Consider the following 144,179-nt stretch of genomic DNA (forward strand, 5'->3'; position numbering starts at 1 on the left):
TTTTAAGAGCTCATGAGAAACTACGCTTTGAAAAGCTCAATCTTGAGCAAGAGCATGAGTTCTTAAAGGCAATCAATGATGATCTCAGAAAAGTTCTTCTTACATTTCCAAGCGTTTACTCTTATCCACTTACATGCCTCAAGTCAAGTCTAACAAGAAAGATTCTTCCTCTAGTTGTAACAATGATCATGCTAAATTCAATATTGTTGCTTCTAGTAGTTCTCTTGATTCCACTAATGATTCTCTTAGCCAAGTTACACTTGAGCAAGAAAATAGCTTATTGAAGGGAATTATAGAGAAAGGAGTGTACAAAAGCCTTGCCGGGAGTAAGCAATTCGAGGAAATTGTGCGCAAGCAAGGAATGCACCGGAAGAATCAAGGTGTTGGTTTTGAACGAAAGTTCAATGCCAATGGAGTTGAATGGGAAGACGATCAATACCCCAAGACAAAGTTTGTCTCTCAACAAGAGAAGTATACTTCTTTCAAGGGGACACAAGCTCAAGATGATCTTCCACCACAAGACTACGAGCAAAAAGGCAAGGACAAGCTTCAAGAGGAAATTGATGCATTTGAAGAAGCTCCTAAGACCTTAGTCAAGTGGATTCCCAAGACTTCTTCAAGTTCCACTTCATCAAGTACGACTACAACTCCAAGGATTTCCATCAAGATGATGTGGATCCAAAAGAAGAAGAACTAGAGAGTTCTTGAGGGTGACTCCGCCAACATACTTCACTCTTATCATTTTGGCAAGAACAAGTGCAATCAACTTCCACATCTTGCACTAGTTCAAGGAGTCACAAACCCTCTTGTTGGTAAGACAAGGGACAAGGTAACCTAAAAGCTTTCATGGACATCATCTTTTGTGTGGATCACTCTATGTCTATGGATATCCTTGCTTGTTCCTTGTGGGACTAACCATGTAAGTATTGAAAGTGCAATTCACTCAAATGGATAGCTCCAAGAGATCTACATCAATGTTGAGCATCCACATCTTTAATATCTACATGAAGTCATCATCGACAAAACCCAAGGTTAGTTCATCCCTCTTAGGGGGGATATCACATCTAGGGGGAGCTTTACTCTAAGACTTGAGCTAAAGCAACTCTAAAGATGTGAACAAAACAATGCTTTATGAAAAAGTGGTAACCCCACTTGAGCTTAAACGATGAGTATGACCTACGATCAAGTGTTCACTTGACTCCTAAGTCAATATACTCTTATATAGATGACCTAGTCATCGCAAATTACTTGATAGATGCTAGAATTGGTTGTGCATGCCTTGCCAAATATTTCATTTGCCATCTTATTGTGTGAGCATGCTGATTGCATATTTTACTCATTCGAGGACATCCACTTGTTGCGTTGATTGTTCGGTTTTATTCTTTTTGCCAAGTGGATGGACAAGAATGCCTAAGAACCTCCTCTAGCTATCTATGCTTTTCTCGTCTCAAACTCTATTCATGCTGCATCACAAAATTTGATCAAGTCAGATTCGAACCACTCTGTGTGAGGAGCGCTCGGAGTCCCCGATTCGTCATAGACTTAAACTTCCAAAACCTCTTTATGATTCTCGGTCTGACCAATACTCCACTTCGGTCCTACCGAGATCATTAAGTTGATCTAGGTTTTCGATCTCGGTGCAACCGATTTGAACCTTTCGGTCTCACCGAGTTTCAGTAACTGCACGCAGTTATGAATCTCGGTGCCACCGAGTTGTTCAACTCGGTCACACCGACAGGGTCGGGCTATATATAGTCACGGGCAAAATTTGGAAATTTCTCCGAACCCCTTCGCCCGCGCGATAGCCTGCTCTGCCCCTGAGGTCTCCGGATCGTCTTCTCGCTGCCAGCAGCCTCCAGTCGCTGGTCTCCGTCGCTGTCAACGGGATTTCTGCCCCGCCATTGCCGCCGTAGCAAGTCCCCGCCGAACTAGGGTATGGACTTGATCTTTGTGCTATTCCTCAATCTGATTCCTAGCACATTGTGATCATATTGATTCTTGCCACGATTGAAACACTTCTATCCAGTCAAAACGCTCATAGATTAGGTTTGATTTGAAAATTCTAGGTTTAGGTCTCCGCCGAAACCATCTCGGACCCACCAAGTTGAAAAACTCGGTCCCACCGATTTGGCTTATGCCATTGCACAAGTGAGACTCGGTCTGACCGAGAATTACTTATCGGTGTGACCGATTTTTGAACTCAGTGAAACCCTAGCAGTCTCGGTGCCACCGAACTGTGACTCGGTCCTACCGAGTTCACTAGTTTAGGTTCCAAAACTGCTTCGGTATCACCGAGTTTGAAAGTCGGTAGATCCGAGATGATTTCAGTGGGAAACTAAAACTAAGTTTTTGAATCATTCCTTTTTGCAAAAATCTCTGCATTTTGTGATGCTCATCCACTCTATCTCCTCTATAATCTATTCACAGGGTCAGCAGTCAGGTTGCATCATGTCAGACCAGAGTGACAGGCAAAACTTGTCAGAGCAGCAAGTGCAGCTGAGTGAGGGCACTAGCCCCTCAAGTTCCTCAGATGATGGCAGCAGGAGCACACCCAGCAACCTGCCTAAAGCTGCCACGAGACAAAGGAAGAAGAAAACCTCAGATTCTGAAGATGAGGACTATGTGGCAGAGGAAGAGGCCACTTCCAAGAGAGTTGAGCCAGCTCAAGGCTCAAAGCCAGGCCTGAAAATCAAAAGGCCAGCAGGCAGGCAGCCCATGTCAAAGGCTAGAGCCTCAACTGAGAAGCCTGCTCCCATTGAGCCCGTTGCAGCTGAGGGAAAGAAGAGGAAAGAGAGAGTGAAGAAGACTATGGCTAGAGTGCTTGGGAAGGCCTCCATCATGGTAGAAGAGGAGGAGGAAGAAGAGGCAGCTGCACCAGCGCCCAAGGCAGCCAAACTTATGGGAGATGCCATAAGGTCAGGGGGAGCTGCATCCAAGCCCAAGGAAGCACCTAAGGCTGCATCTAAGCCTAAAAGTGCACCAAAGAGAAACACAAGAAGCATCCCAGCCACTGAGAAGAACAAGGCCCCAGTGCCTGAGACTGTTGCAGAGGAAGAGGAAGAGAGTGTCCTTCGGAAGCTCAAGCCCAAGATCCCAGACCACAACGATGCTCATCCTGTGGCTGAGGATATGAAGCTAAGGAGAGACTCAGGGCTCAGGAAATGGAGAGAAGCAGATCCATATGCTTCTAGGAGAAGGACTGCAGTGGACTACATGTTTCATACCAAGGAGCAACAGGATTTCTATGAGACAGTGCTACTTGACAAGAAGCCAATTGTATGTGACATGAGATGGGTCGACTGGACCTATATCAAGGATAATGAAGAGTACTACCCAGGAGTTCAGGACAGCTTTAAGGCGTGTGGAGTAGAGGACTTTGTTGGGAAGAAGCTCACAAAGTGGAACGAGGAACTCATCATGCAGTTCTACTCCACAGCTCACTTTTATCCAGATGGGAGGATTACATGGATGTCTGAGGGTACGAGGTACCACTCTACTGTTGAGGAATGGGCAAAGCTGATCAATGCCCCAGAGGAGCAAGCAGATGACTTGGACATTTATGCCAAGAAAAAGATGGACCACAACTCCATGTCCAACATGTACAAGGAGATTCCGAATGAAGCACTTGACACGTTCAAGTTTGGCTCAGTGCACTATCTGCTCTCAGGATTGCCTACGATCAACTAGATCCTTAGGCACACCCTTCTGCCCAAGTCTGGAGATCACAAGATGACCAGAGGTCACGCGATCAATTTGCTTCATGTTTTTGACGTGCCTCAAAAATTCAAAGTCATGAGCCTTATAGTGGAAACAATCAAAAGGACTGCGGCAGATCAGAAGAGGAGCTGTGGATATGCCCCTCGGATTCAGGAGCTCATCAACTCCAAGATGGGCACGGGCGTATATTTGTTGGATAAGGAACACCTGCCCATCCGTCCAGATTTTGAGAACAATGAAGTTGTGATGACAGAGAATGAACCATCATCTGCCCATGCACAAGCTCAGAAGGAGAAGGCGAAGAAGGAGAAAGCTGCCAGGATGGCTACTCAAGCGGAGGCATCTGACTATTTCTTGAAGACCAAACAAGAGCAGCTCAGTTACTTGATTGCATCCACCCTGCGGATTGAGCAGAGTATAGCCACCCTGAGTCAGAACCAGGCGAGTTTAGAGAGGATCATGGAACAGAGGTTCTATGACTTGGACATCAAGGTAACAGAAGTTCAGTCTGCAGTGGAGCAGCTCCAGGAGGACATGAATGAGAGGAGAGGCAGGACCACGACTCATGCGTTTGCGAGGGTGCCACGAGGTCCGAGGTCGTCTGCACTGCCAGTTGCTGACACCAGAGCTACAACATCTGCACCAGCCACAGCCTCAGTTCCACCAGCTCCAGCATCCACTTCAGCTTCCACTCCGACCACGTCTACCGAAGGCTTCGTCCTTGGAGTGATCCGGACTCCACCACCACCTGAAGATCAAGCCTGAGCGTCGACTTAGCACTATGCATTTTCTAGGAACTTTTTGGTAACTTGTTGCCAAAGGGGGAGAAAATGTATAGATCATAGGCTTCGAGAGAGAGTGTTGCTTTATTCTCTCTTGTTTTATTTGGTGGTTTCTTTGAACTTTGTTTGCTTGTGTGTGAGATACTACGTCCTTATGCCTGTGAGACATCGATGATCATGTGTTTGATCATAAGCTACACTTAATGTTTGCTTGATGCTTGCTTAAATATTATCATTCTATCTATCATTTGTGATCATTCACTATTCTTGGTGATGAGTGCATGTATTTCAATCTTATCATTTTTGAGCGCTCCACCAAGATGTATGTGACATGGAAGAGTAACCCATGATTCTAATTCTTTGTGCATTTGCAGTCCAAAGCAAATTTTAAATATGCACAAATTTAGGGGGAGCTCTTACTTATCACATACCTCTCAAAGCGATGATATATTTCATGCTTATTATCATTTGTCGAAGCTTTGATCTATATGTTGTCATCAATTACCAAAAAGGGGGAGATTGAAAGTGCAACTATCCCTAGGTGGTTTTGGTAATTCATAACAACATATAGCTCATTAAGCTAATGCTATTCCAAGATGATTATTTCAAGAAAGCTCAATGATTGGCATGGCATGGATGTGAAAGTGGAACCCTCAAAATGCTAAGGACAATGGATTGGCTCAAGCTCAAAATCTCAAGACTCTTCATTTTATATTTTAGTGATCCAAGATCACATTGAGTCCATAGGAAAAGCCAATACTATTAAGGAGGGATGAGGTGTTGCTTAATGAGCCTCTTGCTTCATGTGCTTAGTGATATGCTCCAAAACCCTCAACTACTTTCCCACATCCACATATGACCTAAACTCTAAGCCAAACTCGGTCCTACCGATTTTTCCTATCCGGCGCCACCGAGTTTCACTTGTCATTAGCCACTGCCAAACCCTAGCAATTCGGTTCTACCGATAAGGATCTCGGTCCCACCGAGATGGGGTTGCAAACTCTCTGTTTCCCTTTCGTAACTTTTCGGTCCCACCGAAAGAGCGAATCGGTCCCACCGAGATTGCAATGTAAACTCAGTGTTTCCCCTTTGTAACTTTTCGGTCTCACCGAGTTCCACTCGGTCTCACCGAAAGAGCAAATCGGTCCCACCGAGTTTGCCTGACCAACTCTCTGGTTAGCTAATTACCAAATTCGGTCTCACCGAGTTTGTGTAATCGGTCTCACCGAGATTACGTTATGCCCAAACCCTAACCGAATCGGTCCTACCGAGTTGCATGTCAGTCCCACCGAAATTCCTAACGGTCACTAGGTTCACTATTTCGGTCAGACCGAGTTTTCTGATTCGGTCCCACCGAGATTGGTAAATTGTGTGTAACGGTTGGATTTTGTGTGGAGGCTATATATACCCCTCCACCTCTTTCTCATTCAGTGAGAGAGCCATCAGAACACACACATCATTCCAACTCATTTGTTCTGAGAGAGAACCACCTACTCATGTGTTGAGACCAAGAAATTCCATTCCTACCATATGAATCTTGATCTCTAGCCTTCCCAAGTTGCTTTCCACTCAAATCTTCTTTCCACCAAATCCAAATCCTATGAGAGAGAGTTGAGTGTTGGGGAGACTATCATTTGAAGCACAAGAGCAAGGAGTTCATTACCTACACACCATTTGTTACTTCTTGGAGAGTGGTGTCTCCTAGATTGGCTAGGTGTCACTTGGGAGCCTCCGACAAGATTGTGGAGTTGAACCAAGGAGTTTGTAAGGGCAAGGAGATCGCCTACTTCGTGAAGATCTACCGCTAGTGAGGAAAGTCCTTCGTGGGCGATGGCCATGGTGGGATAGACAAGGTTGCTTCTTCGTGGACCCTTTGTGGGTGGTTGCTTCTTCGTGGACCCTTCGTGGGTGGAGCCCTTCGTGGACTCGCGCAACCATTGCCCTTGGGTGGAGCCCCGTGTGGACTCGCGCAACCGTTACCCTTCGTGGGTTGAAGTCTCCATCAACGTGGATGTAGGATAGCACCACCTATCCGAACCACGGGAAAAACATCCGTGTCTCCAATAGCGTTTGAACTCTCCAAACCCTTCCCTTTACATTCTCGCAAGTTGCATGCTTTACTTTCCGCTGCCCATAAACTCTTTGCATGCTTGCTTGAATTGTGTGATGATTGCTTGACTTGTCCTAGAATAGCTAAAATCTGCCAAGAACTAAAATTGGGAAAAGGTTAAGTTTTTATTTGGTCAAGTAGTCTAATCACCCCCCTCTAGACATACTTTCGATCCTACAGTTTTCTTTGTAGCATTATTGTTTGTTGCCATGTCATCATCATATAGTGCATATTCATCTCCTTGCATCGCCTTGCTATTCTTGTCATATTCCTTTTGCCATCATATGTTTGCGTCATGTGCATATCAATGTTGTGTTGTGCTTATGTCAACTTGCATTTCCATGATGTTCATGCATGTTATATTGTTGCATGCTCCATGGGTGATCCATGCACCATCACTTCTCCTTCCTACCCCTTTCTTCCATTCTTTTGCAAGTCCCATATTGCACTACTCCATTAATGTTCATATTTTCCCTCTAAATCTTGCATCATCACCTCCCACTTCTTTCAACCTCAGGGAGAGAGAGGGAAGAAATAGAAAAGTGCCAGAGGGAGAGAGAGAGAGAGCAGCAGCCCAGTGTAGCAGCCCATCAACCAGTGGCCCAGCTACGCACCAGCAGTCCATCCAGCCCACATGTACAGAGGCTTCATTAACCTCCTGTACGGCACGCATCCAGCATATCCACGTCGACACCCCGGTCAATTTGACGACCGTCCGACGCCCCTAGTCCCTATAAAGCATGTCAAAACCCTACACCGGTCTCTCCTCTGTCCATCCAGGCCTCTCCTTCCCTCTCCGCCGCCAGGTAAAGCTAGCCCACGCCTCGCCGTCGCCCTACCCACCATGCTCCAGCCGAGCTTGAGCTCGAGCTCGGAGTACCTCGTCGCCGCGCCTCCGACCCCCTCAGCCACCGTGGATAGGAGCGCCAAGTCCCTCTTCGTCCCCTACCACCACGCCCGCACCTCTACGGCCCCTGGATCGACTACCACGATGACATCTTCCTCCTCTGCTTCACGGACAGCGGCCCCACCAAATTCATAGCTCCCTCTCGTCGCCTCCGGCTCGTCTTCGTCGACCCCGCCGTGTCCTAGGGCGAGCTGGGTAACGCACCTCCCCCTCTCATCCATTCCATGGAGTGTAGGAACCCCGTAGGACTCGGCCGATCCATGTATTTGACGCGCCCTCCGTGCTGCGGCGAAGCCTGAATTTTATGTTGTGCGTATGTCTGCCATAGCATTCCCGTGTGTCCCTGCTCTGGATCTCCTTTGTCATGATCCCGCAGCTATCTCTCGCCGCACTCCTACGTCTCTTGCGCACCTCTCAAGCCTCTCGCAGCTCCGACGAGCTCCGCTGCCGCTCGCTGCGCCGGACACCTTTGTTCTTCTCGTTTCCGAGCACACGCGCACGCACGACACCACGCGCAGTGGCCACTCGCTCCCGCGCTCTCATAGCAATCCCGCATGCCCGCCGAACCTCAGCTTCTGCTGACCTCGCCGTACTTGCTCGCTGCGTCGCCGACGAGTTCCCCGTACAGCCATGAGCAAAAGCTCGGCCTTCTTCAGTTGGGTCAAAAGAAGCCAGGCGCATACCTTTTCACAAGTCGGCCTCCTAGCCCACTGGTCTCTTACGCAAACACACATGCAGGAGAACTCGGGTTCGATTCCCCACGGGCGTAGATTAAAACCCTCACTATTTTGGCTATTTGAGCCACTGACAGGAAGACCCCACATGTCATCCTCACCCCCTCCTCTTATTTATTTTATTATTCTTTATTCCAGCGCTTTCTATTTCAGGAATGATACCTCATTCCAAGTTCAGGCAAGTCCATAACTGGACATTTCCTGTTGAGGAGACTTGCCTTTTCTGTACATTTCCATTTAGGGCAGTATATCACTTAAAGCTTTTGTGGTGATTTTTCTACAGCAACCCCCACATATTTTATATGTTTTTGGGGTAGATTCCCCGCGGGCGTAGATTAAAACCCTCACTTTTTTGGCTATTTGAGCCACTGACAGGAAGACCCCACATGTCATCCTCACCCCCTCCTCTTATTTATTTTATTATTCTTTATTCCAGCGCTTTCTATTTCAGGAATGATACCTCATTCTAGTTCAGGCAAGTCCATAACTGGACATTTCCTGTTGAGGAGACTTGCCTTTTCTGTACATTTCCATTTAGGGCAGTATATCACTTAAAGCTTTTGTGGTGATTTTTCTACAGCAACCCCCACATATTTTATATGTTTTTGGGGTAGATTCCCCGCGGGCGTAGATTAAAACCCTCACTTTTTTGGCTATTTGAGCCACTGACAGGAAGACCCCACATGTCATCCTCACCCCGTCCTCTTATTTATTTTATTATTCTTTATTCCAGCGCTTTCTATTTCAGGAATGATACCTCATTCCAGTTCAGGCAAGTCCATAACTGGACATTTCCTGTTGAGGAGACTTGCCTTTTCTGTACATTTCCATTTAGGGCAGTATATCACTTAAAGCTTTTGTGGTGATTTTTCTACAGCAACCCCCACATATTTTATATGTTTTTGGGGTAGAAAAATCCAATCAATCCAGTGGTGGCATTAGGTTTTGCATTTGAGCAAGTTCATGAACATGGCATTTTACATCATGATGTTGTTTTGTCATTTTTGTGTGATTTATTTCAAACATGCTATGAAGGTGTTTGGCACATGGTTAGCTTCATTTTCATGTGTACTCCATGCTAGTATTCATTCCATGTATTTTAGTGCCCTGTGATGAGTGACACAAGCATGCCAAGTTGCTATCATGATCTGTTTTTGCCATGTCCTATTTTTCACTAAGTATGAATCTGTTTATAAAACTTGCTATGTTTACATGGGTGCCATCATATCTTCGCCTTTTTGGCTTATGTTCAGTAAGGGACTTTTGTTCTATGCATTTAATAGAATCATGCCATGCCTTTGTTTGCTATGATATGTTCCTGTAGCATGTTGTTTGCTTGCTCTAAACATTGCTTCCTGATGTTATTTTTGACATGTTAGTATTTTCACCAAGTCTGTGAAGCTGATATCTTTTGCTCTTTTGCCATGCTTGTTTGAACCTGTTCTAGTGTGTTTTAGCCGTAGATCAGTGTCCATTTTTGTCAAGCATCTCTTGTACGTCACTACCATATGCTTTGTTGCTATTTTGGAGTGCAGTATCTTAGTTTCTTGTTGCATTCTAAGTGCCATCGTGTTGTTAATCGTATAATAGCATCAACCTTGTTTTGCTTGCCATTTGCAAACCGTGCATCCGTTTCCGGTGATCTTTATATTCATTTCAACCGAAATCATCTCATCTTTCCAGTGGCATACTTGGTTTGCCAAGTTGATGCCTTGATCATTCTTTCCCTTCTGGAGCACACATACGCATTGCATATCATATCTTGCATATCATGCCATGTATTGCATCATGTTGCTTGTGCATTGCACCGTGATTGGTTGTTGTTCCATTGCTTATGTTAATGCTTTGGGTAGAGCCAGGAGACGAGTACGTGAATGAGGAACCTACCGAGTACGCTAACGCGGATCTAGCTTTCGACAACTCTGAGAACTTTGCAGACAAGATGACCATACTATCGAAATCACTTCTATCTTTGCTTGCTAGTTGTTTGCTCCATCACTATGTCACGCTACCTACCACTTGTTTATAATGCCTCCCATATTGCCATGTCAAGCCTCTAACCCACCTTCCTAGCAAACCGTTGTTTGGCTATGTTACCGCTTTTGCTCAGCCCCTCTTATAGCGTTGCTAGTTGCAGGTGAAGCTGAAGTTTGTTCCATGTTGGAACATGGATATGTTGGGATATCATAATATCTCTTATTTTATTTAATGCATCTATATACTTGGTAAAGGGTGGAAGGCTCGATCTTTTGCCTGGTGTTTTGTTCCACTCTTGTCGCCCTAGTTTCCGTCATACTGGTGTTATGTTCCATGATTTTGCATTTCTTACGTGGTTGGGTGTTATGGGAACCCCTTGATAGTTCGCTTTGAATAAAACTCCTCCAGCAAGGCCCAACCTTGGTTTTAACATTTTCCACCTAAGGCTTTTCCCTTGGGTTTTCGTGAGCCTGAGGGTCATCTTATTTTACCCCCCCCCCCCCCCCCCGGGGGCTAGTGCTCCTCTGAATGTTGGTCCAAACTAGGGCACCGTGTGTTACCGTCCCTTGGCAACTTGGGTTATGTTGGTACTTGTACGCTTAGCTTATCCGATGTGCCCTGAGAACGAGATATGTGCAGCTCCTATCGGGATTTGTCGGCACAGTCGGGTGGTCTTGCTGGTCTTGTTTTACCATTGTTGAAATGTCTTGTAACCGGGATTCCAAGACTAATCGGGTCTTTCTGGGAGAAGGAATATCCTTTGTTGACCGTGATAGCTTGTGATGGGCTAAGTTGGGATACCCCTGTAGGGTATAAACTTTCGTGAGCCTTGCCCGCGGTTATGTGGCAGATGGGAATTTGTTAATATCTGGTTGTAGAGAACTTGACACTTAACTTAATTAAAATGCATCAATCGTGTGTGTTGCCATGATGGTCTCTTTTCGGCAGAGTCCGGGAAGTGAACACGGCCTTGTGTTATGCTTGAACGTAAGATCTTCAGGATCACTTCTTGATCACTTCTAGCTTCTCGTCCGTTCCGTTGCTTCTCTTCTCGCTCTTATTTGCGTATGTTAGCCTCCATATATGCTTAGTGCTTGCTGCAGCTCCACCTCACTACCTTCTCCTACCCATAAGCTTAAATAGTCTTGATCTCGCGGGTGTGAGATTGCTGAGTCGTCGTGACTCACTGATACTTCCAAACAGTTGTAGGTGCCGATGATACCAGTGTAGGTGATGCTACCAAACTCAGGTGGAGTTCGACGAGGATCTGGGTCGATACTATGTTTCGTTTCCTGCTGATTAGTAGTGGAGCCCAGTTGTGATGATCAGGGATCTAGCATTTGGGGTTTATCTTCCTTTCTATTCGGATTTGGCCATAGTCGGTCTTTGAGTGTATTTGGATGATGTATGAATTATTTATGTATTGTGTGAAGTGGCGATTGTAAGACAACTCTTTATCCCTTTCTTATTCGGTACATGGGATTGTGTGAAGATTACCCCTCTTGCGACAAAACTACCATGTGGCTATGCCTCTAAGTCGTGCCCCGACATGTGGGAGATATAGACGCATTGTGGGTGTTACACCTCGGTCCTCCTTTTATAGACAAAATGGGTCACCATAGTGGATGAGTCTATCTTCTGGCACCGTCGGACAAACGCTTTTAATGCGCTGCCGACGTGCCCCTCTTGCTTTATCGGGGACGGCAAGGAAGCTCGACCCAGCTGTCGCCGCCTCGCCTGGCTCCGGCGCGCGTCCGAGCTGACCAGGCGTTGTAGTGCCACGTTGGCTGGCTGCTTGGTTGGCGTGATGGTGGAGCCTTCATGAAGATCTACATGCCACCACGCAGGTGCTTGCTGAGTCGTTGTGGAGGCCGCACGCTGCCACGCAGACGCCTGCCCAACTGGTTGAGCTAGCAGCTGCATGGCAGCGGCGATGGAGTCTTGGCAGACGTGGGCCTGGCTGCGGCCCCGCAGATGTCCTCGGCAAGGGTCTTGCTAGGGGCCCGGCAAGGGTCTTGCCGTGGCACCACAGTCGTCCCCGGCAAGGATCTTGCCGGGGGTCTCATGGATTTCCTTGGCAAGGATGTCGCCAAGGATCGTCTTCTTCTGGTTCTCATCTGATCTTGTGTATTTATGATCTCCACAAAGATCTACATGCCACCATGGAGGTGCCTCCCGAGCCTTGGTTTTGATGTGGCTTATGGCATCGGAAACCCTTGGGCTCAAGGGTGGCGCGCTCTACTGGCGTCAGGCAAGTTGCCCCGGCAAGGATCTTGCCGGGGCTACGGAAGCCACCCCAGTAAGAGTCTTGTCAAGGGAGTCCACCTCGCCCTCTTGCTCTCTTTGCGCCCCTGGTCTTGGCATTGCTCTGGTTGTCTTGCGCTCCGGCATCCCTCCTCTGCCCTGCTCAGTGCGGCCGTGGGCGCGGCTCTGACTGCCCGTGCACAAGTAAAGGGGTGCAAAAGGAGAGCCCCTACTTTTGTACACCGACACATGGCATTCTCGTCCATAAGTTTCTCGACGATGACGCCGGTCCTCTTCAACAAGGCAGTGGTCTGCTCCTACTGCTCCGCACTTCCAACGATCTTTTCCCTCAGCAGGTCGCGCTCGGCCCGGAGCTTCGCATTGCTCTCATTTAGTTACTGGATGACATCGGTAGATTGTTCAAACGAGGCTTGCAGGTCATCCTGCAACCTCGCCCACCTGGAGATCTGATCCATCTGCCTGAGGACGAGGGCACGCATGCGCCTGTACGAGTTCTCGCCTGCCCGCGAGGCAATTTCCTAGGCCGTCGCAGCGTGTGAGGACATCTCTGCTGCATTTGCGGCGTGGCGGGACATCTCCTCTGCTTCCGCAGCACGGCCGGACCAGTCCGCTGCATCTACGGTGCGGCGGGTCCTCCATGCTGCTTCGGCGGCGCGGCGGGACCTCTCTGCTGCTACGGCCGTGCGGTGGGACATGTTGGCTGCTATCGCGGCGAAGCGGGACATCTCTCGTGCCCCCGCTTCCAGGCTTGCCTCTCCCTGGTCGCAATCTCTCGACATAGAACTCACGCTGGCCATGACGGACGCAAGGGAATGATGATGAATGACTTGTTTGTTTTTGACTTTTTGTGGATGAGGAGTCATCTTGGAGTAGTAGTATTTATAACCGCGCGTTTAGGTTTTGATCAGTGGGAACAGGTTTGCAATTTGGAATGTGACGGGACGCATGCTCAAAATTTACTAATGGTTATAAGTGCGGCACTATTCCCGGAAGGCGTAACGTGGGCACGTACGCCTTCTCGGCCACGTACGTCGCATTTACACCATAGGATGCACCGCAATAGGCAATGTCAGCACACGTCTTTTAATTAGAATGGGTGTGCCCGTCTAGCGCACACACGTTGATTGCTACGTCTTGAGCTTGCGTTGGTTTTCCCCGAAGAGGAAGGGATGATGCAGCAGAGTAGCGTACGTATTTCCCTCAGTTTTTGAGAACCAAGGTATCAATCCAGTAGGAGCCCACGCTCAAGTCCCTCGTACCTGCACAAAGCGATAGCTACTCGCAACCAACGCGATTAGGGGTTGTCAAGCCCTTCACGGTCACTTACGAGAGTGAGATCCGATAGATATAATATTTTTGGTATTTTTGGTATAAAGATGCAAAGTAAAAAAGTAAAAGCAAAGCAAGATTAAAGTAATGGAGATTGATATGATGAGAATAGACCCGGGGGCCATAGGTTTCACTAGTGGCTTCTCTCAAGAGCATAAGTATTCTACGGTGGGTGAACAAATTACTGTTGAGCAATTGACAGAATTGAGCATAGTTATGAGAATATCTAGGCATGATCATGTATATAGGCATCACGTCCGTGACAAGTAGATCAAAACGATTCTGCATCTACTACTATTACTCCACTCATCGACCGCTATCCAGCATGCATCTAGAGTATTAAGTTAAAAACAGAGTAACACCTTAAGCAAGATGACATGATGTAGAGAGATAAATTCATGCAATATGAAATAGACCCCATCTTGTTATCCTCGATGGCAACGATACAATACGTGCCTTGCTGCCCCTTCTGTCACTCGGTAAGGACACCGCAAGATCGAACCCAAAGCTAAGCACTTCTCCCATGGCAAGAACTACCAATCTAGTTGGCCAAACCAAACGGATAATTCGAAGAGACTTGCAAAGATAACCAATCATACATAAAAGAATTAAGAGAAGATTCAAATATTATTCATAGATAGACTTGATCATAAACCCACAATTCATCGATCTCAACAAACACACCGCAAAAAGAAGATTACATCGAATAGATCTCCACAAGAGAGGGGGAGAACTTTGTATTGAGATTCAAAGAGAGAGAAGAAGCCATTTAGCTACTAACTATGGACCCGAAGGTCTGAGGTAAACTACTCACACTTCATCGGAGAGGCTATGATGATGTAGAAGCCCTCCGTGATGACGGCCCTCTTCCGGCGGAGCTCCGGAACAGGCCCCAAGATGGGATCTCGTGGATACAGAAACTTGCGGTGGTGGAATTAGGTTTTTGGCTCCTGTTCTGATCGTTTGGGGGTACGTGGGTATATATAGGAGGAAGAAGTACACCGGAGGAGCAATGAGGGGCCCACGAGGCAGGGGGCGCGCCCTAGGGGGGTGCCCCCCACCCTTGTGACCGGCTCTTTTGTTCCTTGGAGCAGGGTCCAAGTCTCCTGGATCACGTTCGGTGAGAAATCACGTTCCCAAAGATTTTATTCCATTTGGACTCCGTTTGATATTCCGTTTATGTGAAACACTGAAATAGGCAAAAAACAGCAATTGTGGGCTGGGCCTCCGGTTAATAGGTTAGTCCCAAAAATAATATAAAAGTGGAAAATAAAGCCCAATATAGTCCAAAATAGTAGATAATATAGCATGGAGCAATCAAAAATTATAGATACGTTGGAGACGTATCAGGCATCCCCAAGCTTAATTTATGCTCGTCCTCGAGTAGGTAAATGATAAAAAGAGAATTTTTGATGCGGAGTGCTACTTGGCATAATTTCAATGTAAATCTTCTTAATTGTGGTATGAATATTCAGATTAGAAAGATTCAAGACAAAAGTTTATATTGACATAAAAATAATAATACTTCAAGCATACTAATAAAGCAATTATGTATTCTCAAAATAACATGGCCAAAGAAAGTTATCCCTACAAAATCATATAGTCTGGCTATGCTCCATCTTCACCACACAAAGTATTTAAATCATGCACAACCCCGATGACAAGCCAAGCAATTTTTTCATACTCTAACTTTTTCAAAACTTTTTCAATCTTCACGCAATACATGAGCGTGAGCCATGGATATAGCACTATAGGTGGAATAGAATGTTGGTTGTGGAGAAGACAAAAAGGAGAAGATAGTCTCACATCAACTAGGCGTATCAACGGGCTATGGAGATGCCCATCAATAGATATCAATGTGAGTGAGTAGGGATTGCCATGCAACGGATGCACTAGAGCTATAAGTACATGAAAGCTCAAAAAGAAACTAAGTGGGTGTGCATCCAACTTGCCTTCTCATGAAGACCTAGGGCAATTTTTGAGGAAGCCCATCATTGGAATATACAAGCCAAGTTCTATAATTTAAAATTCCCACTAGTATATGAAAGTGATAACATGAGAGACTCTCTACTATGAAGATCATGGTGCTACTTTGAAGCACAAGTGTGGTAAAAGGATAGTAACATTGTCCCTTCTCTCTTTTTCTCTCATTTTTTGTGTTTGGGCCATTTCTCTTTTTTTATGGCCTCTTTTTATTTGGGCTTCTTTGGCCTCTCTTTTTTTCGTCCGGAGTCTCATCCCGACTTATGGGGGAATCATAGTCTCCATCATTTTTTCCTCACTGGGACAATGCTCTAATAATGATGATCATCACACTTTTATTTTTCTTATAACTCAACAATTACAACTCAATACTTAGAACAAAATATGACTCTATGTGAATGCATCCGGCGGTGTACCGGGATATGCAATATGACAATGATGAATGTGTCATGAACGGAACGATGGAAAGTTGCATGGCAATATATCTCGGAATGGCTATGGAAATGCCATAATACGTAGGTATAGTGGCTGTTTTGAGGAAGTTATATGGTAGGTGTATGATACCGGTGAAAGGTGCGCGGTATTAGAGAGGCTAGCAAAGGTGGAAGGGTGAGAGTGCGTATAGTCCATGGACTCAACATTAGTCATAAAGAACTCATATACTTATTGCAAAAATCTAGAAGTTATCAAAGCAAAGTATTACGCGCATGCTCCTAGGGGGATAGATTGGTAGGAAAAGACCATCGCTCATCCCCGACCGCCACTCATAAGGAAGACAATCAATAAATAAATCATGCTCCGACTTCATCACATAACGGTTCACCATACGTGCATGCTACGGGAATCACAAACCTTAACACAAGTATTCTTTAAATTCACAACTACTCAACTAGCATGACTTTAATATTATCACCTCCGTATCTCTAAACAATTATCATACTTCAATCTTTTCTTAGTATTCAACACACTCAAAAGAAAGTTTCACAAATCTTGAATACCAAGCATATTATTATCAAGCAAATTACCATGCTATTAAGAGACTCTCAAAATAATTTAAGTGAAGCATGAGAGATAAATAGTTTCTTTAAAACAAATCCACCACCGTGCTCTAAAAGATCTAAGTGAAGCACATAGAGCAAAATTATAACGCTCAAAAGATATAAGTGAAGCACATAGAGTATTCTATCAAATTTTAATTCATGTATGGCTCTCTCAAAAGGTGTGTACAGCAAGGATGATTGTGTCATACTAAGACACAAAGACACAAATAATACAAGACGCTCCAAGAAAAACACATATCATGTTGGTGAATAAAAATATAGCTCCAAGTAAATTACCGATGGAAGTGGACGAAAGAGGGGATGCTTTCCGGGGCATCCCCAAGCTTTGACTTCTTGGTGTCCTTGTATTATCTTGGGGGTGCCATGGGCATACCCAAGCTTAGGCTCTTTCCACTCCTTGTTCCATGATCCATCAAAAGAATTCACCCAAAACTTGAAAACTTCACAACACAAAACTCAAAATAGAAAACTCGTGAGCTCCATTAGCGAAAGAAAACAAAAGACCACTTCAAGGTACTGTAATGAACTCATTTTTTATTTATATTCGTGTTAAACCTATTGTATTCCAACTTATCTATGGATTATAAACTATTTTACTAGCCATAGATTCATCAAAATAAGCAAACAAGACACGAAAAACAGAATCTGTCAAAAACAGAACAGTCTGTAGTAATCTGTAGCTAGCGCAAGATCTGGAACCCCAAAAATTCTAAAATAAATTGCTGGACGTGAGGAATTTATCTATTAATAATCTGCAAAAATAATTAACTAAATATCACTCTTCAAATAAAAATGACAGCAGTTCTCGTGAGCGCTAAACTTTCTGTTTTTTACAGCAAGTTAACAAGACTTTCCCCAAGTCTTCCCAACGGTTCTACTTGGCACAAACACTAATTAAACACAAAAAACACAACAAAACAGAGGCTAAATAATTTATTTATTACTAAACAGGAGCAAAAGGAAAGGAATAAAAATTAAATTGGGTTGCCTCCCAACAAGCGCTATCGTTTAACGCCCCTAGCTAGGCATAAAAGCGAGGATAGATCTAGGTATTGCCATCTTTGGTAGGCAATTCTTCAATTAGGCATCTACCATATTTAGGAATTTCTTTCTTTTTATTAATTATCAAACTTTTAGGCACAAGATCGAAAAATTCATTTGTGAGAAATGGTTCCTTAATGATAGCAAAAAGATTGGGATGAACACTTATAGATTTAAGATCCGCAGTTTCCTTACTAGATGATTCACCCTTATTTTTAGGAACATACATAAGCTTGGCAATTTTAGTAGGAGGACTTGGAGAATTCTTTACAGAAGAAAAATCAGTTCCCAAATTTGTAATGATACCCTCAAGTTTATCAATTCTCGTAGAATCTAAGTTCATTCTCTCATTAACTATGGGTTCTTTTTCCTTAATATTTTTCAAAGTCATTCCTACCTTAGATCCATATTGAGTAATTTGGTTGTGGATCTTTTTATCTAGATTTTCAATTGATTCAACAGTAGCAATTTTATTTTCGATAATTTCAATTCTTTGCATAACATGCTCCAAAGTTAACGTGGTTCCATTAACCAAAAGAGGTGGTGAGCCAAATAAATTTAGCATTGCATTATAATAATCAAAAGTATGGCTACCCAAGAAATTCCCTCCGGTAATGGCATCGAGGATATATCTATACCAAGGATTAACACCTACATAAAAATTGTGGAGAAGAACTAAGGTAGATTGCTTCCTGGTAGATCTATTTTGAGCATTGCAAATTCTATACCAAGCATCTTTTAGATTTTCTCCCTCCCTTTGTTTAAAATTTAGAACTTCACTCTCGGGAGACAACGGAGAAGATATGAGACTAGTCATGACGACAAGCAAACAAGAGCGAACGGGCAAAAGAGGCAAATAGAGAGGGAGGATAGGGAGAGAGAGGGCGAATAAAACGGCAAGGGTGAATTGGGGGGGAGAGGAAAACGAGAGGCAAATAGCAAATAATGTAATGCAAGAGATAGGGATTGTGATGGGTACTTGGTATGTTGACTTTTTGTGTAGACTCCCAGGCAACGGCGCCAGAAATCCTTCTTGCTACGTCTTGAGCTTGCGTTGGTTTTCCCAGAAGAGGAAGGGATGATGCAGCAGAGTAGCGTAAGTATTTCCCTTAGTTTTTGAGAACCAAGGTATCAATCCAGTAGGAGCCCACGCTCAAGTCCCTCGTAGCTGCACAAAGCGATAGCTACTCGCAACCAACGCGATTAGGGGTTGTCAAGCCCTTCACGGTCACTTGCGAGAGTGAGATCTGATAGATATAATATTTTTGGTATAAAGATGCAAAGTAAAAAGTAAAAGCAAAGTAAAAAATCAAAGCAAGATTAAAGTAATGGAGATTGATATGATGAGAATAGACCCGGGGGCCATAGGTTTCACTAGTGGCTTCTCTCAAGAGCATAAGTATTCTACGGTGGGTGAACAAATTACTGTTGAGCAATTGACAGAATTGAGCATAGTTATGAGAATATCTAGGCATGATCATGTATATAGGCATCACGTCCGTGACAAGTGGATCAAAACGATTCTGCATCTACTACTATTACTCCACTCATCGACCGCTATCCAGCATGCATCTAGTGTATTAAGTTAAAAACAGAGTAACGCCTTAAGCAAGATGACATGATGTAGAGAGATAAATTCATGCAATATCAAATAAACCCCATCTTGTTATCCTCGATGGCAACGATACAATACGTGCCTTGCTGCCCCTTCTGTCACTGGGTAAGGACACCGCAAGATCGAACCCAAAGCTAAGCACTTCTCCCATGGCAAGAACTACCAATCTAGTTGGCCAAACCAAACGGATAATTCGAAGAGACTTGCAAAGATAACCAATCATACATAAAAGAATTCAGAGAAGATTCAAATATTATTCATAGATAGACTTGATCATAAACCCACAATTCATCGATCTCAACAAACACACCGCAAAAAGAAGATTACATCGAATAGATCTCCACAAGAGAGGGGGAGAACTTTGTATTGAGATTCAAAGAGAGAGAAGAAGTCATCTAGCTACTAACTATGGACCCATAGGTCTGAGGTAAACTACTCACACTTCATCGGAGAGGCTATGATGATGTAGATGCCCTCCGTGATGACGGCCCTCTTCCGGCGGAGCTCCGGAATAGGCCCCAAGATGGGATCTCGTGGATACAAAAAGTTGCGGCGGTGGAATTAGGTTTTTGGCTCCTGTTCTGATCGTTTGGGGGTACGTGGGTATATATAGGAGGAAGAAGTACGCCGGAGGAGCAACGAGGGGCCCACGAGGCAGGGGGCGCCCCCCACCCTCGTGACCGCCTCTTTTGTTCCTTGGAGCAGGGTCCAAGTCTCCTGGATCACGTTTGGTGAGAAAATCACGTTCCCGAAGATTTATTCCGTTTGGACTCCGTTTGATATTCCGTTTATCTGAAACACTGAAATAGGCAAAAAAACAGCAATTTTGGGATGGGCCTCCGGTTAATAGGTTAGTCCCAAAAATAATATAAAAGTGGAAAATAAAGCCCAATATAGTCCAAAACAGTAGATAATATAGCATGGAGCAATCAAAAATTATAGATACGTTGGAGACGTATCATTGATCTATCTAACTATTTCAGTTTGTTGTGGCTAACACAAATAGTTCATCCATGTGAAGTGTATGCCATCAATCGCAGACACTTTGATCTGGCTTACCTGTTTCTGTTCTATTGCCTAATCGCAAATAGTTAATCCTTCTGAAGCATATGCCCTCAATCACACACACCCTGATCTGGCTGACCGTTTCTTTGGTGTTGCCTAATCACAAACAGTTCATCCGAGTGAACTGTATGCTGTATATCGCACACCTTCATCTGGCTGCCCGTTTTATTGTGTTGGTTAAACACAAATAGTTCATCTGAGTGAACCGTATGCTCTATATCGCACACGCCTTCATCAGGATGCCCGTTTCTTTTGTTCCGCCTCATCGCAAACAGTTCATTTGACTGAACCGTATGCCCTAGATCGCACACGCAACTAAAATATGTACTGTATTTGATGCATCCTCCTTCCCAAACATTTTCACCTTTTTTGACGGTTTTCATACAACACCATTTGCGATTATGGCATCGCACATAGTTTCTCGAAGGGTCTCTAATTGTAGTGTCGTGTTAGCAGCATCCTGCAGTAGTGTCTATAGCTATTATTTTTAGAAGAGCTACATCTCTACAGTCATTTTTCACTTTAAGACAATGACCATTACCTACTACAATCAATTTCACTTCTGCTCTTATAAGTACATGCCCACAAGTGCTCCATTCCTATCTTTCTTAAGTCAACAGATCCCATTATCGGCGACATTGAATCATTTAATCTCTCTAAAAATCGAATAAGTTAACATGTGTTGGTACAGCTTACTCCCTCTAATATTCTTTTAAAGGCTACCTCTAATAGTTTGTGTACGACTATTTTGTTTTTTTGCCAGCTTTACTTAAATTGGAGACATAAAGTTTGGTCGGCTAATAATCAGTAAGAATGACAGATAAGCTTCGGCCCACGAATGACAATACCCATTTACTACTCCCCCCCATGGGAGATTCAACCTCACGTCCTTCCTCTACTGAACCCGATCCCCGTTCATCCAGGTTCCTTGATGTCTCTCATTCTCTGTCTCTCTCCCTCTCTCTTTGTCTTAAAAGTCATATTACCCTTAACATATCCTATGATTTTAAAAAGCACATGTTTTTAGTTTGGGACATAAACATATAGCCTCTAATTATTCCCCTGAACAGATCCTATAGTTTAAAAAGCCAGTGGTAGATTGGTTTCCATTTATAAATTTCAAGACCAGATTCTTAAAGTGCATTTGTTTTGACAGCTAAAGAGTGGTGAGGATTCATCACCCTACTTCACTCGAGTTGCTTCAGCATCTGTCATCATCTATAGTTGTTTGTACTTTTGTAGAAATCTATAGATTTCTCAATAGAAAACTGATGGATTCAGAACATGGATCAAAGATTTCAACTTCCCACTCTTCTGTGTTATATAGTTCTGTGTTTAACAACTTGACTACCTATCATCTATCTCCCGCGACAACTTAATGTGAACTTTATTACCTTTGGACATGCAAAAGTGATACATATATGTGATGATTTCTATATGTGATGATTTCAGAGATATTAATTTTTTCCATATATGTGACGATTTCAGAGATATTAATTTTTTTTCTATATATTTTTAAATTTTTTAGCTGCATGAAAGTGATAAATATATGTGATGATTTCTGACCTAACTTTGTGATAGGATGACTCCTGCAGTAGTTGGTATTCTGTACAACGTGTTCTGGGACATGGGGTTGAGTGGCTACGAGGGGGAGGAGCTATGTGACAACCTCGACACTGCGTCAGAGGAAGGTACTAACTAAACTAAATACATATTCCTAGCTTCGGAAAGAAAGGATGACTAGATTGGTCAACCTAGGCTGCCCTGAACCACCATACATCATGCTGTGATGTTTGGACATGTGAATTCAATTGGTAGCACTGATAGCTAAGCTAAGCCAGCCGTGAGTGTTGTGACCAGAGAGTTTGTGACTTTTTAGGTCCCTGCTAGCTTCTACTCTATTCTCTCGTTTGGTCATATACTTTTAGGTTACAACTTACTAACAAAAAATCACAAAATAATCAACGGGTACATATCAATCACATAAATTATTTTATTCATCGCCTGCAAGCCAACCATCTCTATTATAAACTGAACCTTTTATTAGTTGCTTGGTACCAATTTATCACTATTCATTTTAGTTTCTTATATGGTTTCTGCTCATGCCTTGTGGTGAGCGGGATGGAATATGTGACCACATATGAGGACAAGGACGACGACTTGATACTCGTTGGAGACGTCCTCTGGAGGTCAGGCGCAACTCGTGTTGTTCTTCAGCTATGTCCTATTGTTTAAGTTCATATATACATTTCTTACTATTCTTTGGTCAGATAGTCAAAGATATGTGGCAAAACTTTTGCCTTCAATTTTTTTGTTATTCTGTATGATGCTTATGGATCTCATTTAATCAGGCACACACACACACACACATTTATAGTGTTTATCAACTGGTAGCGGTCGATCATAGTATACTTTAAGATTTGGATACCTTTGGTCTCTCCTCTCCCCGCGCTACGTGCCCCTCCGGCCGCGGCGGCCATTGCCTTTGCCGGTTGCCACTCCGGCGCCGACTACCACTAAATCCACCGTACGTCACTTCGACTTTGGTGGCCACCATTCTCGTCGGCCGTCACTCCGGCACCGGCGACCATTGAACGTTCTCACGGGCCTTTTCCTTCTTCCCTTCGGCTTCTGTGTTCTCATTTTGTTATGGCTCTCTCTGACCTCAGATTCGAGCCGGGGCTGGCTTTCGAGGCTTTTATCTGGAAGCAATTTGGTTCTCCGGTCAATCACTTTGAAGGTAGCATACTCAAGGAATTCATCATGGTAGCGGAATTCTCTCGTTCAAAGCTTCGCATCAACACTGATACGGTCAGTCTTATCTTGCAATCTTGCTTTGCTGGTCATGCCTCCCATTTCAAGGTGTCTTGTCTACAGAATTGGTCTTTCAAGTTTAGTGTCGCCTCTAGAGATGTGGGTTTCGCCATCATCAAGGGTGGGAATTGTTCAAATGATCTGTTCAATATGGTTTTTTTCTGTGTGGCAAGGGTGGCCCGGATTTCCGTAAAGAAATCAGAATTTATCAGCAAGGGATTGAGCAGGAATGGACTTTGGTTGATCGCTCCAAAGATCGAAGATCATACGCTGATGCAGTTCAAACACCGCGAATTTTCCAGTCAAGAAATTTGAATGTTCAATCTTCAGGTATGCATGCATTGACTGTTTCTCACCGCTTGACTCAATCAAGGCTGCCTTCAATTCCTGGATTAACTGAACCCAATAATATCGCTATTGATGGAGCGGGATCAAGGGATTTTCGAAATGTTGTGCCAGGTTTCCGCCCAACTGCTACTGCGGCCCAGTCTGTGTCTGTTGTCTTCAGTCAGGCCATCCTAGGCCCAACTGCCGTAATAGAATTCGCCGCCACGGGTGCAACAGGTTGGGCCATGTTAAGGCTAATTGCAGATTCTGTGGCGCAATAAACGATCCATCTTCCAACACGTCTCCAGTCACCCAGCAACGAAAACCGAGGGCCTCTGATTCCCATGTGAACCGACCATCCTCTGATGGTACTCACCCTGTCAGTGACTCGCGCTCGAGCCCAGTTCGGTCAAATTCGCCTGGCCCAAATCCTCTGGGGCCACGCAACAGAGACATAGCGGTTCGGCTTGACGCCTCCAATTCCAACCGCGCTGCTGGCGCTCTGCAACATCCGCATTCATCGCCTCCGGTTTCCACGGTTGCTCCTTCGACCTTGCCGACACCCCCAACAATGGCTATGTTTCCTTTCGACCCCACCCCCTTCCTCCCCACCTGCTGCAAAGCCATTGAAGTTGACGGCAGGCCTGCCCGTCACCGTGTCATTCATGGCACTCTTGCTCCGTCGAACGAAGACCTCGCCATCGCTACCATTATCCCCATGCCAGAAGGTGAGGCCGCTTTTGCCTATGTTCAGGAAGTTATACATGACTTTCTCCCATCCAAGCGAATGGGGGTCTCTTCTATTTCTCGTTGCCCGTTTGGACAAGCTTATGTGTGGTTGGTTAGTGCGGCAGATCGGGATTTTCTGGTTAACAGAGGACCTCATGCTTTTGGAGATATCCATGTTGTTTTTCAGCGACACAATGAGGGTTTAAACTAGAGAAATTTTGAGCTTTCCAGAGATGTTTGGTTGTTGATTGTGGGTTTTCCTGCTGATCTGCGTTCGTTTCATGAGATCTCTAACGCCACTGCTGGATTTGGACAATTAATGGTTTGGGATAGATTCAAGTCAACTAATGCGGCAGTAGTGGTTCGTATTAAAATTGATGCTCTTCATGATGTTCCAGCCAGTATCCTGGTTTCAGGAGCTAAAAACTTTAGTGGACAATCTTCGACTTGCCCGGTGGTTATCTTTCAGGATATGCCCATCGGTCATCCTCCACCTGATGAAGATCCGGTGCCTGACAATGGCAACCCTCATCCCAGACCACAGCAACCATTCCATCATCTGAATCAAGATTTACATATTGGCCCAGTTGGCTTTCACCTTATTCAGCATGAGGGCAATGCCCTAGAACAAGAAAATGTGGAAGATGAAGGCTGGGGGCATTGGGAAATGCCTCAGGATCAACACCCTATTCACCAGGAACTTCACGCTGGTGAATTTTTGGAGCTGAATGATCTGCTTGCACCTCTTGAGGAAGATGTGCACATTGAGGATGACAGTGAGCTGACACTTTTGCTTGGCCTGAATGTTGGTGTGCCTGCTGGAGAAGTTCAGTCCGACAACTCTATTATTGGTGCTGCTCCCTCTCCAATTCTAGAAGATCTGTTAGCCCCTTTGGCCATCCCAGCTAATCATCCTGAAATGCAGGCAAACTTTGATCTTAATTTCCCAATTTTGGAGCTTGTTGTAGTTGATGCAGCTCTTGTCCTGGAACAAGTTGATTTACAGCCACATAATGATCAGTTGTTGCATGAGATACAGCTAGATGCTCCAGTTCAGATGTTGCTTGAGGTACAGCCAAATGTTGCAAATGTTGATATGCTGCAGGCTGACCAGGAAGTTGACTCTTCTCCCCTAGATAACATGGTTACTATGCAGAACATCGCTCATAGTGGTAATCTGCCAGCTCAGGACATGATTGCCTCACCTGAAGGCCCATTAGAGAATTTTCAGAGCATTCCTTTGGACCAAGATATTACAGCTGTTGCCCCAACTGACACTCAGGCAGCTCCTGACAACTCTGAAGGTACCAGTTTTTGGCCTCCTCCTGGCTTCCCTTTGCCTATCTTCATGTCCTCGGTTCATGCTACTTCTCTGACATTCCCGAAGCAGTTGGGTCCTTCTCTCTGAGACATAACAACAGATAGTTCTTTACCAGATGCAGGGGATTATTTTCTGTCCAAGGAAGGACTGGATCTATGGGACAAGCACTTCAAGCCTGCTACAGGAGCTGACAAAGTGATTCAGGTACCATGTGAATGGTTCAAGTTTGTCATTGTTGCTCTATTAACTCCTGATAGCTTTAATTGGGCTAAATCTCTTTTGTCATCTCAACTCTGGAACTACACCATTGAGGGATCTATTAATAAAAAGTACATTCCTTTTGCACTGCCTGACTCCTGTATCTCTGGTCACACTCCTACTTGTCAGCAGCTCTGTTTGGAGCAGGAAGTCTCCTCAGCTCAGCGTGCTACTCCAATACACACTAATGTTGAGGAGGATCATGGAGCTCGTTCAGCTACCACTTCTGCTGTAAATGCTCGAAAGAAAAGGAAAGACAAGGCTCCCATCTGTGAAACTGAGGTACGCAGAAGTTACAGATTGCTAGAGGCCAATAAAGGTTTTAAGGGTAAAGTTTGCAAAGATAAAAATTGCCTGCCCTGCAGCATTGATCCACCTCCTTTGCCTTCGAGAGTTATAAAAAATCTTTATGTCTCACTTTGCAAGGCCAATGCTAAGGACTGCACTGAGGAGATGCTCCAGCAGCCTAAGAAGAAGAAAGAGGCCAAGGGAGTGCGGAAGAAGCCTGCTATCTTTCGGCCTTAAATCTTTGGTTGTGCTCTCAGGGATCTTTCAGCTTTTGTAATGATGTTGGACCAGACTCTTATCACTTTCGACTCTGAGATGTGTAATTTACTTTGGAACCTTGTTGTGTGGTCTACCTTTTGTGAGAGTATTGTAAGAACTTCATCAGATCTGCTGGTTGCAATCCTATGTTATCTCAGTTATTCCTCCTTTCTGAAAAGGACAGCTCGTTGGGTTTTGGTCCCTGTTCTTCTAGATGCATTGATGTTTGATTGCTACTGGATAGTTGGTCTCTCATTGCAGACTGTGCTGATGTGTTCTCTGTATATTTGTACCTGTGGCATATCTAAATGCTGGGCTGGTTTGCTGGTCATCCAGCAGACAGTGCTCGTTGACAAAATTTTGAAGTCATCTCTCATTATGTCTCACACAAACAGGAACTGGAGTATTTTAAACTGGAATATTAGGGGCATTAATGATCCTGCCAAATGGTTGGCCTTGAGAAAAAAAATAGATGAAGCAAATGTTGACATCATCTGCATACAAGAAACTAAGAGGGAGCTCTTTGATGCCAAATACATCAAACAATTTTGTACTAGGAGAATCAATCAGTTTGACTATCTCCCATCAGTAGGTGCCTTAGGGGGGCTGCTTATAGCCTGGAATGGCTCTTTATTGGCTGGAGATCACCTTTTTCATAATGACTTCTCGCTATCTTTGTGTTTTACTTCTACTCTGTCGGGAGATTCTTTCATCCTCTCCAATATTTATGGGCCTTGTCAGGGACCAAAAAGAGATCTGTTTCTGAACTGGTTCAAGAATATGCAAATGCCTGTTGATGCCAATTGGATTATAATGGGAGATTTCAATTATGTCAGATTTCCAAGTGACAGAAACAGAGAAGGAGGTAATTTCATAGATATGCTGCATTTCAATGAGGCTATTAATGCCCTAGCTTTGGTTCAAATCCCCCTGAAAGGAAGGCAATACACCTGGAGTAATATGCAAGATGCCCCTCTTTTGGAAAAGCTCGACTGGGTTTTTACTTCTGAAAGCTGGACCACAGAATTTCCTAATACTTTGGTCCTGCCTCTTGCCAAGCCAAGTTCTGATCACACCCCATGCATGATCCAAATTGGTACTCACATTCCAAAATCTAAGATATTCAGGTTTGAGAATTTCTGGATGCAAGTGCCAGGCTTTAAAGAGGTTGTCAAACAGAGTTGGGAGCAGAGTATTCACATCACAGATTCTGCAAAGAGAATTTCATCTAAATTCAAGAGATTAAGAAAGTGCCTTAAGATCTGGGCTAAAACTATCTCTAATTTGACCATCTCAATCAGGCACACTAATGAGGTGATTCTCCTTCTTGATACTATTGAGGAGTTCAGGCATTTATCTTCCCCGGAATGGAATGGCAGAAATTTTCTTAAACAACATTTGCTACAACTTCTGGAGTGGCAGCGAATTTATTGGCAGCAAAGGGCACCATTAGATGGGTCAAATTTGGAGAGGCTAACTCTAAATTCTTCCAAGCTAAGGCCACTTTGAAATATAGAGTGAATCACATTGTTAGGCTGCAAGATGAAGCCGGTAATATTGTCAAGGAACACAATCTGAAGGCTGGTATTCTTCTCAATGCCTTCAAGAAGAGACTCAGCACCTCCACACCCACTTTCAATCTCCTTCAGCTGGATTCTTTGCTTCATCAGGATATTGATCTTTCTTTTTTGGAGCAGCCTTTATCCAAACATGAGATTGATAAGGTAGTTCATGACATGCCACATGATAAAGCCCCTAGACCAGATGGATTCAATACTGATTTTGTTAAATTCTGTTTGGACATCATCTCCCCAGATTTCTATGCTTTAATTGAGGATTTCTTCAGAGGAGCAATCAGTTTGCAGAGTATCAGTAGCTCTTATATTACACTCATTCCAAAGAAAGATTCACCTGCAACTCCAAATGATTTTAGACCCATTTCTTTGCTTAACTGTTCCATCAAGATCATTACCAAGTTGCTTGCTAATAGATTGCAGATAGTTATCCTCAAGCTGGTCCATACCAATCAATATGGTTTCTTGAAATCAAGGTCTATTCAGGATTGCCTGGCCTGGTCATATGAGTATCTTTACCAATGCAAGTCTTCCAATAAAGAGCTGATTCTTCTTAAGTTAGATTTTGAAAAGGCCTTTGATATGATTGAGCACCAGACCATCAAAGATATCTTGGTTGCTAGGGGATTTGGACCCATATGGCTCATGTGGATAGATATGATCTTTGCTTCTAGCTACTCCTCAGTGCTTCTGAATGGTGTGCCTGGTAAACAATTTCTCTGCAAAAGAGGCGTCAGACAAGGAGACCCTTTCTTACCCCTGTTGTTTGTGCTTACTGCTGATTTGCTTCAGTCTATACTAAATAAAGCCATGGTGGAAGGCCTCATTTCAAAACCTCTTGAACATCATCCCTGTCCTGATTTTCCTATCATCCAATATGCAGATGACACAGTCCTAATTATGCCTGCTTCTAAAGTTCAGTTAGAACAGCTCAAAAATCTTCTGCTGCACTTCACTGCCTACACTGGCCTCAGGATACACTTTGACAAATCTGCCATGATTGCAATTAACACTCCTGACCACAAGATGAAAATTCCGGCCAACACTTTGGGGTGTACTATTGGCAGTCTACCTCTCAGATACCTGGGTCTTCCTCTCAGTCTGCATAAGCCAAAGCTTCAAGATTTTGCCCCCATCATCAAGAGAATCGATAGATGACTTGCTGGATGTTCCACTTTGCTTTCCTATGGGGATAAGCTCATGCTCATCAAATCTGTCTTCACGAGCCTTGCAATCTTTTTCATGAGCACTCTGTCTCTGCCTGTTGGCATTGTTGATCAAATCAATAAATTTCTCAGACTGTGCTTCTGGAGAAAATATGGTACAGAGGGACAAGGGCCTCCTCTAATTGCCTGGGAGAAAGTGTGTCTTCCCAAAAATCAGGGAGGTCTTGGTGTTTTGGACATCTCCACTCATAATAAATGTCTCCTAATGAAACATATCCACAAAATCTTAAACCATGCAGACTTGCGTTGGGTGAATCTTATCTGGGACTTGTACTATCCCAATGGTACTCTCACCCTTAGACCAGTCAGCTCCTTTTGGTGGAAAGGGATTCTCAAGCTGCTACCTCTCTTCAAGCTTTGGACTAAAGGATCAGTTGGTAGAGGCAACACTATTTGCTTCTGGCATGATAATTGGGGCCATAATATTCTTCAGCATAAATACCCAGAGCTCCACTCCTTTTGTCACAAGGCAGACTCAACGGTGTGTGAATTCCTCCAGCTGGATAATCCAATGGAGCACTTTCACACTCCTCTCTCCCTTCGAGCTCTCCAACAGTTCCAAGAGCTTCAGTATATTCTTCAAAATACTCAACTTTCTAACAGTCATGATAGCTGGAGCTACTCCTGGGGATCTGCCTTTTCCTCCATCAAATTGTACAAATGCTTGATTGAGGCTGACCACAACCCTCCTGTTATCTTCAGAAAGATCTGGAAAAATGCAGCTATCCTGCGTTATAAGATTTTCCTCTGGCTCATCTTGCATGACAGGGTTAACTCTAGGGGTCTCTTAAAGAGGAAATCCTTTCATCTGCCTTCTTATGATTGTGAGACTTATCATCTCAGAATTGAAGAATCAACCCTGCATCTGTTTTGGAACTGTGATTTTGCCCATGGCTGTTGGATCTCTGTACTCAGGCAGAGAAAAAGAGGCATCTCAATTTTTGATGAAATAGTCCTACTCTCTGAAGCCTTTCCTTCAAGCATTGCCATGGAGATATTGATCATGGGCTATTGGCACATTTGGATGCAGCGCAATGGGAAAATTTTCACTGCTCAGGCCCCTTTCGTTCAGGCTTGGAGAAGGGCTCTTAAAGCTGACCTCTTGCTTCTGCAACATCATATCAAGGACAAGTTTAAACCGCTCCTTGTCAATTGGACTGATCAATTTCTCAATTAGTTGATATGTTGCCTTTCGGGTTCCATAAAACTGGGGTTGGCTGAATGCCGTGCATATTTGTACCTTTTTTCCTTTATCAATATAATTATACTGTAGAACGATTGTTCTATGGTTTTGGTTCAAAAAAAACTGGTAGCGGTCGCTGTATCTCCTCTCTCTGTTTGACTGCCCCTCCTCCCATTGACTTGGCATGTTGGTCACCAATGTGTCTCCGTTGGCTCCCCCCTCGCCATCGCCTGGAGGGTTGTGTGAGCCATTCTACATTGGAATCCATATAAATTTGACAAGGCCAGCTTTGGTCCTTATTTGATTCCTCATTTTATTCTCTCAGAATGCCATTTGATATCTACTAACGAGAAATCATATGCTTGCAGGTCGCCAACATGTCATCTCTCTCTAACTGCGCCTCCCATCGTCTTGGTTTGTTGGTTGCCATTGTGTCTCCTGTCGGTTTGCCCATCACCATCACTAGAAGGGTTGTGTAGGCCGCCGCTCATGCCACTTCCGCTGCCACTGGCGTTGTCGCCCTCCCTGTCGTCCCACACCACACTGCCAAAAAGGTTTGTATGTTTTTCCCTCGCCTACTACTTGGCATTGATGATCCCTTATTCCTTGCACTTAGGATGCATTGATGTCGTGCTCTGCCTCCCTTTTTTCAGTGCTTCTCCAATGCTTCTTGCAGTGAAATGATATACAAGTTAAGAGAGTTCATTGAGACTGAAAATAACCAAGAGTCAGTGCCTCTCTTTCCACCTTTGGGGGACATCTAGGACTTAAATGCAGGTATAAAATCTATTCTTGCACCTTGCTTGCTAAGTGTGCCTTTACGTTGTAGAATATGATACAAAGTCTTTGCCATCGTTTCATGTCCCTTTAGAACTCTAGCAAAAAAATGAGTGCCTGGTAGTAACTTTATGATTTAAGAGAAGTGTGAGTGTTGTGCTATAATTTTCAAGTGCATGGTAGTAACTTTATGAATCATATTCTAATTGCAATAAAAGAACCTTATGGTATAGCTCCTAAAGTCCAAGGTCTTGATGAGGCAAGTAGGAGTAACGATATCTTTGTTATGTCTACGACTTAAGATGGATGCTACATTTTGTTAATGTAGCCTTTTTTACTTGCCCATGTAGGTGAATGGTTATCTTTTGAGATATAGGATTCCTCCAACAAGCACTATGGGTCCGAGTGTCTAAAAGTTTATAGGTAAGTTGAAACTGAATACGGGATAGCCTTATTTCTTACTTCACTTTTATCTCTTGAGATTGGTATTCATGTTATGCTTAAAGCTCAAGCGCTCTAAGAAGTACTATGGGTCAGAGTGTCCGAAAGATGTGTAGTTTATAGGTAAGTTGCAACTGAATCTCGGAGATGCTTATTATGTTTATAGGTAAGTTACATGATTAATTAAAACTCACTTCTTGGTGTTTCCTTTCAGTGGCTGAAAATATAGTATATAGTTTTATCCATAATGTATTCCATCGTTTGCACCGATTAATTATCTTTTTAGCCTTCATTTGCATTCGATCTCAAATATATTGGATATGATTTGATCCGACTCACAAGTCATCATTGACTTCATAGGACTAGGCCAGGTGACAAAGTGTCCAATACCACCCCTTTCTTTTCAAGTTGGTTACATGTGTTCGTTACATTAATTTTATCTGTACTCTCATTCTCTTTGGTTGTACAGTACATTTTGATTATGATTTCTTATTGCAGTGGTAAATTTTAGTCGCTATGGGTCGTGCTTGGGTTCTCAGTGCCATGAAAAGCATAATCATTTTCCCACATCCTAGTGAGGTGCATATTAGATAGTAGAGTTTTGTCAATTGGTAGATGTTTTCTTGATATATAGTTGTACTTTACTTTGGCTGAAATATAATCTATGTACTCCTTCAATTATTCCCCAAGTAAGCACATACATCTAATGTTCTTTTTTGTTACACCACGAAAACTTGATTTTCCAACTTTCCTTTGAACCAGAAATTATATACGAACTGAACGTTTAAACTGTTACATTAAAAGGGCATAGGTATCGCAGCTTTGTTATTATATTTCTAAGCACAGGGTAATGTACATAGTGATTGTGATTAGTATCTTTAGACATTTTTCATTGGCTATATTTATTTGTCAGTACTGTTTTTCTACTCGCTTATGTAGCTACTAATGTGGTTTTTTGTTGCTTCTTTATAGGCATTTGATTAAGTCGAAAGGCAACAGTAAGGCACGATAGTGAACGTCCTTATGTACATCGAGTACTATCTTTTGTCTACCATAACGTATGAGAATAGATCGGGATGAGCCAACGAAGTCATGTACTATGTATTTATTGGTGGTGTCTATATGGAGAACATTCCGGTCTATATCTGGATCTATGAACTATTATATTGATGATGTCAAGTTATGTCTACATAGCCTGTCTTCATATGCCTATATAAGCTCAGTGTATCCTTTGTACTGTTGTTCTTTGTATGCTTATATAAGCTCATGTGACTACCAATGTTATGAACCAAAATTCACTTTATGAGGATGCTTATGTCTAAACTGTTCATGTTCATTGATACGTCTCCGTCGTATCTATAATTTTTGATTGTTCCATGCCAATATTATACAAGTTTTATATACTTTTGGCAACTTTTTATACTATTTTTGGGGACTAACATATTGATCCAGTGCCAGTTCCTATTTGTTGCATACTTTTTCTTTCATAGAAAATCCATATCAAACGGAGTCCAAACGGGATAAAAACTGACGGAGATTTCTTTTGGAATATATGTGATTTTTGGGAAGAAGAATCAACACGAGACGATGCCCGAGGGGGCCACAAGGCAGGGGGGGCGTGCCCTGGGCCCTCGTGGCCACCCCGTAAGGCAGTTGGTGCCCTTCTTTCGCCGCAAGAAAGTCAATATCCGGATTGAAAATCGTGTTAAAATTTCAGCCCAATCGGAGTTACGGATCTCTAGGAATATAAGAAACGGTGAAAGGCCAGAATCTGGAATGCAGAAATAGAGAGAGACAGAGAAACCGATCCAATCTCATAGGGGTTCTCACCCCTCCGACGCCATGGAGGCCATGGATCAGAGTGGAAACCCTTCTCCCATCTAGGGAGAAGGTCAAGGAAGAAGAAGAAGAAGAAGAAGAAGGGGGGCCCACTTGAGGGATTCCTGGACTAAGGGGTCCTTGGGCGTCCGGCTTGTTATCCATGGGCCGGACTGATGGGCTGTGAAGACATGAAGACCGAAGATTGCACCGTGTCCGGATTGGACTCTACTTGGCGTGGAAGGCAAGCTTGGCAACCGAAGATTCCTTCTTATGTAACCGACTCCATGTAAACCCTAGATCCCCTCGGTGTCTCTATAAACTGAAGGGGATAGTCCGGAAAGGACACCACATATACTCATTACCATAGGCTAGACTTCTAGGGTTTAGTCATTACGATCTCGTGGTAGATCAACTCTTGTAATACTCATATTCATCAAGATCAATCAAGCAGGAAGTAGGGTATTACCTCCATAGAGAGGGCCCGAACATGGGTAAACATCGTGTCCCCTGTCTCCTGTTATCTTTAATCCTAGACGCACAGTTTGGGACCCCCTACCCGAGATGCGCCGGTTTTGACACCGTCGTTGGTGCTTTCATTGAGAGTTCCACTGTGCCGTCGATGAAAGGCTCGATGGCTCGCCTTGTCATTAAAGACAATGTTACCACGGGGGTAGTTTTGGCCCTGGGCCAAACCCTCCAGCTGGGCAATTTTAGTATGATCGCCCGTTCGGCTGCGGAGCCGACCATGACCTCTCGGGTCATCGAAAATGCCCTTCGCATCAACTCCGAGCACTCCAAGCAGATAGATCCGGTCGAGTTTTCGTCCTTAAACGAGCTCCTAGATCGCATCGCCGCTTTGGGAGTCTCCACAGATTATGACCAGATCGGGCCTAAAACCGATCAGGGAGAAACCGAAGCTCCACTTGTCACCCACCAGATCGCGGCAGTCCTGGAGCAGGACGGCGAGTCTTCTTCTATATCGAAGACGGACTATGTTCGGGTCACCTTTCATAAAGAGCCGGATACTCACCCGCGAAAGGACGCAACCAGCCCTCCGAACATAGCATCGGACGGCGGCTCCAAACAATCAGAAGATATGCCGGAACCCGGACTGTCTAATCCGGAAGGTCATTGGACTCCGGACAACCGGTTAGGTCGGGGTTTGGATTTAATTCCACCCACCCACCCGGACATAGAGGCTCTGATGAGCATAAAGCAGCAATCTAAGGACAAGGTACACCACTTTTGGGCCAGATTCCTCCTTGTCAAGAACAAGGTAAAAGATTGCCGTGAGGAGGATGCAATATCAGCTTCTGCAAAAACTGTGCGGACGAAGGAATCCTCAACGCCATCAATTGACACAACATACTCAAATTTTCTTACTTAGCAACAATCATACAAAAATACTGCGTGATGGAAAGCGCATGGGAAACTCGGGCAGCTCGCTGGGAACCACCAGCCCCAACCCAACCTCCCTTACAGGCGAAAAGGGCGTACCATTGGGGCACGCCCAGTCCAACAGCCAAAAAACACAAAGCCACTATACGGCATGGCACCGTTCTGGAAGGGTGGCTCGACAGCCCGTGCAAAATACATACAACAATAGATACCATAGCAACCCACAGCCTTAGAGCATGTTGGAAACTACGACAGGTAGCCAAGAGTGGCGAGGACATCCTTATCAAGGACGCCCCTGTACAACACCCCCAGAAGACGACGACCCAAGAGTACTGACAGCCTTCAAGACATTCGCTTCAAATAACAAGCGCAAAAGGGCACTTCGCGAGCTCAACGAAGTCTGCCAAATTGCTGTAATAAACCCATGGAACGACACAGCAATAACATTCAACGCCGATGACGAACCAAAGTACAGAGCAGCACGAGCACCAGCCCGTTAGTCCTTAGCCCCATCGTGGATGGGTTTCGACTCACCAAGGTCCTCATGGACGGCGGCAGCGGACTAAATCTCATTTACGAGGACACACTCCATAAAATGGAAATAGACAGGAGCCGCATCAAACAAAGTAACACAACCTTCCGGGGAATTATTCCTAGTCGGGAGGCGCGGTGCGCGGGCAAAATCACACTTGACGTGGTATTCGGATCGCCGGAGAACTATCGGTCCGAAGAAATAACCTTCCAAGTGGCCCCCTCTCTTTCGATGGTGCCGGAACGCCGCCGGGGCCATCATCGTAACCGCAATCTACACCAACACCTCCGTCATCTTCACCAACATCTTCATCACCTTCCCTCATCTATCTACAGCAGTCCACTCTCCCGCAACCCGTTGTACTCTCTACTTGAACATGGTGCTTTATACTTCATATTATTATCCAATGATGTGTTTCCATCCTATGATGTCTGAGTAGATTTTCGTTGTCCTATCGGTAATTGGTGAATTGCTATGATTGGTTTAATTTGCTTGTGGTTATGTTGCTATCCTTTGGTGCCCATCATATGAGTGCGCGTGTCGATCACACCATAGGGTTAGTTGTATGTTGATAGGACTATGTATTGGAGGGCAAGAGTGACAGAAGTTCCAACCTATCATAGAAATTGATGCATACGGGATTGAAGGGGGACCAATATATCTTAATGCTATGGTTGGGTTTTACCTTAATGAACATTAGTAGTTGCGGATGCTTTCTAATAGTTCCAATCATAAGTGCATAGAATTCCAAGTCAGGGATGACATGCTAGCAATGTCTTTCCCACATGAAAATTGCTATCGGTCTAGTAAAGTAGTCAATTGCTTAGGGACAATTTCGCAACTCCTACCACCACTTTTCCACACTTGCTATACTAACTTTATTGCTTCTTTATCTAAAACAGCCCCTAGTTTTTTTATTTAAGTGCTCTTTATATTCTTGCAAACCTATCCCATTACACCTACAAAGTAGTTCTAGTTTCATACTTGTTCTAGGTAAAGCGAACGTTAAGCGTGCGTAGAGTTGTATCGGTGGTCGATAGAACTTGAGGGAATATTTGTTCTACCTTTAGCTCCTCGTTGGGTTCGACACTCTTACTTATCGAAAGAGGCTACAATTGATCCCCTATACTTGTGGGTTATCAAGACCTTTTCCTGGCGCCGTTGCCGGGGAGCAATAGCATGGGGTGAATATTCTCGTGTGTGCTTGTTTGCTTTATCACTAAGTAGTTTTTATTTTGTGCTCTTGTTTTCTATTTTTAGTTATGGGTAGGAAACGCAAAATACCAAAAAAATTAGTTGTACCTACTACACCAATGGTTGAAGAACCACTCAAAATCTATCACACTCCTGAAGCATTTTACTTGGATCATCTTCGATCCCTATGTGCTCGTGCTGAAACCCCAACTAGCTTAGTTGAGGGCAAATATTTAGATGAGCATGCTTGTTATGTGTGACACCGCTTATCTCAAAAAGGGAAGCTTTTACTGGATCAAATTCATCGTTTGCAATCCTATGCTTGGAATTTATGTGAAATATATGATCTTACTTGTTGTTCTGAAGACCCTAAGAAACACCTTCCCTACCAATGTGAGTTTAGTGATAATGGAACCGTATCTTCGTATGCTAAGGGTGTTTATAATTACTATGATGTTCAACAAATTGAATAATTTTTTGCTTTTAAGGGTTCTTATGAAATTGCTTCATTGATTGGAAAGTATGATGCTACTCTTTATAAATCTGAATTTTTTGCCATACTTAAATATTGCTATGATAATTATGCTTCTAATACTTATATTACACCATATATTGAGGACTCATCTGCTGTCCAAGAAGAGACTAACATTTTGCAGGAGTCTATGGAAGAAAGAATTAATGAAACTGGGGGCTCATTGGATAAAAAAGATGATGAGGAGAGCGAAGAACAAAAGAAGGAAGAGCGGATTAGCTACCCATGCCCACCTTGTAATGAGTGTAACTCTTCAACTCATACATTGTTTAATGTCCCTTCGAATTTACCGAAGGATGAATGCTATGATGATTATTATGATCCCGTTGATTCTTTTGAAATACCCCTTTTTGATGATGCTTGCTATGCTTGTGGCCAAGATGCCAATATGAATTATGCTTATGGAGATGAACTTGCTATAGTTCCTTATGTTAGACATGAAATTGTTGCCATTGCACCCACACATGATAGTCCTATTATCTTTTTGAATTCTCTCGACTACACTATATCGGAGAAGTTTGCCCTTATTGAGGATTATATTGATGGGTTGCGTTTTACTACTACACATGATGATTTTGATAGATATAATATGCATGTGATTGCTGCTCCTACTTGCAATTATTATGAGAGAGGAACTACATCTCCACCTCTCCACGTTTCCAATATGATAAAATTCCAAGAAACCGTTTATACTATGCATTGGCCTTTACTATGTGTGCATGAATTGTTATTTTAACATGCCAATGCATAGGAAGAGAGTTAGACTTTGTTTTTGCATGATATATGTTACTTTGTGCTCACTACTAAATAAAAAATCATTGTTAATTAAAATTGGCTTTGATATACCTTGGGATCCGGGTGGATCCATTACTTGAGCACTATATGCCTAGCTTAATGGCTTTAAAGAAAGCGCGGCCAGGGAGACAACCCGGAAGTTTTAGAGAGTCATTTATTTCTATTGTGTGATTTTATAAAGTACAAAGCCATTGTATTATAAAAATAATGTCCCAAGATTTGCCTTTAGGATGTTTACATTGCTTGTTGGTTCGTGCGGTGCAAAACAGAAACTTTGGCTGTAGTGCGCGATTTTACATTTTTTACTGGAATGTCAAACGGTTCTGAAACTATTTGCACTGTATTTATATACAAATTGTTTATTTTTCCTAATTTTTTTAGAATCTGTGGAGTAAGAAAAGTATGGTGAATGTTCAGATTACTACAGACTGCCCTGTTTAAGACAGATTCTGTTTTTTGATGCATAGTATGCTTGTTTTGATGAAACTATCGATTTCTATTAGTGGATTAAGCCATGTAAAATTTATATTACAGTAGATACAATGCAAAAAAATATGAATTGGTTTGCAACAGTACTTAGAGTAGTGATTTGCTTTATTATACTAACGGATCTTACCAAGCTTTCTGTTGAGTTTTGTGTGGATGAAGTGTTCGGAGATCGAGGATGTCTCAATGTGAGGAGAAGGAGGAGAGACAAGAGCTCAAGCTTGGGGATTCCCAAGGCACCCCAAGTAAATATTCAAGGAGACTCAAGCGTCTAATCTTGGGGATGCCCCGGAAGGTATCCCATCTTTCTTCAACAAGTATCGGTATGTTTTCGGATTTGTTTCCTTCATGTGATATGTGCAAATCTTGGAGCGTCTTTGCATTTAGTTTTCACTTTTCTTTGATGCACCATGATGGTATGAGATATTCCATGGTTGATTTATAGAATGCTCATTGCACTTCACTTATATCTTTTGAGTATGGCTTTATAGAACACTTCATGTGCTTCACTTATATCATTTGAAGTTTGGATTGCCTGTTTCTCTTCACATAGAAAACCACCATTTCTAGAATGCTCTTTTTCTTCACTTATATTTGTTAGAGCGTGGGCATATATTTTATAGAAAGAATTAAACTCTCTTGCTTCACTTATATCTATTTAGAGAGATGACAGGAATTGGTCATTCACATGGTTAGTCATAAAATCCTACATAAAACGTGTAGATCACTGAATATGATATGTTTGATTCCTTGCAATAGTTTTGATATATAAAGATGGTGATATTAGAGTCATGCTAGTGGGCAGTTGTGGATTGTAGAAATACTTGTGTTGAAGTTTTTGATTCCCGTAGCATGCACGTATGGTGAACCGTTATGTAACGAAGTTGGAGCATGAGGTAATTATCGATTGTCTTCCTTATGAGTGGCGGTCGGGGATGAGCGATGGTATTTTCCTACCAATCTAACCCCCTAGGAGCATGCGCGTAGTACTTTGTTTCGATGACTAATAGATTTTTGCAATAAGTATGTGAGTTCTTGATGACTAATGTTGAGTCCATGGATTATACGCACTCTCACCCTTCCATCATTGCTAGCCTCTTCGGTACTGTGCATTGCCCTTTCTCACCTTGAGAGTCGGTGCAAACTTCGCCGGTGCATCCAAACCCCGTGATATGATACGCTCCATCACACATAAGCCTCCTTATATCTTCCTCAAAACATCTGCCATACCTACCTATCTTGGCATTTCCATAGCCATTCTGAGATATATTGCCATGCAACTTCCATCATCTTTATATACATGACTTGAGCATCATTATCATATTGCTTTGCATGATCTTAAGATAGCTAGCATGATGTTTTCATGGCTTGTCTGTTTTTTATGTCATTGCTACGCTAGATCATTGCACATCTCGGTACACCGTCGGGGGCATTCATATAGAGTCATATTTTGTTCTAGTATCGAGTTGTAATATTGCGTTGTAAGTAAATAAAAGTGTGATGATCATCATTATTAGAACATTGTACCATGTGAGCTTATCGAAATAAAAGTGGCCAAAGAAGCCCCCCCCAAAAAAAAGAGAGAGGCCAAAGGAGCCTAAAAAGAGAGAGAAAAAAGAGAAAAGAATATAAAAATGAGAGAAAAGAGAGAAGGGACAATGTTACTATCCTTTTACCACACTTGTGCTTCAGAGTAGCACCATGTTCTTCATATAGAAAGTCTCTTGAGTTATCACTTCCATATACTAGTGGGAATTTTCATTATAGAACTTGGCTTGTATATTCCAACGATGGGCTTCCTCAAATGCCCTAGGTCTTCATGAGCAAGCAAGTTGGATGCACACCCACTTAGTTTCAGTTTGAGCTTTCATACACTTATAGCTCTTAGTGCATCCATTGCATGGCAATCTCTACTCCTCACATTGACATCAATTGATGGGCATCTCCATGGCCTATTGATTAGCTGTGTCGATGTGAGACTTTCTCCTTTTTGTCTTCTCCACACAACCTCCACCATCATATTCTATTCCACCTATAGTGCTATGTCCATGGCTCACGCTCATGTATTGCGTGAAAGTTGAAAAGGTTTGAGAACATCAAAAGTATGAAACAATTGCTTGGCTTGTCATCGGGGTTGTGCATGATTTGAATGCTTTGTGTGGTGAAGATGAAGCATAGCCAGACCATATGATTTTGTAGGGATAACTTTCTTTGGCCATGTTATTTTGAAAAGACATGATTGCTTTATTAGTATGATTGAAGTATTATTGTCTTAATGTCAAATGATAGACTATTGCTTTGAATCACTCGTGTCTTAATATTCATGCCATGATTAGATTACATGATCAAGATTATGCTAGGTAGCATTCCACATTAAAAATTAGATTTTTTATCATTTACCTACTCGAGGACGAGTAGGAATTAAGCTTGGGGATGCTGATACGTCTTCGTCGTATCTATAATTTTTTATTGTTCCATACCAATATTATACAACTTTTATATACTTTTGGCAACTTTTTATACTATTTTTGGGGACTAACATATTGATCCAGTGCCCAATGTCAGTTCCTGTTTGGTGCATGTTTTTTGTTTTGCAGAAAATCCATATCAAACGGAGTCCAACGGGATAAAAACTGACAAACATTTTTTGGAATATATGTCATTTTGGGAAGAAGAATCAAGGCGAGACGATGCCCAAGGGGGCCACGAGGCAGGGGGCACGCCCAGGGGGTGAGGCGTGCCCTGGGCCCTTGTGGCCACCCCGTAAGGCGGTTGGTGCCCTTCTTTCGCCGCAAGAAAGTCAATATCTGGATAGAAATCATTTAAAATTTCAGCCCAATCGGAGTTACGGATCTCCGGGAATATAAGAAACGGTGAAAGGCCGGAATCTGGAACACAGAAACAGAGAGAGACAGAGAGACCGATCCAATCTTGGAGGGGCTATCGCCCCTCCGCCGCCATGGAGGCCATGGACCAGAGGAGAAACCCTTCTACCATCTAGGTAGAAGGTCAAGGAAGAAGAAGAATAAGAAGAAGGGGGGTCCTCTCCCCCTCTCTTCCGGTGGCGCCGGAACACCGCCAGGGCCATCATTGTCAGCGCAATCTACACGAACACCTTCATCATCTTCACCAACATCTTCATCACCTTCACCCATCTATCTATAGCGGTCCACTCTCCCGCAACCCGCTGTACCCTCTACTTGAACATGGTGCTTTATACTTCATATTATATCCAATGATGTGTTGCCATCCTATGATGTCTGAGTAGATTTTCGTTGTCCTATCGGTAATTGGTGAATTGCTATGATTGGTTTAATTTGCTTATGGTTATGTTGTTGTCCTTTGGTGCCCATCATATGAGCGCACGCGTGGATCACACCATAGGGTTAGGTGTATGTTGATAGGACTATGTATTGGAGGGCAAGAGTGAGAGAAGCTTCAACCTAGCGTAGAAATTCATGCATACGGGATTGAAGGGGGACCAATATATCTTAATGCTATGGTTGGGTTTTACCTTAACAAAGGTTAGTAGTTGCGGATGGTTGCTAATAGTTCCAATCATAAGTGCATAAAATTCCAAGTCAGGGATGACATGCTAGCAGTGGCCTCTCCCACATAAAACTTGCTATCGGTCTGGTAAAGTAGTCAATTGCTTAGGGACAATTTCGCAACTCCTACCACCACTTTTCCACACTCTCTATACTAATGTTATTGCTTTTTTGTCTAAAACAGCCCCTAGTTTTTATTTACGTGTTCTTTATATTCTTGCAAACCTATCCCGTTACACCTACAAAGTAGTTCTAGTTTCATACTTGTTCTAGGTAAAGCGAACGTTAAGCATGCGTAGATTTGTATCAGTAGTCGATAGAACTTGAGGGAATATCTGTTCTGCCTTTAGCTCCCCGTTTGGTTCGACACTCTTACTTATCGAAAGGGGCTACAAATGATGCCCTATACTTGTGGGTTATCATTCATCATCTTTCTCAATATATTCTATTAAATATGTTATCACGTCTAAACCCATCTTAAATTTCATATCTTATTCATAGATAATGATTTGGTGTATGGCACTGTACTGAACCAATATCATTGCTATTTTCTATGACTACTACCAGACTGGATATGACTATACCCGGCAGCACACGGCAAGCCGCACTGTCTACCTAGTATACCTTATTGTGATATCGCCTAGCCAACATGGCGCCGAAATTTCCCTAGCAGAAACATAGGGTTTAACATGTCCTCCTGTGATGTGTCGACGAGAGTTTCCTTGCTGCTTGACTAATCCAGCCATGTCTGTTGGGAATCATTGCGTGGAAAAACAAAAAAAGTTCTACGCACTACACTGATCTATCCATGGAGATGCATAGCAACGAGGGAGGGAGTGTGTCTACGTACCCTCGTAGACCCTAAGCGGAAGCGTTTCACAACGCGGTTGATGTAGTCGAGCTTCTTCGTGCTTCAACCGATCAAGTACCTGTAACATCCCAATTTTCAATTTGGATGTTATATATAGGTCATCATATGCATATCATATTTTATTTGCATCTTGTTGGTGATCCTAGAAATCTTAAGAAACTCAAGGACCCAAGGGGAGAGTTGGAGATTTAGTTTATTTTCATATTTGAATGTTCTCAAATTTCAAAAGAGGATCAATTTGGTTTTAATATTTTTCTCTCCGAATATTTCCAATATTAAAAATAAAAGAGAGAAGATAATATGACTTCTTCAGAAAGAGAGGAATATTGGAGGATTTTTTTAAAATCAAATATATATTTTATTTCGATTTTATTTGAGATTTTATTTGAATTAGAAAAATATGCATTTTTGAAAATTGCATTTTAGTCCAGAAAAATGTTCACTTTGTTCTAAATATTTTATTTAGACGGAGAAAATTATTTTCAGCATTTTTTGTATTTTTTTGTATTTAATTAGGATTTTTCTTATTCGGGCGAAATTTTATTTAAAAAAATCTTTTCCCGCCCGACTAGGCCGAAGCCCAGCCGAGCAGGCCAGCCCGCTTCCGCGCCGCCACCTTCCTCCTGTCGTGCGAGGAACGGATGCCAAGGGGAGTCCGAGCCGGACCCCGCCTCGCGTCGCCCCTTCCCCAAGGTGCCCCCACGCCCTCCCCTCCTTAAATACCGCAGCCCCACCACCGCCTCCACCCCGTCCCACCACCGCTGCAGTCGCCGCGACCGCAGTTGTCGTTGCTTCTTGCCGCCGCCTGCTGCTGCTGCGCTGCCACCCCATAGCGCCGCCCCACCTCGTTGTTGCCCGCTGCCGCCGGAGATCTTGCCGGACATGCGGGATCTCGCCGCCGCCATTTTCTTTGTTGAATCGATAAAACCGCCACCCTTTTTTAGGTTTTCATTAGATCAGTTTAGATCGGGTTTTTTTCGAGTTCACTAATTAGCGAACGTTCACTCGTACGTCACTGTTAGCGAACGTACTCGCCCGTTTGTCCCTGATAGCGAATGTTCGTTCAATAAATTTTTCTTTTATTCTTATTTTTGGCCAGGGACCCATCCGCAATTATTTTTCTCGCAGATTAGCCCCTAATCTTCAAACGGTCACAACTTTTTGCTCGCTCGTCAAAATCCAGTGAAACCAACGCCAAAAACTTCATCTCAGCCCCTCTTTCCAAATAACCAACATTAACATGGTTTTGACAATTTAAAATTTGGTTGCAAGCAGATTTGAACTTGAACTTCTTTTGACCACAGTTTGAGTTTCGTAGCTCTGATTTGATTGATTCTTTTTGCAAATCGAAGCTCTTCTCTTGTACTTTCGATTTGGATCTTTTCTATTGAGTTTTACCCTTGCATCTATTGCTTGAGTGCATATGTATGTTATTGTTTGCTTGTGTAGAGTTTCCAGAGTGCGAAGCGTGCTACTATGAGTCACTAGGGTTTTCAGATCGTCGGCAAGGCAAGTAACATTTTGATCATACCCCTTTATTACCCAGTTTTTGTGCATTAGTTTCAAACGTCGAACATTGCATGAGTAGGATTTGTTTAACATGTGGGTATTGGGAAGTAGTTGTTGAGGTAGTACCTACTGCCCTTTTTATTCAAACCCTGGGAGTTAGTTCTACGTTATGCTTATACTTCTATGTGATAATCCCCAAGTGCAGGGAATCATCGTAGCAATTCCCAATGGTGGAAGTGATAAGTATGGAGTGTCGAACCCACAAGGAGCTAAAGGTAAGATCAATATTCTCTCAAGTCCTATCTGCCACTGATACGACTCTACGTACACCGAACGTTTGCTTCCAACTAGAAACGAGAAATAAAACTACGTTGTGGGTATGTAGAGGATAACTTTGCATGATATCGGAGAGCTAAAATATGAAAGTAGGTGATGTTATCATAAAGTTAGAATATATTACCAAATATTATAAATAGCGAGTGTGGAATAATGATGGATCGGTGTGCGGAATTGTCCTAGGCAATTATTAACCAGACTGATAGTCGTCATTGCAATTTCATATGAGGGAGAGGCATAAGCTAATATACTTTCTCTTCTTGGATCATATGCACTTATGATTGGAACTCTAGAAAGCATCCGCAACTACTAAAGATCATTAAGGTAAAACCCAACCATAGCATTAAAGCATCAAGTCCCCTTTATCCCATACGCAACAATCCCCTTACTCGGGTTTATGCTTCAGTCACTCAAGCAACCCACTATAAGTGAATCATGAATGTATTGCAACACCCTACAGCAGGAATCCCTCACGCTTGTGTGACACGGAGGGCACAATAGGACAACACCAAAATAAAACATACAACTCGTACCAATCTAGATCATCAATTAACCCAAAGACGAAGTATATCTACTCAAAACATCATAGGATGGCAACACATCATTGGATCATAATATGTGGCATAAAGCACCATGTTCAAGTACGGATTAGAGCGGGGTGCAGGAGAGTGGACCGCGTAAAAGAGATGAGGATGGTGATGACGATGGTGATGTTGATGAAGACGATCACCGCGGCGATGATTCCCCTCCTGATGGCACTCCGGCGCCACCGAGAGAGAGAGAGGAGGAGAGGTTCTATGCTTCCTCCTCCATGGCCTCCCCCCTGGATGGGGAGAGGTTCTCTCTCTGGTCCATGGCCTTCATGACGATGATGGCCCCTCCGGGATCCTCCTCCATGCCCTCCGATGATGATGGCCCCCTGCGGCAGGGTGCCAGAGAGGTCCTAGATTGATTTCTCGTGGCTACAGAGGCTTGCGGCGGCGGAACTTCCGATCTAGGTTATTTTCTGCATGTTTGGGCATTTATAGGAGAAGTTGGCGTCAAGAACAAGTCAGGGGGCCCACGGGAAGTCCACGAGGCATAGGGGCGCGCCCAACGGGGTGGGCATGCCCCCCACCCTCGTGGGCCTCCTGAGACTCCCCTCTGGTAGATTTTTGTTCCAGTATTTTCTATATTTTCCAGAAAAATTCTCCGATGATTTTCATCGCATTCTGAGAATTTTTATTTCTGCACAAAAACAACACCAGGTAGTTCTGCTAAAAACAGCGTCAGTCCGGGTTAGTTCTAATCAAATCATACCAAAATCATATAAAACTATTGTAAACATGGCATGAATACTTCATAAATTATAGATACGTTGGAGACGTATCAGCATCCCCAAGCTTAATTCCTGCTCGTCCTCGAGTAGGTAAATGATAAAAGAAATAATTTATGAAGTGTGAATGCTAGCAAGTGCGTAAATTTGATCAATGATAGTTCCAATCACCTTTTCTAGCATCATTATATATCATAACAGTAGCTCATCTCATAAAACTTCTCATGATCAAGTAACAAGCCATTCACATGTTAAAGTATAGATCATAAACTTTCTTGAAAACTAACAAACCATGCTCTTAGTCAACGAACAATTACAATTCATCTTATTTTCGGGAAGGGTCTATGTAAGAGCTTTGATTCAGCAAGCTCCACATACTCAACTATCATTTAATCTTTCACAATTGCTAACACTGACGTGATATTTATGGGTCCAAAGTTTTAATCGGACACAGAGAAAGATAGGGGCTTATAGTTTCGGCTCCCAACCTTTTACCTCAATGGTAATGTCAACAATAATATTTTATGAAAACCTACATCCAAGTGATATATATCCGGATCGCTTCAACACAAAGTTCTTGCCAAAAGAAAATGTGTAAAAAGGGAAAGGTGATGATCACCATGACTCTTGTATAAGGGTAGAAGATAAAAGTAAAAGATAGGCCCTTCGCAGAGGGAAGCAGAGGTTGGCATGCACTTTTATGGTTGGATGCACAAAATCTTAATGCAAAAGAACGTCACTTTATATTGCCACTTATGATATGGACCTTTATTATGCAGTCCGTTGCTTTTATTTCTTCCACATCACAAGATCGTATAAAGCTTATTTTCTCCACACTAATAAATCATACATATTTAGAGAGCAATTTTTATTGCTTGCAACAATGACAACTTACTTGAAGGATCTTACTCAATACATAGGTAGATATGGTGGAATCTCATAGCAAAACTGGGTTTAAGGATATATGGAAGCACAAGTAGTATCTCTACTTGGTGCAAAGAATTTGGCTAGCATGAGAGGGAAAGGCAAGCTCAACATGTTGGATGATCCAAGACAATATAACGTTTCGGATATAGGAAAACATAACCCATTAAGTTGTCCTCCTTGTCCAACAGCAACCTTTTAGCATGCCATATTTTAATGAGTGCTCACAATTGCAAAAGATTTCCAAGATAGTATATTTATATGTGAAATATCTTTTCCTTCAATATTCCTTCATGAATTGTTCAAGTGACCAATTCTGTGTTTGCTAACTTTCAATAAGTTTACAACCTATACTTATTATGTGTGAAGTCATTACTATCCATGTTATAAGCATATGAAATGTATATAAATTCAGATTTATGATATTCAATTCATTCAACCATTTACTCATAGGACATGCATGAAGCGCGTGAGTAAATGACAAACTACTCCAAAAAGATATAAGTGAAGAACGCTGAGTAGTCAAATAATTAGCTAGCCATGGGAGGATTCTTTTTCACTCAAGATTTCAGATCCAATGGTTTTATTCCAACAGCAAGTAAAATTTAAAATATTCTCCAAGAAAAACACATATCATGTGACGAATAAAAATAAGCTCCGAGTAAGGTATACCGATAGTTTTGAAGACGAAAGAGGGGATGCCTTCCGAGGCATCCCCAAGCTTAGGCGCTTGAGTCTTCCTTGAATATTACCTTGGGGTGCCTTGGGCATCCCCAAGCTTAGGGTCTTTCCACTCCTTATTCTCCTCATATCGATATCTCACCCAAAGCTTGAAAACTTCAATCACACAAAACTTAACGGAACTTCGTGAGATAGGTTAGTATGATAAAGAGTAAACCATTCACTTTGGTACTGTGAAAGACAAGGTTCACAATTCCTACTGTACCATATCATTTCTACAATTTATATTGAGAAATATAAGCCATAGAAAATAGGAAACAAGCAAATTACGCAATGAAAACAGAATCTGTCAGAAACAGAACAGTCTGTAATGATTTGAACACCAACCATACTTCTGCTACTCCAAAAATCATGAAATAAATTGGTGGACGTGAGGAATTTGTCTACTAATGTTCTGATAAAATAATAAACTCAATCGCACTCCTCTGTAAAAAATGACAGCTAATCTCGTGAGCGCAAAGTTTCTGTTTTTTACAGCAAGATCACATTAACTTTCACCCAAGTCTTCCCAAAGGTCTTACTTGGCACTTTATTGAAACAAAAGATATAATACATGATTAGTACAGTAGCTTACTCATGAGAACACACAAAAATAGTAAGGGTAAATATTGGGTTGTCTCCCAACAAGCGCTTTTCTTTAATGCCTTTTAGCTAGGCATGATGATTTCAATGATGCTCACATAAAAGATAAGAATTGAAACATAAAGACAGCATCATGAAGAATATGACTAGCACATCTAAACCTAATCCAATTCCTATGCCTAGGGATTTTGTGAGCACACAATTTATGGGAACAAGAATCAACTAGCATAGGAAGGCAAAACAAGTATAACTTCAAAACTTTAAACACATAGAGAGGAAACTTGATATTATTGCAACTCCTACAAGCATGTATTCCTCCCTCATAATAATTTTCATTAGCATCATGAATGAGTTCAACAATATAACCATCACATAAAGCATTCTTTTCATGATCTACGAGCATAGAAATTCTACTTGTCTCCACATAAGCAAAATTCTCCTCATTCGGAATAGTGGGAGCAAACTTCTTCTAAATCCACTTTAGATGATAGTATTATTCATACTCCAAAAGATATAAGTGAAGTTCATGGATCATTCTACAATTAATATAGACTAACCAATATCCAAGCTCAAAATATATAAGTGAAGCACACGAAGTATTCTACAAATCAATAAAGGGTTATCTCATACTAGCATGGTTCTTAAAGGAAAAATGAAAACACAAAGGACACAAATTATGTGAACAAAACAAAAACCGAGGTATACCGATAATTGTTGAAGAAGAAAGATGGGATGCCAACTGGGGCATCCCCAAGCTTAGATGCTTGAGTATCCTTAGAATATTTACTTGGGATTCCTTGGTCATCCCCAAGCTTGAGCTCTTGCTTCTCTTTATTCTTCTCCACATCGGTAACTCCTCGTTCTTCAAACACTTCATCCACACAAAACTTTAACATGTGAGATCTGTTAGTATAATAAAGCAAACCACTACCTTTACGTACTGTTGCAAACTCATTCCAATTTCATATTACAACTATATCTACTGTTCGTCCAATTTCATATTACTAAACTTCACCATGGTTCATACCCCCTGATACTACCCATTGATTCATTATAATAAGCGAACAACTCATAGAAAACAGAATCTGTCAAAAACAGGACAGTTTGTACTAATCTGGAAGTTTAGTAAACTTCTATAACTCAAACAAATTCTAACAAAATATGAAAATTTAAACAATTTGTACATAAGTAATGTGCAAATAGTTCAGACCTATTTGACTTTCCAGTAAAAAATGTAAACTCACGTGCTATATCCAAAGTTTCTATTTTTGTACTGTACATAGTAAACAAGCAGTCTAATCATCCTAAAACCGAAGCTTGGCACATTATTTTTATAATACAATGGATATATACAAGAGGATAATTATTTTCGGAAAAGCTTCCATGAAAATTTTTACATTGTTTCCATGAGCATGAACACAAGTGCTCAAGGTCGACCCTCATTTCTTCAATGCTTAATCTTCCAACCACTTCTCTTACTGAAAAACTTTTTAGGCATGAGAGGCAAGTAATTTTTTTGTATTTTCATTCTTTAATTTTTTTTGTATGTTTCACCCACAACTAAAAAGAAAAAAAGGAAAAACAAAATCTACTTAGTGAAGAAAGCAAACAAGAACACACGAGAATATCAACCCCATGCCATTGCTCCCCGGCAACGGCGCCAGAAAAGAGCTTGATAATCCCCAAATGCAGGGAATCATCATAGCAATTCCCAATGGTGGAAGTGATAAGTATGGAGTGTCGAACCCACAAGCAGCTAAAGGTAAGATCAATATTCTCTCAAGTCCTATCTGCTACTTAATTATACGACTCTACGTACAACGAACGTTTGCTTCCAACTAGAAACGAGAAATAAAACTATGTTGTGGGTATGAAGAGGATAACTTTGCATGATATCGGGGAGCTAAAATATGAAAGTTGGTCTGTTATCATAAAGTTAGAATATATTACTAAATACTATAAATAGCGAGTGTGGAATAATGATGGATCGGTGTGCGGAATTGTCCTAGGCAATTATTAACCAGACCGATAGTCGTCATTGCAATTTCATATGAGGGAGAGGCATAAGCTAACATACTTTCTCTTCTTGGATCATATGCACTTATGATTGCAACTCTAGCAAGCATCCGCAACTACTAAAGATCATTAAGGTAAAACCCAACCATAGCATTAAAGCATCAAGTCCCCTTTATCCCATACGCAACAACCCCCTTACTCGGGTTTATGCTTCTGTCACTCAAGCAACCCACTATAAGCGAATCATGAACATATTCCAACACCCTACAGCAGGAATCCCTCATGCTTGCGCGACATGGAGGGCACAATAGGACAACACCAAAATAAAATATACAACTCGTACCAATCTAGATCATCAATCAACCCAAAGACAAAGGATATCTACAAAAAACAACATAGGATAGCAACACATCATTGGATCATAATATGTGGCATAAAGCACCATGTTCAAGTATGGATTATAGTGGGTGCGGGAGAGTGGACCATGTAAAAGAGATGAGGATGGTGATGATGATGGTGATGCTGATGAAGATGATCACTGCGGCGATGATTCCCCTCCCGATGGCACTCTGGTGTCACAGAGAGAGGAGGAGGAGAGGTGCTACGTCTTGAGCTTGCGTTGGTTTTCCCCAAAGAGGAAGGGATGATGCAGCAGAGTAGCGTAAGTATTTCCCTCAGTTTTTGAGAACCAAGGTATCAATCCAGTAGGAGCCCACGCTCAAGTCCCTCGTACCTGCACAAAGCGATAGCTACTCACAACCAACGCGATTAGGGGTTGTCAAGGCCTTCACGGTCACTTACGAGAGTGAGATCTGATAGATAGAATATTTTTGGTATTGTTGATATAAAGATGAAAAGTAAAAAGTAAAAGCAAAGTAAATAGCAAAACAATATAAAAGTGATGGAGATTGATATGATGAGAATAGACCCGGGGGCCATAGGTTTCACTAGTGGCTTCTCTCAAGAGCATAAGTATTCTACGGTGGGTGAACAAATTACTGTTGAGAAATTGATAGAATTGAGCATAATTATGAGAATATCTAGGCATGATCATGTATATAGGAATCACGTCCGTGACAAGTAGATCGAAATGATTCTACATCTACTACTATTACTCCACTCATCGACCGCTATCCAGCATGCATCTAGAGTATTAAGTTAAAAACAGAGTAACGCCTTAAGCAAGATGACATGATGTAGAGAGATAAATTCATGCAATATGAAATAAAACCCATCTTGTTATCCTCTATGGCAATGATACAATACGTGCCTTGCTGCCCCTTCTGTCGCTGGGTAAGGACACTGCAAGATCGAACTCAAAGCTAAGCACTTCTCCCATGGCAAGAACTACCAATCTAGTTGGCCAAACCAAACGGATAATTCGAAGAGACTTGAAAAGATAACCAATCATGCATAAAAGAATTCAGAGAAGATTTAAATATTATTCACAGATAGACTTGATCATAAACCCACAATTCATCGGTCTCAACAAACACACCGCAAAAAGAAGATTACATCGAATAGATCTCCATGAGAGAGGGGGAGAACTTTGTATTGAGATTCAAAGAGAGAGAAGAAGCCATCTAGCTACTAACTATGGACCCGAAGGTCTGAGGTAAACTACTCACACTTCATCAGAGGGGCTAGGATGATGTAGAAGCCCTCCGTGATGACGGCCCTCTTCCGGCGGAGCTCCAGAACAGGCCCCAAGATGGGATCTCGTGGATACAGAAAGTTGCGGCGGTGGAATTAGGTTTTTGGCTCCTGTTCTGATTGTTTGGGGGTACGTGTGTATATATAGGAGGAAGGAGTACATCGGTGGAGCATCGAGGGGCCCACGAGGCAGGGGGCGCGCCCTAGGGGGGCGCCCCCACCCTTGTGACCACCTCTTTGATCCCTTGCAGTAGGGTCCAAGTCTCCTGGATCACGTTCGGTGAGAAAATCACGTTTCCAAAGATTTTATTCCATTTGGACTCCGTTTGATATTCCGTTTATCCGAAACACTGAAATAGGCAAAAAAACAGCAATTCTAGGCTGGGCCTCCGGTTAATAGGTTAGTCCCAAAATAATATAAAAGTGGAAAATAAAGCCCAATATAGTCCAAAACAGTAGATAATATAGCATGGAGCAATCAAAAATTATAGATACGTTGGAGACGTATCTGGAATCCCCGAGCTTAATTCCTGCTCGTCCTCGAGTAGGTAAATGATAAAAAGAGAATTTTTGATGCGGAGTGCTACTTCGCATAATTTCAATGCAAATCTTCTTAATTGTGGTATGAATATTCAGATTAGAAAGATTTAAGATAAAAGTTTATATTGACATAGAAAATAATAATACTTCAAGCATACTAACAAAGCAATTATGTCTTCTCAAAATAACATGGCCAAAGAAAGTTATCCCTACAAAATCATATAGTCTGGCTATGCTCCATCTTCCCCACACAAAGTATTTAAATCATGCACAACCCCGATGACAAGCCAAGCAATTGTTTCATACTCTAACTTTTTCAATCTTCACGCAATACATGAGCGTGAGCCATGGATATAGCACTATAGGTGGAATAGAATGGTGGTTGTGGAGAAGACAAAAAGGAGAAGATAGTCTCACATCAACTAGGCGTATCAACGGGCTATGGAGATGCCCATCAATAGATATCAATGTGATTGAGTAGGGATTGCCATGCAACGGATGCACTAGAGCTATAAGTATATGAAAGCTCAAAAAGAAACTAAGTGGGTGTGCTTCCAACTTGCTTGCTCATGAAGACCTAGGGCAATTTGAGGAAGCCCATCATTGGAATATACAAGCCAAGTTCTATAATGAAAAAGTCCCACTAGTATATGAAAGTGATAACATGAGAGACTCTCTACTATGAAGATCATGGTGCTACTTTGAAGCACAAGTGTGGTAAAAGTATAGTAACATTGCCCCTTCTCTCTTTTTCTCTCATCATTTTTTTTGCTTGGGCCTTTTCTCTTCTTTTTTATGGCCTCTTTTTTTTCATCCGGAGTCTCATCCCGACTTATGGGGGAATCATAGTCTCCATCATTCTTTCCTCACTGGGACAATGCTCTAATAATGATGATCATCACACTTTTATTTTTCTTATAACTCAACAATTACAACTCGATACTTAGAAAAAAATATGACTCTATGTGAATGCATCCGGCGGTGAGCCGGGATATGCATTATGACAATGATGAAGTGTGTCATGATGAACTAGATGGTGGAAAGTTGCATGGCAATATATCTCGGAATGGCTATGGAAATGCCATAATAGGTAGGTATGGTGGCTGTTTTGAGGAAGGTATATGGTAGGTGTATGATACCAGCGAATGTTGCGCGGTATTAGAGAGGCTAGCAAAGGTGGAAGGGTGAGAGTGCGTATAATCCATGGACTCAACATTAGTCCTAAAGAACTCATATACTTATTACAAAAATCTAGAAGTTATCAAAGCAAAGTATTAGGCGCATGCTCCTAGGGGGATAGATTGGTAGGAAAAGACCATCGCTCGTCCCCGAACGCCACTCATAAGGAAGACAATCAATAAAGAAATCATGCTCCGACTTCATCACATAATGGTTCACCATACGTGAATGCTACGGGAATCACAAACTTCAACACAAGTATTCTTTAAATTCACAACTACTCAACTAGCATGACTTTAATATTATCACCTCCATAACTCAAAACAATTATCATGCTTCAATCTTTTCTTAGTATTCAACACACTCGAAAGAGAGTTTCACAAATCTTGAATACCAAGCATATTATTATTGGGCAAATTACCATGCTATTAAGAGACTCTCAAATTAATTTAAGTGAAGCATGAGAGATCAATAGTTTCTTTAAAACATATCCACCACTGCGCTCTAAAAGATCTAAGTGAAGCACATAGAGCAAAATTATAACGCTCAAAAGATATAAGTGAAGCACATAGAGTAAAACTATCTAGCTAAAAGGATATAAGTGAAGCACATAGAGCAAAACTACTTAGCTCAGTAGATATAAGTGAAGCACATAGAGCAAAACTACTTAGCTCAAAAGATATAAGTGAAGCACATAGAGTATTCTATCAAATTTTAATTGATGTATGGCTCTCTCAAAAGGTGTGTACAGCAAGGATGATTGTGGCATACTAAAAAACAAAGACACAAATAATACAAGATGCTCCAAGCAAAACACATATCATGTTGGTGAATAAAAATATAGCTCCAAGTAAATTACCGATGGAAGTGGACGAAAGAGGGGATGCCTTCCGGGGGCATCCCCAAGCTTTGACTTTTTGGTGTCATTGGATTATCTTGGGGGTGCCGTGGGCATCCCCAAGATTAGGCTCTTGCCACTCCTTGTTCCATGATCCATCAAAAGAATTCACCCAAAACTTGAAAACTTCACAACACAAAACTCAAAATAGAAAACTCGTGAGCTCCATTAGCGAAAGAAAACAAAAGACCACTTCAAGGTACTGTAATGAACTCATTTTTTATTTATATTCGTGTTAAACCTATTGTATTCCAACTTATCTATGGATTATAAACTATTTTACTAGCCATAGATTCATCAAAAGAAGCAAACAACACACGAAAAACAGAATCTGTCAAAAACAGAACAGTCTGTAGTAATCTGTAGCTAGCGCAAGATCTGGAACCCCAAAAATTCTAAAATAAATTGCTAGACGTAAGGAATTTATCTATTAATCATCTGAAAAAATAATTAACTAAATAGCACTCTTAAAATAAAAATGACAGCAGTTCTCGTGAGCGCTAAAGTTTCTGTTTTTTACAGCAAGTTCAACAAGACTTTCCCCAAGTCTTCCCAACGGTTCTACTTGGCACAAACACTAATTAAACACAAAAAACACAACCCAAACAGAGGCTAAATAATTTATTTATTACTAAACAGGAGCAAAAAGCAAGGAATAAAAATAAAATTGGGTTGCCTCCCAACAAGCGCTATCGTTTAACGCCCCTAGCTAGGCATAACGAGCAAGAATAGATCTAGGTATTGCCATCTTTGGTAGGCAATCCATAAGTGGCTCGCATGATAGTTTCATATGGTAATTTTATTTTCTTTCTTGGAAAGTGGTCCATGCCCTTTTTTAATGGAAATTGAAATCTAATATTCCCTTCCTTCATATCAATAATCGCACCAACCGTTCTAAGGAAAGGTCTACCAAGAATAATAGGGCAAGAAGGATCGCAATATATATCAAGAACAATGAAATATATGGGCACATAATTCCTATTTGCAACAATAAGAACATCATTAATCCTTCCCATAGGTTTCTTAATAGTGGAATCCGCAAGATGCAAGTTTAGAGAGCAATCATCAAAGTTACGGAAATCTAGTAAATCACACAAAGTCTTGGGAATAGTAGAGACACTAGCACCCAAATCACACAAAGCATAAAACTCATGATCTTTAATTTTAATTTTAGTAGTTGGTTCCCACTCATCATAGAGTTTTCTAGGTATAGAAACTTTCAATTCAAGTTTTTCTTCATAAGATTGCATCAAGGCATCAACAATATGTTCGGTCAAGGCTTTATTTCGACTATAAGCATGTGGAGAATTTAGCACGGATTGCAACAAGGAAATACAATCAATCAAAGAGCAACTTTCATAATTAAATTCGTTGAAATCCAATATAGTGGGTTTAGCAACATCTAGATTTTTATTTCTTTCAATCCCACTTTCATCAATTTCATCATTAAAATCTAAGTACTCCGAATTTTTAGAACGCCTTCTAGGTAAAGCAAGATCATATTCAGTTTCATCAAGATTCATATTGCAAAATAAAGATTTAATTGGATACACATCAATAACTTTTATATCTTCATCTTGATTTTCATAGGAATTGGAAGAACACGCTTTAATAAAGGCATCTTTCGAAGCACGCATCCTAGCGGTTCTTTCCTTAAACTCATTAATTGAAATTCTCATGGCTTTTAGAGACTCATTAATATCATGCTTAGGTGGAATAGATCTAAGTTTCAAAGCATCAACATCAAGAGCAATTCTATCAACGTTTCTAGCCAAATCATCAATCTTAAGCAATTTTTCTTCAATCATAGCATTAAAATTCTTTTGCGAAGAAATAAATTCTTTAATATTAGATTCAAAATTAGAGGGCATCTTATTATAATTTCCATAAGAGTTGTTGTAGGAATTCCCATAATTATTAGAAGGATTACTAGGATATGGCCTAGGATTAAAATTCCCTCTATAAGCGTTGTTACCAAAATTATTCCTACCAACAAAATTCACATCCATAGATTCATTATTGTTCTCAATCAAAGTAGACAAAGGCATATCATTAGGATTAGAAGAAACACTCTTAGTAGCAAATAATTTCATAAGTTCATCCATCTTTCCACTTTAACACATTAATTTCTTCTATCGCATGCACTTTTTTATTAGAAGTTCTTTCAGTATGCCATCGAGAATAATTAACCATAATATTATCTAGGAGTTTAGTAGCATCTCCTAAAGTGATTTCCATAAAATTGTCTCCCGCGGCCGAATCTAAAAGATTTCTAGAAGCTAAATTCAATCCGACATAAAAGTTTTGTATAATCATCCACAAATTCAAACCATGAGTAGGGAAATTATGTATCATTAATTTCATTCTCTCCCAAGCTTGTGCAACATGTTCATGATCAAGTTGTTTAAAGTTCATTATATCGTTTCTAAGAGAGATGATCTTAGCGGGAGGAAAATACTTAGAGATAAAAGCATCTTTGCACTTGTTCCATGAATCTATACTATTCTTAGGCAAAGACGAAAACCAAGCTTTAGCACGATCTCTAAGTGAAAAAGGAAATAGCTTCAACTTAACGACATCATTATTGACATCTTTTTTCTTTTGCATATCACATAAATCAACGAAGCTATTCAGATGAGTAGCGGCATCTTCACTAGGAAGGCCAGCGAATTGATCTTTCATAACAAGATTCAACAAAGCAGTATTAATTTCACAAGATTCAACATCGATAAGAGGAGCAATCGGAGTGCTAAGGAAATCATTATTATTGGTATTGGTGAGGTCACACAATTTAGTAGTATCTTGAGCCATCGCGACAAACAAGCAATCTAACACACGAGCAAACAAAAAGCAAGCGGACAAAAGAGGCAAATAGAGAGGGAGGATAGAGAGAGAGGGCGAATAAAACGGAAAGGGTGAATTGGGGGGAGAGGAAAATGAGAGGCAAATGGCAAATAATGTAATGCGAGAGATAGGGATTGTGATGGGTACTTGGTATATTGACTTTTTGCGTAGACTCCCCGGCAACGGCGCCAGAAATCCTTCTTGCTACGTCTTGAGCTTGCGTTGGTTTTCCCCGAAGAGGAAGGGATGATGCAGTAGAGTAGCGTAAGTATTTCTCTCAGTTTTTGAGAACCAAGGTATCAATCCAGTAGAGCCCACGCTCAAGTCCCTCGTACCTGCACAAAGCGATAGCTACTCGCAACCAACGTGATTAGGGGTTGTCAAGCCCTTCAAGGTCACTTACGAGAGTGAGATCTGATAGATAGAATATTTTTGGTATTTTTGATATAAATATGCAAAGTAAAAAAGTAAAAGCAAAGTAAATAGCAAAACAATATAAAACTGATGGAGGTTGATATGATGAGAATAGACCCGGGGGCATAGGTTTCACTAGTGGCTTCTCTCAAGAGCATAAGTATTCTACGGTGGGGGAACAAATTACTGTTGAGCAATTGATAGAATTGAGCATAGTTATGAGAATATCTAGGCATGATCATGTATATAGGCATCACGTCCGTGACAAGTAGATCAAAACGATTCTGCATCTACTACTATTACTCCACTCATCGACCGCTATCCAGCATGCATCTAGAGTATTAAGTTAAAAACAGAGTAACGCCTTAAGCAAGATGACATGATGTAGAGAGATAAATTCATGCAGTATGAAATAAACCCCATCTTGTTATCCTTGATGGCAACGATACAATACGTGCCTTGCTGCCCCTTCTGTCACTCGGTAAGGACACCGCAAGATCGAACCCAAAGCTAAGCACTTCTCCCATGGCAAGAACTACCAATCTAGTTGGCCAAACCAAACGGATAATTCGAAGAGACTTGCAAAGATAACCAATCATGCATAAAAGAATTCAGAGAAGATTTAAATATTATTCACAGATAGACTTGATCATAAACCCACAATTCATCGGTCTCAACAAACACACCGCAAAAAGAAGATTACATCGAATAGATCTCCATGAGAGAGGGGGAGAACTTTGTATTGAGATTCAAAGAGAGAGAAGAAGCCATCTAGCTACTAACTATGGACCCGAAGGTCTGAGGTAAACTACTCACACTTCATCGGAGGGGCTAGGATGATGTAGAAGCCCTCCGTGATGACGGCCCTCTTCCGGCGGAGCTCCGGAACAGGCCCCAAGATGGGATCTCGTGGATACAGAAAGTTGCGGCGGTGGAATTAGGTTTTTGGCTCCTGTTCTGATCGTTTGGGGGTACGTGTGTATATATAGGAGGAAGGAGTACGTCGGTGGAGCACCGAGGGTCCCACGAGGCAGGGGGCGCGCCCTAGGGGGGGCGCCCCCCACCCTCGTGACCACCTCTTTGATCCCTTGCAGTAGGGTCCAAGTCTCCTGGATCACTTTCGGTGAGAAAATCACGTTTCTGAAGATTTTATTCCGTTTGGACTCCGTTTGATATTCCATTTATCCGAAACACTGAAATAGGCAAAAAAACAGCAATTCTGGGCTGGGCCTCCGGTTAATAGGTTAGTCCAAAAATAATATAAAAGTGGAAAATAAAGCCCAATATAGTCCAAACAGTAGATAATATAGCATGGAGCAATCAAAAATTATAAATACATTGGAGACGTATCAATAGGTTCTCCCCCTTGTGCTTCCTCCTCCATGGCCTCCCCCTGGATGGGGAGAGGTTCTCCCTCTGGTCCTTGGTCTTCATGACAATGATGGCCCCTCCGGGATCCTGCTCCATGCCATCTGGTGATGAAGGCCCCCTCCGGCAGGGTGCCAGAGAGGGCCTAGATTGATTTCTCGTGGCTACAAAGGCTTGCTGCGGCGGAACTTCTGATCTAGGTTATTTTCTGGAGGTTTGGGTATTTATAGGAGAAGTTGGAGTCGAGAACAAGTTAGGGGGCCCCACAGGAAGTCCACGAGGCACAGGGGCGCACCCAGGGGGTGGGCACCCCCCTACCCTCGTGGCCCCCCCGGGACTCCCCTCCGGTAGATTTTTGTTCCAGTATTTTTTATATTTTCCAGAAAAATTCTCCGTTGATTTTCATCACATTCCAAGAACTTTTATTTCTGCACAAAAACAACACCACGGTAGTTCTGCTAAAAACAACGTCAGTACGGGTTAGTTCTAATCAAATCATACCAAAATCATATAAAACTTTTGTAAACATGGCATGAATACTTCATAAATTGTAGATACGTTGGAGACGTATCACTATGCTATGCTCGAAGACGTGGTTTGGGTTGAGTGATTCATGACTGTTGTGAGTATTGTTATGAGCTAAGGGTTTATTTAAGGTGGCTACTTTAACACACATCTGGGTGGATTGTTTGTGGGCACCTGGGGTAATCCAGTATTGTCCGAGGAGATCCCGGGGCCCAGGCTCAAAGGGATCATCAAATTATTTATGCTAGAAACTTCCGTGTGCAGCCACAAGCCATTATGGGCTCTGGCATAGTTGAGCATGTTGCATGACCTCTTTCAGTGGTAAACTAGCAGATGTAGGGGATGTAGGTGGTACGGTTTACCCGTCGAAAGGGCTAATGCTTCTGAAAGACTATTTCTCGGTCATCCGTTTCTCAAACATCATGCAGTGCGAGAAATCAAATGGAGGAGATCGAGTCTTGTGAGAAAAAAGTGCGCAAACCTCTTCAAAATGTACAAACTAATCATGATTAGCCGTGTCCCCGGTTATGGACATGTTGAGTATCTGGTGCTTGGATTATTATGTTGATCTCATCACTTTATTTAATTAACTTGTTGGGTTAATGATTTATTAATTTGGGATTGAGATGGGGTTACCATTCTCAATGTTTTCAACAAACTTTGTAGTTAAATATAATATATTCCTTTGTTGTAGGAAAAAAATTAGCTTTCTGCAAAGATAACCATAGAGCCTCCACCAGCCATATATGCATTTAGTTATAGCTGCTACTTGTTCATTGCTCTATAGTGTTATTTTGCCAGCATATTCCATGGGCTGCCCCATTTCGGGCTGCAATGTATTATGTTACAGACTTTTCATATGAAGTGTAAGGTGCGCTAGGTCGTTGTCGTACACTCAGCTATGCCGTTGGAGTTGATGGACTCAATTTACCTTCGAAGCCTTCCGCTGTTATCTTCCTTAGATGGCCTTCAACCATATTATTGTAATAAGTACTCTCTTTTGAGATATTCAATGTAATAAGTGTGTGATTGAACTCTGCTATAAATCCTTCAAGTATTGTGTGTGTCAGCATTACCGATCCAGGGATGACACTTATGCACAGAGATTTGACCGGTTGAGGTCGGATTGCTACAAGATGGTATCAGAGCACACGTTGACTATAGGACGCGACCACTAAGATAAGCCTTAGGCACTCTTCTCTACTCATTTCTGACTCTTCTCCACTTTCCACTCTGTAGATGGCGGATTCAAGGAACAAGTTTGCTCAACTGGATGAAGACACCCCTTTTGGACGACACTTGAAGGAGGCCACTAGATACCTGAACATCGGAATACCAAGCTTCACCGGGACCTACACCGCCACTCTACCGGAAGAAGAGCGCTGGACCATTCGAGTACATGTCCCAGGAAGGACATTCACACCAGTTACCGAACCCATCGATTTTTCCTTTGATGCACCAACCTGGAGTCTAGGAAAGAGCATGGCAGCCCACATCGCCATGGGACGCATCGGCGAAGTTTACCACAAGGATCTTAAGGACACCATCTACCAGATATGTGGACGTCGAGATGAGCAATGGAAGATGATCAGCACCAGGAGGGACAAAGTCCATTGCAGCCTACATCCAGGAGTTAAACCAACACATTCGTCGTCAGGAGAACCAGATGTGCGCCGGCATGATAGACCTGAAGAAGGTAATGACCAAGAACATTGTAGCGACCAGACCTCAAACAGTCTGATCTCTGTGCTCCGGTGTCATCCCTGGATCAGTAATGCTGACACCACACAGTACTCGGAGGATTTATAGCAGAGTAGCAATCACACACTTATTACATCGAGTGTCTCAAAAGAGAACTTAGTACAATAAATATGGCTTAAGGCCATCTAGTAACGATAACATCGGAAGGCTTGGAAGATAAGTGAGTCCATCAACTCCAACGGCATCACTGAGTATAGAACCACGACCTAAGACTCCTTAATCGTCGTCTGAAAAGTCTGCAACATTAACGTTGCAGCCCGGAAACGGGTCAGCACATGGAATATGTTGGCAAGGTAACACATAGAGAATAATGGAATGAAACAGCTATACTATATGCATATTTGGCTGGTGGAAAGCTCTATGGTTACATTTTTTGCGTAAAGCCAATTTTTCCCTACTTCAAAGGAATAAAATTAATTACTATCATGGTGGTTTTTAAACATTGAGAATGGTTGACAGCATTCTCAATCCCAATTAAGTAACATCATTCCCACAAAATTTATTTTAGAGTAACATGTTGAGATTCACATGATAATCCAGGTACTAGATACTCAAGATGTCCATAACCGGGGACACGGCTAACCATGATTAGTTTGTTACACTCTGCAGAGGTTTGCGCACTTTTCCCCACAAGACTCGATCGCCTCCGTTTGGTTTCTCGCACTGCAGGGTGTTTGAGAAGACGGATGACCGAGACACAGTCTTTCAGAAGCGCTAGCACCTTATGACGGGTAGACCGGTACACCTACTTTCCCCTACATCTGCTAGTCTACCACTGTAAGAGTTCGCACAACTTAGTCAACTATGCCAGAGCCCATAATGGCTTGTGGCTGCACACAGAAGTTTCTAGTATGAATAATCTCATGATCCCTTTGGGCCTGGGTGGCGGTCCAAAGAAAAACAGGCAAGTCCTGGTAACCCCAGGTGCCTCAATCCACCCAGATGTGTGTTAGGTTGCCACCTTAGATAAACCCTTAATTTTCAATCTCACATCTGTCATGGATATCACTCACCCAATCCACGTCTACTAGCATAGCATGGCATAATAAGCAAACGTATAAGTAACTCCCACAGGTTTGATAATAAACAGGTAATAGGTACTACCTCATCTACTTCCCATCCCACAGTTTAATTAGATCCTAACCATGCAACGTGTGAGGATTGATCTAATGCAATAAAACTGGGTTGTAGAAAAGGTATGATCAAAGTGTTACTTGCCGTGCTGATGATCCGCGTAACCTAGAGATTCGAAGTAACAGGCGGCACACTCCGGGTATTCTATCGCAGACAAACAACAAGCATACAATAAGTACTCATATAATGCACAGGTAAAACTCAAATAGAAGATCTAACCAGAAAGTTCAACTTAAGAACCCTGGTTGGCAAAAAGAATCAAATCGAACGAAGCAAAAGAAATCAAACGGCGAAAGAAAACAACTTCGTTCTAGTAATCTGGATCTAGGGCAAATTTTACAGTAGAAAAAACTTGTTTGAGTTGATTAATCGGAAAGAGGGTTTCGAGACAAAACTCCAGGCGCTTGAATCGCCTGATTCCGATAAACGAGTGAAAAGTTATACTAAAACGAAAATCGGATCAGAAATCGCGATCAGAAAATAACCGCGGAAAATCCGACGAAAAAGAAAAACGACGAACAGAATTTTTTTAAAAAAAAAACAGCACGGAAAATGAGGCGGCGGCGAACCTCGAAAGGCGCGCGCTCCAGCGACGGCGGCGGCGGCTAAAGGCGGCGGCGGCTAGGGTTTCGGCTGGGCTGGGGCGGCTGTCTCGGTCGGGCCTCGGGCGGCTTATAAAGGCCCCAGGCCAGGGAGTCCTGGCCGGGTACGGCCCGGAGTCAGTTCCATTTTTTTTAATCCGCTCGGAAGAAAAATAAAAAGAAATACTAAACGGACTCCAAAAATCACGAAATAAATTTTGCCGGGTTCCTAAAATCAAGCCCGCTAAAGTGAACATTTATCTGGGCCCAAACTACAACTTTGAAAAACGCGCATTTTTCCTAAATTCAAATAAAAATACCGAAAAACACCGAAATAAAACTTATTTGATTTTTTTATTAAATCCTCAATATTTCTATATTTTGGGAAAGTCATTGTATTCCCGCTCTCATATTTTTGTAATAGAAATAATTGATGATAAAATAAATAAAATCAAATGATCCTGTTTACATAATTTGAGAAAACTAAAATATGTAAATAACGAAATCCCCAACTCTCTCCGTGGGTCCTTGAGTTGCTTAGGATTTTCTAGGATCAAAACCAAATGCAAAATAAAATATGATATGCATGATGACCTAATGTATAACATTCCAAATTGAAAATTTGGGATGTTACAAACCTACCCCCCTTAAGATGAATCTCGCCCTCGAGATTCGGGTTGGCTAGAAAATAGGTGAGGGTGGTCCTTGAGCAAATCTTCCTCTCGCTCCCAGGTGGCTTCATCCTCCATGTGGTGGCTCCACTGAACTTTGCAAAACTTGATAACCTTGCTGTGAGTAACTCGGCTGGCAAACTCGAGGATCTTGACTGGTTTCTCCTCATAGGTCAAATTGTTATCCAACTGAATTGCTTCTAATGGTACTGTGTCTCTCAAAGGTATGTCAGCCATCTCCACGTGACACTTCTTCAACTGAGAAACATGGAACACATCATGCACTCCGGCCAATCCTTCTGGCAATTCCAACTTGTAGGCCACTTCTCCCATATGCTCCAAAACTCGATATGGTCCTACAAATCGTGGCGCTAACTTCCCCTTAACTCCAAAGCGCTTAATCCCTCGAAGTGGGGATACTCGAAGATAAGCTCTATCTCCAACTTCGTAAACTGTCTCCTTGCGTTTAGAATCTGCGTAGCTCTTCTGCCTGGACTGGGCTACCTTGAGCCTATCGCGAATCAACTTCACTTTCTGTTCAGACTCTTTGATCAGATCTGGTCCAAACAACTGGCGGTCTCCAACTTCGTCCCATGACAACGGTGTCCTGCACCTCCTTCCGTACAAAGCTTCGAAAGGTGCCATCTTCAAACTGGTCTGATAGCTATTATTTTAAGAAAACTCTGCATACGGCAAATTATCGTCCCAACTAGATCCATAATCTAGGGCACAAGCTCTCAGCATATCTTCCAAAATCTGATTGACTCTCTCGGTCTGTCCATCTGTCTGCGGGTGAAAAGCTGTACTAAACTCTAGCCTGGTACCTAAAGTCTCATGCAACTGCTTCCAGAATTTTGAGGTAAATTGGGTTCCTCTATCCGATACGATGCTCCTCGGAACTCCATGCAAACATATGATTCTGGTCATGTATATCTTTGCCAACTTAGCACTTGTGTAAGTGGTCTTTACTGGGATGAAATGTGCTACCTTCGTCAATCGATCAACTACAACCCAAATCGAGTCATAGCCTGAAAGAGTCCTTGGCAATCCCGTGATAAAATCCATACCTAGCTTATCCCACTTCCATTCGGGTATCGGCAATGGTTGCAACAATCCTGCTGGCTTCTGATGCTCTGCCTTTACTCTCTGACATACATCACAAACTGCTACATACTCTGCAATATCCTTTTTCATTCTGGTCCACCAGAAAATATCCTTCAAATCCAAATACATCTTGGTACTTCCTGGGTGAATCAAATACGGTGAGTCATGTGCCTCTTGCAGAATCAACTTTCGGATCTCCGGGTCATTGGGCACGTAAACACGGTCTTCAAACCATAGGATGTCGTGCTCATCCTCTTGAAATCCTTTAGCTTTTCCTTTGCTCAGTTTCTCCTTTATAGCGGCAACCTCTTTGTCCATTTTCTGAGCTTCTCTGATTCTATCCATCAAAGTTGACTGAATCTCTAGTGCTGCTACATAGCCTCTCGGAACTATTTCCACACATAGTTCACGAAGATTTTCTACTAACTCCTTGGGTATTTCTCCCGTCATTAACGTATTGACGTGGCTCTTGCGGCTTAATGCATCAGCTACTACATTAGCCTTTCTGGGATGATAATGCAATTTCATATCATAATCCTTGATAAGCTCCAACCATCTCCTTTGTCTGAGGTTCAACTCCTTCTGTGTGAAAATGTACTTCAAACTCTTATGATCCGTGTACACCTCACAATGATTTCCAATGAGGAAATGTCTCCATGTATTCAGTGCATGCACTACGGCTGCTAACTCCAAATCATGCGTAGCGTAATTCAATTCGTGGGGCTTCAGTTGTCGTGAAGCATACAAAACAACTCTTCCTTCCTGCATAAGCACTGCTCCAAGTCCTCGACGTGAAGCGTCGCAATACACCTCATAATCCTTGGTTTGATCTGGCAAAATCAACACTGGTGAGGTAACCAACGTTTCTTCAACTCCTGGAAACTTGCCTCACAATCCTCTGTCCATTTGAACTTAGTATCCTTCTTCAACAATCCGTCATAGGCTTTGCAATCTTTGAGAAATTCTCAATAAATCTCTGGTAGTATCCTGCGAGTCCAAGAAAACTCCGGATCTCTCCAACTGTTGTTCGTGCTTCCCACTTGGTCACGGTTTCGACTTTAGCGAGATCTACTGCTATACCTTCCGAGGAATCCTACTTCCTTCAACCAAAACTCACATTTGCTGAACTTGGCATATAATTGGTGTTCTCTGAGCTTTCCAAGTACCAAACGCAAATGCTCCTTATGCTCCTCTTCATTCTTCGAATATACCAGGATATCATCAATGAACACTACGACGAACTTATCCAAAAACTCCATAAACACTTTGTTCATCATGTTCATAAAATAGGCAGGCGTGTTAGTCAGTCCAAATGACATAATGGTATACTCATACAGCCCATATCTGGTGGTAAAAGCTGTCTTAGGAATATCCTGTTCTCGAATCTTCAACTGGTGGTATCCTGATCGCAAATCGATCTTGGAAAACACTTTAGCTCCTTGCAACCGATCAAACAGATCGTTGATCATTGGTAGTGGGTACTTGTTCTTGATCGTTACTTCGTTCAATCCTCGATAGTCAACAACCATCCTTAACGATCCATCCTTCTTCTCCACTAAAAGTACTGGTGATCCCCAAGGCGAAGAACTTGGGCGAATATAACCCTTATCCAGTAACTCCTTAATCTGCTTCTTAATTTCCACCAAATCTTTTGCTGGCATCCTATATGGTCTCTTTGATATTGGCCCAGTGCCTGGCAAAAGCTCAATCAAAAACTCAATGTCTCTATCCGGTGGCATGCCTGGCAACTCTTCGGGAAATACATCAGGAAAATCCTTTACCACCGGTACTTCCTCCTACACAACTCCTGATAAGGAATTTACTTGTGTCCGGTTTGGCGCATGCCGGGATACATACTTGATCCTTCTTCCTTCTGGCGTTGTGAGCAAAATTGTCTTACTGGCGCAATCGATGTTTCCTCCATACATCGACAGCCAACCCATACCAAGTATCACATCCAGACCTTGGGATTCCAAAATAATTAAATCCGTTGGGAAAACATGCCTTCCTATACTTAATGGCACTTGAAAACATCCTTGTCTGGCCATGTACTCCGCTCCTGGTGAGCTTACTAGCATAGGTGTTTTAAGAATCCTAGTGGGCAGGCTATACTTTTCCACAAATCCCCTTGATATGTATGAATGCGATGCACCAGTATCAAAAAGAACGAGTGCAGTAAATGACTTACCAAAACTTACCTATTACTGCATCGGGCTGAGCTTCAACCTCCTCCACATTAACGTGGTTCACCTGCCCCCTGTTGAAAGGGTTCGGCTTCTTTCCAGAACTTCCATTTCCGTTTTGTCCTTCAGGATAGTCATTTGCATAATGTCCTGACTTCGAACACTTATAGCAAGTGATGTGGCTCAAATCCTTCTTGGCTGGGGTTGATGGGGTGATGCGGTTCTGTCCATTACTTCCTCCATTCCCATTACCATTCTTGGTGCCATTGTGATTGTGCGAGCTACCTACTCCATGGGTATGCTGAAAATGTCCTCCTGGTCTAGGGGTAAAACGAGGCTTCTGCTGAGCTCCTGAATTATACTTTCCTTGTCCATACTTCCTCTTGCGGTCCTCAATTTGCTGCTGCTTCCCTTCAATCATAAGAGCACGATCTACCAACTCCTGGTAGTTGTTGAAAGTGGCTACCATCAACTGCATACTCAACTCATCATTCAGTCCTTCTAAAAATTTCTCCTGCTTAGCTGCATCCGTAGCAATGTCATCTGGGGCATAACGTGCTAGCTTACTAAACTCCTCCACATACTGGCCAACTGTCCGTCCTCCTTGGCGCAAGTTACGAAACTCACGCTTCTTCATGGCCATTGCTCCTGCTGAAACATGGGCAGTACGAAAAGCTTGCTGAAACTGGTCCCATGTGACAGTGTCGACTGGGAAGGTGGCTGTGAAATTCTCCCACCAAGATGTTGCGGGTCCTTCTAACTGATGTGCGGCAAACTTCACCTTCTCCACATCTGTGCATCCTGTTGTGGTCAACTCCCTAGATATCTTGCGGAGCCAATCATCTGCTACTATCGGCTCGGTGCTACTGGAAAACACCGGCGGATTCAGCCTAGGAAAACGGGCTAAGTGGTCAACAGGTGGTGGTGGTGGTGGGTTGTTGTTGTTGTTCCCCTGATTCTGATTCTGAACTAGCAACTGCATCAAGGTGTTCTGCTGCTGGATCAACTGGGTGAGCTCCGGCAGAAAGGCAAATCCGGGGTCACGTCTCGGAGGCATCTGAGGGTTTAGAAAAGATGAGATATAAGAATAGAGGGGTCTAAAGAGAAAACACTACCCATATGCACATGAGGCAAAAGCACACAATTCACTTCAATCAATCAAACAAAGGCATACAATCGATCTAACTATCACAAAAGTGCTCGGACTACTATATTTACATGGTGGACTACTACTACTGATGAGGTGGTCTACTAGAAATATTCTACGGTTGTAGACTCCATGATATCTGCTCCTGCTTCATCAACATAGACATCATCGCTACTATCTTGTTCCGAGTCGGTGCCGTCGATGATGATGTAGTCTTCCAGGCTAATCTCCTTGGGTTCTTTGTCTTCATCTACTGGTGTCGGGCCTCCCATAAATATTCCAATCTTCTTGATCAGATCGTCATTCTTATCCACCAGTACTTCAATTTCTTCTTCATAACCTTCGCGTGTAGCCTTGAGTTCTTCCTCTAGTTCCTTGGTTCTAGTCTTAGCCTTCTTCAGATCTATCATGTCGGCGCACATCTGATTCTCCTGTCGTCGAATGTGCTAGTTTAACTCCTGGATAAAAGCTGCAATTGATCTATCCTTCCTGGTGCTGATCATCTCCCAATGTTCATCTCGGCGCCCACAAATCTGGTAGATAGTATCCTTGAGATCCTTGCGGTAGACTTCTCCAATGCGTCCCATGGCGATGTGAGCTGCCATGCTCTTTCCTAGACTCCAAGTTGGTGCATCAAAAGAAAACTCTATGGGCTCAGTGACTGGCATGAACGTCCTTCCTGGAACTTGAACTTGAATCATCCAGCGCTCTTCTTCAGGTAAAGTGGCGTTGTAGGTTCCCGTGAAGCTTGGTATTCCTATGTTCAGGTATCTAGTGACTTCCTTCAAGTGGCATCCAAAGGGGGTATCTTCATCTGGTTGGGTGAACTTGTTCCTTGCATCCGCCATCCTAAAGACTAGAAAAGATGACAAGTCAGAAGAGAAGAGAGTGAGTAGTGATCTAGGTCTTTAGCTTAGTGGTCGTGTCCTACAGTCAGTGTGTGCTCTGATACCATCTCTGTAGCGACCAGACCTCAAACAGTCTGATCTCTGTGCTCCGGTGTCATCCCTGGACCAGTAATGCTGACACCACACAGTACTCGGAGGATTTATAGCAGAGTAGCAATCACACACTTATTACATCGAGTGTCTCAAAAGAGAACTTAGTACAATAAATATGGCTTAAGGCCATCTAGTAACGATAACATCGGAAGGCTTGGAAGATAAGTGAGTCCATCAACTCCAACGGCATCACTGAGTATAGAACCATGACCTAAGACTCCTTAATCGTCGTCTGAAAAGTCTGCAACATTAACGTTGCAGCCCGGAAACGGGTCAGCACATGGAATATGCTGGCAAGGTAACACATAGAGAATAATGGAATGCAACAGCTATACTATATGCATATTTGGCTGGTGGAAAGCTCTATGGTTACAGTTTTTGTGTAAAGCCAATTTTTCCCTACTTCAAAGGAATAAAATTAATTACTATCATGGTGGTTGTTAAACATTGAGAATGGTTGACAGCATTCTCAATCCCAATTAAGTAACATCATTAAAATCCCACAAAATTTATTTTAGAGTAACATGTTGAGATTCACATGATAATCCAGGTACTAGATACTCAAGATGTCCATAACCGGGGACACGGCTAACCATGATTAGTTTGTTACACTCTATAGAGGTTTGCGCACTTTTCCCCGCAAGACTCGATCGCCTCCGTTTGGTTTCTCGCACTGCAGGGTGTTTGAGAAGACGGATGACCGAGACACAGTCTTTCAGAAGTGCTAGCACCTTACGACGGGTAGACCGGTACACCTACTTTCCCCTACATCTGCTAGTCTACCACTGTAAGAGTTCGCACAACTTAGTCAACTATGCCAGAGCCCATAATGGCTTGTGGCTGCACACGGAAGTTTCTAGTATGAATAATCTCATGATCCCTTTGGGCCTGGGTGGCGGTCCAAAGAAAAACAGGCAAGTCCAGGTAACCCCAGGTGCCTCAATCCACCCAGATGTGTGTTAGGTTGCTACCTTAGATAAACCCTTAATTTTCAATCTCACATCTATCATGGATATCACTCACCCAATCCACATCTACTAGCATAGCATGGCATAATAAGCAAACGTAGAAGTAACTCCCAAAGGTCTGATAATAAACAGGTAATAGGTACTACCTCATCTACTTCCCATCCCACAGTTTAATTAGATCCTAACCATGCAATGTGTGAGGATTGATCTAGTGCAATAAAACTGGGTTGTAGAAAAGGTATGATCAAAGTGTTACTTGCCTTGCTGATGATCCGCGTAACCTAGAGATTCGAAGTAACTGGCGGCGCACTCCGAGTATTCTATCGCAGACAAACAACAAGCATACAATAAGTACTCATCTAATGCACAGGTAAAACTCAAATAGAAGATCTAACCAGAAAGTTCAACTTAAGAACCCTGGTTGGCAAAAAGAATCAAATCGAACGAAGCAAAAGAAATCAAACGGCGAAAGAAAACAACTTCGTTCTAGTAATCTGGATCTAGGGAAAATTTTCCAGTAGCAAAAACTTGTTTGAGTTGATTAATCGGAAAGAGGGTTTCGAGACGAAACTCCAGGCGCTTGAATCGCCTGATTCCGATAAACGAGCGAAAAGTTATACTAAAACGAAAATCGGATCAGAAATCACGATCAGAAAATAACCGCGGAAAATCTGACGAAAAAGAAAAACGACGAACATAATTTTTTTTATAAAAAAAACAGCACGGAAAATGAGGCGGCGGCGAACCTCGAAAGGCGCGCGCTCCAGCGGCGGCGGCGGTGGGCGGCGGCGGCTACGGCGGCTAAAGGCGGCGGCGGCTAGGGTTTCGGCTGGGCTGGGGCGGCTGTCTCGGTCGGGCCTCGGGCGGCTTATAAAGGCCCCAGGCCAGGGAGTCCTGGCCGGGTACGGCCCGGAGTCGGTTCCGTTTTTTTAAATCCGCTCGGAAGAAAAATAAAAAGAAATACTAAACGGACTCCAAAAATTACGAAATAAATTTTGCCGGGTTCCTAAAATCAAGCCCGACAAAGTGAACATTTATCTAGGCCCAAACTACAACTTTGAAAAACGCGCATTTTTCCTAAATTCAAATAAAAATACCGAAAAACACCGAAATAAAACTTATTTGATTTTTTTATTAAATCCTCAATATTTCTATATTTTGGGAAAGTCACTTTATTCCCACTCTCATATTTTTGTAATATAAATAATTGATGATAAAATAAATAAAATCAAATGATCCTGTTTACATAATTTGAGAAAACTCAAATATGTAAATAACGAAATCCCCAACTCTCTCCGTGGGTCCTTGAGTTGCTTAGGATTTTCTAGGATCAAAACCAAAAGCAAAATAAAATATGATATGCATGATGACCTAATGTATAATATTCCAAATTGAAAATTTGGGATGTTACAAACATGGAGCTAGAAGAGGAACTCAAGTCTACAAGCGACGGATATGAAGAGGAAATTGCAGTACTACTAGAGAAGAATGAATATCTAAAGAAGAAGCTAGGAGCATGGGAGATCCTGCGGTGGGAGGTGAGGACCATCCCAAAGACTACATCATCATCGACGACACTGACTCCGACCCCGACAGTGATGATGACTATGAAGACAAAGCTGGAGCAGATATCATGGAGTCTTCTTCCAATCAAAATTTCTAGTTGACCACCATATTATCACTAGTATTCCCCCATGTATATAGAATAGTCCGAGTATTTTGTAACGGTAGCTAGATCGATTGTATGCCCTTGTTTGAATTGAGTGGTGTGATATAATGTGTTTGTCTCATGTGCATATGGGTAGTGATTTTCTCCCTAGACCTCACTCTATTTTGATCTCTCCCCTCTAGAACCTACCAGATGCCTCCTGTCGGTGTACTAGAGTAGGGGTACCCTAGTATCCCGAACTTGTGCACGGGCAGTCGCAGCATCCCACGGCAAGGCTTGCCGGGTGACCGCCAAGATCCTCCGTGGTTCCTTTGGAGCCATTCAAGAACAAAGTGTCCAAGTCAAGAAGACAAGACCCCGGCAAGAGGAGCTTGCCGGGAAGGCCACTCAAGGCATTTCAAGGAACTTGCCGCGGTGCACCACGCGTTCCGGCAAGACCCGGTGAGCGACAAGCTCCCGGACGCGACAAGACAACGACCGCGGCAAGGCGCTTGCCGCGGCAAGCCACCTCTCCGCGCCCGCGCTCCAGCACATCCACCAACGTGTCGCTCTGGGGCCCTTCCAGGCATACGTGGCGGAAGGCTGTGCAGCTAGGGACGTGCGGTGGCAAGCGGCGCTGACAAGATCGCCATCATGGCGAACGGTGGCGTCCCTGGCGGTCCCTTTTCGCACTGTTTAGGCGACACAGACGGGCATTTAAGACCCTTGTCCCCTGCCGTCAGGGTTAGGTATGATACACTGTAGCAGGTAGCTGTTCCTACCACAGCACCTTTCCATTTTCGCCCTTTACCTCCGTTGCCACCTGTCGGTAGCCCCTTGAGCATATAAAAGGAGGCCCGTGTGCAACGTAGAGGGGGGTTAGCCAGTTCAAACACTCACGCTCGGTCTTGCTAGCCGCTGGTGTGTACTGTAGCACTCCGCGCTCCCGAGCTAGAAATCAATACAAAACCACAAAGCACGAGTAGGGTTTTACGCATCCGTGCGGCCCGAACCTGGGTAAATCACTCGCGTGCTTCGCCTCGATTTGCTCTTTGCACGATCTCCGCCCCCGCCGAACCGAAAGGGACCCAGCCCGCTGGTCCCATAGGTGCCCGTGGATCAGTACCCTGGCATCTTTGGCGCGCCAGGTAGGGACTCGGCGGTGGCTGGCTTGGCGCGGACGGAGCAGATGCCTCTGAAACTTTCTTGTTCGGCGGCATGTTGATGAACATGATGAAGATCTAGCTCGCGAGAACGTGCGTAACCGCAGGATGCGGGAGGAGATGGCGATGTGCAGGATCAGAGACGTCAGTGAGCTATATGCCCTGGCCGACAAGTGTGCATGCGCTGAGGAAGGGAGGAGACTCCCCGGAGAGAAGACGGGAGCAGAAGGATCTGAGAGTGAGGATATTGCCCCGGCAAAGAAAAACCGGCGGCGGAACAGGAAGAAGAAAGGCAAAGAGGTGCTAGTCGTTGAGCAGCCCGGCAACGAAGGTGGCGCCAAGAAGGCCAAAGTTGGTAGCTCTGGCAAGGAGATTGCCGCGTGCGCCAACTGCCAGGCTGTGGCAGCCGCCGACAAGCAGGACGGCTCCGACAAGCAATACTGCAAGATTCACCGCACCAAGGGCCATGACCTCCAGAGCTGCAAAAAGGTCGAGCAGCTTGTCCAGCAGCAAAAGGCTGAGTACGAGCGGCGAGACAAGGAGAGGGCCCAAGGTGGCGCTGCAGAATCTGGCAAGAAGCGCGCCGGCCGAGGAGGATGCCGCGGTAAGGCCAAGCAGCGGCAAGGAGACAGACCTCCCCGCGGCCGCGACAACGATGAAGACGACGACGACGACGAAGACATGGATGATGTTGAGACCAGTGAGCAGGAGTTTCAGAAAGCCACAGAGGTCTTGTGTGTTGACGGTGGTGCTTCTCTGCATACCTCGCACCGCCAACTCAAACAATGGGTGCGGGAAGTTAATGCAGCAGAACCACCTATCGAATCACGCAAGCTTCTGAAGTGGTCCAGCACGCCTATCATCTTCGACATTGAGGATCACCCTGATCGCACAACTGCGGTCGGGTGTTTGTCGATGTTGGTATCACCAACTATCCGCAACCTCAAAGTCACCAAGATGCTAGTTGACGGCGGGGCCGGCTTAAACCTGATCTCCTCCGCTGTACTCCAAAAACTCCAAATCCCTGAAAGCGAGCTCGAAGAGACCGGCACATTCCAAGGAATCAATCCGGGAAGGAGCAAGCCGAAGGGGAAGGTCACGCTGCCGGTAACATTTGGCAGCGAGCTAAACTTCAGGACTGGGAAGGTCACATTCGACGTTGCCGATATTCCATTGCCTTACAATGGGATACTTGGCCGTCCAGCACTCGCCAAGTTCATGGCAGCCTCTCACTACGCATATAACATGCTGAAGATGCCAGGCCCGATAAGCGTCATTTCTGTCCCCGACGACAAGAAGGATGCTCTTATCTGTGCCGACAAGATCTACCGGGAAGCAGCAGCCACGGCAGATCACAATCCACTTGCCGCTGAAGCTCCCGGGGGAAGAAGACCAAGTCCGGCAAGAGTTCTGATGCCCACTCCGGCAAGCGCACCTCTTCGGAGTGCTGCACTGCCGTCGAGGACGCACCATCGAGCTCCACCGGCAAGTGCAAGAAGACGATGGCAGCTCCGCCAGAGACGAAGAAGGTATCCGCCAAGGAGGACGGCACTGGTGGTACCTTCACCATCAGTTCCACGCTCGACCCTAAATAGGAAAGCGCGCTCGTTGCTTTCCTGCGGGCGAATGTCGACGTGTTTGCATGGCAGCCGTCTGACATCCCCGGTGTTCCCAGGAAAGTGATTGAGCACCACCTTGCCGTTTGTCCCCATGTGCGGCCCGTCAAGCAGAAAGTCAGGAAGCAGGCAGTGGAGCGCCAAGAATTCATTGCAGAATAGATCAAGAAACTGGAAGCAGCAGGCCTTGTCAGAGGAGTGCTCCATCCCACGTGGTTGGCCAATCCTGTAGTCGTGCGCAAGGCAAACGGGAAATGGAGACTTTGTATCGATTTTACCGGTGTTAACAAAGCTTGTCCCAAAGACCCATTTCCTTTGCCGCGCATTGACCAGATTGTTGACTCCACAGCCGGATGTGATTTGCTTTCATTTCTTGACGCATACTCAGGATATCATCAGATCTTCATGGCAGAAGAGGATGAGGAGAAGACCGCATTTATTACTCCATGTGGCACGTACTGTTTCGTACGGATGCCTTTCGGATTAAAAAATGCTGGTTCGACATTTGCAAGAGTAGTCCATGTTGCTCTTGAGCCACAAATACACAGAAATGTGGAAGCCTACATGGATGATATAGTGGTCAAGAGCAAGGACAGAGCAACCCTGATTCAAGATTTAGACGAGACCTTTGCAAATCTGCGCAAGATCAGCCTCAAGCTCAACCCAGAGAAGTGTGTGTTTGGAGTTCTCTCCGGCAAGCTTCTCGGGTTCTTCGTGTCTCAGCGGTGAATTGAAGCCAATCCCGACAAGATCAAGGCCATTGAGCAGATTGAAGCACCAAAGCGCGTCAAGGATGTACAGAAACTTGCCGGTTGCGTGGCTGCTCTCAGCAGGTTTATCTCTCGGTCTGCTGAGCGCGCCCTGCTGTTTTTCAAATTATTGAAAAAGGCAGGTCCAATGAAATGGACTCCGGAAGCGGAGGCTGCGCTGCAAGACCTGAAGAGATACCTGTCCTCCCCTCCAATACTTGTCGCACCTAAGCCACAAGAGAAGTTGCTGTTGTACATAGTGGCAACCAATCAAGTGGTTAGTGCTACGTTAGTAGCAGAGAGGGAGGCAGATGATGAGCCAGCAACCGCGGCAAGCGCATCCAGCGACAAGCAGGGAGCTTCCCCGACAAGCTCTGGTCCCGACAAAGATGGATATGCGCAGATACACGACGAGATACACAAGAAGATGGTGCAGCGCCCAGTTTACTTTGTCAGTTCCCTTCTGCAGGGGGCTAGGTCAAGGTACTCTGGTGTGCAAAAATTGCTTTTCGGCCTTCTCATGGCCTCGAGAAAGCTGCGCCATTACTTCCAAGCACATGAGATCACAGTTGTCACTCGCTTTCCGCTGAAGAGGATACTGCAGAATCCAGAAGCGACAGGCAGGATTGTTGAGTGGGCACTGGAACTGTCAAGCTTTGGCCTCAAGTTTGAAAGCACTTCAACTATCCAGAGCAGAGCATTGGCAGAATTCATAGCAGAATGGACGCCAACACCAGATGAAGAAATTCCAGAAACGAGCATCCCCGACAAGGAAGCAAGCAAAGAGTGGTTGATGTACTTTGATGGTGCCTTTTCGCTGCAAGGCGCCGGCGCTGGCGTGCTGCTTGTCGCACCCACCGGTGAGCACCTCAAGTACGTAGTCCAGATGCACTTCCCCAAGGAGCAAGCAATGAACAATACTGCAGAATATGAGGGCTTGCTTGCCGGTCTCCGGATCGCGGCAGACCTTGGGATCAAGAAGCTCATTGTCAGGGGTGACTCACAGCTTGTCGTCCGCCAAGTAAACAAGAGTTATCAGAGTCCATTGATGGAAGCTTACGTCGACGAAGTGAGAAAGCTAGAAGAACACTTTGACGGCCTACAAATGGAGCATGTTCCAAGAGCTCAGAACGCCATTGCAGATGGCCTGTCAAAGTGTGCCGCACTTAAGTTACCTGTGGAACCAGGGATCTTTGTGCTCAAGCTGACTCAGCCGTCCGTAACGCCATCAACTGGACAGAGCAAGAAGAGGAAGTTGGTTTCTGGTGACTATTTGCCGGCAGAGCTTCCCGAAGCCGCCACCAAGAAGGTCCCCAAGATCAACGCCAAGAGTGCTAAGGAGCAGTCTGCTCCGGCAGACCCTAGGGTTTGTTCCGTTGAAGCAGGAGCTCCCGACAAGTTTTGCTCCGGCAAGCTTGCCGGGGAACGTCACGCTCCGGCAGAGCCGCAGGTTCTTGCCGTAGAAGCGAATATTCCCGCAGCAGTCTCCAAGATCAACACCAAGAGCGCTGAGGAGCAAGATGCTCCGGCAAGCCCTAGGGTTTGTTCCGTTGAAGCAGAAGCTCCCGACAAGTTTTGCTCCGGCAAGCTTGTCGGGGAACGTCAAGCTCCGGCAGAGCCGCAGGTTCTTGCCGTGGAAGCGGATGTTCCCGCAGCAGCAGATTTGCCTTTAGTCCTTGTTGTCGAGCCACAAGCTCCAGCATGGGCACAGCAGATTGTCCATTTCCTTCAGACAGGAGGACTTCCCGAAGAGCAAGAAGAAGCGGAGAGAGTAGCCCAGCAGTCAAGTATGTACCAGTTTGTCGACAAGACACTGTACAGAAGAAGACTCAACGGTGTGAAATTGAAGTGTATTCCCCGGGAAGATGGACAAAAGCTGTTGGCAGAAATACATGGAGGCATATGTGGTCACCACATTGGCGCAAGAGCACTTGTCGGTAAAGCTTTCCGGCAAGGTTTCTTCTGGCCAACATCCCTCCAGGATGCAACTGCACAAGTAACCAAGTGTGAAGCGTGTCAGTTTCATTCCAAGCAGATACACCAACCAGCTCAATTTCTCCAGACGATCCCTTTATCCTGGCCATTTTCGGTCTGGGGGCTCGACATCCTCGGCCCCTTTCCCCGAGCTGTCGGGGGCTTTGAGTACTTGTACGTTGCAATCGACAAGTTCACAAAGTGGCCGGAAGTGGAACCAGTGAGGAAGGTGACAGCACAATCAGCAGTCAAGTTCTTCAGGTCGATTGTTTGCTGCTTCGGGATCCCTAACAGGATAATCACCGCCAACGACACGCAATTTACGAGCCGCACCTTCACGCAGTACGTCCAAGATCTTGGCGCCAAGGTCTGCTTCACTTCTGTTGCTCACCCGAGAAGCAACGGTCAAGCAGAGAGGGTAAATGCTGAAGTGCTGCGCGGGCTCAAGACCAGAACTTTCGACAGGCTGCACAAGTGCGGAAGAAACTGGATCGAGGAGCTGCCGGTGGTTCTTTGGTCGATCAGAACGACGCCAAATCGAGCCACTGGACAGACACCTTTTGCTCTAGTCTATGGAGCAGAGGCAGTTATCCCCACGGAACTCGTATACGGGTCACCTCGAGTGCTCGCTTATGATGAGCTCGAGCAAGAGCGGCTGCGACAAGATGACGCGCTGCTCCTTGCGGAAGACCGTCTTCAGGCTGCTGTGCGAGCTGCTCGCTACCAGCAAGCTTTGCGCCGCTACCATAGCCGCAAAGTTAACGCCAGAAGTCTCGAGGAAGGCGACCTTGTTCTTCGGCGCGTTCAGTCCGCCAAGAATTCCAACAAGTTGACGCTGAAGTGGGAAGGCCCTTACCGGGTGAAACGAGTCACTAGGCCTGGCGCTGTCCGCCTTGAGACCGAAGATGGCATTCCGGTGAGCAACTCCTGGAACATTGAGCATCTTCGTAAGTTTTACCTGTAAGGCGCGGTTGTCGGAACCTGTTCCGGCAACCACCTTTTGTACAAGTCTTGCCGCTGTTGCATGTAATCCTTTGTACAAAGCCGGGCACAAATCCCGTGCATAAGTAAAGCTCATGTGCTCCGCACATTTTGTCAATTTTATGCTTTCTATTTTCTGGCATATATGATCTGACACTTTGTGCAGCACCTACTCCACGGTAAGCAATAACGAGCCGTAAAGCTCCATATCTGTATTGTCTCTTCTTCCTGTTGAAAGCAAGATTCCCCTCGCCCACAAGTTTGCCGGGGGGGAAAGGAGAAGACGATGGATGGTATGGGCCAGGCCTCGTTCAAGAAAGTTTCGCCTTGCCGGGAAGCAAACAACAGAAAAGCTAAGTTGCCAAAGTTTGAGCAATCAAATTTTTTAAATTTTAAGTTATCTCCCTTGAACGACCACACTTTGTATGGGAAACCTGTGCGCGGAGGAACCAACTCATAGCTAGTTGCGCCCCTACTTTGTTTCGAGTCCGCTCAACAACTTAAGTGAGCTGCTAGCGCCCTTACTTTGCTTCGAGTCTGCTCAGCAACTTAAGTGAGCCGCTAGCGCCCTTACTTTGTTTCGAGTTCGCTCAGCAACTTAAGTGAGCTGCAACTAGTTGCGACAAGGTTTCTTGCCGGTAGCGGCACCGCCAGCAGGCTGCTGACGTTCCGCACTCAGCGCTCGCGGCTCAGGTGCCTGCACCGGCAAGTTCCCTAAAAGCGTAGGGCAAAAACATACAAAGGGAGGAATCAAGTAAAAGGAGTAACGTTGCAATCATTGCCCACAATCAAGTTACATTACAAAGATAGCTTGTCGCAGCTCTAACAGATTGTTTTCATGACATGATGGGCAGAGACAAGAAAAAAAGAAATGAGCGGCCTAATCTACGCGATCGCCTTCGACCCGCTTGATCCCGCTCACCTTGTCCACAATGGGTGCGACAAGGGCCTTGAGCTCCTCCAGATCAGCTTCTGGCGGCAAGGACCTGAGGATGTTGGTGAGGCGGAGGCCCGGATTGCGGAAGGCCACCTTCATCAACACTTTCTCGAGGGCTCCTGCACAGATCTCGCGCAACTCGTCAGCTAGTTGCTTGGGGATCCTCTCTCGGAGTCGCTGAAGGGCCGTCGCCATGCCCTTGAAGAATAGGACGATCTTGGCGCTGGGCTGGAGGTTGTCGTCGAAGGGATACCCAAGATCTTCCATCCCCAGCTGCGCCAGCTCCTTGTCGATATCTGTGGCGGCGTTCACCAGACTCTCCGTCCAGTGCGTCACAGTCTCCCTGAAGGTGTTCTGGGCGGTGGCAGCGCTCTCCAGCAGCGCCTTGTCGGCCTTGATTTCCTCCTTCAAGGCCGCCTCCCGCTTCTTGGCGCTGTCCAGAGTCTTGGTCAAAGTGGTTAGCTTCAACTCAAGATCCACATTGGAGGCCTTGGCGACGCTGAGCTCCTTGCCCTTCTCGGAGAGATCAGCCTCCAGCCACGCCACCTTCGTCTTCAACTCCTCCTTGGCGGCCTCGGCGGCGGTGGCAGCGTCCTCCGCTTGCTTGAGGGCTCCGCCAAGCTTCTCCTCGCGCGAGGCAAGCTCCTCCTCATGGGCGTCGAGATTGACCTTCCGCTGCGCCAGCTCGCCCTCTTCCGCGGCTAGCTTCATAGCGGCAAGTCGCTGACGCTCTTCGGCTTCAGCCTTCTCGAGGAGAAAGACCTTCCGCGCTTCAGCGAGCTGCTCCCGCTCCTCCGCCAGGGATCGGAGGGCTTCCCAGTGGAAACCCCCGAGCTCTTCCGCGCGCTTTTCAATGTCTGCTCCCGCCTTCGCGACAAGCGCCTCGCGGGACTCCAGCTTGGCTTGTCGCGCGTGGTAGAGCGACATCAACCTGCGCAGCAGCCGCTCTTCTTCGGGCTCGTTGCTGCTGCTGCTTGGCGCGTCGACCAGCTTCAGCCCCGCGGAGGCGAGCACTTCTCCGTCGAAGACCTCCCCCTCGACTGGCGCTCTGGAGCTTGATGCCCAGGGAAGATTGATGAAGACGTCGCCGCCGGCCTTCAAATAAACGCCCGGCTGGGGCTCCTTGGAACTTGGCGCTGCGGCTTCGGCGGATGGGTCGGCGGTCGGCGTAGCGCCTGGCGCTCCTGCGGCCTCTGGGCCGTCAGTACGATCGCCAGATTCCTCGCCAGTTGCTGCGGCGTCAGCCTTGGCGGCCTCTGCGCTGGTGGCGTCTCCAGCACCGGCTGCTTCGTCGGCGGCGACCTCTGTCTCCATCTGCTCCGCAGCGGATGGATCTGACGGCCGGAAAAGGGGAGAAGAGTCAAATAGAATCCAGCAGAAACCCATAAAGATCAAGAAAAGGAGGATCCAAGAGAAGTTTTGAAGCAAGGGGAGTACCTGCACCAGGCTCTGCGGTCGTGGTCTCCGTCGTCAGGGGGCCGCTGGCGCTGTCCCTCGCCGGAGAACCCTCCCTTGCCGGAGACTTCTCCCTCACCGGGAAGCCTTCCCTTGCCGGAGAATTCTCCCTTGTCGGGGGATTCTCCCTTGGCTCCTGGTGGGGCTGCTCGGCTCCTACACAAGTCAACAAGCAGATATCAGCAAAGACAAGTACCCATGCGCGCCTCGCCGCGGAAAATAATTCACACACTTACGCTGGGGGCTGCCATGGAGGAAAGTCGCCGGCTCCGGCAAGGTTGTCTCGGGTGCGCCACCTGTTGTCGCAGTGGGCTCGTCCTCGATGATGATCACCGGGGCCTTAGCTCTCTTTGCCGCTCTCTGGGCCAGAGTCCTAAAGAGGAACAGATTCAGGGAAAAGCAAGTGAGAAACAAGACCAACAGCAAGAGTTGAAGAAATGCAAGTACAACAAGAGAAGCTTACTCTTCTTCTTCTTCCTCGTCGGAGATTAACGCGGAGAAGTCGAAGCCTGGCGTGCGCCCGGCGCGAGGAGGCGGAGGAGAAGCTTCCCTTGGCCGCTTGGCGGGAGCAGTGGCGGCGCTCTGAGACGACCCCGCTCCGGTTGTTGGCGCGGCGTGAGTAGCGGCAGGGACTGAAGCGGTGGTCCAGCTAGACTCCGCTCCAGTTGCCGTCGTAGCATGAGGCGCTCCCGCGGCAATGGTGTTTGCCGTGGTCGAGCGTGTCACGTGGCGTGGCGACTGTTGGCCCGCTTGCTGCTCCGCCACATCACCAACCTTGCGGAGATGCCTTCTTGGTGGGGATGGAGGCTCTGCTTCTGGTGGGCTGTCTGAAGACGAGGTGGAAGAAGAGTCGATTTGCAACGAGCCACTCGTGTCCTTGGCGGGCTCGCTTGGCTCGACGTCTTGCCCGTCAAGCCCCTTCTTGCCGGCAGGCTCCCCTCGCTCGGCACGGCTTGCCGCTTCTGCTGCATCAGCCTCCTCCACAGTGAACCCGAACTCGCCCGCGGTTGCGGCTGCCGCTGCCTCCTCCAGCCTAGTGGCGATGAGCGCCATCTCCGCATCCGTGGTGTCGCGGGTGAGGCCGTCCTTCTCGTCGAGGCGGATTGGCACTTCCACCAAGTCGTCGAAGAATTGCTGCACGACCTCGTCTGCAGGCTCCTGCCAAGTTGGCACAATCCCGTGCGAGTCGCACTCCGGCATCATTGCACGGATGCGGTCGAGCGAGGAATTGTTGCACAAAGGCACGACGCCCCCGGCAACCTGAACACCTCGGGATGCTGGGGGTCATATTTGAACAGCTCCTGCAGCATCGCATTGAGCTCCAGGACTGTGAAGTTGTAATTGAGGCCTGGCCGCAGCCTCATGATGTCTGTCGCGTTCTTGAACTCCCAAGTGGGCCTCCCCCGTTCCTGCAGGGGGGCGATGCGGCGGCGAAGGAAGTCTACGCCAACAGCGCCAACAGTAAGCCCGGCAAGCCTCAGGCGCAGGATCCTGGTGACGGCAATCTTCAGCCTGGCGTCCTCCGGAGCCATGTCACTCCAATCGCTGCCGCGTGCTACTAGGGCTCGGCGTCGGATGGTAAATGGCTGCGGGCTCTCCTCGTCAATCCAGCACCAATCAGCTCTCCACTCCTCCCACTTCCCGCGGAATTCTCCCTCCAGATAGGTCTCTTTCTTGCCGGGCCTTGAGATCCAGGCAATCCCGCCGGATAGAGGCTCTCCTCTCTCTACTCGGGGTATGAAAAAGTGGCGGAAGAGGGCTACGTTGGGAAGGACTCCGACAAAGTTTTCGCAGAGGTGTGCGAAAACTGCCATTGTCAGGACGGCGTTGGGGGTGAAGTCAAGGAGATGGAATCCATAGGTGTTCATGATGTCGCAGAAGAAATCAGAGAAGGGCGGGCAGAGCCCGCAATAGAAGAACAATGCGAAGAAGGGGTACCCATTCGGAGCCTTCTTCCAAGCGGCGGTGGGGAGAACCTTTGTGCGCGGATGCGCGCGCGTCTCCGCCGACCAGAACAGATAGTAGTTCTCCCTCAGCTCCTTCGCGCCGAGCTTGGGGTGGAAAACGGACCGCTCCTTCCGCAGCGCCGCGAGCCACTGCGCCTCGGTCGTCTTCACGGTCTTCCCCTTGTCGGCTTTTGGAGCCATGGCGGAAGTAGTGGAGGAGGTCGACGGCGTTGGTGGTGCTAGTGGCGATGGGGGGCGGAGCGCTGCTCTCTCTCTTAGCTTTGGGGAGGCAAGGGAGCGGCGGAGATTTCTGGGATTGGGAACGGCAACGGGCGAGTGGGCCAAGTGCCCCTGTTTCCCCTGCTTATAAAGGAGGAGGGGGCGGACGCTCTGCATTTCCGAATAAAGAAACCCCCACGACCTCTCCCACGATGCCGCATTCAACGCGTGCCGTTCGGGGAGGGCGCGGTGGATACGGAGTGAGATACGGCGTAACCTAGGCCGCGCGTGCCCGTGCCCTGTTTTGGGCCTGGCCCAACAGCGCTCGGCACCGTGTATGGCCCAGGCCCGGGGGCTCCTATCGGTGTACTAGAGTAGGGGTACCCTAGTATCCCGAACTTGTGCACGGGCAGTCGCAGCATCCCGTGGCAAGGCTTGCCGGGTGACCACCAAGATCCTCCGTGGTTCCTTTGGAGCCATTCAAGAACAAAGTGTCCAAGTCAAGAAGACAAGACCCTGGCAAGAGGAGCTTGCCGGGAAGGCCACTCAAGGCATTTCAAGGAACTTGCCGCGGCGCACCACGCATTCCGGCAAGACCCGGTGAGCGACAAGCTCCCGGACGCGACAAGACAACGACCGCGGCAAGGCGCTTGCCGCGGCAAGCCACCTCTCCGCGCCCGCGCTCCAGCACATCCACCAACGTGTCGCTCTGGGGCCCTTCCAGGCGTACGTGGCAGAAGGCTGTGCAGCTAGGGACGTGCGGTGGCAAGCGGCGCTGACAAGATCGCCATCGTGGCAAACGGTGGCGTCCCTGGCGGTCCCTTTTCGCACTGTTTAGGCGACACAGACGGGCATTTAAGACCCTTGTCCCCTGCCGTCAGGGTTAGGTATGATACACTGTAGCAGGTAGCTGTGCCTACCACAGCACCTTTCCATTTTTGCCCTTTACCTCTGTTGCCACCTGTCGGTAGCCCCTTGAGCATATAAAAGGAGGCCCGTGTGCAACGTAGAGGGGGGTTAGCCAGTTCGAACACTCACGCTCGGTCTTGCTAGCCGCTGGTGTGTACTGTAGCACTCCGCGCTCCCGAGCTAGAAATCAATACAAAACCACAAAGCAGGAGTAGGGTTTTACGCATCCGTGCGGCCCGAACCTGGGTAAATCGCTCGCGTGCTTCGCCTCGGTTTGCTCTTTGCACGATCTCCGCCCCCGCCAAACCGAAAGGGACCCGGCCCGCTGGTCCCATAGGTGCCCGTGGATCAGTACCCCGGCACCTCCGAGACATGACCCCGGATTTGTCTTCCCACCGGAGCTTACTCAGTTGATCCAGTAGCAGAATGCCTTAATGCAGCTACTAGTCCAGAACCAAGGCAACAACAACAACAACCCACCACCACCACCTCTAGTTGACAACTTAGCCCATTTTCTGAGGTTGAATCTGCCGGTGTTTTCCAGTAGCACCGAGCCGATTGTTGCTGATGATTGGCTCCACAGGATTGGAAGGGAGCTGACCACCGCAGGTTGCACAGATGCTGAGAAGGTGCATTTTGCCGCACACCAACTGGATGGACCCGCAGCCTCATGGTGGGAGAAATACACAACCACTTTTCCCATAGCCAATGTCACATGGGATCAGTTTCAGCAAACTTTCTGCACAGCCCATGTCTCTACAGGAGCAATGAATATGAAGAAGTGTGAGTTTCGCAACTTACGCCAGGGAAATAGTACTGTGGGGCAGTACGTGGATGAGTTTAGCAAGTTAGCCCGCTATGCCCCAAATGATGTGGTCACAGATGCCGTGAAGCAGGAGAATTTGATGGAAGGGCTGAATGATGAGATCAGTATGCAGTTGATGGTGGCAACATTCACTAACTACTAGGAGTTGGTAGACCGGGCCCTTATGATTGAAAGCAAATAGCAGCAGATAGAGAGCCGCAAACGGAAGTATGGATAGGGGAAGTACAATTCTAGAGCTCAGCAGAAGCCTCGCTTTACCCCTAACTCCGGAGGTTACACCCATAACCATGGAGGCCATACCCACAATGGAGGATGCTCACATAACCACAGTGGGCCTAAGAATGGAAACGGGAATGGGGGAAGCAGTAACCAGAACCGTTCCAACCCAGCAACGCCCGCCAAGAAGGACCTGAGCCGTGTTACCTGTTACAAGTGCGGGAAGACTGGACATTACGTCAATGATTGCTCAGAGTTGAAGAATGGCAACGAAATGGAAACTCTGGGAAGAAGCCCAATCCCTTCACCAGAGGTCAGGTGAACCACGTTAACGTGGAGGAGGTTGAAGATCAGCCTGACGCAGTGATCGGTAAGTTTTTGATTAAGTCATTTACCACACTCGTTCTTTTTGACACCGGTGCATCGCATTCATACATATCAAGGGGATTTGTGGACAAGATTAAGTTACCAACCTTAGCCCTTAGGTCACCCATGTTATTAAGCTTGCCAGGAGCAGAGTATATGGCCAGCCGATGGTGTGATCGGTTACCCTTAACCATTGGTAGCCATGTTTTCCCCTCAGACCTAATAATTTTGGAGTCACACAGATTGGATATAATATTAGGCATGGATTGGCTATCGAGGTATGGAGGAAACATCGATTGTGCTAGTAAGTCAATTTTACTAACCACCCTGGAGGGAACAAGGATCAAGTATGTGTCTAGGCATGCGCCAAGGAGGACCCAAGTAAATTCTCTCTCGGGAGTTGTTCAGGAAGAAGTGCCTATTGTGAAGGATTACCCGGATGTATTTCTAGAGGAACTACCAGGCATGCCGCCAGATCAAGACATAGAGTTTTTGATTGAGTTGTTGCCAGGCACCGGACCAATATCGAAGAGACCGTATCGGATGCCCGCAAATGATCTGGAGGAAATTAAGAAGAAGATTAAGGAATTATTGGAGAACGGTTATATTCGACCAAGTTCGTCACTGTGGGGAGCCCCAGTGCTCTTAGTTGAGAAGAAGGATGGATCATTGAGAATGGTTGTTGATTATTGGGCCTTGATTGAAGTGACGATCAAGAACAAGTACCCACTACCCATGATCAATGATCTATTTGACCAGTTGCAAGGAGCTAAAGTATTCTCCAACATCTATCTTCGATCAGGATACCACCAGCTGCAGATCCGAGAACAGGATATACCTAAGATAGCTTTTACCACAAGGTACGGGCTATATGAATACACGGTCATGTCATTTGGACTGACTAATGCCCCTACCAATTTTATGAGTATGATGAACAAGGTGTTCATGGAGTTGTTGGATAAGTTTGTTGTGGTGTTCATTGATGATATTTTGGTGTACTCGAAGAATGAAGAGGAACACAAGGAACACTTGCGCTTAGTTCTCGAGAAGCTCAGGGAACATCATCTATATGCCAAGTTCAGTGTGAGTTTTGGTTGAATGAAGTTGGATTTCTTGGACATGTTATATCATGAGAAGGTATAGCAGTAGATCCTACCAAGGTTCAGTCCGTCACTGAGTGGTTGGCACCCACCTCAGTTGGAGAGATCTGCAGTTTTTTTGGGACTCACAGGATATTATAGGAGGTTCATCGAGAATTTCTCCAAGATTGCGAAACCCATGACCGAGTTGTTGAAGAAGGAAACCAAGTTCAAATGGACTGAAGATTGTGAGGCCAGTTTTCAGGAGTTGAAGAAACGTTTGTTTACAGCCCCAGTGTTGATTCTTCCGGATATACGCAAGGATTTCCAAGTGTATTGCGAAGCTTCTCCCTTAGCACTTGGAGGTGTACTGATGCAGGACAGAAGAGTTATTTCATATGCCTCACGAGAGCTTCGACCTCACGAGTTGAATTATGCCACACATGACTTGGAGTTAGCTGCTGTAGTGCATGCGCTTAAAACCTGGAGACATATTTTGATTGGAAACAGATGTGATGTGTACACGGATAACAAGAGTTTGAAGTACATTTTCATGCAGAAGGAGCTGAATCTCAGGCAGAGGAGATGGTTGGAGATCATAAAGGATTATGATATGGAGCTACACTATCATCCAGGGAAGGCCAATGCCGTAGCTGACGCTTTGAGCCGCAAGAGTTATGCCAATACCCTCGTAAGCGGAGGATTACCGCAGGAGTTAGTTGACGATCTCAAGGAACTTCGTTTGGAGATAGTTCCAAGAGGTTTTGTTGCAGCAATGGAGGTTCAGTCTACGTTATTGGGAAAGATTCGAGAAGCTCAGAAGGATGATAAGGAAATCGCTGAGATAAAGGAGAAGATGAGCAAGGGAAAAGCCAAGGGTTCCCGTGAGGATGAGCACGAGACTTTATGGTTTGAGGATCGTATATATGTGCCCAATAATGCGAAGATCAGGAAGTTGATACTTCAGGAAGGTCATGACTCACCATACTTGATTCACCCCGGAAACACAAAGATGTATTTGGATTTGAAGGAACGTTTCTGGTGGACAGGTATGAAGAAGGGTATTGCCGAGTATGTAGCGATATGTGGTGTATGTCAGAGAGTGAAGGCAGAACATCAGAAGCCAGCACGATTGTTACAGCCTATGTTGATACCCGAATGGAAGTGGGACAAGCTTGGGCATGGATTTCATTATTGGATTACCCAGGACCCGATCGGGATATGATTCAATCTGGGTAGTAGTTGATCGCTTGACCAAGGTAGCTCACTTTATTCCAGTGAAAACCACCTATAAAAGCGCGAAGTTGGCCAAGATATATATGACCGGGATCGTATGTCTGCATGGAGTTCCAAGGACCATCATATCAGATAGAGGAACACAGTTTACCTTGAAGTTTTGGAATCAGTTGCACCAGACTTTGGGTACTAGGCTTGAGTTTAGTACAGCCTTTCATCCGCAGACAGATGGACAGACCGAGAGAGTCAAACAGATTTTGGAGGACATGTTGAGAGCTTGTGCGCTAGATTATGGTTCTAGTTGGGATGACAATTTGCCTTACGCAGAATTCTCATACAACAACAATTATCAGGCTAGTTTGAAGATGGCACCTTTTGAAAGCTTGTATGGGATGAGATGCAGGACACCGTTAATGTGGGATGAAGTTGGAGATGGTCAGTTGTTTGGACTGGATCTGATCAAAGAGTCTGAAGAGAAGGTTAAGTTGATTCGAGATAGACTAAAGGTAGCTCAGTCCAGGCAGAAGAGTTATGCCGACACCAAAGGCAAGGAGGTAGTCTATGAAATTGGAGACCGAGAATATCTTCGTGTGTCACCACTCCGAGGAGTTAAACGATTTGGAGATAATGGAAAGTTAGCCCCGAGATTTGTAGGACCGTACCGAGTTCTGGAACATATGGGAGAAGTTGCTTACAAGTTAGAGTTACCCGAAGGATTGTCAGGATTTCACGATGTGTTCCACGTTTCCCAAATGAAGAAGTGCCATGCTGAGATGGCCGATATTCCTCTAGGAGATACAGTGCCCCTGGAAGCAATTCAATTAGATAATGACCTAACCTACGAGGAGAAACCCGTGAAGATCCTCGAGTTTGCCAATCGATTTACACGCAGCAAGGTTATCAAGTTTTGCAAAGTTCAGTGGAGCCACCATACCGAGGATGAAGCCACCTGGGAGCGAGAAGAAAATCTACGAAAAGACCACCCACACCTATTTTCTAGCGAACCAAATCTCAAGGGCGAGATTCATCTTAAGGGGGGTAGGTTTGTAACATCCCAATTTTCAATTTGGATGTTATACATAGGTCATCATATGCATATCATATTTTATTTGCATCTTGTTGGTGATCCTAGAAATCTTAAGCAACTCAAGGACCCAAGGGGAGAGTTGGAGATTTCTTTTATTTTCATATTTGAACTTTCTCAAATTTGAAAAGAGGATCAATTTGGTTTTAATATTTTTCTCTCTGAATATTTCCAATATTAAAAATAAAAGAGAGAAGATAATATGACTTCTTCAAAAAGATAGGAGTATTGGAGGAATTTTTTTAAAATCAAATATATATATTTATTTGGATTTTATTTGAGATTTTATTTGAATTAGAAAATATGCAATTTTGAAAATTGCATTTTTAGGCAAGAAAAATGTTCACATTGTTCTAAATATTTTATCTAGACGGTGAAAATTGCTTTTGGCATTTTTAGAATTTTTTTTGTATTTAATTAGAATTTTTTTATTCGGGCGAAACTTTAATTCAAAAAAATCTTTTCCTGCCCGACTGGGCCGAAGCCCAGCATAGCAGGCCTGCCCGTTCCCGCGTCACCGCCTTCCTCCCGCCATGCGAGGCACGAACACCGAGGGGAGTCCGAGCCTGACCCCGCCTCGTGCCGCCCCTTCCCCATGGCACCGCCACTCCTCCCCTCCTTAAATACCGCTGCCCCACCACCGCCTCCACCCCGTCCCACCACCGCCGCAGCCGCTACCACCGCAGCCGCCCGCCGCTGCCGCAAGCCCGCACCCCGGTGCCTACTGCTGCTACGCGCGCCGCCGCTGCCATGCCGCCTATCACAGCCCCAGCTTTGGCCTTGCTTGTGGACTAGTCTTGGTTGTTGCATCATGTTTAATTTCTCAGAAACTTGAAATGGGGATGCCAGAAACTCCAGCACCACCAAATCCAACTAGGGTTACTGAAATACTTTTTCAGTGAACCTAAAGTGCCCTTCAAAAATGTTCATCATTTTTGTCTTGGTTTAGAACTTCTACAAAAAATGGTTCACATTTTTCTAGGGCAACTTGGGTCACTGAATTAAATCATAAGTTATTTGCATTTGGGCATTTAAATGCTATAAATTATTTTAAGTGCCCAAATGATCTTGATTTTAAATGAGGGCTGTTGGAAATAATCCAACCAGTGCCCACAAATATTTTCATGATTTTTGAAAATGCTCTGGAATTTTTAATAAAGACAAAACAAATGCAGGAAATAGAAAACAAAAACTAAATTTACAAAAGACAGAAGAGGAGAGGAAACCTACCTAGACCACCTACCTGTAGCCGGCCCAGCTTAACCGACCCAGCCCACTTACCTCCTCGCTCGTCGTCTTCCTCCTGCCAGTGGGCAGGAGCGAACACGCACGCGCACCCGCGAAGCCTCCACCTCCTGCTTCGCGCTGGCAGCGTCCCCGCGTGTCCACCTGCTTGCTTGGAGACGCCCCCTGCACTTCTCCGCTCTCTCCCTCGCCCTCATCCCCTCCTCTGTCTCCCTCTCTCTCTCACGTGCTTGTCCGAACGTCACCGTCGTTGCCGCTTGTAGTTGCCACAGCCAGAGCCACCTCCTTGCCCTCCGCCCGAGTCCAGAAGCTGAGCCACGTCTGCCTCACCCTCTCCGTCGACTCACGCGACGCCGGATGCCTCGAAGCGCCGCCCCCGACGTCTTCTTCCTCCTCGGTTCACTAAGATCGACCTCGCCGCCCTGCTCAGCTCCAACCTCCCCCGAGCCAGCTTCGACGGCCGTCGCAATCGTCGCGAGCTTCTACGCCGCCTCCCCCCTCTTCTTTGCTTTGTTTGCACCCTCTAACAGCCTCCTCCACCGAAGCCGAGATGCTCCACCACAAGAGCTCGTCGCCGGTGTTGCTCCGGCGACCATTTGGTCGCGCCAATGTGCCAAACACGCACGCCGCATCATTTAGTGCCTTGCTCGCGCTTTAGTTTGGGCCCAACGCATTAACTAGTCTAGTTTAGTATTAGTTTAGAGCTAATTAACTTACGTTAATCAGTTAGACACCGACATGTCGGTCCCAGCCGTCAGGCTTGACCTGGGCTGGTGCCTTTGACCAGCTAACATCACACCGACATCATGCTGGTGCAGTTAACCATTTTCTGGATTAAAACAATTCATGAAATTTCAGAAAAATGTCCAAAACTTCTAAAATTCATAGAAATTCAACCATAACTCAGAATGAAATAAGTTATATATGAAAAATGATCAGAAAAATCCAATCTTTCCATCTGTACTGGTTTCATGCATGTTTAAGCAACTTAACCTTGTTGTTTAGTGCAAAACATGATGAGGCACTATATAAATTCATAAGTTGAGTTTGGGATTGAACCTTTGGTTCAAAATGACTCAAACCAAGCTGGTTGTAGTTGCATTAGCCCAACATACTCATTTTTCCATGTACTAATCATTCATCATACTGAGCATTGCATTGATTGTGTTCTTCCTTGTTTGCTGGTAATTGTCCCCTCTGAGTAGACGATGTTCCGACGATGAGATCGATGACACCGATGAAGAGCTATATTATCTTCAGAAGTGGCAGGCAAGCAAAAACCCCTTGTTCATCCCGATACAATCCCACTCTCTTGCTCCTGCTCTCTTTTACTGCATTAGGACAATAGTGATTCAACTGTTACTTGCTGCTGTAGTTGAACCCCTTTCGTCTGCATGACCTGTCATTTCCACCGTAAATAGATGAAACCCACTTTCATGAGTAGGAGTTGTTTGAGCCCTGATGTGCCTACTCATTCATGCTTGTTGTCATGTCTGCTACTGCTTAGAGTTGAGTCAGGTTTGATTCATCGGGGATGAATTGGAATGTGGTGAACATGTCCTACTGTTGAGAGCTAAGTGTGTGAACACGATTTGGTAAAGATAGCGGTGAGAGGCCATGTAGGAGTACATGGTGGGTTGTTACCGTCCTCAGGAACTGAGTTCTGTGTTTGTGATCCATGAACAGTTACTACCACACATTGGGATCCATAATTGACTCTCTCGACTTATTAATCGCCTTGATCTCTGTCCAGGAGTTGCAACTAGTTTCTGGTGTTTGTAGGATATGTGTTGGAGGCCGTGCGTAGCGCTGACCCTAGGGGTGGGCCATGATGCAGTAGATACACTGTGGCACAGTGTGCTGGGCGCCCGTTGAGTGTCTCGGAAACCCTGCACACATCGTTTGGGGTTGTGAGCGAAACCCCGGCCGGATCTCCTCGCGGATGGAACCCGGATAGGCGATAAACCTGGACCAGAGACTTGTGTGGTTAGTCAGGTCATGGTCGACACCCTCACCAGGCTTCTGCTTGAAGGTTGCCGAGATACATGACGTGTACATGGCGGTAAGTGGCAAGAGCGTGTGTGAAGAAGTACACCCCTATAGGGTTAACATCATCTATTCGAATAGCCGCGTTCGCGGTAAAGGACCTCTAGGTTGCCTGCACAGTTCATAGACAAGTGCAAGTGGATACTCCAAAATGCGCAAGATAAGCATGAGTGCTATGGATGGCATTCTCGTAGGGAGACGGGAGCGGATCCGTAGTGGTGTATTGATTGGTGAATATGTGGAATCGTGTGCGCCACCTCAAAAGAGTTACTTGCAGTCGTAGTTCAGGATAGCCACCGAGTTAAAGCTGGCTTGCTACAGTTAAACCCCACCATCCCTTTGCTGATGCTGATGCATATGTAGATGGCTCTGATGTAAGTCTTGTTGGGAACATTTGTACTAAAGTTTGCTTAATTTATGTTTTTGCAGAGAGACTTCAGTCTCGCTAGTAGTTCCGCAAGGACTTCGACGTTTAGCTTGTTACCTCAGCTACGATCTTGTGCCCTCGGCAGGGTCTTGTAGTTAGTCAGGCTTCTCAGCCTTTTCCATTTGTAGTTGTCTGTACTCAGACAATATAAGCTTCCGCATGTGCTATTGCTTGTATGACTTGAATGCTGGGTCATGAGACCCGTGTTTGTAATATCTTACTCTTCGGAGTCTTATGAATAATTACTTTGAGTCATAGAGTTTTGTTGTGATGCCATGTTGTATTTACACATATCGAGCATATTGTGTGTATGATTGAAATGCTTGGTATGTGTGGGATCCGACAACCTAGTTGTCTATCCTTGGCATCATCTCTTATGGGGAAATGTAGTCTAGTGCTTCCATTGAGCCACGGTAGTTGCTACAGCCCGGTTTACCGGAGTCCTGTTACCCCAGTTGCTACTGCTCCATAACACTTACACTGGTCGGCATGTGTCCTTCTATGATCTTGTGTCTGTCCCTTTGGGGAAATGTCGCGGTGTATTTCGGAGTCCTGTTAGCCTACTACGGCCCGGATTCCCGGAGTCCTGCTAGCCTTGTTGCTACAGCCCGAATTCACTCGCTGATGACCAACACGTTCGTTGCTGGGTCATGTATGCCTGTCCCTGTAAGTTAGTGCCACTTTGGGTTCACGACTAGTCATGTCGGCTCGGGTTCTCTGTCATATGGATGCTAGCGACGCTATCATATACGTGAGCCAAAAGGCGCAAACGGTCCCGGGCCAGCTAAGGTGGCACCTGTGGGGATACCGTGTGTGAGGCCGCAAAGTGATATGATGTGTTACATGCTAGATCAATGTGGCTTAGGATCGGGGTCCTGACAGCTTTGGTATCAGAGCTTGACTACATGTAGGATTACGAAGCCAAACTGGTCGAAGTTGAGTCTAGAAATGCTTTAGCTATACTAGCAAAGATGCCCGTGCGTTGCAACGGGGGAAACAAATTCTCGCACACTCCTAATGACACATATGTGTTGTCGTTTCTTCTTTTTTGTGTCCCTTCGTCATGTTAAAAAATAGACACATGGGAACGTCGAGGCATGAAGACCACATTAAAAATTATTTTTCTTGTACGAGTAAATTATTGATTAATGTATTTCACTAAATGAATGTGGAAATTAATAGATTAATTAATTTCTGATCCACAACCTATACAAAATAAGAAACTCTTACAAAGCATACCTTATAAAGAAATCTGCATAAAATCTCAACTGAACAACAAATATATAGCAGTTTTAATAAGATGAACGAAAATCAATGGTAAACTGATGCAATTATAAAGAAAGGTCAGGTAATAGCACCAATTGATCAACTGATCAACATGTATTGTCGGTTCTACTTTGTCTTGGAATGGAAGCCGTGGCAATAATAATCCCCTCGCAAAAAAGACACCGATTGTCGGTGCAATGCGCATGGTCATTAGTTATTTGAACTGACAATATTTCCCTGTTTACATTATTAGCAATTGATTCCTGATTGAAGCCATATGTTCAGATAGATAATCCATGCCTTAGGACTGAACCCGTGGCAATAATAATTCCACAAACATATTGTCTTACAGCAAAAAATATTGAGAAGAGATAGAAGCCTAGAATGATTGAACCTAAGGAGAGAAGGTAAACGGTACCTTTGCTATTGGCCAGACAGAGCAGTACAGCTCTAGCAGGGTCGAATTCATCAAGCATGGTGTGTCCGTTATTCCCTAGCAGGGTCGGCCACATGAACGTGTGCCGCTACAATACAAAGCACATCTCTATGCCTTGCCTCCACTGTTTTAAGTTTAACATAGAAGCTATATGCCTGTAGCTCCCCTCCCTTTCCTCCCGCAGTCCAGCATGGAGTGTGTATGCCTTTTCTGTGTCTTCATGAGCCCCTCCGTCAAAGTTATATACGTTGAACAATCCCTTTTGCATCATCTCATCCAAACTAACATTAGCTTCTTTGAATTGCTCGCCGGTCCATAGCTTAGTATCATACTTTGCACTCTTCTGGTCACCCTACTTCAGATGGACAGATAATGCAACATTGTAAGTAAGTACATCAGGATGCAATACTTGGCCAGTGTGTCCGTACTGCTGTTCCCTGGCTGTGCCCTCCAGAATGCAGGCACATCTGGATATGCACGATGGTCTTCGCCCTCGGCCACTAACCTGGGTTCAGCATTCAGATGGCTGCACGCTGCTGCAGAAGGGTTGCCCTTCTGGAACTTGGCGGCGGCGAGCCTCGGATTGACGGCCTTGCTGATGCATCCCCCCCTCGGCGTCGTGGAACACGATCGCTAGGCTTGGCAGCAGGAGTGTTGCCTTTCTGGAACTCGGCGGCGGCAAGCCTCGGGTTGATCGCCTCGAGGATGCATCCCTCGTCAGCGTCGTGGCAGACGATGCCCAACAGTAGCAGTCAGTATGTGTGGGCCTCCTGAAGCTCGCAGGCGGCGAGACTTGGGTCAGGTGCGTCGAGGATGGACCAGCGCCGTGGAGGTTTTGCCCAGATTTCTTTTGATTCGATCTTATTATCATGGTGCGACGTGAGGGAGGAAATCGGGGCGGTTAACTTATTTATAGCGTTTCGATCAGTTTTCGAGTTGTAATACAAGCTTCGTTCTTCGATGGAGTCAGACATGAACTCATGCTATGGACGAACAGATAGGCGGTGGGCTGGAAGCAACGGGCTGGGTGGGCCAGATCTGGCTGGACTTGCGGACTTATGCGGTCGAACGATTTTTCTGTCCAATGTTCGCGCGGAAGCAATAGCCGCTTTATTATTAGGGAAATATTAGTACCACCTTGGATATAGAAAATAAGTATAAACGTGTTGAAGAAAAAAATAGAAAGCGTAAATTCACGGGAAGAAGCGTATTGTGACGGTGAACCCACGGAGTCAATCCGTGCTTTATTATTAGGGAAAGATAAGGGAATTGATTGTGGATGGGAACATAAGGCTCTTTTTACTGCTTTACCTTATGCCCTTCTAATCTGAGTCAACCTCTTCTTCTCTGCGGGGATTAAGAACTAGGCTTCTCATCTTTCTATCAGGATCACGTGTTGCTAATCCATAGACTTATAGAATTGATGGATTCAAGTCTCAGTTCAGTTCTAGTACCTCCATGTGTTGGTAGTTGATCTCAGAACCTTGGAATTGTGATGTTAAGTGGTTATGCCACCATTTTGCAGGATTTCTCAAATTTTTAGCATTTACAGCCGTTATGATGTCTGAGTCATCCCAGGTTTCGAAATAGTCTGATGCATTTGCAACTCCTTTATTTCCGTTCCTGATGTTTCTTTGGGCCAGTTTGACCACACTAATCGGTGAGTTGAGGTACTCTGTTGCCTCAACATATATGTTGGAGCTATTATTATGACCCTAGGTGTCTTAGAGAACCACCTAGTAATATAGCAATGATTAGCGTTCCCAATGTCATGATTCTGGTCGTCATTCTCGTAAGCATCCCGTGATGCCATTTAGTAGTAGGTATTCTAATCCTGGGTTCTTGACCCAAGATTCACTCTACTTACCTCTGTTGATAGTGTTTCTCGTACCTTTAGGATATTAGTAACCTTTGCGATAGTCCTCGAGGTCCGAGGTATCTCTTTCTTCCAAATACCATGAACTACTTATGGCAGAAGTTCTTTTGAACCAAAAGATCACAACCAGAGTGCTCTTGATGAGTTCTCCATTCTACATTGTGAATCTGCCAGTTCTACCTTTCCGCATGAGTTATCCGGAAGAAATGTTGATCTTTGCTCGACATACTAATCTATGCATCCACAACTCAGAAAGATATATGTTCCTTTGAGTTGTCCCTCTCTTTGGTTTTATCCTAATCTCCGTCTATCATTTGATAGTAAAGAGCATGTCATGCATTCATGCTCATTGATACCTCATACTCCTGTGGTCTGTCAAGCCATTCTATTCCGGAATGACTAGGAGAAACAAACTCCATTACCTCATCCATATATAGGATTGGTTCAAAACAATTGTATTCTGCAGATCAAATTGCCAATCCAGCCTTTGATCTATTCTACTTTGGGATATTACCATCTTTATGTCAAGAATGTCATGGGAATTGCACCACCTCCTATGAACTCTTGATACGGTGACACCTCTCGCCATCATTGTTCATTTCTCGGTCTCCGTGTTATTGTAACCGGAATACCGACAAGTGAATTGTGAGGTGTGAAATCAATACTACTAACAACTTCGTTGCTTGGTAGTTAATGGATAATAACTTCATTCTTCGTGTGTTGGTTATTGAATCATCATTCTAAGATTGATCGTGCTACCTAGTCCATATTTTTGGTGCACTCTTTGATCAATGGGTTAGGATTATGCTAATCCCTCCCTCTTTGGATCATATCGCCTTGCCCTGAGAAGCAAAACTGTTCCCAAGCTTAATAACATATCGGTGGTTCGTGATTTTCTGAATGTCCTCTCGAAAGTATCACCAGGTTGTCCACTGACCGTTATGTTGAGCTCGTGATCAAGTTGGTTTTCTTATAAACCACCCCTTCTCCAAGAATTTGTGTTGGATACCCTGAGCTACTTGGATAAGCTAAACAACAGCTTGGAGAGTTGGAAGATCAAGCTTTATCTGACTTAGTTCATCTCTAAGGGATATATTTTGTGTGTGTGTTGAAGAAAGATGACATCCTCATTGATTGATCCTCGTGATCAGTTGCGGGTGCTATTGTCTTGCCCAAATCATTGATTGGTGTATGGGCTATTGTCAAATCAAATCAGAACCAACGATGTTTGTAATGTTGTCTTGTCCGTGGTTGTTTCCTCGGGCATACACCATTACATCTTTTGGGTCTGACCAATGCTATCACCGTGTTCACATAATTGTGGAATTCCATTTTTATGGAAACCTAGATGAATTGTTGTTGAGCCCATCGACAACATCCTTATCTTCTCCATGATTTTGTTGAACATTAAGCTAGTGTTGGAAACTTTTATAAGCATTATCTTCATGTCCCGTTCGTGAAGCATATGTTGGATGAAAGAAGTGAGTCCCTCTCATTCATGTGCATTCGATGCAAGTTGCCGCCATGAATTTGAGAAAGTTAGTTTTGCTTCCCCTGGAATCGTCCCAAGTCAGTCATGCATGTGCGAAGTATTCTGTGGTTTGGTAGATTAATTACCTCCATTCCATATGTATTCCCTAGCACACCAAGCCACTGGATGATTTGTTCAGGGAGAATAAGTTTCTTCATAAGAGCTAATCATATGACTTATGCAAGGACTTCGATATCCTTGATGATGGTTCCCAACCAGGACCCAGTAGTGTTTCTTTGTAAGACTACCATGTGGTCATGCTTGTCTGGGATAGCATGTTCACATGTGTATAAAAGAACCAGCTCATGTTTTTGGAGCATGCTACCGTAGTTCATTTCCCAAGAATCTCCCAACGTCATCTCGTCTGTTTATGTTGCAAACTTTCTTTTCCAGACATGTTGTTTAAAATATCTTGTTACAAACTAGATCTGAATCTCAGGCAGATATGATGGTTGGAACTCTTCCAAGATCTATGATGTAGGCCCCGACAAGGTTGATGTTCTGGCCGACACACCTAGCCGGAAGTTCTATCATTGTAGTATCTTGATTGAGCTATTTGACCATCTTCTCCATTAGGATTTTGTGCGACTTATTCTAGAAGTTGCTCCTTAGGGATCCTTGTGCTCTCGATTTCCTCGGTTATTCTATAATCATTCAAACAGTGGAATCACTCTCGACTGTTGAGCTTCTTCCCCAGTTACTAGAATCATTCCCAACATTTACATTTTGTTCCCAGCTTGCACCCGCTATTGAGCCATTTTACCATGGGCTGCCTTTATCAACAATTGTTGTTCAGAATGATCTTTAAAAGTGGGCATACCATGGGACCCATCCTTTTCCCTTGTTAAACAAGAGGAAATTCATCCATTGCGTTGTCTTCAACAAGGTAGTCCACATCGTCCATTCTAGTCCGGGTATGCCATTCCTTCGTACTCCTCCAAACGATGGTTGATGAATTGCCTTAGGCTAGTATAGAGAGTTTCGATGATTAGTATATCAAAAGTAATTATTTTTGCCACTTAAGGGAATAATCCTACGAGCCACCTCCCTAAGGTGCCCCGTTATGGAATCATGGCAATTATTCCCTTGCTACTTTGTAACCATGCACCATCTTCTAAGCATGGAATTGTTGCCTACTAATCTGAACCTTTGTCACCTTCTTCTTTCCATCGCTCGTCATATGTGCTTTTGTTCCTCAGCTCAAGAGATGTTTCTACATCTCGCTCCGTGAGTTGATCCTGTGATCATTAAGGTGATCCATCCATGTAGAGTTATCTCGCTCTCCTGTCCTCGTGTTGGGTGAAGATCTTCAAAGCAAGGATGTAAAGTTCAAGATGATGCAATGAATCAATATATTCGATCAGGACAGTTGGATCATGAAGATTGTGATAGTTCGAGTCCCCTCTTCCTTTCTACCTACGCTTGAATCTTGGGATGAGATTCTTGTTTAGTGGGGGTGAGTTGTCATAGCCCCAGCTTTGGCCTTGCTTGTGGACTAGTCTTGGTTGTTGCATCATGTTTAATTTCTTAGAAACTTGAAATGGGGATGACAGAAACCCCAGCACCACCTAATCCAACTAGGGTTACTGAAATACTTTTTCAATGAACCTAAAGTGCCCTTCAAAAATGTTCATCATTTTTGTCTTAGTTTAGAACCTCTACCAAAAATGGTTCACATTTTTATAGGAGAACTTGGGTCACTGAATTAAATCATAAGTTATTTGCATTTGGGCATTTAAATGCTATAAATTATTTTAAGTGCCTAAATAATCTTTATTTTACCCTGAGGGTTGTTGGAAATAATCCAACTAGTGCCCACAAATATTTTCATGATTTTTGAAAATGCTCTGGCATTTTTAATAAAGACAAAACAAATGCAGGAAATAGAAAATAGAAACTAAATTTACAAAAGACAGAAGAGGAGAGGAAACCTACCTCGCCCACCTACCTATAGCCGGCGCAGCTTAACCGACCCAGCCCACTTACCTCCTCGCTCGTCGCCTTCCTCCTGCCAGTAGGCATGAGTGAACATGCGCGCACACTGAAAGTGTGTTATATCGACTACAGGGGGTGAATAGGCGATTTTTATGAATTCTTCACTGAGGAATTTGCAGGTGAGGAAATTCCTTAGCGAAGAACTACTAGCAGCGGAATAAGTACTCAAAAGTAAACATAACAGAGCACAAGCATAGTCATCATGATGAAATGAAGACTAGCACAGAGTACAGAAAGCGTAAACACAGGATAACACAAGATGAAGACAAACAGACTGAAGAAATTGAACTGAGGAAATTGAGGAAGTCTTCAGTCAAAGTCTTCAAACACAGATACGAACAAGCACTCAACACAGTTATGAGGAAATGAAAGAGTTGAGGAAATAGAACCAGTGAGCTTGGTGAAGACAATTATTTGGTAGACCAGTTCCAACTGTTATCTCAGTTGTACGTCTGGTTGGAGTGGCTAGGTATTTAAACCCAAAGACACACAGTCCCGGACACACAGTCCTCACCGTATTCTCCTTGAGCTAAGGTCACACAGACCTCGCCCAATTACTCGTGGTAAGTCTTCAGGTGACTTCCGAACCTTCACAAACTAGGTCACTCGGTGATCCACATTTCCTCTTGGATGCTCTAGACCTTGACGCCTAACCGTCTAGAAGAAGCACAGTCTTCAAAGGTAACAAGCGTCGGATCCACGCAGGATCAATCTCTTCAGTGATGCTCAATCACTTGGGGTTTGTAGGTGTTTGGGTTTGGGTTTTCCTCACTTGATGATTTTCGCTCAAAGTCCTCGGAGGATGGGATGCTCTCAAATGACAAGTGTCAGTTTCTCTCGGAGCAGCCAACTAGCTAGTGGTTGTAGGGGGCGGCTATTTATAGCCTAGGGAGCAGCCCGACATGATAAGACATAAATGCCCTTCAATGATATGACCGTTAGGTGGGTAGATATTTTGGGACAGCTGGCGCATAGCACAGCAACGGTCAGAAATTTGAGTATCAAATTCCTTAGGGCTATCATGTTCCTCACTGTGTAGGTAATCCGCACTGGCGAATTTCTAACTCCTCAGTCAAAACAAATTCCTCAGAGACCAGAAGAACTTCGTCTCTGTCACTAAAGAATATGACTGAACTGTATGAGATTTCCAATGGCTTCGCTCGAAGGGATTGGTAGGTGTAGGATTTTGAGTTGAGCATCACATGAAAACATTTTCTTAGTATTTCCTCGACCCCCTTTAACAGTACGGTGTTTCCTATGGCTCAAGAAAGAGAAAATGAAACTATGAAAACAAAAGTCTTCACGCTTCATGTTCCTCAGATAAATACCAAGTCTTCAGGATTGCACCAATTTCTTCACTTTCAAAGTCTTTAGAAAGTCTTTAGAAATCCAAAGTCTTCAGTCGAAGAACTTCATTTTTAGGGGTCGACTTTCACTGTAAATATCAAACTCCTCATAGACTGATAGACCTGTGTACATTAAAAAACACATTAGTACCTTAACCTATAAGTCTTCAATACACCAAAATCACTAAGGGGCACTAGATGCACTTACAATCTCCCCCTTTTTGGTGATTGATGACAATATAGGGTAAGTTTTCAACGGGGATAAACATATGAAGTGTAAATACTGATATTGAGGAATTTGATTGCAAGATATAGAAGAACTCCCCCTGAAGATGTGCATGATGAGGAATTTGCTTTTGAAGCATTGCACACTTGAAGAGTAGAATCATGGAGATCTCTCCCTATATCTTGTAATTCATACACGCATTTGACATATCATAATGAGGAATTTGAAATGCATGATGAAATATGGTGACTGATGTAATTTAGCATGCGTGCATTAACATATATGAGGAACAAGCATGCAGAAAAACACATCAAACGTATCAGAGCACCATCGGGTTTAAGTTTACAACTCGATCCAATAAAGTTTCAGAAGAACGAGAGTTGTAACTTAGCAAAAAAACACCCATATAGATAGACCCGCTTGAAGACTAACTCAAAATTGTCCCCCTTTGTCATCAAATGATGAAAAGGATCGAAAATGAGGACTAACGCCCCTAAAGAATATCAAGTTGATGAAGGAGCGCCAGCGTTGTTGGGGTCGTTTGTCGTGGAAGGGCCTGCTGCAGTGTCGTCCAAGTCTTCATGCTCGTCGGTGTCGCGCGATGAAGAATATGAGCTGGACACCAAAGGAGGAACCTTGACCTTCTTGTATTTCTTCGGTGGAGGTGCAGACCAGTCAAAATCTTCCTTGAGACCCATTTTCTTGAGATCTTCTTCACCATACAGATGTGATAGAATGGCCCAGGTGCGACCGAAGACTTCATGGAGGTAGTAATGGTTTTTCTTCACTGCATTGTGTGTAGCAGTCATGTTGTGAAGAAATGAACCAAACTGACGCTTAACCCATTTATGGTTTCGATCCACCTTCTGGTGAAGACTAAGCAGAAGCTCACGGTCAGTCATCACACGAGGAGCAGTGGCTTGAGGAGTAGACTTGGGTGCATTTGCAGTAGAGTCATGTGTGGCAGAGTCATCATTGGTGGAATAAGATGCAGCTTTGCAAAACTGACCATCCAATGGACGAATACCTTCATCAATGACTGCAGGGGCCTTGCCCTTTTCATCAGTTGAAGTAAAATCCTGCTTGAGGACTTCAATCGGGGGCAGATAGCTAAGGTGATTCTGAAAATCAGCCTTGTAGTTGAGTGAAGACCTTGTCCTGAGGAATCTCATAATCCAAGGTGCATAAGGTTTCAGCTCAAACGGAGAAAGTGCAGCATTTGCCAGAGTCCTCATGAAGAAATTGTGATAGTTGATAGGAATGCTATGTATGATGTTGACTAGCAGATTCTTCATGATGCCAACTATTTCCTCATCAAATGAGCCATGGCCTTTGATGGGACTCATTGTCCTCGTCAGAATGCGATAGACAGTCTGAGGCACATATAGTAATTCCTTCACGAGGAATTTGGTTTGTGGGGCCTGACCTGGCTTCAAAGGCTTCGTCAGAACTTGCATGTAGTGATTTGTAAGCTCAGGTTCACTGTAGATGCAACGAGCAGCTTCATGGGGAGGACTGAGTTGTAAAGCACGAAGCAATTCAGTAGCTGGTGTCGTGTAGTGAGTGTTTTCAGACATCCAGTCCAGCACCCATGAATTCACATCTTCAGAATCTCCTGTGATGTGCAGCGTCGCATAAAATTGAAGAATGAGTTGTTCATTCCAATCACAGATGTCAGTGTAGAAATTTAGCAGTCCAGCGTCATGAAGAACACTGAGGACTGGCACGAAGCATGGGAGAGATTCCATATCCACGTGAGGAATGTGCTCATGGTAGAAAATTTTGTCTTTGTTGAACAGCACTGAGGAATAGAAATTAGCCTGGCTCATAGTCCAGAAACGCCTTTTTCTAATGCCAGCAGAGTCATAGGGTTGTAGTCTGTGAAGAATACGTGCTCGCCGAAGAAATCATCAGCCTTGAATTTTTGCTTCCTGGAGAATGGATCCTTTGGCTTGGGTAGAGGAGTGTTAGTGAGTTGCATCACAACCTCAGGAATCGCAATCTCAGGTTCTTCAGGATGAGGAATTTCTGGTTCCTCTTCAGTGGCAGTCTGCGTCTTCAGATGTTCAGCAGCAGCAGTTTCTTCAGCACTAGTGGCTGGAATTTCTTCACATACAGACGAAGTGGGGTGAGTTTCTTCAGAGCCCATTTGAATAGTTTGTGCAGGGGACTGAGGTATTTGCTGTAAAGGTGTGAACAGTGGGGAGTTGGGATGCTGACTTTCCCAAAAGTCATCACTTAACACAGGTGCGGGACAGCCAATGTCCACATCTTCATCATCCATTTCTTCAACGCCGGCCTCTTCAGCAGTAAACTGAGGCATAGGTGAGGAGATAACTGGTGTTGAAGGGATTGTATCCACTTCAATTTCTTCATCCATTTGCTCTAACGAAGAAGCAGAGGGATTCTCTTCATTGGATTCACTTGGAATCACATATTCTTCATCAAAAGGAACAAGGTCCTTTGATGGCATGGTTGAGATAGGAACAGCATCAATGGGGTTTGCAAATGAGCTAGTCAATGGCTTCATCTTCTTCTGAGCTAAAGAATCTGATGCAGTTGATGCCTTCCTTTTATTCACAGCTGCACGCTCTGCAGCCTTGGTCTTCTTCACATCTGATGCAGATGGAAGGATCGGAGTTGGTGTAGGCCCAGGAGGAGCAGAGGAATCTGGTTGATTTTCTTCAGGCACAACTGATGCAGTTGTCCTGACTTCTTCATTTTCTTCAGGCGCACCACTAGTGGATGCCCTGGCAATTTCTTCAGTGGCTGGAATGCAGTCATCAGCCCTGGAACTCACATTTTCTTCAGCAGCCTGAAAGTCATCAGCGGTGCTGGCATGTTCTTCAGTTGGTTGAGCAGATGCTTCAGTGTGAGGAATTTCCTGTTGCGATGGAGCTGCAACATTTGAGGTGAACTTCTCAGTCAGTTTAACAAACCTGACCTTGGATCCTTGCCAATAAGCATAGTAGGCTTTGAAGTCATCGCTGAGGGTTTTGATTTCAGACTGGATTTTTACAAGTTCATCAGTTGTCATAGTGACAACATTGTTCTTCAGAAATTTCTCCTTCTTATATTGTGCTTTCTTGATCTCCCTAGCCTTCTCATATTTCCATTTTTCTTCTTGAATGAAATGGGTCAGCATGTGACTTTGGCCAGGAGTCAACTTGAAATAAGGCATAGGAGTGTTTGGGTCCTTGTGCCAGAGATCAATATAGTCGAGGATCAACCTTGGATCCAAAAGCAGTGGCACATTTGTGCCTTTGGCTCTAGCGGCCCTGACTTGCCTATCTCTGATGATCTCAGCAAGTTCTTCATCATCAGCTTCGTCTTCTTCAGACGGCACTTGGAAGGTGACCTGTTTCTTCTGAGGACTAGGGCAAGGACCTCGTCCAGCAGTGGCCTTTGTCTTCAGCAGAGAGGGTCCCATTGAAGAATTGGGTGCATCTGAGGAACTAGCTGAAGCTCCTGAGGCAATAGAGATGCATGTAGTCCTTTGGCACGTGGCAAGATGCACAGGTGCAGAGGACTTTGTCGGAGCAGCTGAGGACTTTGGAGGAGCTGAGTATTTTGGAGGAGCAGGAGCAGCATGAGGAATTGGCCTTGAGGGCTTTGAAGATTCTGGCCTTGAGGGCATTGCTGAGGAACTTGGCCTTGAGGGCACTGAAGGTGAAGCACTTGGCTTACGTGCAGACTTCTTTGCCATAGATTTCTTCGGCTTGACAGAGGCCTCAGTGGCAGTGGCAGCAGCAGCAGCAGCAGCAGCAGAGTCTTCATTGAATTTCCTCACTGCTTCTTTTGCTTGTTTGGCCAACTTGGCCTGGCGCTTGGCCCATTCTTCAGGAAAGTCCTCACCGCACTTGACACTAGTGGAATCCGCTTCTTGGCCAGGTGCCAATGGAGGTCTTGAGCATGGAGGGGTAACAGAGAATTTCTTCATGTATTTGGGAGTAACATATCTGTACTCCCTCCACTCTCTAGCCCATCTCCTCTCTATCTTCTGAATGCGCACCTTGCGCTGATTTTTATCTTCCTCGGGAGGTGTGCAGTACCCAGCATCGATGTCATCAGGGATTTCAAAAGCTGTGTTGACCTCTGGCTTCTTTCCTCCTTTCTGTGGCTTCTTACCATCAGCCATTTTCTTCAGTTGAGGAATTTGAACAATCGAATTTTCTGAAGAAGTATGCAATTTTTCTTCGAGGAACGCTGGAAATGAGTTAAGTTGATGAGAACCTAGTGATTCAGTAGTGGACATGAGTACCTGTGAACAGAGTATAGTTGGGAGGAATTTGGAGAGGTCATATGCGTTCTTAGAAGGTTTTGTAAAAAGAACAAGTTTGAGGAATTTGACCAGATGAGTTTTGAAGAATTTCACTAAGCGTTCTTTGTCTTAGATTCCAAAGATGTATAGATCGAAAATCCACACATTTGAGGAATCTTAAAGAAAAACATAGCTTAGAGAAACGAATCAAGAACAGATGACATGTGAGGTGTTTTAGTGTGTGAAGATTTGAAGAAAAACACCTTTGAAGATTTTGTAGATAATCATTTGAATCACATAGGGCAGTAAAAGTATCTTTTAGTTACCCTGAACGAAGAACACGACGAACTGTGAGGTGGAGAAGTGAAGTTCGTCTGTGCAGATCTTCCACGCCCTAACTCGGCGGAAGAAGACGGCTACGGCGGCAGCAGAGTGAAGATTTCCACGGCCGGCGCGAGTACGGCGGCGACGAGGTAGAGGCAGTGAAGCTCTTCCTCACCGGCGACGAGGAAGTAGCGGCGGTGCTAGGGTTTGATAAGCTCGAGCAGGAGAAGGAGGTCGAGCGGAGTAAAGGAAGTGAGGAAGGGGAGAGGGGATATTTATAGCCACGGTGAAAAACTGTTCGCCCGAAGAATTTGGACGAACGTGCCCCTGACCCTGCTCATTCGCATGACATGTGTCACCCACGTACTGAGAAGTGGAGATCGTGTTAGACCGTGGGTGAATAGATAAATATATCATGGGATGCGGAACGATTTGAGCGGCAAAGACAAAAATTTAGATAAGATAAGTTTTAAAGTTTCGTTCGCAATTTCTTCAGCTGACAAGAACACAGTGAAGATTTTGAACGAGTTTCAAATAGAACGCACATGAAGAATTTGTGAACAGATTGGGTTGAGTATAGCATAGAGGGGGAAGGGTCCGATCACATTCACTTAATAAAAAACAACTTGAAGAAACAGCCATAAGTGAATGTTGTAGAGGACATAAACTCATATATATATAGCCAATGAAGAAAAACGACGGAAACAGTGAAGACAAGCAAAGTTGAAGAATTTGAACAACTAAGGAATTTCAACTTTTGGTGGTGGCGTGACCCACCTTATAAGAATGATGATTTCAGACACCGCGTACAATTGTCGTAGGGTTCTGAGAATCAAATTCTTCATTAATCTCTTCACACTTAGAGTGTTATTCTTCATTGATTGAAGAAAAACGTTTCTTCATGTGTTGCACATCTAAGTCATCAATTTTGCATAAGTGTTAGGATGAGTGTCCTTTTCAAAGAACATTCGAAGATTCTAAGATATTTAGCTCACACCGCAACTTGCTAAATCTCTTCTCATCCAAGGGCTTTGCGAAGATATCGGCTAGTTGTTCTTCAGTCTTCACATGCTCAATAGAAATGTCGCCCTTCAACACATGATCACGAAGAAAATGATGATGAATCTCAATGTGCTTTGTCTTCGAGTGCTGAACTGGGTTGTGAGCAATCTTGATGGCACTCTCATTGTCACAGAAGAGAGGCACATTCTTCATGTTGACAGCAAGAACCAGCGGCAATGTACTCAGCTTCAGCAGTAGATAGTTATACGCAGTTCCGTTTCTTCGAGGACCAACAGACCAAAGATCGTCCGGGGAAATGACATGTACCAGATGTTGACTTGCGGCCCACACAATCACCAGCATAGTCAGAGTCATAATATCCAATGAGGTCAAAAGCCGAGCCCTTGGGGTACCATAATCCAAGTGTTGGTGTGTGAGCTAGATATCGAAGAATATGCTTCACAGCCTTATGGTGTGATTCCTTCGATGTAGCTTGAAATCGGGCACACATGCAAACACTAAGCATAATATCAGGCTTAGATGCACATAAGTACAATAAAGAACCAATCATGGAGCGGTATGCCTTATGATCTAAGTCGATACCATTTTCATCAGTGCACAGATGGCCATTTGTGGGCATAGAAATTTTGACGCCTTTGCAATCTTGCATGCCGAATTTCCTCGGTACATCCTTGAGGTATTTCTCCTGAGATATGAATATGCCATTGCATTGTTGATGAATTTGAAGACCTAAGAAGAATTATAGACATTTGATATTCTTCACTCATCATATAGGAAAATTCATCACTATAACGTTGGTCAGTACAGCCAAAGATAATATCATCAACATATATTTGGCACACAAACAATTCACCATCATAAGATTTAGTGAAAAGAGTAGGGTCGAGTGAACCGGGTTTGAATCCTTTCTTCATAAGAAATTCCTTCAAAGTATCATACCACGCCCGTGGGGCCTGCTTGAGGCCATAGAGGGCCTTATTCTGAAGACTTTGTCAGGATTCTTTGGATCTTCAAAACCTGGGGGTTGAGCAACATATACTTCTTCCTCAAGATTACCATTGAGGAATGCACTTTACACATCCATTTGTTATAAAGTGATATCATGATGTTTAGCATAAGCAAGTAATATGCGAATAGCCTCAAGTCTAGCAACAGGTGCAGAAGTTTCATCGAAATCAATTCCTTCAACATGTGTGTAGCCTTGAGCTACAAGCCGTGCCTTATTCCTTACCACAAGGCCATTTTCATCTTGCTTGTTGCGATAGATCCACTTTGTGCCTATGATATTGTGCTTGCGAGGATCTGGACGTTTGACCAGTTCCCAGACGTTGTTGAGCTCGAAATGATGTAATTCTTCTTGCATGGCCTGAATCCACTCAGGCTCCAGAAATGCTTCATCTACCTTAGTGGGCTCTGTGATTGAGACAAAAGCATAGTGCCCTCAAAATTTAGATAAATGTGAAGCTTTTGAGCGTGTGAGAGGACCTGGTGCTTTAATGTCATTGATGATCTTTTGAACTTGCACTTCTTTTGTAATGCGAGGATGAGCTGGTTGTCATTGAGGAATTTGATCAGCATTTTCTTTAGCACCATTTTCTTCAGTATTTTCTTCAGGTGCATTAGCTCGACGTTCTTCATGTTCTGGAATGAATTCTTCAGCAGATTCTTCAGTAGGAATGACATCCTCAGTAGCCTTGAACTTGATAGTTTCCTCAGGTGCTGGTTCATCTATCACAGTAGGTAGGTGCTCTCTTTGCGAGCCATTAGTTTCATCGAACCGCACATCTACAGTTTCAACAACCTTGTGAAGAACGTTGTTGAAGACTCTGTAGGTGTGTGAGTCCTTTCCGTAACCAAGCATGAAACCTTCATGTGCTTTCGGTGCAAATTTTGAGTTGTGATGAGGATCTCTAATCCAACATTTAGCACCGAAGACTTTGAAATAACTTACATTGGGTTTCTTGTCAGTGAGGAGTTCATAGGCAGTCTTTTTGAAGAATTTGTGAAGATATACTCTGTTGATGATGTGGCACGCAGTATCAATTGCCTCAATCCAGAAATGACGAGGCGTTTTGTATTCATCAAGCATAGTGCGAGCCATCTCAGCAAGAGTCATGTTCTTGCACTCCACGACGCCGTTCTGCTGAGGAGTATAAGGAGCAGATAACTCATGGGTAATACCAAGTTCATCAAGATAGTCATCAAGACCAGAATTCTTGAACTCAGTTCCATTGTCACTTCTGATGTGCTTGATCTTCACACCAAAGTTAGTTGAAGCCCTCGAGGAAAATCATTTGAAGACTTCCTGCACTTCATGTTTGTAAGTAACAATGTGTACCCATGTGTATCGAGAGTAATCATCAACAATAACAAAGCCATATAGAGATGCATCATTTGTACAGCAGAATAATGATTAGGGCCAAAAAGATCCATATGAAGCAATTCAAATGGTCGAGTGGTAGTCATGATTGTCTTTGCTGGATGCCTGGCCTTGGTTATCTTTCCAGCTTCACAGGCTCCGCATAAGTGATCCTTGAGGAATTTGACATTCTCGATGCCAATGACATGCTTCTTCTTCACAAGCGTGTGCAAATTCCTCATGCCTGCATGACCAAGTCGTCGATGCCAGAGCCAGCCTTCCGAAGCTTTTGCAAGTAGGCACACGGCTGGTTGTGGTCCTGTAGAGAAATCAACAATATACAGGTCTCCTCTCCTAAAGCCTTCGAAGACTTTGGAATTTTCAGCTTCCATAACCACAACACAACGGTACTTGCCAAAGAAAATAACCATATCAAGATCGCAAAGCATTGAGACAGACATGAGGTTGTATCCTAAGGACTCGACAAGCATGACTTTGTCCATGTGTCGATCCTTTGTGATTGCAACCTTACCTAGACCCAATACCTGACTTTTGCCTTTGTCAGCAAAGATGATATGCTTCAGATGCGACGGAGATAATGGAGCATCCATCAATAGATTCTTGTCACCAGTCATGTGATTTGTACATCCACTATCGAGGACCCACTCAGTGGCTTTGGGTTGATCATCCTGCAGATGAATTAGTGCAACTTACGAACTCATATACTTCATCGGTGAAGAATATGACAACAAATCATCAGATCAATTTCATCATGCAATAGAACAGATAAAGCAATATGAGGATGTGAGAAATGAAAGTTCATTTCTTCATGGTTAGCCTACGTCCTATCAGGCACTCTCAGGTTTCCAGCAAATTCTTCAGACGATTACGTCCGTCTGGAGACCTGACCCTGCAGAAGAGATTAGTTCTTTTTCTTCACCACCCACATCTGAAGGGGTGGCAAAGAGTTCATCACTCTGCGAGCTCCATATGAGAAAGGTGGCATAGAAGCCAGTCCATTTCGTTTCACATAAGAGGGGTTAGGATAAGCATATGAATAAGCAGAGAAATTCTTTGAGGACTTATGAACATAATAATTAGAAGAATAATGCTCATATTCATAGCCCTTAGCTCTTCCCTGTGAAACAGAGTTGTTAGCACGATGATATTCATATGAGGACTTTGATCCTTTTGAGGAGTTTGGTCCATATGAAGAATTTGATCTGGGGTTCCTATTCTTCACAGGTGGTGTCCTGAGGACATTCACCTGAAGACTTTCAAGGCACCTTTTGGGAACCCAGATTTTCTTCATAGGAGGACCGTTCCTGCAGTTAGTGCCAACATATCTAGCAAATACTTCACCATTCTGATTTTTGAACAGTTTATAGTTGGAGTCAATTGACTCATCATCAGAATGAGGAGATTCACATGCAAAGCCAGATAAATTAGATGGATCAACTGGAGGTCCCTTTGCAGCAACCCATGAGGTTTTGGGGTACTACTCAGGCTTCCAATATGTACCATCAGCATTGAGTTTCCTCTCAAAGGCAATACCCTCTTTCCTAGGGTTCTTGTTGAGGATCTGCTTTTTAAGCACATCACAAAGAGTCTGATGCCCTTTGAGGCTTTTGTACATGCCTGTCATGTACAATTCCTTCAGCCCTTCATCATCAGTGATACTAGCAATGTCCTCAGATGAGGAATTAGTGATAGCAGAGGTAGGTGAAGAATTTGTAGCATTAGAAGCATTTGAACATTCAGGTGAAGAATTAGCAGATTCACGTTCAATGCATTTCAAATAAGGAGGAACAAATTCTCCTGAGAAGCGCTGATTTGTTGAGCAAGTAATGAATCGCGCTCCTTCTGAAGATCTTCATAACTCACTCTTAGCTTTTCAACATCTTGCTTTCTTTGAAGAAATTCATAAGAAAGCTTCTCATGATCAGATAAGAGACTGTTATGATGACCCTGAAGGTTGTAAAACCTAGTCTAAAGTCTCTGAAGATTTTCAGTCAAGGCTTTAGTGCGGTCCATTTCTTCACCCAACATATCATCACTTTTGTCTAGCATGTTTTGAACCTTTTCAAAAGCATTTGTTGTTTTACAGCAATCTTAGCAAGTTTAGAATAGCTGGGCTTGAGGTTTTCATCAGATTCATTCTCACTTGATTCAGGGGAGGTATATTTGAGTGCCTTGGCACCCTTTGCCATGAAGCAATAGGTGGGAACGTAGTCATCATTGCCTTCATCAGCCTTGTTGGTGAGGTCATTTTCTTCAGTGTTGAAGATAGACTTGCTGACGAATGCAGTAGCGAGGGCTAGGCTCGCCACACCAGATTCGGACTCCTCAAATGCCTCCTCTTCCTCATTTTCTTCAGATTCAGCCTCAGAGTCCATTTCCTTGTCAATGAATGCCCGAGCCTTCTTGGAGCTGCTCTTCTTGTGAGATGAAGACTTTGAGGATTTTGATGATGAAGATTTTGAGGATTTCTTATTTTTCTTCGCATCATCAGAACTATAATCCTTGTATTTCTTCTTCTTTGATTCCTTTTCCCACTGAGGACAATCTTGAATGTAATGTCCAGGTTTCTTGCATTTGTGACAAAGCCTCTTCTTGTAGTCACTAGATGAGGAATCATTGCTCCTTGAGGGTCTTCCAAAGCGACCACGTCTTGACAACTTCTGGATTTTCTTCACAAGAAGTGCTAGCTCATGGCTTAGTTCTTCAGGATCACCAAGGCTGCTGCCAGAGTCTTCATCTTTGGACCCAGATACTGCCTTGGCCTTCAGTGCACATGATCTGCCATAGCTCGAACCATAGAGATCTCTCTTTTCAGCAAGCTGAAACTCATGAGTATTTAGCCTCTTGTGGATATCAGCTGGATCAAGCGACTTGTAATCAGCACGTTCTTGTATCATCAATGCCAGAGTATCAAATGAGGAATCAAGCAATCTCAGCAATTTCTTCACCACCTCATGGTCGGTGATGTCAGTGGCACCAAGTGCTTGAAGCTCATTTGAGATGTCAGTGAGGCGATCGAAGGTTTGTTGAACATTTTCATTGTCGAGTCTTTTGAGGTGATTGAAGAGATTGCGAAGAACATCAACTCGAGAGTCACGCTGTGGTGAGACTCCTTCATTCACCTTGGACAGCCTATCCCAGATAAGCTTAGCAGTTTCCAAAGCACTCACTCTTCCATACTATCCTTTGCTCAGATGGCCACATATGATATTCTTCGCTTGAGAATCGAGTTGCTTGAATCTCTTCATATCAGCAGCATTCAGAGAAGGTGTGACTGAGGGAACACCATTTTCCACAACATACCAGAGATCGTTATCAATTGCCTCAAGATGCATTCACATCTTATTCTTCCAGTAGGGGTAGTCCGTTCCATCGAAGGTAGGACACCCAGCAGAGAGCTTGATCATATCCGCGGTCGACATAACTAAACTCCAGGCGGTTAAACCAAAATCACACAGAATAAGGGAGTACCTTGCTCTGATACCAATTGAAAGTGTGTTATATCGACTAGAGGGGTTGAATAGGCAATTTTTATGAATTCTTCACTGAGGAATTTGCAGGTGAGGAAATTCCTTAGCGAAGAACTACTAGCAGTAGAATAAGTACTCAAAAGTAAACATAACAGAGCACAAGCATAGTCATCATGATGAAATGAAGACAAGCATAGAGTACAGAAAGCGTAAACACAGGATAACACAAGACGAAGACAAACAGACCGAAGAAATTGAACTGAGGAAATTGAGAAAGTCTTCAGTCAAAGTCTTCAAACACAGATATGAACAAGCACTCAACACAGTTATGAGGAAATGAAAGAGTTGAGGAAGTAGAACTAGTGAGCTTGGTGAAGACAATGATTTGGTAGACCAGTTCCAACTGTTTTCTCAGTTGTACATCTGGTTGGAGCGGCTAGGTATTTAAACTTGAGGACACAGAGTCCCGGGCACACAGTCCTCACTGTATTCTCCTTGAGCTAAGGTCACACATACCTCGTCCAATCACTCGTGGTAAGTCTTCAGGTGACTTCTGAACCTTCACAAACTTGGTCACTCGGCAATCCACAATTCCTCTTGGATGCTCTAGACATTGACGCCTAACCATCTGGAAGAAGCACAGTCTTCAAAGGTAACAAGCGTCAGATCCACGCAGGATCAATCTCTTCAGTGATGCTCAATCACTTGGATTTTGTAGGTGTTTGGGTTTGGGTTTTCCTCACTTGATGATTTTCGCTCAAAGTCCTCGGAGGATGGGATGCTCTCAAATGACAAGTGTCAGTTTCTCTCGGAGCAGCCAGCCAGCTAGTGGTTGTAGGGGCGGCTATTTATAGCCTAGGGAGCAGCCCGACATGATAAGACATAAATGCCCTTCAATGATATGACCGTTAGGTGGGTAGATATTTTGGGATAGCTGGCGCATAGCACAGCAACGGTCGGAAATTTGAGTATCAAATTCCTCAGGGCTATCATGTTCCTCGCTGTGTAGGTAATCCGCATTGGTGAATTCCTAACTCCTCAGTCAAAAAAAATTCCTCAGAGACCAGAAGAACTTCGTCTCTGTCACTGAAGAATATGACTGAACTGTATGAGATTTCCAATGGCTGCCCTCGAAGGGATTGGTAGGTGTAGGATTTTGAGTTGAGCATCACATGGAAATTTTTCCTTAGTTTTTCCTCGACCCCCTTTAACTGTACGGTGTTTCCTATGACTCAAGAAAGAGAAAATGAAACTACGAAAACAAAAGTCTTCACGCTTCATGTTCCTCGGATGAATACCAAGTCTTCAGGATTGCACCAATTTCTTCACTTTCAAAGTCTTCAGAAATCCAAAGTCTTCAGTCGAAGAACTTCATTTTTAGGGGTCGACTTTCTCTGTAAATATCAAACTCCTCATAGACTTATAGACCTGTGTACACTCAAAAACACATTAGTCCCTTAACCTATAAGTCTTCAATACACCAAAATCACTAAGGGGCACTAGTTGCACTGACACGCACCCGCGGAGCCTCCACCTGCTCCTTCGTGATGGCAGCGTCCCCGCGTGTCCACCTGCTCGCCTGGAGACGCCCAGCACCTCCTGCACTTCTCCCCTCTCTCCCTCTCCCACATCCCCTCCTCTGTCTCTCTCTCACGCGCACGGCCGAACGTCACCGTCGCCGCCGCTTGCAGTTGTTGCGGCCAGAGCCACTTCCTCGCCCTCCGCCCGAGTCCAGAAGCTCCGCCACGTCTGCCTCGTCCTCTTCGTCGACTCACGCGACACTGGACGCCTCGAAGCGCCACCCCGACGTCTTTTTCCTCCTCGGTTCACTGAGATCGACCTCGCTGCCCTGCTCAGCTCCGACCTCCCCCGAGCCCGCTTCGACGGCCGTCGCAACCGCCATGAGCTTCTACGCCGCCTCCCCCTCTTCTTCGCTTTGTTTGCGCCCTCTAACCGACTCCTCCACCAGAGCCGAGACCTTTCGCCACAAGAGCTCGTCACCGGCGTTGCTCCGGCGACCATTTAGTGCCTTGCCCGCGCTTTAGTTCACGCGTTTGCTCGCTGCAGCCGCACCCCCATGCATAGCCGAGCTCCAGCCGTCGTGCTTCTCGCCGTTGGCTTCATTTCCATGCACCCCAGCCACCGCCGCCTGCTGCTTTGGAAGCACGCGAGCGTGCGCTTCGCGTAGAGCCCCTCCGCCGCTCAAATGGTCGCTGGAGGAGGAATTCCGATGACCTCCTCCGCGACTGGCCTCGTCGGCGGCCTTAACTCCGGCTAAACACCGGTTAGGCACTAACCAAATGACCACCTGGGTCGCTGACAAGTGGGCCCAGGCCCCTGCTAATTTAGGTTAAGCACTAACTAAACTTAATTAGCCCTGTTAATACTGACATGTGGGCCCAAGGCTTTAACTAGTCTAGTTTAGTATTAGTTTAGAGCTAATTAACTTAGGTTAATTAGTTAGACACTGACATGTGGGTCCCAGCCGTCAGGTTTACCTGGGCTGGCGCCTTTGACCTGCTGATGTCACACCGACGTCATGCTGACGCAGTTAACTATTTTCTGGATTAAAACAATTCAGGAAATTCCAAAAAATGTCCAAAACTTCTAAAATTCATAGAAATTCAACCATAACTCAGAATGAAATAAGTTATATATGAAAAATGATCAGAAAAATCCAATCTTTCCATCTGTACTAGTTTCTTGCATGTTTAAGCAACTTAACCTTGCTGTTTAGTGCAAAACATGATAAGGCACTATTTAAATTCATAAGTTGAGTTTGGGATTGAACCTTTGGTTCAAGATGACTCAAACCCAGCTTGTTGTAGTTGCATTAGCCCAACACACTCATTTTGCCATGTCCTGATCATTCATCATATTGAGCATTGCATCTATTGTGTTCTTCCTTGTTTGCCGGTAATTGTCCCCTCTGAGTAGACGATGTTCCGACGATGAGATCGATGACACCGATGAAGAGCTATATTATCTTCAAAAGTGCCAGGCAAGCAAAAACCCCTTGTTCATTCTGACACAATCCCACTCTCTCGCTCCTACTCTCTTTTACTGCATTAGGACAACAACGATTGAACTGTTACTTACTGCGGTAGTTGAACCCCTTTCCTCTGCATGACATGTCATTGCCACAGTAAATAGATGAAACCCACTAGCATGAGTAGGAGTTGTTTGATCCCTGATGTGCCTACTCATTCATGCTTGTTGTCATGCCTGCTACTGCTTAGAGCTGAGTCAGGTCTGATTCATCGGGGATGAATTGGAATATGGTGAACATGTCCTACTGTTGAGAGCTAAGTGTGTGAACACGATTTGTTAAAGGTACGGTGAGAGGCCATGTAGGAGTACATGGCGGGTTGTCTCATTGAAACTGTACTCGGGAACTAAGTTCTGTGTTTGTGATCCATGAACAATTACTACCACACATTGGGATCCTTAATTGACTCTCTCAACTTATTAATCGCATTGATCTTTGTACAAGAGTTGCAACTAGTTTCTAGTGTTTGTAGGATATGTGTTGGAGGCCGTGCGTAGCGCTGACCCTATGGGTGGGCTATGATGTGGTAGATACACCATGGCACTGTGTACCGGGCGCCCGTTTGGTGTCTCGGGAACCCTTCACACATAGTTTGGGGCTGTGAGCGAAACCCCGGCCGGTTCTCCTCGCAGATGAAACCCGAATAGGCGATAAACCTGCACTAGAGACTTGTGTGGTTAGTCAGGTCGTGGCCGACACCCTCGCCAGGCTTCCGCTTGATGGTCGCTGGGATACATGACGTGTACATGGCGGTAAGTGGCGAGAGCGTGTGTGAAGAAGTACACCCCTATAGGGTTAACATCATCTATTCGAATAGCCGCGTTTGTGGTAAAGGACCTCTGGGTTGCCTGTACAGTTCATAGACAAGTGAAAGTGGATACTCTAAAATGCGCAAGATAAGCGTGAGTGCTATGGATGGCATTCTCGTAGGGACACGCGAGTGGATCCATAGTGGTGTATTGATTGGCACATATGTGGACTCGTGTGCGCCACCTCAAAAGAGTTACTTGTAGTCGTAGTTCAGGATAGCCACCGAGTCAAAGCTGGCTTGCTGCAGTTAAACCCCACCATCACTTTGTTGATGCTTATGCATATGTAGATAGTTCTGATGTAAGTCTTGCTGGGTACATTTGTACTCACATTTGCTTAATTTATGTTTTGGCAGAGAGACTTCAGTCTCGCTAGTAGTTCCGCGTGGACTTCAATGTTTAGCGTGTTACCTCAGCTACGATCTTGTGCCCTCGGCAGGGTCTTGTAGTTAGTCAGGCTTCTCAGCCTTTTCCATTTTTAGTTGTATGTACTCAGACAAGATAAGCTTTTGCATGTGCTATTGCTTGTATGACTTGAATGTTGGGTCATGAGACCCATGTTTGTAATATCTGACTCTTCGGAGTCTTATGAATAATTACTTTGAGTCGTAGAGTTTTGTTGTGATGCCATGTTGTATTTACACATATCGAGCATATTGTGTGTATGATTGAAATGCTTGGTATGTGTGGGATCTGACAACCTAGTTGTCTATCCTTGGTAGCCTCTCTTATGGGGAAATGCAGTCTAGTGCTTCCACTGAGCCACGGTAGTTGCTACAGCCCAGTTTACCGGAGTCCTGTTAGCCCAGTTGCTACTGCTCTGGAATACTTAGATTGGCCGGCATGTGTCCTTCTTCGATCCTGTGTCTGTCCCTTTGGGGAAATGTCACGCAGTGTCTTTCGGAGTCCTGTTAGCCTGATACAGCCCAGATTCCCGGATTCCTGCTAGCCTAGTTGCTACAGCCCGAATTCACTCGCTGATGACCGACACGTTCGTTGCTGGGTCATGTATGCCTGTCCCTGTAAGTTAGTGCCACTTTGGGTTCACGACTAGTCATGTCGGCCCGGGTTCTCTGTCATATGGATGCTAGAGACGCTATCATATACGTGAGCCAAAAGGCGCAAACGGTCCCGGGCTAGGTAAGGTGGCACCCGTGGGGTTATCGTGCGTGAGGCCGCAAAGTGATATGATGTGTTACATGCTAGATCAATGTGGCTTAGGATCGGGGTCCTGACACCGCCGCTCGCCGCCACCGCCGCCCCATAGCGCCGCCCCGCCTCGCCGTTGCCTGCCGCCGCTGGAGATCTCGCTGGACTCGCCGGATCTCGCCGCCGTCGGTTTTTTTGTTGAACTGGTAAAACCACCAAAACCGCCTCGGTTTTTTAGGTTTTCATTAGATTAGTTTTTTTTCGAGTTCGCTACGTTCACTCAAACTTCACTGGTAGTGAAAATATTCACCCGTTTGTCCCTGATAGCGAACGTTCGTTCGATAGCTTTTTATGTTATTCTTATTTTTGGCAAGGGACCTATCCGCAATTATTTTTATCACAGATTAGCCCCTGATCTTCAAATGCTCGCAACTTTTTGCTCACTCGTCCAAATCAAGTAAAACCAACGCAAAATCTTCATCTCGACGCCCTCTTTCCAGATAACCAACTTGAATATGGTTTTGACAATTTAAAATTTGGTTGCAAGAAGATTTGAACTTGAACTTCTTTTGACCGCAGTTTGAGTTTCGTAGCTAAGATTTGATTGATTCGTTTTACAAATCGAAGCTCTTCTCTTGTACTTTCGATTTGGATCTTTTCTATTGAGTTTATCCTTGCATCTATTGGTTGAGTGCTTATGTATGTTATTGTTTGCTTGCGATAGAGTTTCTGGAGTGCGAGGCGTGCTACTACGAGTCACTAGGGTTTTCAGATCGTCGGCAAGGCAAGTAACACTTTGATCATACCCCTTTATTACCTAGTTTTTATGCATTAGTTTCAAACCTCGAACATTGCATGAGTAGCATTTGTTTAAAATGTGGGTATTGGGAAGTAGTTGTTGAGGTAGTACCTATTACCCTTTTTATTCAAACCCTGGGAGTTACTTCTACATTATGCTTATACAGCTATGCTATGCTCGTAGACGTGGTTTGGGTTGAGTGATTCATGACTGTTGTGAGTATTATTATGAACTAAGGGTTTATTTAAGGTGGCTACTTTAACACACATCTAGGTGGATTGTTTGTGGGCACCTGGGGTAATCCAGTGTTGTCCAAGGAGATCCCGGGGAATCCATGTGATCATCCTATGGTTCACCACCCAGGATCAAAGGGATCATAAAATTATTCAAGCTAGAAACTTCCGTGTGCAGCCACAAGACATTATGGGCTCTGGCATAGTTGAGTATATTGCGTGACCTCTTTTAGTGGTAAACTAGCAGATGTAGGGGATGTAGGTGGTACAGTTTACCCGTCTAAAGGGCTAATGCTTCTGAAAGACTATGTCTCAGTCATCCGTTTCTCAAGCATAATGCAGTGCGAGAAGTCAAACGAAGGAGACCGAGTCTTGTGGGGAAAAGTGCGCAAACCTCTGCAGAGTGTAAAAACTAATCATGATTAGTCGTGTCCCCGGTTATGGACATCTTGAGTATCTAGTGCTTGAATTATTATGTTGATCTCATCACTTTACTTAATTAACTTGTTGGATTAATGTTTTATTAATTTGGGATAGAGATGGGGTTACCATTCTGAATGTTTTCAACAAACTTCGTAGTTAAATAAAATATATTCCTTTGTTGTAGGAAAAAATTAGCTTTCTGCAAAAATAACCATAGAGCCTCCACCAGCCATGTATGCATATAGTTATCGCTACTACTTGTTCATTGCTCTACAGTGTTATTTTGCCAGCATATTCCATGTGCTGACCCGTTTCGGGCTGCAACGTATTATGTTGCAGACTTTTCAGACGAAGAGTAAGGTGTGCGAGGTCGTTGTCGTGCACTCAGCTATGCCTTTGGAGTTGATGGACTCATTTTACCATCGAAGCCTTCCGCTGTTATCTTCATTAGATGGCCTTCAGCCATATTATTGTAATAAGTACTCTCTTTTGAGATATTCGATGTAATAAGTGTGTGATTGAACTCTGCTATAAATCCTTCAAGTACTATGTGTGTCAGCATTACCGATCCAGGGATGACACTTATGCACAGAGATTTGACCGGTTGAGGTCGGATTGCTACAGTACCGAACGCACGACACCTTTACGTTCTGCACACGTTCAGCTCGGTGACGTCCCTCGCCTTCTTGATCCAACAAGACATCGAGGTAGTAGATGAGTTCCGTCAGCACGATGGCGTGGTGATGGTGATGGTGAAGTGATCTCTGCAGGGCTTCGCCTAAGCACTACGAAAATATGACCGGGGGTGTAAATGGTGGAGGGGGGCGCCGCACACGGCTACGCAGTTGTCTTGTTACCGGCAAGTCTCTTTACTCATTCTGTAATACATCACCTCGTGACTAACTCCTTAGTTATTTGCTTGCAAGCTTATGATGTGTACTACCGAGAGGGCCCAGAGATACCTCTCCGATACTCGGAGTGACAAATCCTAATCTCGATCTATGCCAACTCAACAAACACCTTCGGAGATACCTATAGAGCATCATTATAATCACCCAGTTATATTGTGACGTTTGATGGCACACAAGGCATTCCTCTGGCATCCGAGAGTTGCATAATCTCATAGTCAAAGGAATATGTATTTGACATGAAAGAAGCAATAGCAATAAAACTGAACGATCATAGTGCTAAGCTAACAGATGGGTCTTGTCCATCACATCATTCTCCTCATGATGTGATCCTATTATAAAATGACAACACATGTCTCTGGTTAGGAAACCTTAACCATCTTTAATCAACGAGCTAGTCTAGTAGAGGCTCACTAGGGACACGGTATTTGTTTATGTATTCACACATGTATTGAAGTTTCCGATCAAAACAATTCTAGCATGAATAATAAACCTTTATCATGAATAAGGAAATATAAAATAACAACTTTATAATTGCATCTAGGGCATATTTCCTTCAGTCTCCCACTTGCACTAGAGTCAATAATCTAGTTCACACCGCCATGTGATTAACATCAATAGTTCACATTGCCATGTGATTAACACCCATAGTTCACATCGCCATGTGACCAACACCCAAAGGGTTTACTAGAGTCAATAATCTAGTTCACATTGCCATGTGATTAATACCCAAAGAGTACTAAGGTGTGATCATGTTTTTCTTGTGAGAGATGTTTAGTCAATGGGTCTGCCACATTCAGATATGTATGTATTTTCCAAATTTCTATGTCTACAATGCTCTGCATGGAGCTACTCTAGCTAATTGCTCCCACTTTCAATATGTACCCAGATTGAGAATCAGAGTCATCCGGATCAGTGTCAAAGCTTGCATCAACGTAAACCTTTACGATGAACTCTTTGTCACCTCCATAACCGAGAAACATTTTCTTAGTCCTCTTTAGGTACCTAAGGATAATTTTGACTGTTGTCTAGTGATCTACTCCTGGATCACTATTGTACCCCCTTGCCAAACTCATGGCAAGGTACACAATAGGTCTGGTGCACATTATGGCATACTTTATAGAACCTATGGCTGAGGCATAGGGAATGACTTTCATTCTCTCTCTATCTTCTGCCGTGGTCGGGTTTTGAGTTTTACTCAACTTCAACATTGCAACATAGACAAGAACCCTTTCTTTGACTGATTTATTTTGAACTTCTTCAAAATTTTGCCAAGGTATATACTTTGTGAAAGTCCTATTAAACATCTCATTCTATCCCTATAGATCTTGATGCCCAATATGTAAGTAGCTTCACTGAGGTCTTGATCTATGTCAACTCAACAAGTACCATTGGGGACACCTGTAGAGCACCTTTATAATCACCCAGTTACGCTGTGACGTTTGGTAGCACACAAAGTGTTCCTCCGGTAATCGGAAGTTACATAATCTCATAGTCATAGGAACATGTATAAGTCATGAAGAATGCAATAGCACTAAACTAAAATGATCAAGTGCTAAGCTGACAAATGGGTCAAGTCAATCACATCATTCTCCTAATGATGTGATCCTGTTTATCAAATGACAACTCATGTCTATGGTTAGGAAACATAACCATCTTTGATCAATGAGCTAGTTAAGTAGAGGCATACTAGTGACAATCTGTTTGTCTATGTATTCACACATGTATCATGTTTCTGGTTAATACAATTCTAGCATGAATAATAAACATTTATCATGATATAAGGAAATAAATAATAACTTTATTATTGCCTCTAGGGCATATTTCCTTCAAATACCTCGGCTACCGAGAACCTGGGGGCACAACCCCATGGAGACTGACGACGGGGGCCCTGATCAGTCCGTCCCCCAGTCGAACACAATTCCGAAGAACCATGTGGCTCCGAAATTGAGTGAGCAACCCCCTTCAAAGGAGGGGGCACCAACTCCGTGTTGGGGAACGTAGTAATTTCAAAATTTTCCTACGCACTCGCAAGATCATGGTGATGCATAGCAACGAGAGGGGAGAGTGTTGTCTACGTACCCTCGTAGACCGACAGCGGAAGCGTTATGACAACGCGGTTGATGTAGTCGTACGTCTTCACAGCCCGACCGATCAAGCACCGAAACTACGGCACCTCTGAGTTTTAGCACACGTTTAGCTCGATGACGATCCCTGGACTCCGATCCAGCATAGTGTCAGGGAAGAGTTCCGTCAGCACGACGGCGTGGTGATGATTTTTATGTTCTACCGTCTGAGGGCTTCGCCTAAGCACTGCTACAATATTATCGAGGAGTATGGTGGAAGGGGGCACTGCACACGGCTAAGAAAACGATCACGAGGATCAACTTGTGTGTCTAGAGGTGCCCCCCTGCCCCCGTATATAAAGGAGCAAGGGGGGAGGCCGGTCGGCCCTTGGGCGCGCCAAGGAGGAGGAGTCCTCCTCCTAGTAGGAGTAGGACTCCCCTCTTTCCTACTCCTACTAGGAGTAGGACTCCCCTCTTTCCTACTCCTACTAGGAGGGGGAAAGGAAGGGGGAGAAGGAAAGGGGGGCGCCGCCCCCCCTCTCCTAGTCCAATTCAGACCAGAGGGGGAGGTGGCGCACGGCCCACCCTGGCCGCCCCTCTCTCTCTCCACTAGGGCCCATAAGGCCCATTACTTCTCCCGGGGGGTTCCGGTAACCCTCCGGCACTCCGGTTTTCTCCGAAATCACCCGGAACACTTTCGGTGTCCGAATATAGCCGTCCAATATATCAATCTTTATGTCTCGACTATTTCGAGACTCCTCTTCATGTCCGTGATCACATCCGGGACTCCGAACAAACTTCGGTACATCAAAATATATAAACTCATAATGAAACTGTCATCGTAACATTAAGCGTGCGGACCCTACGGGTTCGAGAACAATGTAGACATTACCGAGACATATTTCCGGTCAATAACCAATAGCGGAACCTGGATGCTCATATTGGCTCCCACATATTCTTCGAAGATCTTTATCGGTCAGACCGCATAACAACATACTTTGTTCCCTTTGTCATCGGTATGTTACTTGCCCGAGATTCGATCGTCGGTATCTCAATACCTAGTTCAATCTCGTTACTGGCAAGTCTCTTTACTCGTTTCGTAATACATCATCTCACAACACTCCCTAGTTGCAATGCTTGCAAGGCTTATGTGATGTGCATTATCGAGAGGGCCCAGAGATACCTCTCCGACAATCGGAGTGACAAATCCTAATCTCGAAATACGCCAACCCAACATGTACCTTTGGAGACACCTGTAGAGCTCCTTTATAATCACCCAGTTACGTTGTGACGTTTGGTAGCACACAAAGTGTTCCTCCGGCAAATGGGAGTTGCATAATCTCATAGTCATAGGAACATGTATAAGTCATGAAGAAAGCAATAGCAACATACTAAACGATCGGGTGCTAAGCTAATGGAATGGGTCATGTCAATCACATCATTCTCCTAATGATGTGATCCCGTTAATCAAATGACAACACATGTCTATGGTTAGGAAACATAACCATCTTCGATTAATGAGCTAGTCAAGTAGAGGCATACTAGTGACGTTTAGTTTGTCTATGTATTCACACAAGTATTATGTTTCCGATTAATACAATTCTAGCATGAATAATAAACAGTTATCATGATATAAGGAAATAAAATAATAACTTTATTATTGCCTCTAGGGCATATTTCCTTCAGTCTCCCACTTGCACTAGAGTCAATAATCTAGATACAGTAATGATTCTAACACCCATGGAGCTTTGGTGCTGATCATGTTTTGCTCGTGGAAGAGGCTTAGTCAATGGGTCTGCTACATTCAGATCCGTATGCATCTTGCAAATCTCTATGTCTCCCACCTGGACTAGATCTCGGATGGAATTGAAGTGCCTCTTGATGTGCTTGGTTCTCTTGTGAAATCTGGATTCCTTTGCCAAGGCAATTGCACCAGTATTGTCACAAAAGATTTTCATTGGACCCGATGCACTAGGTATGACACCAAGATCGGATATGAACTCCTTCATCCAGACTCCTTCGTTTGCTGCTTCCGAAGCAGCTATGTACTCCCCTTCACATGTAGATCCCGCCACAACGCTTTGTTTAGAACTGCACCAACTGACAGCTCCACCGTTTAATGTAAACACGTATCCGGTTTGCGATTTAGAATCGTCCGGATCAGTGTCAAAGCTTGCATCAATGTAACCATTTACGATGAGCTCTTTGTCACCTCCATATACGAGAAACATATCCTTAGTCCTTTTCAGGTATTTCAGGATGTTCTTGACTGCTGTCCAGTGATCCACTCCTGGATTACTTTGGTACCTCCCTGCTAGACTTATAGCAAGACACACATCAGGTCTGGTACACAGCATTGCATACATGATAGAGCCTATGGCTGAAGCATAGGGAACATCTTTCATTTTCTCTCTATCTTCTGCAGTGGTCGGGCATTGAGTCTTACTCAATTTCACACCTTGTAACACAAGCAAGAATCCTTTCTTTGCTTGATCCATTTTGACCTTCTTCAAAATTTTGTCAAGGTATGTGCTTTGTGAAAGTCCAATTAAGTGTCTTGATCTATCTCTATAGATCTTAATGCCCAATATGTAAGTAGCTTCACCGAGGTCTTTCATTGAAAAACTTTTATTCAAGTATCCCTTTATGCTATCCAGAAATTCTATATCATTTCCGATTAGTAATATGTCATCTACATATAATATCAGAAATGCTATGGAGCTCCCACTCACTTTCTTGTAAATACATGCTTCTCCAAAAGTCTGTACAAAACCAAATGCTTTGATCACATTATCAAAGCGTTTATTCCAACTCCGAGAGGCTTGCACCAGTCCATAAATGGATCGCTGGAGCTTGCACACTTTGTTAGTTCCCCTTGGATCGACAAAACCTTCCGGCTGCATCATATACAACTCTTCTTCCAGAAATCCATTCAGGAATGCAATTTTGACATCCATCTGCCGAATTTCATAATCATAAAATGCGGAAATTGCTAACATGATTCGGACAGACTTAAGCATCGCTATGGGTGAGAAGGTCTCATCGTAGTCAATCCCTTGAACTTGTCGAAAACCTTTTGCGACAAGTCGAGCTTTGTAGACAATAACATTACCATCAGCGTCAGTCTTCTTCTTGAAGATCCATTTATTCTCAATTGCTTTCCGATCTTTGGGCAAGTCAACCAAAGTCCATACTTTGTTCTCATACATGGATCCCATCTCAGATTTCATGGCTTCAAGCCATTTTGCGGAATCTGGGCTCACCATCGCTTCTTCATAGTTCGTAGGTTCATCATGATCTAGTAGCATGACTTCCAGAACAGGATTACCGTACCACTCTGGTGCGGATCTTACTCTGGTTGATCTACGAGGTTCAGTAGTAACTTGTTCTGAAGTTTCATGATCATCATCATTAGCTTCCTCACTAATTGGTGTAGGTGTCACAGAAACTGGTTTCTGTGATGTACTACTTTCCAATAAGGGAGCAGGTACAGTTACCTCATCAAGTTCTACTTTCCTCCCACTCACTTCTTTCGAGAGAAACTCCTTCTCTAGAAAGGATCCATTCTTAGCAACGAATGTCTTGCCTTCGGATCTATGATAGAAGGTGTACCCAACAGTCTCCTTTGGGTATCCTATGAAGACACATTTCTCCGATTTGGGTTCGAGCTTATCAGGTTGAAGCTTTTTCACATAAGCATCGCAGCCCCAAACTTTCAGAAATGACAACTTTGGTTTCTTGCCAAACCACAGTTCATAAGGAGTCGTCTCAATGGATTTTGATGGTGCCCTATTTAACGTGAATGCGGTCGTCTCTAAAGCATAACCCCAAAACGATAGCGGTAAATCAGTAAGAGACATCATAGATCGCACCATATCTAGTAAAGTATGATTACGACGTTCGGACACACCATTACGTTGTGGTGTTCCTGGTGGCGTGAGTTGTGAAACTATTCCGCATTGTTTCAAATGTACACCAAACTTGTAACTCAAATATTCTCCTCCACGATCAGATCGTAGGAATTTTATTTTCTTGTTACGATGATTTTCAACTTCACTATGAAATTCTTTGAACTTTTCAAATGTTTCAGACTTATGTTTCATTAAGTAGATATACCCATATCTGCTTAAGTCATCTGTGAAGGTGAGAAAATAACGATATCTGCCACGAGCCTCAATATTCATCGGACCACATACATCTGTATGTATGATTTCCAACAAATCTGTTGCTCTCTCCATAGTACCGGAGAACGGTGTTTTGGTCACCTTGCCCATAAGGCATGGCTCGCAAGTACCAAGTGATTCATAATCAAGTGGTTCCAAAAGTCCATCAGTTTGGAGTTTCTTCATGCGCTTTACACCGATATGACCTAAACAGCAGTGCCACAAACAAGTTGCACTATCATTATCAACTCTACATCTTTTGGCTTCAACATTATGAATATGTGTGTCACTACTATCGAGATTTAATAAGAATAGACCACTCTTCAAGGGTGCATGACCATAAAAGATATTACTCATATAAATAGAACAACCATTATTATCTGATTTAAATGAATAACCTCTCGCATCAAACAAGATCCAGATATAATGTTCATGCTCAACGCTGGCACCAAACAACAATTATTTAGGTCTAATACTAATCCCGAAGGTAGATGTAGAGGTAGCGTGCCGACCGCGATCACATCGACTTTGGAACCATTTCCCACGCGCGTCGTCACCTCATCCTTAGCCAATCTTCGCTTAATCCATAGTCCCTGTTTCGAGTTGCAAATATTAGCAGCAGAACCAGTATCAAATACCCATGTGCTACTGCGAGCATTAGTAAGGTACACATCAATAACATGTATATCATATATACCTTTGTTCACCTTTCCATCCTTCTTATCCGCCAAATACTTGGGGCAGTTCCGCTTCCAGTAACCAGTCTACTTGCAGTAGAAGTACTCAGTTTCAGGCTTAGGTCCAGATTTGGGTTTCTTCTCCTGATCAGCAACTTGCTTGCTGTTCTTTTTGAAGTTCCCCTTCTTCTTCCCTTTGCCCTTTTTCTTGAAACTAGTGGTCTTGTTGACCATCAACACTTGATGCTCCTTTTTGATTTCTACCTCCACAGCTTCCAGCATTGCGAAGAGCTCGGGAATTGTCTTATTCATCCCTTGCATATTATAGTTCATCACGAAGCTCTTGTAGCTAGGTGGAAGTGATTGGAGAATTCTGTCAATGACGCAATCATCTAGAAGATTAACTCCCAATTGAATCAAGTGATTATTATACCTAGACATTTTGAGTATATGCTCACTGACAGAACTGTTCTCCTCCATCTTGCAGCTATAGAACTTATTGGAGACTTCATATCTCTCAATCCGGGCATTTGCTTGAAATATTAACTTCAACTCCTGGAACATCTCATATGCTCCATGACGTTCAAAACATCGTTGAAGTCCCGATTCTAAGCCGTAAAGCATGGCACACTGAACTATCGAGTAGTCATCAGCTTTGCTCTGCCAGACGTTCATAACATCTGGTGTTGCTCCAGCAGCAGGCCTGGCACCCAGCGGTGCTTCTAGGACGTAATTCTTCTGTGCAGCAATGAGGATAATCCTCAAGTTACGGACCCAGTCCGTGTAATTGCTACCATCATCTTTCAACTTTGCTTTCTCAAGGAACGCATTAAAATTCAACGGAACAACAGCACGGGCCATCTATCTACAATCAAACATAAACAAGCAAGATACTATCAGGTACTAAGTTCATGATAAATTTAAGTTCAATTAATCATATTACTAAAGAACTCCCACTTAGATAGGCATCCCTCTAATCCTCTAAGTGATCACGTGATCCAAATCAACTAAACCATGTCCGATCATCACGTGAGATGGAGTAGCTTCATTGGTGAACATCACTATGTTGATCATATCTACTATATGATTCACACTCGACCTTTCGGTCTCTGTGTTCCAAGGCCATATCTGTATATGCTTGGCTCGTCAAGTATAACCTGAGTATTCCGCGTGTGCAACTGTTTTGCACCCGTTGTATTTGAACGTAGAGCCTATCACACCCGATCATCACGTGGTGTCTCAGCACGAAGAACTTTCACAACAGTGCATACTCAGGGAGAACACTTCTTGATAATTAGCGAGAGATCATCTTAAAATGCTACCGTCAATCAAAGCAAGATAAGATGCATAAAAGACAAACATCACATGCAATCAATATAAGTGATATGATATGGTCATCATCATCTTGTGCTTGTGATCTCCATCTTCGAAGCACCGTCATGATCACCATCTTCACCGGCGCGACACCTTGATCACCATCGTAGCATCGTTGTCGTCTCACCAATCTTATGCCTCCACGACTATCGCTACCACTTAGTGATAAAGTAAAGCATTACAGCGCAATTGCATTGCATACAATAAAGCGACAACCATATGGCTCCTGCCAGTTGCCGATAACTCGGTTACAAAACATGATCATCTCATACAATAAAATTTAGCATCATGTCTTGACCATATCACATCACAACATGCCCTGCAAAAACAAGTTAGACATCCTCTACTTTGTTGTTGCAAGTTTTACGTGGCTGCTACGGGCTTAAGCAAGAACCAATCTTACCTACACATCAAAAACCACAACGATAGTTTGTCAAGTTGGTGTTGTTTTAACCTTCGCAAGGACCGGGCATAGCCACACTCGGTTCAACTAAAGTTGGAGAAACTGACACCCGCCAGCCACCTGTGTGCAAAGCACGTCGGTAGAACCAGTCTCGCGTAAGCGTACGCGTAATGTCGGTCCGGGCCGCTTCATCCAACAATACCGCCGAACCAAAGTATGACATGCTGGTAAGCAGTATGATTTATATCGCTCACAACTCACTTGTGTTCTACTCGTGCACAACATCAACGCATAAAAACAGGCTCTGATACCACTATTGGGGAACGTAGTAATTTCAAAATTTTCCTATGCACACGCAAGATCATGGTGATGCATAGCAACGAGAGGGGAGAGTGTTGTCTACGTACCCTCGTAGACCGACAGCGGAAGCGTTATGACAACGCGGTTGATGTAGTCGTACGTCTTCACGGCCCGACCGATCAAGCACCGAAACTACGGCACCTCCGAGTTTTAGCACACGTTCAGCTTGATGACGATCCCCGGACTCCGATCCAGGGGAAGAGTTCCATCATCACGACGGCGTGGTGACGATCTTGATGTTCTACCGTCGCAGGGCTTCGCCTAAGCACCGCTACAATATTATCGAGGAGTATGGTGGAAGGGGGCACCGCACGCGGCTAGGAAAATGATCACGAGGATCAACTTGTGTGTCTAGAGGTTCCCCCCTGCCCCTGTATATAAAGGAGCAAGGGGGAGGCCCGCCGGCCCTTGGGCGCGCCAACGAGGAGGAGTCCTCCTACTAGTAGGAGTAGGACTCCCCTCTTTCCTACTCCTACTAGGAGGGAGAAAGGAAGGGGGAGAGGGAGAAGGAAAGGGGGGCGCCGCCCCCCTCTCCTAGTCCAATTCGGACCAGAGGGGGAGGGGGGGCGCGGCCCACCCTGGCCGCCCCTCTCTCTCCACTAGGGCCCATAAGGCCCATTACTTCTCCCGGGGGGGTTCCGGTAACCCTCCGGCACTCCGGTTTTCTCCGAAATCACCCGGAACACTTTCGGTGTTCGAATATAGCCGTCCAATATATCAATCTTTATGTCTCGACTATTTCAAGACTCCTCGTCATGTCCGTGATCACATTCGGGACTCTGAACAAACTTCGGTACATCAAAATATATAAACTCATAATGAAATTGTCATCGTAACGTTAAGCGTGCGGACCCTACGGGTTCGAGAACAATGTAGACATGACCGAGACATGTTTCCGGTCAATAACCAATAGCGGAACCTGGATGCTCATATTGGCTCCCACATATTCTTCGAAGATCTTTATCGGTCAGACCGCATAACAACATACTTTGTTCCCTTTGTCATTGGTATGTTACTTGCCCGAGATTCGATCGTCGGTATCTCAATACCTAGTTCAATCTCGTTACCGGCAAGTCTCTTTACTCGTTTCGTAATACATCATCTCACAACTAACTCATTAGTTGCAATGCTTGCAAGGCTTATGTGATGTGCATTACCGAGAGGGCCCAGAGATACCTCTCCGACAATCGGAGTGACAAATCCTAATCTCGAAATACGCCAACCCAACATGTACCTTTGGAGACACCTGTAGAGCTCCTTTATAATCACCCAGCTATGTTGTGACGTTTGGTAGCACACAAAGTGTTCCTCCGGCAAACGGGAGTTGCATAATCTCATAGTCATAGGAACATGTATAAGTCATGAAGAAAGCAATAGCAACATACTAAATGATCGGGTGCTAAGCTAATGGAATGGGTCATGTCAATCACATCATTCTCCTAATGATGTGATCCCGTTAATCAAATGACAACACATGTGATGCGGAGCATCCTACGGGCATCACCATGTCAAGAGTCCATTTGGCAAGTAACACGTGCGACATCTACTTCTCATACCTAAAGGTGAATCTCCCCCTTTACACGTGTTCACTTGACCCCTTTGAGGATGGTATACTACTTGACACCCCTCTCGTGTGCATGCATAGGTATTGTCGAAACTTCATGGATGACGAGGAGGAGTGCAAGCACCAAGGAACACCTACACCATCCGCGAGGGAAGCCTGGAAGCGAAGACGGAAGAAGAAGGAGCTGCAGAGTCTTCAGCGACCGGACGACCGGAAGCCACCGAACGTCCGACCCTCTACAGCCGCCGGACGACCGACGACACCGGACGTCCGACAAGTCCCAGGCACCGGACGTCCGACGCTTACCGGAAATCCGGTACCACCTGTCCGGAGAAGAATCAGCGGACGTCCGACGCGCGCCGGACGTCCGGTCCGTCCTGAGCCACCGGACGTCCGACCCCCTCCGGTCGTCCGGTACCTGCCTGTGTGCAGCCGCGGGCCTTTGGCCTTGTACCCCTCTCCCACTTACCCCTTCGTGGCTAAGACTATAAATAGACCACCTCCACCTCCTTTCTAAGGTTAGCGTTGTGATAGCTCATTTGAGAGATAGAGCTACGCTCATCCATTACGGATCTACTCCACGAGAGAGACCGCGGCCCCTCTACAGAGAAGATCCCCTTGGATTCAAGACCCCCTCTTGGGTGGCCCCATCAAGACCTCCTCACGGAGAAGAACCCGGTTACCGTTTGTATCGTCCGTTGTTGACTTTGGATCAATGTATCTTCCTTTGTGTTTATCTATCTAGCGCATGTGTGATCTATTTCTTGTTGGTTGAGTGTTTCTCTTGTGTTTCCCCTCGTTTTCCCCCTCGTGTTCTTCGTGTTCCTCATAGGGATCCGCTCCTTTCGTGAAAGATCGGCCATCTAGGGTTCCACCCTACATCAACATGTCTATGGTTAGGAAACATAACCATCTTCGATTAACGAGCTAGTCAAGTAGAGGCATACTAGTGACGTTTAGTTTGTCTATGTATTCACACAAGTATTATGTTTCCGATTAATACAATTCTAGCATGAATAATAAACATTTATCATGGTATAAGGAAATAAAATAATAACTTTATTATTGCCTCTAGGGCATATTTCCTTCACTCCGATGGTGACCTCCATTAATCCGAAGGCGCCGAACATTTTGATGGAGGCACTGCAACGTGCTTCCATTGTGGAGGAGCACCGCACCCTGATGGGTGTGGTGGTTGAGAAGGTTCAGTCCGCCAAGAGCGGGCTGAGCGAAGCCTTCACCAGCCTGCTAACAGGATTTGAGGTATGCATTGTAATATTCTTAGTTGCTTTTCATATGAAAAATATGCCTGTGTATAGATAGTAGCCCGTGAGACTCTATTCGGTTTTGGAAAAAACAAACCGAGGATCAAATAATAATCGCAGGAGGTAACATACTGATCTATTGGTAAACAGGCTTCCCTGTTAGCGGCGACCGCCCAGGCCGCTGAGGTTTCCGAACTCAAGCAGAAGCTGCAGCTGGCCAATGATGATATCGTCTGCATTAACAAGTGGTTTGATGAGGCACGAGGTATGTTCAGGAAATTATTTTCACACCTTAAGTAACATGCCGATGCAGAGTCTAAGCTCGTGTGTTGCCCTGATCATTATTGCAGTAGTGTGGCCGAGGTCGAGACCTTGAAAAGCGCCCTCGCCCAAGCCAAGGAGCAGGCACTGGTGAGCAAAGCGACCGCTGACAAAACGGCTACGGATTTAAAGGCCGAGCAGGTCACCCGCCACCAGTATGAAGAGCGGGTGACCGAAGTGGAGCAAGAGCTCAAGGATGCCACGCAAGTGCGAGGCCTTGGAGGAGAAGAATAAGGCCCAAGTGGGTGAGCTCACCAAGGCTCTCCAGGAGGCCAAGGAAGCGCGGACCGAGTCCCGGGTGGCTCGCGAGGAGATCAAGCAGGCCGAACAGATAGCGGCTGGTAAGCCCTTTCTTTTACAAAGTAAATTTGGTAGTCAGAAATATTCCTTGCTCACTCGACTATGGAGTTCTCCAGACGCCTTTGCGGATCTTCCGAGGAGCGCTGCTGACGCCGCACAGTATTTTCGGGCACAAGATGGGAACACGACGGAGAAGCTCTTCTAGTCACAGTACCTGGCGCTGGAGCGTCCAACGCTGTTGAACAACCAGATGATGCAGCTGGCGGAGCTGCATAGGATGTCTGGGTTGGCCATGAAGGACCTCATAGTCCGGATGTGGCCAGCTGAACCCATTCCTAGCGGCTACTTCGGCCTGGTCAAGCGGCTTGGCGATGCCCTGCCCCGAGTTGAAGCTATGAAGCGCTCGGCATGCATAGAGGGTGCGCGGATGGCCTTTGCCCATGTCAAGATGCACTGGGCGAAGATGAAGGCCGCCATTGTGGCGATCGAGGGCCCACTCGAAGGCAAGGACCACCGCAAGCCGGAGCAGTATTTCGATGACGTCCTAGAGGGTGCCCATTTAATAGAGGGTCAATGCTCGAAGGATGTCATGTTTGAATGAATGTATCTGGGTTGTCCAGACATTGTTTCATGAACTAAGGCTTTGTAATATATTTATGTCTTTATCTAAAATTATTTTCCTCTTGTGCAGCCGTTTTTATTTCTGAGAGTTTGCCAGTTGTCGGCTTCAGCCCCTACGTAGATGCTACGGGGGTGTTTGGAATAGCGCACGACCACACTTGACCCAATGTCTTGGTTCATAAAGGAGGTGTTTGTGCAGCGAACTAGACAATCAGACTATGCAGCTTTAGCACTTTCACTTAGCCATAGGAGTTTGACAATGGGGCTAAGTACTAGCCCCTGGTGCATATGTGGCTATCTAAACTGGTGTGCCTAAGAAGCGGGATTGAGTGAGGGCCAGTCCTTTGGAAAAAGAATCGTAAAAGATTTATAGAAAGTTGCCGAATCGCTGACCAGCTCTCGCCGTATCATGATAGTCAGTTTTCGGCTTTCTCTCTGTTTGACCGGACGAACCAGAAACACAATCGCAGTAGTTCTCCCTTTACTACCCTAGCCGAACGAGCAGAACATAAGGTAGTAATCACAGGAGCCGGACAACCCAACTATTGACCAAAGACATGATTCGGAGCTGATGCATATAATGCAATATTCGGGACGCCGAAGTATACTCTAAAAGTGCTCGGACTCCTCTTTTTTTTAAATATGTGTGGCCGAATAGAGCCCCTGGTATGGAAGCTGTACCGGGATGTATATGTGGCAATCTTAGCACAAAAAGAGGAATGCAGATTGTGAAACGAACCAAGACCAAACGAGGGTTGGTTAAAGAATCGTTTTCATTATAATCTGTTTGATACGTCAAGACGTGCTATTACAGATAATGCCAAGGCTATTTTACATGCCGAAGTTTGTACACAAGGGAAAGTTGTATACAGGGCCTTAAAAAGGAAAAATGGTCTTGAAGATCTCATTGATGCCCTGCCGCACGTCTGCGCCGCTTTCGCCTTTGTGAAAAATATTCCTTGAGAGGAGCGGTCCAAGGTTGTTTATGTGAAAACAGGCCCGGAAAGGGTCCTTGCCTGGTCGTGGAGTAGCTAAGTTTTAATTCACCTGTGGTACGGGAAAAGAAAAGATCAAAGGAAGAAGGTCAAGGTCACATAGGGTCAAGCCGCGCTATAGACCTATCCGTATTGTGCCTCCATCGTTGCCCATGGTATTTTGAGTGCGTAATTATGCACGCGGGGTACATCTGCCGTGGATGTGTGTGGCGATCGATGGAGGCAAAACTGCTAGTCTAGCTCTGGAGTCACCGAGTTGTCATCATGCAGGGTAGACCAGACGCATTTAACAGTGTTCGGGGGATTGATGGCCGATGAGGTGTTCGGCCTAGGGAAGCTTCTCTGCACTTCAGCCGCGAGGGCCGCGGTGTGCTCCTCAGTACGAAGGGAGTGCTCCATGTTTCCATTGACTGTGATAACGTCGTGGGGTCCGGGCATTTTGAGCTTTAAGTAAGCATAATGCGGGACCGCATTGAAGCGGGCGAAGGCGGTTCGTCCGAGCAGTGCATGATAAGCACTGCGGAAGGGGACGGTGTCGAAGATCAAGTCTTCACTTCGGAAGTTATCCAGCAAACCAAAGACTACTTCCAATGTTATTGAGCCCTTGCAGCGGGCTTTTACGCTGGGTATCACTCCTTTAAAGGTGGTGCTAGTAGGCTTGATTCTTGATGGGTCAATGCCCATTTTACGGATGGTGTCTTGATAGATCAAGTTAAGACTACTGCCACCATCCATAAGGACTCGAGTGAGATGGTATCCGTCAATGATTGGATCGAGGACCAGAGCTACCGAACCTCCATGACAGATACTGGTTGGGTGGTCCCTGCCATCGAAGGTGCTCGGACAAGCCGACCACGGGTTGAATTTAGGGGCAACGGGCTCTACGGCATAGATGTCCCTTAGCGCGGGTTTGCGCTCCCTCTTGGGGATATGCGTGATGTAGATCATGTTCACTGTTTTCACCTCAGGGGGAAATTTCTTTTGCCCCCCTGTGTTAGGTGGGCGGGGCTCTTCATCGTCCTTGCTTGGCGGTCCTTTCCCCTTATGTTCGGTGTTTAACTTACCGGCCTATTTAAAGACCCAACAATTTCTATTGGAGTGGTTGGCAGGCTTATCAGGGGTGCCATGAATCTTGCAAGCTCGATCGAGTATTTTGTCCAAATTGGATGGACCATCTTTATTTCCATTGAATGGCCTCTTCCGCTGACCGGATTTAGCGCCACCAAATCCAGTGTTGACCGCCATGTCTTCGGTATCTTCATTGTTGCTTCGACGCTTGTGTTTGTTCGTCGTGGCCTGCCGTTGCCATCTTTGGCTTCAGAGGTGCCGAGGTCGCTGGTACTGTTGCTTCTACGAGCTAACCAGTTGTCTTCTCCCGCGCAGAAGCGGGTCATAAGTGCGGTAAGGGCTGCCATGGACTTCGGCTTTTTCTTGGCCGAGGTGTCGGGCGAGCCATTCATCACGGACGCTATGTTTGAAGGCCACGAGGGCTTCGGCGTCCCAACAGTCAATGATTTGGTTCTTTTTAATCAAGAACCTAGTCCAGAGTTTGCGGGATGACTCTCTGGGTTGCTGGACTATATGACTAAGGTCATCGACGTCCGGAGGGCGGACATAGGTGCCTTGGAAGTTGTCTCTAAAGGCATCCTCCAGATCTTCCTAGCTACCAATGGAGTTCTCTGGGAGGCTGTTTAACCAGTGTCGTGTTGGTCCTTTCAGCTATTTGATGGCATGGAGATCGTTGCCATCAGCCATGTGGAATATGGAGAAGAATGTCTTTAATCCATACCGCGGGATCGGTCGTTCCATTGTATGCTTCAAGGTTTACGGGTTTAAACCCTTCTAGGAACTGGTGTTGCATTACCTCATCGGTAAAGCATAAGGGGTGTGCGGGGCCTCTGTATCGGGCAACGTCGTGATTGAGTTCGGATGACATCCATATTCGTTTTTCGGCCCGGGTGAGGTTATGCCTATCGCGCCAGGCTTGATGGTCGTCGTCTTGCGTTGGGGCACGCCCCCTTGATCCATAGATTGATCTGGCCTGACCGGCTCTATTTTCCAAGTCCTAGCGTAAGTCGTAGGTATAGCCCGGAGCTGCTACCTCTTTGCCTCGACGGCGAGGTGGTAGGGGCTGGTGTTTTGGGTAAGTATCCGCTTTATCTCGCCCACGTGATGGTCGGTCTGGTTCATCAACACGGTCATATCTCGACGGTATTGGCTCAAGGGCCTCGTCATCGAATTGTGGTTGTAGCCGATGCTTTGGATAACTCTTTGTTGGGTGCTTGAGGCCATATTCTTCGGCAGCTAGGCCTTTGTTCCATCTGTCATTGAGGGTATCTTGTTTGGCTTGGAGCTGTTGCTGCTTCTTCTTTAAGCTTCACGCAGTTGCGATTAGCTGACGCTTAAAGCACTCTTGCTCGAGGGGTTCCTCTGGCACGATGAAGTCTTTGTTATCGAGGCTGACATCATCCTCGGAGATCGGTAGATAGTTACTATCTTCCGAATCCTCATTCCCGACCGGCTTGTCGGGGTTGACTTGTCCCTCCTCCCAATCATCTTGTTCGGACGTAGGCTCGACGGGGTCTTCGGGATCATCGGCATTGTTCGGAGTGTTATTGTCCCTGTTGCCGATATTACTGTCCTTTTCGCAACACGATTTTGAGCGGCATCGCTGATGTTGATGTTTTGGTGGTGCGTCCGCGGGCTTGTCCTCACTCGGATCTTTTCTGCCTTCGTCGTCGTCCTCTTTGGGTGTATCCACCATATACATATCATATGTGGAGGTAGCGTCCAGCGTCCGGCAAATGGCGGGTCTTGGCTTTGGTTGTCCCCGGCATCGTCGTCCATACCGTCGATGTCTTCGGAGGCGTAATCTAGCATGTCGAACAAATCCTTGACAGTGGCTACACTACTGCAGGATGCTGCTAATGCAACACTACGATCAGAGACCCTTTGACGAAACTGTCTGCGATGCATTAATCACAAACGGGGATGTAAAAAATCGTCAAAAAGGTGCAAAACGTTTGCGATGGAGAATGCATCAAACACGGTTCACATTTTAGTTGCGTGTGCGATGCAGGGCACACGGTTAACCCATTCGAACTGTTTGCGATGAGGCAGAACAACAGAAACGGGCAGCCATATCAATGTGTGTGCGATATACGGCATACAATTCTCTCTGATGAATCACTTTCTATTAGGGAGTGCAACATAGGCCCTGTTTGGTTCAGCTTTTATCGACGGATTTCGCTGCCGTGCAGCATAATCTGAACCAAGGGGCGAACCCAGCAAAATCCGATTCCAGAAATCCACTGCCAAAATCTGAACAAAAAGCGGAAGCAGCCCAGGACGTGCTTTCCAAAATCTGATTCCGCTGCAGGCCAAAATCTGAAAAGGCTGTGTCAGCTGGTTTGCCAAATGACCTACATCTTTTTCATGTCAGATTTTCCACAGCAGATTTTTCACAGCTGCTTTTAGAAATCCACAGCCGAACCAAACATGGCCATAAACGGTTAGCCAGATCAAGGTGTGTGTGATATAGGGCATATGGTTCACTCGGACGAACTGTTTTCGATTAGCGAACGCAACAGAAACAGTTCAACTTAACAAGATGTGTGTGATACGTGTCAAACAGCTGACTCGGATGAACTGTTTGCGATGAGAATTTACAACACAGACGCTTAATACAGTTAGTTCGTGTGCGATTCTGAGTGTACAAAAAACTTTGAAAAATGCAAACTAGTTGATTGTGGTGGCTAGTAGTATCGCACATGATGCATCTGCGAGTACTCGTGTGCGATGATTAGTAAGTTACACATGCATTTCCTTATGTTAACACTCGTGTGATAAATAACACGTGGCACCGGATACGTTATTCGGGTTGTGTGTGTGTGATACGTCTTCGTCGTATCTATAATTTTTTATTGTTCCATGCCAATATTCTACAACTTTCATATACTTTTGGCAACTTTTTATACTATTTTTGGGACTAACATATTGATCCAGTGCCCAGTGCCAGTTCATGTTTGTTGCATGGCTTTTGTTTCGCAGAAAATCCATATCAAACGGAGTCCAAACGGGATAAAAACTGACAGAGATTTTTTTGGAATATATGTGATTTTTGGGAAGAATCAACGTGAGACGATGCCCGAGGGGGCCACGAGGTAGGGGGCGCGCCCTAGGGGGTTAAGCGCGCCCCGGGACCTCGTGGCCACCCCGTAAGGCAGTTGGTGCCTTCTTTTGCCGCAAGAAAGCTAATATCCGGATAAAAATCGTGTCCAAATTTCAGCCCAATCGGAGTTACGGATCTCCGGGAATATAAGAAATGGTGAAAGGGCAAATGCAGAAACAGAGAGAGACAGAGAGACAGATCCAATCTCGGAGGGGCTCTTGCCCCTCCGCCACCATGGAGGCCATGGAACAGAGGGGAAACACTTCTCCCATCTAGGGAGAAGGTCAAGGAAGAAAAAGAAGGGGGTCTCTCTCCCCCTCTCTTCCGGTGGCGCTAGAACGCCGTCGGGGCCATCATCATCACTGCAATCTACACCAATACCTCCGTCACCTTCACCAACATCTCCATCACCTTCCCCCATCTATCTACAGCGGTCCACTCTCCTGCAACCCGTTGTACCCTCTACTTGAACATGGTGCTTTATGCTTCATAATTATCCCATGATGTGTTGCCATCCTATGATGTCTGAGTAGATTTTCGTTGTCCTATCGGTAATTGGTGAATTGCTATGATTGATTTAATTTGCTTGTGGTTATGTTGTTGTCCTTTGGTGCCCATCATATGAGCGCGCGCGTGGATCACACCATAGGGTTAGTTATATGTTGATAGGACTATGTATTGGAGGGCAAGAGTGACAGAAGCTTCATCCTAGCATAGAAATTGATGCATACAGGATTGAAGGGGGACCGATATATCTTAATGCTATGGTTGGGTTTTACCTTAATGAACGTTAGTAGTTGCGGATGCTTGCAAAATAGTTCCAATCATAAGTGCATAGAATTCCAAGTCAGGGATGACATGCTAGCAGTGGCCTCTCCCACATAAAACTTGCTATCAGTCTAGTAACGTAGTCAATTGCTTAGGGACAATTTCCCAACTCCTACCACCACTTTTCCACACCCGCTATACTAACTTTATTGCTTCTTTACCTAAAACAGCCCCTACTTTTTATTTACGCGCTCTTTATTATCTTGAAAACCTATCCAAAAACACCTACCAAGTACTTCTAGTTTCATACTTGTTCTAGGTAAAGCGAACGTTAAGCGTGCGTAGAGTTGTATCGGTGGTCGATAGAACTTGAGGGAATATTTGTTTTACCTTTAGCTCCTCGTTGGGTTCGACACTCTTACTTATCGAAAGAGGCTACAATTGATCCCCTATACTTGTGGGTTATCAAGACCTTTTTCTGGCGCCGTTGCCGGGGAGTTATAGCATGGGGTGAATATTCTCGTGTGTGCTTGTTTGCTTTATCACTAAGTAGTTTTTATTTTGTGCTCTTGTTTTCTATCTTTACTTATGGGTAGGGAATGCAAAATACCAACAAAATTTGTGGTACCTACTGAACCAATTGTTGAAGAACCACTCAAAATCTATCACACTACTGAAGCTTTTTCCTTGGATCATCTTCGATCCCTATGTGCTCGGGCTGAAAACCCAACTAGCTTAGTTGAGGGCAAATCTTTAGATGAGCATGCTTGTTATGTGCGACACCGCATATCTGAAAAAGGGAAACTTTTACTGGATCAAATTCACAGTTTGCAGTGCTATGCTTGGAATTTATGTGAAATATATGATTGTACTTGTTGTTCTAAAGACCCTAAGAAACACATTCCTTACCAATGTGGGTTTCGTGATAATGGAATCATATCTTCGTATACTAAGGGTGTTTATAATAACTATGATGTTCAACAAATTGAAGAATTTGTTGCTTTTAGGGGTACTTGTGAAATTGCTTCTTTTATTGAAGAGTGTGATACTACTCTCTACAAATCTGAAAAATTGGCCATACTTAAATATTGCTATGATAATTATGCTTCTAATCCTTATATTAAACCATATATTGAGGACTCCTCCGTTGTCCAAGAAGAGACTAATATTTTGTAGGAGTCTATGGAAGAAGAAATTAATGACATTGTGAGCTCATTGGATGAAAAATATGAGGAGGAGAGCGGAGAACAAAAGGAGGAGGAGCGGATTGATCACCCGTTCCCACCATCTAATGAGAGTAACTCTTTATCCCATACATTGTTTAATTTCCCTTCGAAACTACCGAAGGATGAATGCTATGATGATTGTTGTGATCTCGTTGATTCTTTTGAAATATCCCTTTTTGACGATGCTTGCTATGCTTGTGGCCAAGATGCCAATATGAATTATGCTTATGGAGATGAACTCGCTATAGTTCCTTATGTTAAACATGAAATTGTTGCTATTGCACCCACGCATGATAGTCCTATTATCTTTTTAAATTCTCCCGACTACACTATATCGGATAAGTTTGCACTTATTAAGGATTATATTGATGGATTGCCTTTTACTGTTGCACATGATAATTTTGATGACTATAATATGCATGTGCTTGCTGCTCCTACTTGCAATTATTATGAGAGAGGAACTACATCTCTGCCTCTTTATGTTTCCAACACGATAGAATTGCAAGAAACTGTTTATACTATGCATTGGCCTTTACTATGTGTGCATGAATTGTTCTTTTATGACATGCCGATGCATAGGAAGAGAGTTAAACTTTGTCATTGCTTGATATATGTTGCTTTGTGGTCACTACTAAATCACAAATCATTGTTAATTAAAATTGGCTTGACATACCTTGGGATCCGGGTGGATCCATTACTTGAGCACTATATGCCTAGCTTAATGGATTTAAAGAAAACGCTGCCAAGGAGACAACCCGGAAGTTTTAGAGAGTCATTTATTTCTGTTGTGTGCTTTTATAAAGTTTAAAAAGAAGAATAATGTGCCAAGATTTGCCTTTAGGATGTTTACATTGCTTGTTGGTTTGTGCGGTGCAAGACAAAAACTTTGTCTGTAGTGCGCGATTTTACATTTTTTTACTCGAACATCAAACAGTTCTGAAACTTTTTGCACTGTCTTTATATACAAATTGTTTATTTTTCCAAATTATTTCAGAATTTTTGGAGTGCCAGAAGTATGGTGAATGTTCAGATTACTACAGATTGTCCTATTTAAGACAGATTCTGTTTTTGATGCATAGTTTGCTTGTTTTGATGAAACTATCAATTTCTATCAGTGGATTAAGCCATGGAAAATTTATATTACAGTAGCTACAATGCAAAAACAAAGTATGAATTGGTTTGCAATAGTACTTAGAGTAGTGATTTTCTTTATTATACTAACGGATCTTACCGAGTTTTCTGTTGAGTTTTGTGTGGATGAAGTGTTCAAAGATCGAGGAGGTCTCGATGTGAGTAGGAGGAGGAGAGGCAAGAGCTCAAGCTTGGGGATGCCCAAGGCACCCCAAGTAAATATTCAAGGAGACTCAAGCATCTAAGCTTGGGGATGCCCCGGAAGGCATCCCATCTTTCTTCAACAAGTATCGGTATGTTTTCTGATTCGTTTCGTTCATGCGATATGTGCAAATCTTGGAGCGCGTTTTGCATTTAGTTTTAAACTTTATTTTATGCACCATGCTGGTATGAGATAGTCCATGGTTGATTTATAGAATGCTCTTTGCACTTCACTTATATCTTTTGAGTATGGCTTTATAGAATGCTTCATGTGCTTCACTTACATCATTTGAAGTTTGGATTGCATGTTTCTCTTCACATAGAAAACCGGCATTTGTAGAATGCTCTTTTTCTTCACTTATATTTGTTAGAGCGTGGGAATATCTTTTGTAGAAAGAATTAAACTCTCTAGCTTCACTTATATCTATTTAGAGAGATGACAGGAACTGGTCATTCACATGGTTAGTCATAAAATCCTACATAAAACTTGTAGATCACTGAAGATGATATGTTTGATTCTTGCAATAGTTTTGCGATATAAAGATGGTGATATTAGAGTCATGCTAGTGGGTAGTTTTGGATTGTAGAAATACTTGTGTTGAAGTTTGTGATTCCCGTAGCATGCACGTACGGTGAACCGTTATGTGATGAAGTCGGAGCATGATTTCTTTATTGATTTGTCTTCCTTATGAGTGGCGGACGGGACGAGCGATGGTCTTTTCCAACCAATCTATCCCCCTAGGAGCATGCAGGTAGTACTTTGTTTCGATAGCTAATAGACTTTTGAAATAAGTATGTGAGTTCTTTATGACTAATGTTGAGTCTATGGATTATACGCACTCTCACCCATCCATCATTGCTAGCCTCTTCGGTACCGTGCATTGCCCTTTCTCACCTCGAGAGTTGGTGCAAACTTCGCCGGTGCATCCAAATCCCATGATATGATACGCTCTATCACACATAAGCCTCCTTATATCTTCCTCAAAATAGCCACCATACCTACCTATTATGGCATTTCCATAGCCATTCCGAGATATATTGCCATGCAACTTCCATCATCATCATATACATGACTTGAGCATTCATTGTCATATTGATTTGCATGATCGTAAGATAGCTAGCATGATATTTTCATGGCTTGTCTGTTTTTTGATATATTTGCTATGCTAGATCATCGCACATCCTGGTACACTGCCAGAGGCATTCATATAGAGTCGTATCTTTGTTCTAGTATTGAGTTGTAATATTGGGTTGTAAGTAAATAAAAGTGTGATGATCATCATTATTAGAACATTGTCCCATGTGAGGTTATCAAATAAAAGAGTCCAAAGAATCCCAAATAAAAAAGAGGCCAAAGAAGCCCACCAAAAAAATAAAAAAAAATGATGAGAGAAAAAGAGAGAAGGGGCAATGTTACTATCCTTTTACCACACTTGTGCTTCAGAGTAGCACCATGTTCTTCATATAGAGAGTCTCTTGAGTTATCACTTTCATATACTAGTGGGAATTTTTCATTATAGAACTTGGCTTGTGTATTCCGATGATGGGCTTCCTCAAATGCCCGAGGTCTTCATGAGCAAGCAAGTTGGATGCACACCCACTTAGTTTCAGTTTGAGATTTCATACACTTATAGCTCTAGTGCATCCGTTGCATGGCAATCCCTACTCCTCGCATTGACATCAATTGATGGGTATCTCCATAGCCCGTTGATTAGCCACGTCGATATGAGACTTTCTCCCTTTTTTGTCTTCTCCACACAACCTCCATCATCATATTCTATTCCACCTATAGTGCTATATCCATGGCTCACGCTCATGTATTGCGTGAAAGTTGAAAAGGTTTGAGAACGTCAAAAGTATGAAACAATTGCTTGGCTTGTCATCGGGGTTGTGCATGATTTGAATATTTTGTGTGGTGAAGATGGAGCACGTCCGACGCTTACCGGAAATCCGGTGCCACCTGTCCCGAGAAGAATCAGCGGACGTCCGACGCGCGCCGGACGTCCGGTCCGTCCTGAGCCACCGGACGTCCGACCCCCACCGGTCGTCCGGTACCTGCCTGTGTGCAGCCGCGGGCCTTTGGCCTTGTACCCCTCTCCCACTTACCCCTTCGTGGCTAAGACTATAAGACTATAGACCACCTCTCCACCTCCTTTCTAAGGTTAGCGTTGTGATAGCTCATTTGAGAGATAGAGCTACGCTCATCCATTACGGATCTACTCCACGAGAGAGACCGCGGCCCCTCTACGGAGAAGATCCCCTTGGATTCAAGACCCCCTCTTGGGTGGCCCCATCAAGACCTCCTCACGGAGAAGAACCCGGTTACCGTTTGTATCGTCCGTTGTTGACTTTGGATCTTGTATCTCTCTTTGTGTTTCGAGGATCTAGCACATGTGTGATCTATTTCTTGTTGGTTGAGTGTTTCTCTTGTGTTTCCCCTCGTTTTCCTCGTGTTCTTCGTGTTCCTCGTAGGGATCCGCTCCTTTCGTGAAAGATCGGCCATCTAGGGTTCCACCCTACATCAGGCATCAGAGCTTAGGTTTATCATGAATTTGGAGCCTCCCCGTTGTGTTTTCTAGCCTAATTTTTGTTTT

Source organism: Triticum urartu, chromosome 6 (genome assembly GCF_003073215.2).
Source record: "Triticum urartu cultivar G1812 chromosome 6, Tu2.1, whole genome shotgun sequence".
Taxonomy (NCBI): domain Eukaryota; kingdom Viridiplantae; phylum Streptophyta; class Magnoliopsida; order Poales; family Poaceae; genus Triticum; species Triticum urartu.